The following is a 144,179-nucleotide window of genomic DNA, read 5'->3' on the forward strand; positions in this document are numbered from 1 at the left end:
TTTGTAATCGCGAACTAGTCCTGGCTGGTCAGAAAACACATTCTGATGCCCTCTCAAAATTTGTTTTAGCTCATCCTTTGGTGTTTCTGTCAAATCATATAATCCCTGTACTTTTATGTTAATTCTTATTCGGATGTTTTCTACCTCAGAAATATCTACTTCCTTCCATACTCATTATACCCCACAATATCCTCATTCTTTCTGTAGTAACGTATAGGCATATCACTTTTCTCATCGGATTCATATTGCCTTTTACCAACAAAAGGAATAGCTACTGTTCTGCCCTACACCACTACGACAGCTTCGTTACGTCCAGAATTATGTTCACATAATATGCAAAAATCTAGTGATTTCTCAAAATGGGGAACAATCAAGAATGGGGTGCCACAAGGTTCGGTCTTGGGTCCTCTGCTGTTCTTAATATATATTAATGACTTGCCATTCTATATTCACGAAGATGCAAAGCTGGTACTTTCTGCCGATGATACAAGTATAGCTATCACACCCGAAAGATAAGAATTAACTGGTGAAATTGTAAACGATGTTTTTCAGAAAATCAGGAAGTGGTTCTTTGCAAATGGGCCATCATTAAACATTGACAAAACACACAGTATATACAGTTCCACACAGTAAATGGAATGAACCCATTAATAAATATAGACTTCGATCAGAAATCGGTAGCTAATGTAGAATATTCAAAATTTCTAGGTGTATACATTGATGAGGGGTTGAACTGGAAAAAAACACACTGAGGATCTGCTGAAACGTTTGAGTTCAGCTACTTATGCTATTAGGGTCATTGCAAATTTTGGCGATATAAATCTGAGTAAATTAGCTTACCATGCCTATTTTCATTCTCTTCTTTCATATGGCATCTGGGGTAACTCATCTTTGAGTAAAAGAGTGTTCATTGCACAAAAGTGTGTAACCAGAATAATTGCTGGAGATCATCCAAGATCATCCTGCAGACACACATTTAAAGAGCTAGAAATCTTCACTACAGCCTCACTATATATATATATATATATATATATATATATATATATATATATATATATATATATATATGCACTTATGAAATTTGTTATTAACAGTCCGAACGAATTCAAAAGTAATAGCAGTGTACATGGCTACAACACTAGGAGAAAGGAAGATCTTCACTACTCGAGGTTAAATCTAACTTTGGCTCAGAAGGGGGTAAATTATGCTGCCACAAATGTCTTAGGTCACTTATCTAATAGCATCAATAGTCTGACAGATAGCTAGGTTAATGGCAACTCCTTCTACTCATTAGATGAATTTTTGGATATAGTAAGTGAGTAATTTCCCACCTCCACAAAAAATTAAAAATATTGAGTGCCATATAATATTTTGTCTAGTCTAATATCTTGTATAGACACCTTTTGTTAACCTGACACGTTCCACATCATTACAAAGTGTCTTATTCATGATCTATGGAACAAGTACTAATCTAATCTAACCTAATCCAAAATCCACTATTCCTTTGTTCTTTTGTAAGAAATCTGCTCCCACCAGAATTTCCACCCTTAAGCGACTTATTATCAGAAAATTCTGGTCCAACTGTACATCACCGATCCCGTCAGGTAGCATAACTTCATGTTTAACTACATTCTTACTTTTCCCTGTGGCTACAATAATATTTATATGATACACTGTCATTATAACCACATCCTTATCAGCATGGAGAGGATTCAAAAAATCCTGTGACACTGCACATAAATTGGAACCTCTATCCAGTAAACAAGGAACTTTCTCATTAAAAATAGTAACTTCTACTATAGGCGGTCCTGTAGTTTTCTCTCTGACTTCAGACTCAGGTTCATCTAATAAATCTTGCAATACATCACATCTATTGAATCCTACGCCTTCTGTGGAAATTATGCACATATTTACGGAGTCTTCTTCCTCTTTAAATGTGGCAGCTTTAATTAGTCTGTCGACTGCTGACAAATCAAAACACTACTCCAAACACTCTCCTTCTTTAATAATAATATCGGATTCTGCAACCCTTCCTATCGTGTTGTCAGAACTATAAAAATAACCCCCTGCTTCCTCCACTTCCGTTCCTTCTTCGCCACTATCAGGTACTACATCTAATCTATGTAAAACTTCCTCTGCCCTTCTATATGCTTCCCCAGGTACCTCCTACACCGTTTCTCCTATTATAGCGCTAATTCCACAGTTCACTGGAAGCTCCTCATCTACATTGCAGTGTCACTCACACTAACATCCTATTCCGAATCGTTATTTTCTAATAGCTGTTCCTCATTAATGTGGTTCCTGGAATCGCTGTTATGACCATTTCTTTCGCAAAAATCTACTAAACTTCACTGAAAAATGCATATTTTAACAGTGCCCCTCTCCTCTGCAACATCTGTTTCTACTACACCAACCCCAAGATGTGCAGCTGGTGGCTGCCTTATAAAAGGTTTTGCTGCAGCAGCCTGCAAACGCCAGCACAATTACAGACTGTTATTGATTTTCTCTATCTCCTACACTGTCATTGCCACTGAAGTTTCTTTCGGCTGGCTGTCTACGCCACTCCGACCAGTCAGCGGACTGCTGTTGTCTATATTCAGCGTTTCGATCTCTGTCATTATGTCTACTTCCAACAGGACCCCTTGCCCTCGGTACCTGCCTCTGTAATTACTGGATCTTTGCACTCGTATTCGACTTACACGTGCCTCCACTCTGTTTTCATTATGCTTAATGGGAGGCCTATAATCCTTCCTAGCATTCTGCTCCTCCTTTAGGAGATTTTCTACCTTCTCAAGATAATGAATAAATTTATCAATGTCATCCCTAGCTGCCGAGATTATTTCGTTACGCCAGTACAAAGGCAACTTCTTCTCTGCCTCCATAATGATCTGTTCCATCTCCACTTTAGAGCTCAAATATGACTAAGTTGTGACCCATTTTTGCACAAACCTCTGAATAATATCTTTCTTCGGATCTCTGTCATTATGTCTACTTCCAACAGGACCCCTTGCCCTCGGTACCTGCCTCTGTAATTACTGGATCTTTGCACTCGTATTCGACTTACACGTGCCTCCACTCTGTTTTCATTATGCTTAATGGGAGGCCTATAATCCTTCCTAGCATTCTGCTCCTCCTTTAGGAGATTTTCTACCTTCTCAAGATAATGAATAAATTTATCAATGTCATCCCTAGCTGCCGAGATTATTTCGTTACGCCAGTACAAAGGCAACTTCTTCTCTGCCTCCATAATGATCTGTTCCATCTCCACTTTAGAGCTCAAATATGACTAAGTTGTGACCCATTTTTGCACAAACCTCTGAATAATATCTTTCTTCGGATCATATTTTTCACATGACCAGAATTTGTTTAAAACTTCCATCTGCTTTCGTTTGCTCCAAGAGTCCTCAAAAAATGCCTATTTCCTCTATCTTGACATATTTATCTACTGCCCAATTTCCGCACACTGTAGTTTCACCCATCAAATATGATGCTATGAAGCCAAATTTTTCCTTATCCTTCCATGATTTGGGCAAAACGTTCTCAAAATCACCCATAATTCTTTAAGATGTACATTTTTACTTGGATCAAATCACAAAAACTGCTGATGTGTCACATACGCAATTTCTGAGGATTCTACACCACCATTGGATATTACATAGTCACTACTGTTATTAACACTTTGTGCTACTCTTTTTAGTCTACCATCATGGTTACGCAGTTGTTCACCTACAGTACTATTAAACTGGGTTATGTTAATTTCCAGGTTAGTAAATTTAGCACACAATTCCACACAAAATTTCTCACACACATCATTTCCTTCCTTGCTTTCTTTTCCCATTACAGTGTGACTATCCTCACATTGTTTTTGTGCATTATTTACTTGTTCCTCCATTTTATTTAAATCTGCATGTACTTGTTCCCCTAGCTGTTTGATGTCATCAGCAAGTTGCTCAATCTGAGATGTCAATTCATTTTTTACTGTTACAACAGCATTATTATATTCTTGTTTTACTTTACTAATTTCACTATTTACACTGTCGCTAAACAAAGTCATATCTTTTTTTCATGAATCTCTTAATTAAGAAATTTTGTTTTCCATTCTGGAATCCATTTCTACTGACATTTTAGTAAATCTTTGATTAACTTCAGAAGCCAATCTATCAGCTTCAGTATGCAACCCATTTATTTCAGTGTTCAACTCTTTTCTCTCAGAACTTAAAGAATTCCTTATGTCAGAACCCATTTCCTTCATTTTATTGTTAATATCACAGCTTAATGAAATTTTAATTTCAGAAGCCAAGCCAATCATTTTGATATTCATATCCCCCACATGTTTCAAAATATCTGCTAACATTACTGAAACAATATCTTTCTGCTCACAAGCAACTGGCAATGGTCCCTGTTTTAGGTATGTAATAGTAGTAGGTGTAAGCTTAACATTAACCTCAGATTCTGCTTCACTTTTTTCCTCCTGAATAGGAATAGATTTGGAGTTTTCAACGTTCGATTCACTTTTTAGTCTTTCAACACAATACAGTGTAAACTTGATATCAGTTTCCACCGTGTTCTGCTCATTGTCTGTCCCTTATTAGCATGCATCGAATCTGGCAAGCCTGTATCATTTCCTTGTGATGCATCAAAACTAAATTCACCAGTCACTGCATCATCTACATGTATTACTTTCTCAAAATATACCCCCACATTCTCGTCTACTATAGCAGGGTTATTATTTTCCGCCACGTTCACAAGTTTCTTTCCACACACACACGCCAAACGAAGTAGAATACAACGTATCTTTTCTTGATCATCGTCAGCACAACGAGATGTTACAGAGGATCCGTTCGCCAATCTCTGTCCCCGTAAATGTAGTTTCTGGGTCCACACTCCATCCACTGCTGCCAACTGCCGCAGTGCTGGCTGCTGCTGCTCGTTGTCACGCGCTGTTCAGCTGTTGCCGATGTCATCAACCGCCTTCTCCATCGGTTGTTCTAGCCACTAAATCTTCCACTTCGCTATTGCATTCCTTTCTGAATCATCTTCCCCTGATCATATGGTTTCTCTGTCTTTCTATCAAAGTTTATTTATGCACTTGTGGGTCGTTCCTTTTCGGGTTAGCTGCACTGCTGCTTTTGAAGTTTGCACTCATTTGAACTTGAAGTTTCCCAGACGCTAAATGCACCAATTGTGGCGGGGCGGGGACGGTCGTCTATGTTATTGTTAATGTTATCGTTCAGTCCACATACCTCGATAGGATTTTGCCGATGTTACTTCACTTTGTGGTAGCAGATACTTGCTAGGCAGTGTAAAGCAGTGTTGATGAAACAACTACCTAACACCTACCACACTCTAGTTGAAGGCAGTTCCTGAAAGTCCATGATTAAAAAATCGGTCGTTCGGAATATTCAGTCTACTTGCAGAAAGGTAGATTAATTGTGTTTTTTATTTATATATAGGCCTGACGGGATGAAGTGTACTACGTCTGATGGTCACCTGATATCACTTAACATCTGCCTTGTTACAAGACTCCTATAGAGACAGAGGAAGAGCTGCTGGTATGAGATCCAGCTGTGCACTAGAAACTAAGAGACACCAGGTGGGATGGAGAGTGTGTACTGGAACATGCTTCGTACATACAATGTCTGTAACAACGTTGGTGGTCGCCACATCAAGGCGCCATTGTAATGCACCAGTACTTATGTATATGTACTGTATGCTGGGTTCTTTTTTGCTTTGGATTAATGTTAATGCGTAATATTTATGTGGCTAAGTGATAAATAAATGTTTTCTTTCGATTTGTTACCTAATAATTGTAGTGGATCATTCCTAATTCAATTCCTCAACAGAAGTGGATGAGTTATACATCTGAATTGAAACTGTCATATAATGGAAATAGTATGCTTCCAAGGGTTAATTCTAGTGTCCGATTCCACTCATAAGCTTTGAGTGATGATGTCATATCTAAGGTAGAGACGGTACATAGGGGCAATCTTTGAAAGCAACTGCTCATAGTCATAAACAAACGAATGTAGCATTAGATTAAATTACAAACAAGGTTCACATGATTAATTACTTAGCCACAAATTAGACCAACAAGAATTAAAGGTAACAAAAATAAATAAGAACACAAAAAGAGAAGTATACATATATGAAATAAATTAATATCGTAATTTATGCAAGTAAGAAAAGCACAAACAATTTTTAAATCCAGTACAGTATAGCACATGATGAAGTCATATCTTTTAATACTAATTGTTAAATCTAACAGGACCAATAAACACCTAACAAACACTGACAAAAAGTAGAGTCTAACAAATACTGGAATCGATAACTGTAACTGACCTATATAGGTTAATTCTAGTTACCGATTCCAACCATTTCACTGTTTGTTATTGAGGTCGTTTTAACATCGAGTGTGTGCAATAAAGTCTTGCAGGATTTCTGCATACAGTATTGCCCTCTTCATTGCTATGAAAAAGAGAAAAAATTGAAAGCTGTATCTACAATATTTATTAGTTTTTTCAGTAGTTTTGAGATCGATGAGAAATCTAGAAATCCTACAAAAACAGATTTAATGGAAAAATGTCCAAAATTATGAACCATCAAATAGTTCATGTCAGTAATTAGTATTGACCTCCTATATTTGTCAGTTCAAATCGAATGGCTGGAATCGGTAACTAGAATAGACAAATATAGGAGGTCAATTCTAGTTATCGACTGAGGCCATTCGATGATTTTTTTCATCACTTGTGTGCAATGAAGTATTTGTTGTCATTCGTTTCATTTTCCCGTTTTTCTGACACATTTTAGTTTCTCTCCACCCAAAACCGCAACTTTACTGCGCTTCCCCTGTTGGATTCAATAATTAATAATAAAATTAACACTACGGTGCAACAGTATGACTTCACCATGTGTTTTACTGTAATGCTGTATAGAGGTTCTCTGTGCTTTTCTAGTCGAGAATAATTACGAGAATACTTCTTGCCAGACATGAAAATTTGTTTTCAATTCTTGTTCTTAATTATTTTCGGTATCTTCCTTTCGTTTCGATATAAATCATGACTAAGTAAATAACTGAGTGAATGTGATTGCAATTTTATCATATGCTACATCCATTAAATTACAGTATGATACATTGCTTTCATTAATTGTCTATATGTAGTATCTTTGCCTTAAGTATGATGTCACTGCTCAGATCTGACGAGTGGAATCAGACACACAGAATTTACCACATTTCCAGGCTTCGGTCCTATTCAAAATATTATGTACTCACTGCCCTCTGCAGGTCCTAGAAGTTTGTAGCAGCAATTTCCTAACATCCTGTAGACTATGGCCATGGCCTTGCCGCAGTGGATACACCGATTCACATCAGATCACCGAAGTTAAGCGCTTTCGAGCGTGGCTGGCACTTGGTTGGGTGACCATCCAGGTCACCATGAGCTGTTGCCATTTTTCGGGGTGCACTCAGCCTGGTGATGCCAGCTTAGCAGCTACTCGACCGATTAGTAGCGGCTCCGGTCAAAGAAAACCATCAGAACTACTGGGAGAGCGGTGTGCTGACCACATGCCAATCCTATGCGTATCCTCAGCTGAGGATTACACAGCGGTTGGATAGTCCCGATGGGCCACTTGTGGCCTGCAGACGGAGTGTTGTAGACTGTGAATCCCCATTTAGAATTCAGTGTAAATTGAATAAATAGGAATTGAAAATGCCCAGACACTCAGCAGTAAAGTATAAGAAACCTTCTTGGCCACTCCTATTACTTGTTATTGTATATCGATTTCAAAACAAACGTAAAACTTTAAAAATATTGCCTATAACTTTGCACAACTAACATATTACATAATTGAGATATTTTACATGTCTTCATGAAATCCTTCTCCAGGACAGTAACAGTAAACATCGCTTAGCTTGTGTCAGTTATTATTTACCTAGGTGCTCCTTTGGACATCAGCATCAGTGTCGAAAACTGCAAAACCTTGTAACTTCTTCCTTTTGTCAGGTGTCGGAATATCGTTATCAGTCGGCATGTAGTGAAATTACTCTCCTCATACAAGTATTTTGCGGTGCTATATGAGGAATTACAGGTCTCAAAAGACTGCTATAATAACTCCATGTCCATTTAGAAATAATTTCGCCAGTCATCAGGTCCGCTGTGTAACTCTTGAAGTAAATTAATGTATGTATACTGCCGTTCATTTAAACCATTCTTTCCTCTTCCGATACACTGTTAGCATTTTTTAAGTATAGGTGTGAAAACAGCAGAATTACCTGCATTACGAGTTGAGCCGGATTCACAAACATGCAATAAAAGTATCAGCACAGCTAGTGGCATACTGCAGTTGCAGGTGTGGACTACCAGTTTTTAATGGCGTAGCCTAAGAGATGGAATTTATGTTATACCACAAAACGTTCAACTTTGTTGTACTTTGTTGGGCCACTTTCCTTCCAATGCTCCTCCCTGGTGGCAGTATTTCGGAACACGAGCATCCTGTCATGGTACCTTGGAGTAATTGCTGTTGTACTCCATTCGATTTTAGCATGTTTTCATTTTATCACTGAAAAGAATAAAAAATGTTTGGCAGGTACACTTTCGCAACTTTTGAAAAGACAAGAACAGTAATCTATGTTTCATTTTCTGCAGCTGTATATGAGTGTGTATGTGAAATAAATAATCATAATACATGTAACCAAAAAGGTGAGTAGTATCAACTTTGTGAGACCAATCGTCGAATGAATTGTGGATTATATGCAGGATATAGCTCTTGAGTGTGATGTAGCAGCTATTAAACTAAAAATTAGTCATTCAAAATGCCTATATCAACGAATACAATACAATTTTAATGTCTTGGAAGAGTGGCGTGCTTACAGACGATATTTACTCGGCAGCTGTTGGTTAGTTTGCAATGCAGATGGCAGTTTCGGCTCCCAGTGTTATTTCTTTTATAAATGTGTTTGTGGCCCCTGATTTCTCTGGGTGCAGAATCTATTTTCGGATCCAACATTTGGTTTTCGTCTTCTTTATTCGTATCTCTTGTCTAATACCATAACCTTCACTCGCTGATATGATTTCAGGTGACGCCATATTGAAAGCTGTGTAACTACGTAGTATTTGTGGCGTCCTGTGTGAAAGGCAGCTGACGATGCCACTACAGAGAACCACAAGCTATGGCGCCACATTACTTGCATGTGTGAACCGGGCTTTAGCTCCTGGTTGTCCTTTGTTAGACGGTAGCCACTGAAAGTTTTTTCCTGCATCAACAAATGGCAGGCCAGCAGTAGATTTGAACTTTGCCGTTTGGTCGAACGAGATTCGCGACGATTTATTGCATGCACAGACTCCGGTAGAGATAGATCCTTAAGCCGGGTTCACACAGGCAACAAAAGTGTCGCCACTGCTAATGGCGAGCTGCAGTTGTTTTGTAGTTGCATGTGTGATCTCCTAGTTTTCGGTGGCGCCATTTAAGAAGCGCAACGTTTGTCACGCCACAAAAAGTTGAACTTGTTTCTACTTTGTTGCGCCATTTTGCCTTCTCCACAATCGAATAACGTCATTCGATTGCTACCTCGAGGCTGGATTCAAACCTTTCTAGTGCGTATTCGTTCGCAGATAGTGCTTTTGCTATTAATATGTCGAAAAAGTGGTCAACAGCGACAATTATGAGATTCTTGGAGGTGTATCAAGAACGAGAATGCCTTTGGAACCACAAAAGCGAATCATACAAAGACAGAAATGTCAGAGATGCTGCATTAATTGAAATAGTAAAAAAAAGCATGCGTGAATATGTATCTGGAATTGATGTAACTACAACAAAATTAAAAATTCGATGCATTTGAGATGCTTACATGAATGAACATAAAAATGTACTGAAATCACTTAAGAGTGGTGCGTCTACAGACGGTATTTATAAACCCAGCCTTGCTTGGTTTGAAGCTGCAGACCCGTTCTTAAAACATGTAGTTGAGACAAGAGAGACGAGAAACACTTTGTTGAGTAATATTTTACATTTATTATGTTTCCAAAACATCTTATTTAGTAATATGTACAGCCGTTTAATCAGCTGAGACAGGTGACGCCATTTTGCAAACTGTGCAATGACGAAGAATTTGTGGCGTCCTGTGTGAACGGTTGCTCACAGCGCCACTCCAGAATGACTTGACTTGTGACGATACTTTCGTTGCGTGTGTGAACCTGGCTTTACGTGTGGAAATGCCAATGTGAATCGACCTAAGTATTTTTATAATCGATTTGTGACTATTATCTCTGCACAGAATGACATACGTAGGGAACATAAATGTTCTGCGGATTCCAAAATCAATGCGAAATACAGCGAAATAGCAGCTTATGAAAAAAGGAACTCTGAAATGTTTTTTAAAGGAAATACATTGTAATATGTCACCTTAAATGAATTGTCACCGTACCGGAGTGTTTATGCCACTGTTAGAGCAATCTCCACAACTTCGCAGTGCGAATAAAGTATGGAAATACCGTTAAGCAATTCAATAATTGTGACACACAAGGGGAAAAAGTCTTAAACGGTATTACACAGAATGATGACCCAAATAATTAGTTCTCGTTTCGTGAGTCCTTCGGCATGATATGCATCGCATCATGTCGGAATTTGAAATGGGCGGCAACTGGAATGGCGGCTGATCACGTGAGGTGATGTTGGCGTCATGTTAGCGCCCCTGGCGGCAAACAGCCTAGATCGGTCATTGAGGAAGGCGCCATTTTCCCTATTCTGCTTCATGGTTCAACATGAGTGATTATTCAGCGGTTGCGCCGCCATCAAATTTCAGTCAAAGTTCAGCTTTTGCTGCCGCCCTTCAACGTGCGAGACAGGTACGAATTCAATATAAAAATAAGCAATAAATCAATTATAATAACTATGTTTTTCGTTCGATCTTGTCGTTTAAAATGGGTACCAAGTGTGGCTGAGCGCCATGCTTTTGTGTTGCATTGTTTGCTTGAGTGTTACCGTAATTATTGTGTTTTTCTGTGTTTTAAATCGTCTTTTACAATAAACGTCTAGGAGTGGCGTGCAGTAATAATTGTATTAATACTTATTCGTGTCGCTTCAGCTGGAATGGCCGGCCTTGGAATTTGTAATGGAGGACAGCCACCTTAAGGATGAGTGTAATTTGTCGAATGTGATGTAGAGAGTAGTGGTTCGGATTGTAAGTAGGGTTCACAGTTTGCAAGTGTATCACTTCTATATATTTCGGCCGTCACCGGCCATCTTTCAGGGCTACTCGAGCAAAATCGATATTTTTTGCGTAGTCCTTACCGCGTCGCGAATACAGCAGAGCCATGGCCCTGCAGTACACGACGCTGAATAGTGTGTTAATGTGCACTGACAAATTTCACTGTGATTAATAGCACTTTTAAGACTTGTTCGGATATTCGTATACTTCCGTTACATTGAAGATAAATGTAAGCTGTACCTTTGACTCGTGGGGGACTTGCACTAAATTCCGGCTCACAATGGAAAATGCGCTTCAGGTATATTACTTGCTTAGGTTGGTGTTGACGCGTAGTTTCTAATCGTTACAAATAACTAATGCTACAGGGAATGGCTGATAGGGGGCGTTGCAAGTCTGCATCCAATCAGCTTACTAAAATTTACCTGAAAGTAATGTGAAGTTTTCATAGACTACATAGTCATTTGTGTGTTCCTGGTGATTTGTACTAGTTGTTTTCACATTTGAGCATGTGTAACTAAGCATGGTAATCTTTGTGTATTTGAATGTGTAACAATGAGCTATGGTATTGCACTTTTTATTATAGTGCTGAATGACATTGAAATCTGCATGCTATCTCCAAATGTTACTATTGAGTTAAATGATTCCATTCCCTAAAGTAGTTTCTTTAGTTAGGAGACTGATTAGCTTAATAATTTATTAACGGATTAACCAGGGTGCATCATTTTTAGATGTAAACATGTCAGATACCCAGTTGTTTGGTTTCGATATTTATAAGTGGTTAGTTTTCAACCTACTTTTATTATGGTCCTGGAGAGCAGATGTGCTTTCACATTTGTTATATTTTGTATATTTTTGTTATAAGGTGTCTATTTTTTGTTTCTTATTGGGATGCTCATTTTAGGTGGCTGTTTAAGCAGTTGTTTCGTATATGCTCTGAAGTGTAGAAGTGTTCTGGTGTTAGTTAAGACGTGGATAACTGAATGTAGTTATTTTCCTCCCTGCAGAGTGTCGTTTTGCAGTTTATTTTTATTATTGACTAATATTTCCACAATGTAACTAGTTCGCATGGAAATGAATGGTTTGAAACTTATCAACACACAGGTTGATTCTGACTGACAGAAATCGTCAGTAAGCATTGTCTTAAAACTGTTTAACAGTAGATAATATTGAGGAAGGTAGTGTAGTTGTGAAATTTTTGACTGCTGTAGATAGTGAAATTTTCATGCTTGCCGCTCTACAGATGCTGTTTGAGTTAGTCTGCTCTTGTTTCCCTTCAGTGCTAATACTGAGTTAACTTGGGTGTCCTTGCTGATCCTTGAACTTCACCACTCAGGTACTTCAGTGCTGTAATGAGCTCAAGCTCACAGTGCCTGTACCGGATCTCATTAGTTTTGACCACTACATTGTGTTTTGGTCGGTTTATTGTTGTGATCGTGTGTTGCTTCATTAGGTTTTGATTTACATCTGTTTAATACTCAGGATTTTTCTGTTTTTTTCATTTTCTATAAAGAAAATTAGGCATTATGGTTCCACATGAAGAGATCATGGATATACGAACGAGTGTGACAGTCTGTATGTGTTGTTTGATGTTGACATGAGTGATAACTCAGCCATAGGTTTCGAAAGCTTCAATCCTAAATTGCCTGCCTCAGCAGGTGTAGCACTCCTGTCTCAAGTTTCAACAAGTGTAATTAATAATTCTTCCGAATATGAAGAATCAAAAAGTGATATAACTTTAGAATGGAACACCAAATCTGGATTAATCTATTGAAGGAAAAGCCATCTTTACATCTGTGCATTTGTAACAATTGTGAATTTGCAGCTTAATTTTGAACTCAGAAATGTTTTTTAATCATTGTTTACCTCAGTGGTGGCATATCTATCAAGAGACTTTGTGGGAAACACTCCAGTGCAAAAGATGAGGTAGGGCTCTTGGATAATAACAGCCCGGGTAGAAAATATACACAGGCTCCTATGCTGTCTGAAATAGCCTATTAGGTGATTGTCTGTTCTCAGCTGCTACTGTAGCAAGCATGTTTGCAGGAGCCAAATGGTAAAGAATTTTTCTGAATTTATAAAGTGTATTTAAGTGTGCTGCAAACCTGGAGTATATGCTGCGTTACAGGTCACTTCATTAGAACCTTTATTTGGTATTTACATTTGTTGGCTTCGCCAACTCACAGGTTACCACTTTCCAATCTGACGTAGACCTTGGGCTGCTGTTCAAATTAGTCTGCCAACACAACCAAGATTTGAGGGCTTTGCAATATTACACTCTACCAACTGATTTTAATAATTTTACATTTGTAGTGAATGACTTTCAAACTGTGGTAAGCATGACAGGGTGCAAATTATTTGAGGGGAATTGAAAGGCTTAGTTAAGTTTGTGATACTGCCATAGTGGCTTGACCACTGATGATGCTGTTGGCACTCCTTTTTTAAGCAGTTCGTGGTGGTGGTATGTTGTGTAGTCGGGTATCGTGTTACTGTGAAAGGTGGCATTTTGTTTAATGTAATGATTTGTGTACATTGCACATTGTGTAGTTGTTACCATATGTGTTGGAAACCCAGTTTCAAAATGTGACCTGATATTTTAAAATTTTAATATTTAAAGGTGTTATCATCATAGGTTCCAAGTAATTTGATTTTTAGAATATGTTTGACTGTGCCAAGTATGTCTGTATTTATGCAATGCCTTACATACAAATTACGTGGTGACAAGCTTTTTGATGGCTTTGCCTGCATACCCATGATCTTAGACTTGAAAATGTGTGGTTGACACATTGAACATCATTAGGGAGGAAGATTGTGCTTAATACTATTTAATCAGCTCACCGAGTACAGGAAAGAAATAACAAGATTGTTTTCGGATGTTTATATGTGTTATTACTTCTCATCACTCATACCCAGTGGTAATGGGGCTCCCACAGGCAAACAGAATGGTTCCTTTGAAAGTGCACAGCCAGTTTCCTTCCCCATCCTTACAACAATTAAAGTCTGTGCTCCATCTCTAGTGACCAAGCTGTCGATGGGACATTAAACCCAGTCTCCATTCTTTTTCCCATCTGAACAAGGCTCTGTAGTCTTACCAGTGCTGACTGACTGCAGTGTCAATCAGCTGATACATCTGTCACTGGATGTGGGTATGCAGGGGCATGTGGTTAGTCTACCACACTCCTGTTTTCATTTTTTGTGACTGGAGCCACCACTTCTCACTGAAGTAGCTCCTCAGTTGGCCTCATAAGGACGAAGTGCACCCTGCTTGCTGCTCACCACATCCCGGCTGTCTCCCATCCAAGTGCCAGCCAAGCCTGACAGCACTTTCCTGATCTGAAGGGAGCTGGTGTTGACCACTGTGGCCAGGCAGTTGGCAGTAAAATGTTTAGTGACCCTGAAAGTATAATTTGGCATTGATATCTTTAATTATCAAATATTTTTTCATATCATGTCGTCCCGCCCTCGCCTGCGGGATGGTTGGGATATATTACCCCCAAAATATATTTATAGAAATAATTATTCAAATATTGAATCAAGTATATACAAAATATGATTGCTTAACTCAAGAACTGGGGCAATTTCACTTCCACACGTACAGTGATGGTAGGTGATTCTTTCTCCCAAAGAAGCCATTATAATTAGGTGCATGGTATAGGAATCCGTAGAAGATTAACAAACATTTATTTTTGTGTGTTGGGTGTATGTAATAAGCATCAAAATACTTGGCGGAGATTTGTTCATTACGTAATACAGTTCTGAATTTACGTTGTGCTTTATTTATAATTGTCAAAGTTGGGGCGAAGAAAAAATATTACATTTTTTAACCTATATGCTATACATTGATAGAAGTGCCGTTACAGTGAAGAGCATTGTTGCTTTCTTTAAACTGCAAAGCGCATAATGCTGTTGGTGGTACCAGAGGTATGTGACTGAAAATAAGTCATCTGTAAAGCTACAGCAAGAATGAAATTGCTTTACATGATTGGAGATGCAAGAAGGAGCTATGCCAAATTAATTTTTAATTGTTATGGCACCTTTTCATGTACAGATTGTAGGGGCAATGCTGTGCCCAGGTCATTAAAATGTTACACTTGACATATGTGTTTAAAGTTGGTAGCGTAACAGGTTAATACGTGAAGTACAAGAAGCATGTGTGAAGTACAAGAAGCATGTGTGAAGTACAAGAAGCATGTGTGAAGTACAAGAAGCATGTGTGAAGTACAAGAAGCATGTGTGAAGTACAAGAAGCATGTGTGAAGTACAAGAAGCATGTGTGAAGTACAAGAAGCATGTGTGAAGTACAAGAAGCATGTGTGAAGTACAAGAAGCATGTGTGAAGTACAAGAAGCATGTGTGAAGTACAAGAAGCATGTGTGAAGTACAAGAAGCATGTGTGAAGTACAAGAAGCATGTGTGAAGTACAAGAAGCATGTGTGAAGTACAAGAAGCATGTGTGAAGTACAAGAAGCATGTGTGAAGCACAAGAAGCATGTGGTGTTCAATTGGGGGGGGGGGGGGGGGCATGAACCAATCACAGTGTGGTTATCTCTGGCAGTCGTGATGTCAAAGCTCGCATGTATGCCTGCCTCCTTTGCTGTGAATATAAATGATGTGCATTGTGTATGGTTTCTACCGTGTTCTTGCGTTTTACTGTGCTATGTTTCACCGTGATTTAGAAAATGACACTGAAAAAACTTAGTTGGCCTAGTGACAATCCTGTGTGTCAATGTGTGCTGCTAGACAGCGCAGCACCGAAGTTGCTACAGAGAACTTGTGAGCTTTAAGAGCAGGAGAAAGAATATGCAAGTATTCATGGCCAGCTATCAGTTCCTGCTGACAAAATTGTGGAACAAACATCAAAAGATCTTGGAAGTAGTGTAAAAGCAGTAGTAAGCAAGGGAATGTTATTGTAAAAGTAAAAAAAGATGTAGATGTGAGCCGTAATGATTCAGAGCCGTCCTGATCAGGTGATATATTTTAGCGAGCCCTGGAAAGTAGGAAATACAGTCTCGCCCTGTCACAGGCACAGATTCTTGGAAGACTGATGCAGCTTGCAGGCATATGTATCTTTACAACAGGAAAGAGTATCCTACAGTAGCAAAGTTAATTAGTATCATTAAAAGAAAGTGAACTTTCGGAAGTTACTAAAAGTTCTGTAAAGAACTGGCTTCTGTAACAAAGCACTAGACAAATGCAAAGTCCTGTTAGAAATGGCGCACATTGTTACACCTTAAACCATATTTTTGCACAAAATTGTGGACAAAAACATTAAGTAAATTTTTGTTTTTAATGACCATGAATACGGTCTGAGTGCTGATTCCGACTACAATGACGATGAGGAGCTGGATAGAATTGCACTATTGTCACCATAAAATAGTGAATAAAAATCTATGAATATCGGTTATTTATTCCATCCTTGCCATTATAAAATGTAGTGAGATATTAGCATCTAGATGGTTATTTATTTTGTAAACTATGTACTGCAGATTTTTCAAGGTATCAGTCATCATTAAATGTATATTTTCTGTTTCTTTATGCAGTTATCGAAACCGTATGCTGTATTATGAATATTTCTGCATTGTTATGCAGTTGTTAATTTGCTGTCATTGTGGTACTCATAAATTAAGGATAATTGCAGAATGTGGCACTAAAAAAAACTGGCGCCAATAGCATAGGCACATAGGGAACACACACGACATAGATCTAAAAGTCCATGGTATTGGTGACAAGTTGAGAAAACCGTCACAGAACAAAACGTGCTACAAAATGCCACTGTTTCCTCCACATGTACTCAGACATAAATATGTGATATGATCACCATGCACATGTATGCAGGCCGCACAATGGGTTGGCATACTCTGGATCAGTTGGTTGAGCAGCTGCTCGGTTATAGTCTGCCATTCTTGCTCCAGTGCCTGTTGGAGCTCCTGAAGTGTCCTGGGGATTTGAAGATGTGCAGCGATACATCGACCGAGAGCATCCCAGACATGCTCAATGTGGTTTAGGTCTGGAGAACAGGCAGGCCACTCCATTTGCCTGATATCTTCTGTTTCAAGGTACTCCTCCATGATGGCAGCTCAGTGGGGCTGTGTGTTATCATCCATCAGGAGGAAGGTGGGATCCACTGCACCCCTCAAAAGGTGGACATACTGGTGCAAAATGACGTCCTGATACACCTGACCTGTTACAGTTCCTGTCAGACATGCAGGGCTGTACGTGTGCCAATAATAATCCCACCCCACACTATCAAACGATGACCTCCATACATGTCCCTTTCAAGGACATTAAGGGGTGGGTATTTGGTTCCTGATTCACGTTAGATGAAAACCCAGCAAGAATCACTGTTCAGACTATACCTGGACTCGTCCGTGAACATAACTGGGACCACTGTTTCAATGACCATGTACAGTGTTCCTGACACTCTCCTGTGACCAGGGCTCAGTGGAATGCATATTGCAGGTCTCCGGGTGAATAAACCATGTCTGTTCAGTCTGGAGACAACTGTTCCAGTGTCTGCATTAAGGTCCAAGGCTACCTGTTGTACTCCATGGCTGTCTGCGGTCATTGATGGTGAGATATTGGTCTTCTTGTGGTGTTGTACACTGGACATCGACTTAGTTACTTCATCGTACTCTGACATGCACTAGCACACCTCGTAGTACGTGAACTGCTGCCAGCAGACGACGACCGCAGGTCAAATGCACTACATGGTCATGCCGCGAGGTGATTTGAACCTGCAGACTGCCTACCAGAGGGTTGTTTCACTATGTGTCAGCATTATCCTTAGTTTATGAGCATGAGTATAAGTGGGACAGAAAACTGTATTGTCTATGTGTATAGAGGCTTCAGTTGCAACATCACTATTCCAGTATAGCCATTGTAACTTGATGTAGTGTGAACTGTTAAGTGGAATGTTTCTCCAGTGAAGGTTTAAATACCAGTCTTCTGCTACAACCAAGTTTTCAAGTGACACTGCTATGTGAATTGTATACATGTGGACTGATGTTTTCCAGTATCAATATTTTGGAAACAGTGTACATGTTGTTAGCCTGCCATGTGATTGCCATTTCTAGTTCCAATATTCAGCAAATTGACTTTTCATTGAGTTGTGGCAAATGCTTTCCAGTATGTATGAAATGTTCAGTTGCCAGTTTTCATCTCTTACTCCATTCGTAGGAGACTAGGTCATCATTGCATTTAGCCTAATAACAAAAGTCCTTTTTCTCATTTTGTAGCTGTCATTAAAAGTATTGATTCTTGCTATCGCGTAGTTTTTATGTGGATGTTGGAAGAATTTACTTTTGAGTAAGTATCACTAAGCTATGTTTGTTCAGTTTGACCGTATGAAATTGTTAAACTAAATGGTGTTATATGTGGTAATGGAAAGTTCATTTGAAGGAAAGGTATTATGTAAACATAAATTTGTCATTGTGCAAGGATTTATTTTATACTGGTGTTTTTCCACAATGGTAACATTAGCAAGTTAGGTGTCATATTTGTTGTTACTAATGTCACACACAAGTTTTTTAGGCATTCATTGCCTTGTATCTGAATTTAATGTAGCTGTAATTCTGTGGCCTTCCTCGCATTTCAGCAATTTGCTATTCACAAATCATTCACTTCCTGTAAGTTTCCAATAGTCATACATATTGACTGCACTGTCCTGTCGCAATAATGTGATGACCATCTTTGTTAGAAATCAGTGTGCAATAACCACTAACAAGGCTGCAGGTGTCAGCACTAGCTGTGAAGGGTATACGAATGAGGGGATGTGGGGACAAAATGCAATTGTTGTAATGTGGAAATGGAGTGATCTGTTTTGACAGTCTAAAGGGCATGAACATTGGCTTTCACACCAGAGGTGGAAGCATATCTGAAATGGCAAAGTTTGTAAACTGTTCACATGCCATTTTGGGCAAAGTATACTGTGCCTGACAAAATGGAGCTATCCAAAACTTGTGCTGAGGCAGGTGTGGTGCACTGTGGGCCTTACATGACAACTGAAAACATAGCAATCTATATTTGCAAGTGGTTGTTAAATTCTTGAGCAACTGAGTGCCCAGGTGAAGTGAGGGGCTACCAACAGTCTCCTCAGTGACCATCCAGCGAATGTTGCATGTGTGGGTCTCCAAAGCAGCTGCTAGTTTCATGCACCCCTGCTGACTGCTGTTCATTGGTGACAAAGGCTGGAACTGGCACAGCAATTCTGCAGTTGGCCTTCTTAGGTGAATCAAGTTTTTTGATCCATTGACAGATGGCTGTTGGCATGTACAGCTTTAAATGCCTCGCAACAATTGTCGGATGGGGCCAGGCTTGGGGTGTAAATTTTATGGTCTGGTGAATGTTTTAGTGGCATTCTGTGCATGATCTCACCATGCAGTGGATCAACATAAGTGTGCTTTTATCCTTGGGACCCATGTCCACCCAAACAGGCAGTTTTTTTCCCCTTGACATGATGGCATCTTCCAGCAGGACAGAGCACCATAGCTCACTGTTCGAATGGTACGTGTGTTGTTCAAATAGCACCAGAATGAGTTTACTGTGCTCCCTGGATTGAAACCAAGTCAAGAATCTGTGGAACCAACTCAATCATGCACCATGGATCCACATCCTTGTCAGTACATTCCAGAACATCGTTGACATTCTTCCTGTGTGTGTCATGACTGTCAGCACTTGACCTTATGTAATTATTAATATTGACAACCTGTGTGTAGTCTGTGTATTTAAGGGTTAGTGGTGTTTAATGTAGGGTTCTTTGATAGCTGTCATAGTTCAAAATTTTCATTGCCAATGCTTTCCCCTTCCTGTATGTCCTTTACTCAAATGGTTTTTGATACCACAGAGAGAGAGTGAGTGAGTGAATAGTGCATATTGCTAAATTTGAGTATATTGCTGAAATCTTTGTTCAAAAGCACTTTATTACCTCATAAACACCCCCCTCCCCCATACATGCATGCACATTGCTGCCAAAGTACATTTCATACACAGCACTAATCACACTATTGTATCCTTCTGGTCAAGAATTGAGTCAGCTACATTTATGCAGTTAACATAATCAGTGATCGGCTTCGCGTGACATTGCCTGAAGCAACTTTAAGGCTGTCAATTGTGACTGGGACACCAGTCATAAATACGAAGCCTTTTTCTTTATAATGGTGTAATGTAGTGCTTAAAATATAAACGTTAAGAGTAGAAGGTCAAAGGTTCAAATCATTTTCGTCATAGTACTGGTTTTTTACTTGCTCTTTTTCATTTTTCGGTCTTTCTTGTTTGGAATCTACTTGTTGCCTATAAACAACAATCAAGTGACCACATGAACTGCTTATTGGTTGGTGATGTGGAATTCCATGTAGCCTATGTGAGAATAGTTTTGTGTAACTAGTGACAGTGGGAAATTAGTTAGTATTTATTGCTAAAACTGAAATTCTGCTGCAGAAGATGGCTATGCAAACATATTATGTACATAGTCACATATTATGAAGTTTTTGTCTTGAAATTGTTCGTAGGGTTAGCTTTAAATTCCGGGAACAAAGTGAGCATGATTTTAGTTCTGCTGCAGATTGTTGATCGCCATTTTCTTGAACAAATTGCACATCGTGAGGCTGTGGTTAGGTTAGAACAAGAGTTTAAATTAAGATCTACAAAATCTGTCTGCCGTAGTTCAGTCATTGATCACCAAAAATTGGCTATCGGCAAAGCATCTTCCATTTTTGTCATCCCTCGTGCTGTCTGCTTCCACCAGTGCTCCGTGTTACACATTAACTGCATTTGTGATGTTACCTGCTGTGTGTGTGTGTGTGGGGGGGGGGGGGGTAGATGTGTGTGCCTCCTGTAATCAAGCAGGCTTGGGAGGATATTTAGATGTTGTTTTATCTTGTAAGCTCTCAAACTATAGCATATAGGGTGTTGTTGTAAATAGCAATGGTATGTAAATTTATCTGGAAAATAAATATCTGTTTACAGATTGCAGCCAAGATCAATCCTGGTGGCTCAAGTGAGAGCACTGGTCAAAAACGGCCTTTGGAAGAGGGGACAGGTAAGACTTTCCAAGAGTGTAATATCAAACTTGTCAACTATAAATTAAGACTGAAACATAAAGTTTCATTCATGTGGAATGTATGCGTATTGTTCCACTATACCAAGTTTTGTTGAATGGAAACTCTTTCCTATTAATTTATCTAATCACCTCTGCATAGTACATATACTTTCTTACTTTTTCACCGGCAGAAGTGTGTTAGCAGAACTAAATTTGCAGTGTTTGGTGCTTGGGCGAATAAATGGTACAGCAGGAAAGGAAAGCTGTACACTGTGTGTGTGTGTGTGTGTGTGTGTGTGTGTGTGTGTGTGTGTGTGTGTGTGTGTGTGTGTGTGTGTGAGTGTGTGAGAGAGAGAGAGAGAGAGAGAGAGAGAGAGAGAGAGAGAGAGAGACTTAATTCTGTTGTGACCCTCTGGAACAAGTTGAATGGGGAAAACAATTGCAGGGGAGCCCGAGGCCAAGAAAGCGGCCACAACTAGTGATCCGCAGATAGCGGCACTTCGGGCACAGCAGACTACTTCACAACCAGTGAACAACGCAGCGGCAGCTGTTCAGGCGGCTGCCGTGGCAGCCAGGGTGGCGGCGGCTGCAGCAGCTGGTCTCCCAGGCCTGGGGGGCGTTGGTGTCCCAGGCCTAGGAGCTGTTCAAAATGAAGACATCAGAGTGCCTGACAAAATGGTTGGCCTGAGTAAGTACAGTATTAAGCAGTTGCTACTTATTTATTTTGTAAAATCTGTAGGACACTTGATAGTTTCTTGACAGAACAGAACTTTCTTGGTAGTTAAATTACATGAAATGGATTTGGATATTACATTTTTAAAGATACATACGTGATAAATGGCAAACGTAATTGCTGAGTTGTTTATGAATCTAAAGTTACTGTAATTTGAGAATATGAAATGGTTATTTCCAGTTTTTCCGTAATGTGATATACTGTAGAATCAATTTCACTTTGAATGACATAATTTTTATTACAGTGTTAATTGTTCACTTAATAAAGGTAATGAATGCTGAGCTAAAAAAGTGAACAGTAAGGATTGCTTCCTAATCTCCCTTAAATCACAATGTTAGACAAGACACACACTATTTACTGTAGAAGGAGAGATGGTTTTGGGTAATAGCAGAAAAAGGCCGTGTGCAGGGTGGAGCAATTGAAAAGCAGCTCAATGGGCAGTTGGTCTGCATTGGCAATGGGTTCCTGACCAGCTGGCAACACTGCTCTGCACACGTGGCAGCAGAGTATTGCTTGTTGCACCTAGGCATGTTCCTTTTACACTCGTCGTGTAGAGGATAGAATCAGGCTCGGAGGATGATGATGTTCCTTGTTGCAAACTGCTAAGGAAATGATCAACATTCTGGATTCATTGGTTCGTCCAAAGAAATGTAAACTCCAGGCTATATGTAGCAGCCAAAGAGATGTAACAGATTAAGAATTTCTAGCTCTTTATGGAACAACTAAACAGTGCTACTGTGATTTGGTGCAGTTGATTTCTTGTGCCGTGACACAATGGTGGTTTTATAGCCCAAATATTGAGAGATTTATATACATGGAAATGTGGTGTGGTGGTTTGTGCTTGTCAATGTGAACACCATTGTATTTACATTCGTTGGTGATTTGTCTTTGCACTGTTAGTTTCTGCTTGACAGTGTAATTTTGCAGAATGATAAAGGGTATTTAGTCACATAAGAGAACACTATCGGTATGATTTATAATTCTTTTGCACATTTGCTTCCAGTGACGTATGGGTAATTTTACTTTAAATAGTGAATGTTTGGTACCTGCATATTTAATATTATAAATTCCTTTTTCCATTTCACACCCTACTTTGTCAGATGACTCCTACAGTAGCATAGGAGTTTGTAATTGCATAAAATGGGATTATTTTAGACTTCTGTAAACACCTAATGTTCACAGCCTGCTTGTTAATCTTGAAATGCTGCAAGTTTGAGGTGCCATGTCACGAATTGTGCTGCGCCACGTGCCGGACGTTTGAGTGCGCCCGCACGTGTGTGTGTGTGTGTGTGTGTGTGTGTGTGTGTGTGTGTGTGTGTGTGTGAGGGGGGGTCGGTTGGTCAGTCCTTGGTATAAGTTGCAGTTACTTGCCTTAGAAGTTCACACATATTTGGACATCTTCAAATTAAACTGGCACACAGCTTTATTAGAGACATGACACAACTCAAATCTCGTGGTAACAAGGGCTCCGAATCGCTGGGAACTGATTCGCAACAGGTTGGAAGTGTTTGGCTGGAGTCACTCCAGTCACGCTGTCTGTAAAGGTGCATTAAATTATGCGGGTAAAGATTCACTGCCAGCTTATGTGGACAGTGTTGCTTTTGAATGACTCCTTGTTTGGAGGGCCTAAGTATCTTTTCTCTAATTGATGGGAGACAGTCATTCAGGATGAGGTAAAGGAACTAGTTTTTCAGCTGTGTGGTCTGAAAGTCAGTGTGTTTAAGTAGGGGTTTTAACTAACAATATCAATACTGTGGTGATCATCTTCATCCAATTTTAGTATGCTGTTATATAATACATTGTAGTGTAATCTTCTGTTAACATTTTGCTGCAAAAATTTTATCGTTTTGTTTTTTGATTAAAAAGTTCGATGATACAACAGTACTCCATCATGAAACATACATTTAATTGAAGTTTTGCATTATTAACGTCACATTTTGATTCTGTAGCATTCTTTAGTTTGTGGATTATCATTGTTTGTGAATATTTGTATCACAAACCATTAACAAGAGCTGTTCAGAAACTTTAATGCATTTAGAAGCTCTTGTAGGAGATTATAAATGATTGAACTTCTTTGTTAAAGATTCCTCACTTCCATGGCAATCTTTAGTGCCTCTCTTTTTCTTTCGGTTTTTTATGTTTTGAATATTGCTAGAAAGTATTGAAGGAGAAAGAAAAGAAATTTGATCAGAAGTTACTGTTAAGAAAGAATTCTGAAGGTTGTTGTTGATACTGAAAATAGGTAGTAATTGTTCTCAACACATTTTTCCATTCAGATATTTCTTTAAATCAGCAGAATAGTTCTTATGTCTAATCTATCCAGTCTTATCTACAAGAAACGCCAGTTCTCTAATGTCATTGGTTGCGATGATTGTGGGATTTAAAGTAGACTTGAATTCAAGAATAAATTTTCGTAGTTTGCTTTCAGTTCTATAACTATAATAACTTGGTAATCTAATATAACTTGTACTATTAATTTACAGTTATTGGAAGAGGTGGTGAGCAGATCAGCAGATTACAGAATGAATCGGGTTGTAAGATACAAATGGCTCCTGACAGTGCTGGTATGCCAGACAGAACATGCACTCTCACAGGAACACGGGAGGCCATTAAGTAAGTACTTCAGAACTATTTTGGTGCCCTTTGCTTGACTGGAAGCATAGTATGTGCTTATCAGTTTTCTATTGGGCAAATAATAAGAGATGAAATTTCTCAGGTGTGAACCAATTGTTCATTACACCTGTAGCCCGATTCATCACACACTAGTCTTTTTAAGGAATTGTTGGTTCAGGTACATTGTTCAGGGCCTATTTTCTTCAGTTTTGAGGCCTGTCCCACTTTTTGTCCAACAAATTTTTATTGAAGTGCTACAATGAGACGTATTTTTAAAGTATTTGTAAGTGTATTATTGTGGTTGATTGGCCAGATATAATTACGTTATAAAGTTCTTGTTGATTAAACACAACTTTATTTGAGCAGTGAGTGGTGGTTCTCCCCCCCCCCCCCCCCCCAACTAAACTACATCACTTTGGTCATAGCACAAACCAAATTATTGTGCCACTGCAAGTAGTTGCAAGATGCTGGAAGTTCTTCTCAAACTTGCAATAGTTTTGTGTATTCAGTACTGTTACAAAAATGTGTGTCGAAAAGAATGTGGCAAAAGCAGTGCTGAGATAAATGCATTGGTGCAACCCTTTAACATTTCTAGTTTGCCAAGCAGCTACCGAAGCTGAAATGAATTTACCATTTGTTTTACCAGAAGGGAAACTAAAATGGCAGTACAGACATCTCTAAGTTTGAGCTGAATTTTTAAGGTTGACAGAAATATCAATTTATTACAGTCTTAATGAAAGTAATAAATACTGTTTGCGAAAATAGAATGTTTTGTAATGTATTGGTTATATAGCCTGCCTCGAGTTTGGCTCCAGTTTTCGAATATTTGATGGTATAATAGAAGAGATGTGCAAAACTGGACATGACATTCTCAGAAAATTTATAATCGGTGTGAAGTTATTGAAGCTGAAATAGGTATGCCTCTGTATGCATTTTCACCTAAACATTTCATTTTTTTTTCCTAATTATGTTCTTCATAATAATTTTTCTTTGCTAATGATGACTTCAGCAGATACACTTCTGCAGGTATGTGCAGTGTGTTTCTGAAATTAATTTGGCAAAAGGACTCGCAGAAGTGAGCTTTAGCAAGTTTTTGTTCTTTAACATTTCAGAATGTGGTTGCAAAAGTTACTTCCTACTGTGCACTATACTTTTCTTATAGTACTCATCATTAATGATAAAAAGGAAGTCTCTCTCTCTCTCTCTCTCTCTCTCTCTCTCTCTCTCTCTCTCTCTGTGTGTGTGTGTGTGTGTGTGTGTGTGTGTGTGTGTGTGTGTGTGTGTGTGTGTGTGTGTGTGTGTGTGTGTGTGTGTGTCAAAAGAACTACTTGTGCAATTGTCTACCTCCCCGTTGCTGGTTTCATGTGACAGCATCTGAAGCCCGAAGTATGATGTGTAGGGCTGACGTAAGAATCATGCAGTGCAAATCCAGTGAAGTAAGCATTTGTATTAGTGGCAGTACATATTTCTAAATTGCTAGGGAAACTGTGCCATTTTAACAATGAAATGGGTGATATAGATCAGTTTGCAAAAAATATTATAGTGTGTAAAGGAGGCTGCATTCACAGTTCAATCACTAGGCATGGCCTTTATTGTTAAGTGAAGTTACATTCAGTGCATCAGTTTCAAAGTTATTAGCATAACTTTTATGGACATGTCAGTGTTTTCAATCATTTACAATCGAATTACTGCTCTACATACCAGATTTAAATGACAACTTACTTCAACAGTGAAACAGTCCTAATTGCTGCCTGTGAATGGTATTTTTTGTGGCTAGCATGTTGTCTGTGAACACAGTGTTGTTCAGCAAGTGTGCAGTAAAGAAAGAAAAAGTCGTAACTAGAGACATTGATTTATTGCTGAACTCGCAACTGGGCCAAGAAATTGACGATGAATTAACAATTGCTGTTGATTTAGTAATTTGACCTAATATTTTTGTTAATGAACAGCCCAACACTCTAGCACTTCAGAACTGGATTTTGTTTTGCTACTTATTCGTCTAAGTTGGCTCCCATTATTTAAAAATATCGTGAAGGCAGTTGGAGGGCATTTTACTTGGTGTCAGAAATATTTCTTAAATTCATTGCAGCTTAAATGGCACTTAAATTGTTCGCTATTGCAGGATGTGCTGTAATGTCATTTGCAAAATGTTTGTCAGTCGTGCTTAACTATGCTGTATTCTTCCAGTCGTAATTAGAATTAACATTAAAAATATCCATTTTAAGTTCCCCACTTGTTGTGTCCTAGTAATTTCCTTTTTTCTTTCACATAGTCGTGCAAAGGAGCTGATCATGAATATTGTCCAACAACGCAGTAGAACTGAAGGAACTGGTTCTGGTATGGGTGATATGAACATGGGCTCATCAAACCATGCACATGTAAGTGATAAATTAAATTTAAAACAAAACACCACTTGTAACCAGGAAACATAGATTTATAATTTCATACTTTCTGCACTTTGCTGAAACAAGAGGAACATTTTTGAGGTCTCTTTAATTTTATGCCAAACTTACTTTCACCATTCATATAAAGTAAACTTAATCTATTAATTGTGAGCAAAATTTAAATTTTCATTGAAGAAACAAGCTTGTAGAAATATTTTGAGAGAGTGAGAGAGGGTAGGGTAGTAGAAACTGGGGAAGACTATCATGTTGTACAGGTGGAGATCATGGTACCTGGTCCAAAAGTAGGACTGATTATTGGGAAAGGCGGTGAAACAATCAAGCAGCTACAAGAAAAATCTGGTGCTAAGATGGTGGTCATCCAAGATGGCCCTGCTCAGGAGCAGGAAAAACCACTGCGAATCAGTGGAGATCCTCAGAAGGTGGAGGTGAGCATTGCAAGAGTTGACTTGTTTAAAAATAGTTGGTGTGATGTTCACTGCTGTGAGATGTGTATTATTATCTTCAAATTGTTGCTTTTATTTTTATGTATAAGAACTATCAGAATGATGTTCCATACTGCAGAGCATGGAGTGCTTGAATTTAATCACTGCTGGATTTTATTACTTCAAATCATGATTAGAATTCTTTAAAAAATAAGATTCACAATACAGCTGAATTTTGAAGACTCGGTGTTACATGAATTGGTTTCATTTCAGTATGCGAAGCAGTTGGTGTATGACTTGATTGCTGAGAAAGAGATGCAGGTAAGCATGTCAAGTTGCAGATTCGGACAGTGTTTGATATATCAGTAGTTTTTCTACTGGAATCACTGAGAAATGTCGTAAGAAATAAATTGTTTGTGAAGCACTGAGTGACTTGCAAGTGATTGACATGTCAGCAGGCATTCAGCCGCGGGGGCGGAGGGCAGCGTGGGGGTCAGGGGGGCAACCACAACTACGATGAATATGGTGGAGCTGGTGGGGGTGGTGAAGCAGGCGGAGACACAGCTGAGGTTAGTTTTGCCTTCACTTTGTCGAACCCTTAGTGTCCTTACTTAGAAGGCCTTTTCACAACCTGTGGATATGTGCCTCTTTCCAAATTGGTGTTACCAGCATCATAGGAGACCTAAATTTGTTCCTTGTTCTGCATTTATTTGGAGACCTCATTTTAATAATGTTCACATGGTTACAAGTGGTGCTTGTTGCTGGACATGGTTTTGAATGTGAAGAGGCCTCCTAATTCTTAATTTTCCATTATTCTTTAAAATTGTATTGTAATTTTGGGTGATAAGATTCAGGAGATATTTAAAGGACAGTCATTAAGACAGTCTCTTGGAAGCATGCATCAGTTGGTTTAAGCACAATTCAATATGCTATCCCCAAGCGTCGGTATTCGTGTCTGTGCTAAATTTTGTAACATTTAAATGGTGTGCAAAACTTAAGTTATTGAAGTTCCCCAGCATGTGCAACACATTGCATCAGTACATTATTGTAACTTGAATTACATCAGACTGGGATGTTTTGTTTACTTTGACTATCCAAACCAACTGATGAAATGCTTCTTGAGGACTGAGCAGCTTGGTAGTGATTTTTGCGTTGTTTCCAGACACAAATATTCTTTAATTTCGAAGAATAAATAGTCCTGAATCATTAAATCACCTGCTGCATGTACTTGGATACTTGGGAATTTATAATGAAATCTGCATGGTTGGATTGAACTAACTCTTTTGATTAGTGAATTTAAAGCATTCAAGTAGTTCTGTATTGAAGGTTTGTTGATGTCTATTTTCAGGTTGCAGTGCCAAAGGCAGCAGTAGGTGTTGTTATTGGGAAGGGGGGAGATATGATCAAGAAGATCCAGAATGAAACGGGGGCTCGTGTGCAGTTTCAGCATCAGGGCCGTGACGAAAACCCTGGAGAGAGAAAGTGCCTATTAACAGGCAAACCTCACCAGGTGGAACAAGCTCGTAGAAGGATAGAGGATCTCATTGAGAGTGTCATGGTGAGAAGTTTCCTTCCGCTCCTGTCGTGTCTGTCAATATAGGCTGATTTGCATATTAGTACTGTGGCTTACCACTATGCTACCACTGCACCTATGCCACCCTTTAGGGACATATATTCATATTTGGCTCTGCATGTTGCTCTCTTCCCCATTTTCTTGGGATTTACTTATTGTCTTAACCTAAATTAATACATAAGATATCCATCTACAGTTTCAACATATAGGGCTCTAAATTGCTGCTACATGTGTCTAGTTCTTTAGAGAAATGATAAAGTACATTTCAGCTTTGTAACATAGGACTTTTGTTACATGAAATACAGTTAGTGCATTACAGTAATTTATGTAGAACATTGTGCTAATTCATGAAATTCTTAATGGGCTATTAATATTGGGCAGAGGAAAATTCCTACGTAACGCAGTAGTTTTTGTTGATGGAACAAATTTTTGAACTTGCGCATGTGATGAAAATGAAAAGCACAGCTTCAGACAACTGAGGTTTCTCTCTCTCTCTCTCTCTCTCTCTCTCTCTCTCTCTGTCTCTCTCTGTCTCTCTCTCTCTGTTCTTAGTTATTGCTTCCGTTCTGTCTTCTCTATTTACCTTAGTGGGGAAAGTCCATGAAAAGTAGCTAATGCGATGTCTGTCCTTGGATTAGTAGCAATGCAGCTGGATCTGATAAAAATTAGGTTTTGGTGGTTTTCCCTTCAGATTGCAGTTCTTGAATATGTATGACATAGAGGTTTAACATTAAAAATGAATTGACGGTTCATTCAGAATATAACACTTAGCTGTCTTGATGCAGGTAAAGATTTGGAGAGATTGATACAAACTAAAATTGCCCTTTTAATACCGAAAACAGCCAATATCCTTCCTCAGTCATGTCTTTACTGGTTCCTTCATGCTTTTCTAGTTGGTAGTTCCTTTGCATTGCAGTACTTGTGAGCTGTGGTTGTGGAGCTTGTTTTGGCAGCCTTATTTCAAATACAAAAGGGTGGTATAGATTTGAGGTGCTGTTGATCTAATCCTTGGCAGGGCATAGTTGGATAATATCCTTGTAGGATGCGAATAACATTCAATGCTCACAAACAGTTTATTTCTTCTGTGTGTTTTAATTTTTAATAAACGGTTCTTAGTATAATAAAGTTAGTTTATTGCTATAAATAAGTGGTAATGTAAGAAGTTTCTCATCAACGTAGGGAATAATGTGCGGTGCTAATTAGTCTGCATTAATGTAAGAACAGACGTGGAAGCTTTATATATATATATAATCTGTGTGTGGGTGTGCCTATTTTGGCAATGACAGTGTCGGTATACTCATCTTAGAGAGCAATTTCTTACTGTTAAAATAGCATGTGCTATATCGTTTTTAAAGTGCAAAATTCAATAAGATAATCCAAATGTCTGTGAAGAGTTCAGTTAAAATGTTGGCGTAATGCCTGTGGTTATGCTAATTTAGGTATGTATATCTGCCACAACAGGAGCCATAGCTTTTCTTTTGAGTTTACAAATCCACTTTTAGCATCATATTGACAAAATATGTGTGATTACAGCGTCGTGACAATGAGATGGGTCGCGGGCGGGGCCGAGGTGGTCCAGGTGGTGGGGGCGGACCACCTTATGACAGAATGGGCATGCGAGGGGGGGGTGATTTCAACAGTGGTGGTGGCTGGGATCGAAGACCTGGTGGGATGCAGCAAGGACAAATGGATAAACAAGAGGCTACATTCAGTATACCTGCTGCAAAGTGTGGTATTGTGATAGGTAGAGGTGAGTGAAGTATTTCTTTTAATACATATAATAAATTGGTTTGTCCTAAATTTTAGTTTTTTTAGGGTACTGGTGTAATTTGAAATACTAGACTGTGTTTGCAAGTCATACAAGAAATAACTGCTAACTTGTTAAGCATAAGGAATGGAAGCAACAGGATGTGGGAAATGAAACTGTAAAACAGTGTGCAGTGAACTTGACATTCAACTTTTTGGTTGTCGTCTAGTAAGTAATAGTTACATTTGCACTTATGAACAATGATACGTATTTCAGTATCAAAGGAAATGCTTATCTGGAGGCAAAATGACTTGCCAGTAATTGGTTTAAGAAGGTGGATTCAAAGTACAGCCATCTCACGTGCGCAAAATATGTGTGCACACATAGACAAAAATTGTCGGTGAGCCATATCATCTCCAGATTGAAGCTGGACCAGTGCTGCCACTGACCTGTCCCTTAGTCATTTATATTGCTGTCTCACACCCCTAAGTCTGAGTGATATGCATGTCCTTTAGCCTATCCTGTCCCTCCTCGTTACTTACGTAACTATGTGAGTTAAAACTGTTCTTTGTGGTTGCATGTATGTCTACTTAAAATTTCACCTGCTGGAGAGACTGGCAAGTCGTCTTGTTACAAAGATGATTATTTTCTCAGGTCAGTTTCTCCTTTTATTGCAAGAGGAATGATTTTCACATGCAGATTAGGTAACTTTGGGAAGAGAATCGCTGTTTTTGTTGATCCAAATATTTTTCAAACGATTTTTCTTCCTGGGACTTAAATTGTTTAGTACTGAACTACAAATTACACATTCCCTTGCATAAAGATATTCTGGTTTTACTACTATGTTGTAGTGCTGTATCTTCAAATTTTCAGACACACCTGTTGTAGACATTCCTAGTTACTCCATAAGCTTTCTCCATGCTATGTACTCTTTCTTCTATAGTGAATTTTTCTAAGCCATTTTCTTGGATAATTTTTCCCAAATATTGAAATTTGTTTACCCTCTTTATCTGGCCATTATCTGTTGCTATGGATTCTGGAGCATCTTTTATATTTGTCATAATTTTTTTTCTTCAGATATTCTTAAACCTGCTTTGTTGGCTGTTTCTTCTAAGAGATTGATTTGTATTCCAGCATTTGTTAGATTTTCAGAAAGAATGGCAAAATCATCTGCAAATGCTAAACAGTTAGTTTCAATACCTTTGTTTTTGGTTCCCAGTTTGATTGGTGATAGCTTCTTTTAGTTTTTGTATCCGTGCTCTATTATTTTCTCTAGTACGGAGTTAGAGAGGAGTGGAGACAGGCCTACATCTTGTCTTACACCTGTTATGATGTTCAATGCCTTCGATATTTCACCCTGTAACTTTACTTTTGATTTGGTGTCTGTGAGTTTCACAAATAAGGTTTCATAATTTAGATTTGATGCCAAATTCTCTGATCACTTCATCTAGTGTTTCCCTATCAACTGAGTCAAATGGCTTTTTAAAATCTATAGATGTTACAACTATATCTTTGGAGTTTGTAAGTCTTTGGCGAATTATGGACTTAAGGTTGAACATTTGTTCTGAGCAAGATTTGCCCTTTCTAAATCCTCTCTGATACTTTCCCAATTGGCTATCAAGTGGTGTTTCTACCTTGTTCAGTAGTATTGTTGAAAATATTTTATAACCCACTGGCAACAAAGTAGTTATTTACATTTTGCTTATCACATTTCTTGTGCAAGAGATGGAAGAGAGCCTCTTTCCAGTCTGCCGGTATCTTTCCAGGTTCCCATATTTCTTCAAACATGAGCTGAAGGTTAGCTATAAGTTTTGGTTGACCATTTAATAAGTTCAGCTGTAATTGAGTGTTCTCCACGGGCTTGCTTGTTTTTCAGGGTACTTACTGTTTTTTTAATTTCTTCAGCTGTAGGTGGTGGATCTGCTTCTGTATTTTCATGGGGATCTGAAAATTCTAGTTCAGAGTTTGGTTCTTCACAGTTCAATAATTTTTCAAAGTACTTTCTTAGTATTTCACAATTCTGGCTGTTGCGTAGACCTACTTTACCATTTTCATCTGTGAAGCAAATGCTTGGAGCTTGGTAGCCCTTTAGATGACTTTTAAACATCTGATAGAAATTCTCGAAATTATTTTTTATAAAATTGTTTTGTATGTCAAGAAGTTGTAATTGCTCAAAAGATCTTTTAGCATTCTTTTTATTATTCTTGCTGTTTCTTTCCTTTGTATTCTAAATGCATCAGTGTTCAGGCTTCCCAGAACATTTCCATTTATTCCACTGCTTTATTATTTTTTTCAGTGGTACATAATCAGAATAAGATGTGAAAATTAAAATTTACTTTCCCACATAGGGAATAAAATTAAAATTAACACGCGATCTAGTGTAATGTAGACCAAATGCTGGTCTATTTTGATGTGCCAACTAGCACTTTGGTACATAAAGTAGGCAAACATAGTGTGCAGATACGAACATTGCTGAAAAGCAATAGTACAGTGACATTATACATTATGACTGATGGCCGGCCGCGGTGGTCTCGCGGTTCTAGGCGCTCAGTCCGATCGAATCCTGCCTCGGGCATGGGTGTGTGTGATGTCCTTAGGTTAGTTAGGTTTAAGTAGTTCTAAGTTCTAGGGGACTGATGACCACAGATGTTAAGTCCAATAGTGCTCGGAGACATTTGAACCATTATGGCTGATGGATGAAAATTGCCACTGCATATGGTTTTAATTGGAACACCCTCCCCAAGGGAGAAAGCTTCCCACCTGCTATCACAGTAAGAGCTTGTGATAGATGGATGGCAAAGGAACTGGTCTTAGGCAGAATTTCAGCTGTTTGGAATAAGTGGCCAGGGGCTCTTCTTTGCTCAAAATCTGTGCTTATGTTGGAGAATTTCATGGGCACACTGGTGATTGAGTAAAACTGAATCTGAAAGAAGGAAACTGACTTAGCCCTTTTGCAACGTGCTTGTTGAAGTGTGCCATTGGATTTTGGCTGCTTGGTAATCAATATTGGAAGAACTTTGTGTTCAGTTTTAAAAATTTCTAATCTTGTTGGGGCTGTGGATGTCCTTATGTATGATTGACTCTGAGCAGCATTCTGGATCATTTAGTGAGGGTGAAGATTCAGGTGCTCTTGATGCTGATAAATGATTGTGCTTAATTTGGGTAAAGCTGATACTCAAGTAAACTAGATGCACTATACTCCAGTAAATTGGATGCACTATGTAATGTATCAATGTCTTCTGATTTAACGTGCTTGTAGTTCTATATTTTTGGCAAAAACAATAAAGTTTGTTACTGGTAATCTATTCAAGGTTATGTGAGCTTTGACTCCAATCTTTGTAAATTAGATTTGATTACTACAATTCTTAGTTTGTGTAGTGACAATGTGTGGAAATGCTTCATGCTTCTTGTGGGCAGTTGAAATACGTATTTGCAACTGCTAAAAATGTGAAAGTGTATGACATCTCCAGATGTAAGTGGAAATAAGACAGAAATGCCACAACTGACAATGTTTGCAATTTGATAAAATTAAGTACTTGAAGTAGAAGATTCACATCTTTAGAAATAGGAAAAGACTTCCAAATACCTTTGTTATATTTGACTTACACAGTAACTGCTACATATTTTGTAGGAAAGAGTAGAATTGTTGAACACGTATCAGATATAAACCACAAAAAATTCAAATGTATCTAACATTTGTGTGTTATGGAATTTTGTTGTGTGTCTGCTTCTGTTTACAAGCACATATTGAACACACTGTCATCTGGCACCTATGGTTGGCTGTTGGCTGCAGTGAAACAGCTGTTGGCACACACAAAGACCATTTGATTTATATCGAATCATCATCTTGCATTAGGTGCTGTCCCATGGCTTTTAAGTGACAAAGTGGTGCAAACAAGCTGACAGTTTTGCGAAACAGTCACTTCTTTATAAGGGCAGCTACTGTTTTAGGTTTTTCAACCTACAAGATACGTGTACATTTAATTTTGAAAGTGACAATTATGACCTGAGTGCAGAAAATCTTGATTGTAGGCTGCATCATGATTTTTCAAACCAAAATTCAGGAAAAAAGTGTGGTGCGTATTTGTACAAGAATGGTATGTAGAGAAGTTCATTGGCCTCTCATCAGAGTTTGATGGGTGCACTGAGTCTCATCCATTGACCTTACATCAATGTAACTAAGCTCTTTGCCATTGATTAGTGTGTCTCGAGTAGTAACAAATTACAACTTCATCCTCTGCATTAGATGTAAGATGTTGGTTAGGGAACGAGTTGCTGAGCACATATCTCCTAATGATGTACTATCAAATTGGAACATGAGTAAATGCTGATACCATTGGAGAGGGATATTCAGTGATTTGATGTTTATATTTGATTTAATATTCTGTTTTGCAGTAACTTAACAGTTCCCAAAAAGTAGCAAATAACCATGCTCCTAGATGTTGCATAGTTTTTCCTTTTTTTAATTGCTTTTCTGTTTGCTGTGTACTTTACCTGAGTTTTCTCTAAAAGGTGTACCAGTAAAAAGGACATTCCCTAAATAGCAGAATAATTCAGTTGTAGGCCACACATTAGAGAGAGAAAACTTGCTAGCTTTCAGAATAAATCCTTCATCATGCCTGGCAATGTACATACTGTCAAAGATACTTCCCACCCCACATTCTGTCGCATACCTGATCTGCACATTGTGGTCCATCTTCTGTGTCAGTCCCAACCTCTTGCCACTGGGGTCTTATACCAGGGGAAGACCAGGTACAAAACCTCACATTCACCCATCACTTCCTATTCCATTCTGTCACAGGAGTATCCTATTTCATTAGGCGGGGCCACCTATGAAATGAGCCATGTCATACCAACTCTGCCACAATCACTGTATAGCTTTCTATGTTGGTATGACAATAAACTGTCAGCCAGAGTGAATGGCCACTGCCAGACTGGTAAAGAGCAAAGTTGACCATCCATTGTCACAACATGTTGGAGTTCAATGTCTGCTTAACACTAGACCTTTTAATCCTCCCTTTCATCACCAGCTTTTCTGAATTACACAGGTGGGTCATCCTTGCAACACATCCTTCACTCATAACCCTCCTGGCCTCAGTCTACATTAATTCACTGTTCCCACAAGCTGTACCCAACAGTTTCCCCTTCCTCTGTTCTGTCAGCTCCTTCCAGTTCATGCTTCCACGTCACCCTCATTGTGTGCCACACCCCACCTGCTCGCAGACCGATGTATTCCCCCTCCCTCACTGCATTCCAAGGCAGCAACATGTACCCGGGGGCGATGAATTCAGATTACTGTCGGACCATCCTGATCGGAGGACCATGGTTTCCTAAATAACTTAAAACGGATTCTGGGAGGATTGGTTTGAAAAATGAAGGATTGGTTTGAAAAATGACTAGCTAAACTTCCTTCCACATTGTTTTGTTTCTAAGAACCTTGTCATTGACAAGATGTTAAACAATAATCTTCTTTTGGAACTGGAGAGAAGGCAAGTTAGATGCACTGAACTGTGATGTACTGTAGTTCGACATTTTTTTAATGAACAGTCATTTGACTGTATTATTGATTATTTAATTACAATCCAGGATTTGCCTTATTTGATTGAGTTTGTCATGGACATATATTGCTGGACACTGAGCTTACAATTCTTCATACTTAGTGGGTAAAAACTTTGGTGTTGCTAACATGTATTAAGTTGTTAATCCTGAGCAGTTGTGACTATTCATGTCTCGCTGGCGCGCGCAGCAGATTTGATTGGTGCAAAATGCAATGAAAGTTGCTAATTAATGTTGTAGTTTGTATGAAGCAAAAACTGGGTATAAGAAACTAGTGTGAGAATTCTGCTGCATGTACAGGTTTTTCAGAATTGTTGCTCAATCCTCCAGCATACCTTGAACTCCAATTTTTGTATTACATGCAATTGTTCATGGCTTGAATACTGCACAGTAAAATAGTTGATGTACTTTCATCTCAAACCCCCTTTCTTTTTGAGCAGGAATTGAAAACAAAAATAAAGAGGAAAGGTTTAATTAAATATAGTGTACAAAAACACACTTCTAAGTTTTGTCGTAACTTTTAATAATTTTAACTTGGTGTTCTGAACTATGTAATATGCATCGTTTAATTATTAGTGGTGTGTGGTAGCTGCAGTCGTCAAATTTAGTGTAAAACTGTCTGACAATATAGTACCATCCAGTGCTCCAGCTGGATTGAACTCTTGTTTGCATAATTGTATATTAACCAAAGTGAAAACTGTAAGTTAAATTGACTATATTTGAAACTCCTACTGACAGGATAGTTACTTTTGTAACTACAAGGGATGAACCACTGATATGATAGTTATTGTAGTCGCAGTCAGTATTGGGAAGGTAACATCTTGTCTCATTGACCTGAACATCTGTAATAGACAGGACTGAGCTCCATGGAAAATTGGAGACTTTCAACTGATTGTGTGTAGGAATGAGATTAGTAGTGTTGGTTCCAGTGAGGAATTGTATTTAGACATATACAAGCATAATTTTAGTGTGTTCTTCCATTGTTCATTTCTCGACAATACACGTCACCAAATTCTTTACAAGAGGACATCAGAAATATGTCTCAAATAGTTAAAATGATTGCAGGATCAATAGTTGTTTCCAGAATTAGTTCATTTAAATCTGAAAGCCTTTATAATATTTTGTTAGCTTCTTTGAATCTTTTAGTAATAATGAGTTGGAACTATATAACATAACTTTATTGCCAGAAATAAATGCTTGTTTTTGAATATTAGGTTATAATGCAAGTGCATTTAAATGCTGCTTTTGTCTATAAACTTGTTTGGAAGTAGGCCTATTTAGTTCCTTTATCTTCACTGGATTTAGTTATCAATTTACTGAACTCTGTATGTCAGAAGTTAAGATTTGTTCAGATAGCTGAATTTTTCAGGTGGTGAGACAATCAAACAAATCAACCAGCAGTCAGGGGCACATTGTGAGTTGGACAGGCGACCGCCCCCTAATCCTGCTGAAAAAGTGTTTGTGATACGTGGGACGCCAGACCAAATAGAACAGGCGAAGAGAATCATTAGTGAAAAGATTGGAATGGTAAGATCTACTTTCATAACATCTAGTTTTGTATAAAAATAAGATACTTAATTATTATCCAGGCACTTAGTGTTGGCTAAGGAAATTTGATCTTTTGTGTTGCTAGACACTGAAGTAAAGTAAGTTGCTTGCCCGCTTAAAGTGTGGAATAGTTATTAGTTTTGTACACATGGTACAAATTGAATTGTGTGTTTTGTTCAGATAAAGAAAAAACTAGTGTGCCTTTAAGATTTATGAACACATTAATAGAAATAGTGCTTGGTTGATGTGTGCATTATCAACTGTTACCAAATGAGACTAACTTCACTATGCATTTACTTTGACAATTACCCTTGTGAAAAAATGAGCATCAATTAATGGAAACTTTGAGAAGGTGCTGGAGTACGTATTTGAAGTGTGATGCGCTTTTGACACACAGGGATGAAGTTCTTAATGATAGCTATTTTGGAGAAAATGCAAGAATTAATTTGTTATTGTGCCACAATCTATTGTGAAAGAAATGTGGCTTTCTTTTAATGTTAAAAACATTAATCAAAACAGTGATTGGTGCTGCATCAAGTGCCTGGCAAAGAAGAAAATCATAATTTTCAGAATGAGATGTTCTGCACCAGCAGCATGGCAGAACAATGAAATTGACTATAACTTAAAAAGCTTTCTTTAGGTAATACTTATGACTGCAAGGGTGTTTCACCAATGTGGGTGGTGAGATACTTACCACACTAATTATTCTGAATCAAACAATGGAAAAGGCATAATAGAACGACAATATTGTGAACAGGATGGAATACTACTCACCATATAGTGGAGATGCTAAGTCACAGACAGGCACGACAAAAAGACTGTCAAACAAGTAAGCTATTGGCCAAAAAGGTGGTCATTGAAATTGTGCATGCAGCCCTTCCTGCCTAGTGTGCAGATTGGTAACAATGAAGCAATATTTGTTGAGTGTAGTGCACACACGGGAATTTTATGCACATAAACCACAAAAAATTTCAAATTACCTTTTTGAATAGCTTGTAGTTCTTATAGACAGCTTAACTGTTGTAGATGTAATTCTTACAAAGAAGACTGGCAGAGGAAACAAAATTGTGCCAGTGTTTGTCACTTCAGAGACTTGCACCAATTGGGACTTCAATCTGTTTAAGTGAGATTTCTTATGCGTATGTGATTTTATTAAAATTCTTGTAACACAGTTCTTATAACTGGTGAAAATTGCACATTTTGCAAACTGAAATGGATCCTTGTTCATTCTCCATCGTTATCACAAAAATGCAGTGTACGTTGAATGCAGTAAACGTATTTCTTACACCAGTCACAACTGACAAAAAATTAATGCATTGAAGCACCTCACAGTAATTACTACACTGATTGAAAAAAAAATGGGAACTGAATTACAGTAGTTGTTTGGATGGAATTACTGTAGTTATTCTGGATGGAATATGTCAACAGCCTTCTCACTGTCCACGAAAACAAGAGGCAGCATTATGGCCAGGCCAAGAGTTCAACAAAAACAATGAATTATTTTCTGTAACAGATGGGAAGACATTAAGAATGAAATGTTAAAAATCCTTTCCTATTTTTCCTGATTTTTTAAAAAGTTCTTTTCACGATTTTTGCAGTTTTTTATTTTGGTGCTAATTTAGCTTGAAGTTGCTGAAGACAAATACAAAGGTAGAGGAACAGTAATCCACACATATATGCCACTGACATTACCATGTACATCACAGCATTCATTGATTGCACAAGTGACTTTTTTTTGCCCCAAAGACAAATCACAATTTGCATGCAGTTCTGCCAGGAAAACTAACTTATCAACATTACGCACAGAAGCTGCGGAAATAACGGCAAGCTTTGTCTTCATATGAATTTCTTTGTGCATAATATTGCATATTACAGTGTATCCTTTACATGTTTACTTGAAGTATACTTGTAATTTTATTACGTATTGTTCTGTATGATTGCCTAAACCTGTTCAAGGCTAGAGCAGCCTAGAAATAAGAAATTCTCATCTCTTGGAATTTGGTGGGGCCAGTCTCCTAGATATCCATCAGTAATGATGCATTTTCTCTCATGAACAATTCCAAATCTTTCAAATTCGTTTTTTCTTTTTTTACCTTTTTCATTTTGACATGATTTCATGTTACAAATTCCTTGAATTTACGCAATTCCCATTCACATTTTTACAGAACAGAACCACACTAACACACAGCTTAATCCAAAGCATTTTCTCCCATATTTGTTCAACAAAAAGCTCAGTTTTTTGTCACTGAAAGTTACTGCAATAAATGTTTTGTTTAGGCTAGCAGGGTGTTCTCTTTCCAGGCTCAAATTGTCACAACTACCTTTGATTGAACGACAATTCATGAATCATCAGAATTATTTCCTATTTCTCCAGTCAGGTGAAATGTCATCATTCAAATGAATGTCCAAGGAATTAACTAGCAAATAATTTATACGGTTAATCAGCAGAAGTAGGTGATGTTTACTGGATACCATGTTCTTGGTATTAAGCTTTGCAAGATTGAGAATCTTATTTGGATTCCAAAAGTACAATGAAACTCCAGAAACTGCACAAGGGTAGATGTTATTAGCAGGAATATATGGGGAAAAACCCCTCAGTGAAATACTGATTTTTTTTTCAATCACTAATCTGCCACAGAAAGCAAATGGTAATGATTATCAACATTAAATGAGATATAAACTCTGGCAAATAATTTCACTAACAGATGTTTGGGCACAATGAACAAAAACTTAAATTAACGTTAGAAATTAAGATTGTCATGTTATCTGTTCATCAATGTGCTGTTGACAGAGGCTGTGTGTGTCTGCTGTGTTGCTCACGCACAGTGTGCTACAGCCATGGTAGTGTTGTACATTTCTCCATCCACCTGGTGGTCTTCGCATTTGGCATTTTTGAACTCTTTTAATGCAGTGCTTCTTAACAGTTGTAAAATTTTGACTGCTTTTCTTTTGCTGTATTTTTCCAGGGGACATTTTGACGTGTTGAGTTTGACCCTTCCCTTGTTAGATCATTTTGCAAGGAACAGATGGATAGTCTAAAAGTTGGGAGTTCTTGTTGTGGCTTCGATTCTGTTTGATAGTTTCTCCATACTTCCATAGTTTAAAGTATCCGAAGAACTAAACCTCTCGTATGAGTTAATTTGTTTAGGTACTTCGGCATCTCTTTGTGTTTAACGATTCTCTGTCCTGCCATTGGACCTCCAGCGGTCACACTGCAGTCTTTATGTGATACAATGAGGAGAATGCTCAAACATTTGAATTATGTCTTCAGTAGCAATTAGTTTTTCAGAGCTGATTCAATATTAAAGGAAAAACTCTGTAACATATATAGACTATTATAGTTATGGCCTTACTGTGCAGTATAAAAACAGAAAAACTTCATAACATGTTTTCACAAGATTGAGAATATCACTATTTGGCCACAGCAGATGGTAAACATCTTTTTTTACTGAAAAAGTGCTTCATTTTTCATTCCTGAAATTCAAGACCTGACAGTTAATTCTATGCAAGGAAAGGTAAAGCTCGAGGAGCGTACAGGAAGTTTACCCATTAACCTTGCATATGATCACCATCATTATATCGTACAAATCATCACATAACAAGAGTTGTGCAGCCTTTTTATTTTGTTTTTGTCCTTTCTGTTCAGAAAGCCTGCCCAAAACTAAAATGCAGGTAGTTATTAAAATAAATATTCTGCTTGTGTTTATATTGTAGATGTCTTTAAGTTATGCAGATATTTTGCTAGTTATTTAGTATTAGATTAACAATAGGCTTTTATTGATCATTTAGATTGTAGGTAATTTAAACAGATGTGGCAGCATTAATACATTACATATCTAACTAAAGCTTGTTCCAAATTCGATTCCTATTGTCAGCAGTTTGGAAGTTAGATTAAAACCTTCTTTGTTTGGTAAGGACTGACCATAAAGTGTCCTCATTCTATTCATTTATATTACTTACACAGTTGAGTGTATTCTAGAACCTGTGCTGTAGTGTCAGAAATTTAAAATTAATAATGTTATTTGTTTTTTATTTTGCTTGTAACTGTAAAGTCTTGCACGACAACATTAAACTATTTCGAGACAGCCGATTTATTTGTTTCAGCCACCTGGTCCTGGCGGTGCGCCCCCAACGCAGTACCCCATTGGTCAAGGCCCACCTGGAGGGTAAGTTATGAAAATATAAAGAGCATAGTTATGTACTTATAATATCTTTAATCTAATAAGGTGGTGATTTAAGCCTAAAAAGAACTATTGGTAGGATGTATTATTCCAGGCAAGGCCCTCCCCAACACTTCGCCCCGCAAGGATGGGGCGGAGGCTATCAGCCATGGCAGAATCAGCAACATCCCACTGATCCAAGTAAGTGAAACGTATGTTACAATCCACATTACTTATTTGTCATTGCAAAATGACAAATGACTGAATATTAATTTGTATATTGCTTATGGAAGTATTTGATATTTAAAAATATGTATATTATGTTTGACATAAAATTGAGCAGTGGATGGGACTGGTACTTGTATTTCCTTGGATATAGAATTTTGTAGCAAAATTTCAATATGTATTGGGCAAAGTTGGATGATATGAAAATGGTTCAGCATTTCCATAAGGTACATGATGAGTCTAAATGTTGAATAATTTAGTTAAGCTGAAATTTTCAGTCGCTAACATGGTAATATTTATTTCTGTGGTTTGAGGTCAATTAGTTGGCTAAGTTGATGATAACAGTGAAAATTCTTGTGTGCATACAATAAGAGAATACAAGTGGTTTACTTTATTGGATTCTATGCGACTTAGTTGTACTGAATACGGAATGGTATACATACACTGGTTATAAAAAATAAGATGAAATATGAACCCAGGGATGTGCTGCACCTTCGTTAGGTGCTTATCACTAGAAGGTTTAGCAGCCAGAGACACTTGTCGTTCTGTCTGCGTGTGTGTGTGTGTGTGTGTGTGTGTGTGTGTGTGTGTGTGTGTGTGTGAGAGAGAGAGATTTAGGACTTTTGGCGGAGACAGTCTTTCTGTCGCATGTTTTCGACTGCATCTCCACTATATAGTGAGTAGCAATCTATCCTTGTCATAATATGACATTCCATTCCGGATTTTCCATTGGAGGTTTGTCTTTCAATTTTTCTGTGTTGTACAGTTACATATTTTAATGTTATTTAATTCAACTAACATCTTACTGATACAGGGAAAACCTCAGATGCAATCAACTGATTTGACTTCTATTAGGTAATTTGCTTGTGTACAACCTAAAATGAGACGCAAAGTATCTTAACACCCTTCCATTTTTTAGAAAACCATCCTCAAATTTCATGATGCACAATCTCCTCAAAATTGGCGAGGTTGATAGATAATTGAAAATTGAGCATTTTCATCGCATATAGGGTGTGCATTCCTCTATTCTCCTATGACCAGCATAAAGAAACTTGTTACACAGCTGCCCCAGTTTGCACGCACAGAGTAATGAAAGCATCATTGGCATAGTGACGGATGCATTAGGCTGGGGAGCAGGAAACCTGTGTTAGATTCCACACCAAATTATGCAGTTCATTTGTAGTTTTTTCACACTTATTTTTAGGAATAGTAGGGTTCATAAGTTAAGCAAACAAATAAGAAATAAAGTAGGCAAGCAAATTTCTCAAACAGCTTTGATTATTAAAGAATTGAATGTTTAAGCCTCATGGTATGAAAACCATATCGAGTAAGACTGGTGCAAATTTAATAATGAGGCACCACAGCTGTGTGAGCTTCTTTACAGTCAGGTGTGGTGCAGAATTTTATTCTGAGGCTTCAAAATTGCAATGCCCTTAAACCCAGTCTGAATTGGCCGATCACGTGGATGCAGTCACGATTCATAACAAAATTAATGCTGGACTGTTAGCACTAATTTCTCAGGCATTGTTAATGTGACTGGCAATTGTCAAAATTACTTCTCTAAAAACAAATGTTTGAAATGTTACCAAAGTTACTTGTTGGTTCTTCAGATAAAACAGCATAATTGCTCAAAGATTGTATTTTAGATGTTCTTGATGCCTTGAGTTAATTTGCTTTGTGTGTTCATGGCCAAATACATCCATGCAGTTGTTCAAAGGAAAATGGAGTGTAAAAAGTTGTAAAGGTGACCAGGATAAAATTGTAGTTCTGTACCAGCTAGTCATTTCAGAAATTTATTTGCATACTTTCTCATTATTCATTACTGTTTTACTTGTCATATAAATCGTCCTATTCCCACAAAATTTGATATGGAAGAAATATAGTTAAGAAAACCGCAGAATTAATTTCGAAAACGAATTGTTTTTTCCATTCCTGGCCAAATACTTTCTGCTCACCAGCTTGGACTTAAGGATACATAAGGAGCAGTCATAGCATTTTCTTTTTTAATTTCTAGGAAGTTCTTGGACCCTGTATATTATGATAAATGTTCAGATTTCAATTGTTTATTGATCACGGTGATTCAGTTGTGTGTGCTGAGCTTTTAGAGGTGCTTTTCACAAAAAATGGAAGGTGTTAAGCTAAAATATCGAGTCTTAAAATGTAGGTTGTGCACAAGCAACCTGCAAGTGAGCTGAATCAGTTGGCCATGTCTGAGGGCTTCCACTTATGAGAGGTGTGGTGCACTGGTGGGACATTCACACTGGGTGGGTAGTGTCAGTTAGAACCTTTTTCCCATTATCCAGGATTTTGTTCAGTGTGTTATCTAAATTGGTTAAGGTAATGAATACCAGTGGTGTTCGTTTGAAAAGCATTACTGGTTTCCTTCTACAATGTGAGGTTGGTCTGTCAGAATCCTCCTTACAAACTGAAGTGTATTTGTAAATTGTCCATTTCCTGAGTAGTTGTTAAGTAATTCTGTTTCCTAAATAGTTGATTTCTGGTCTGTTCGAAGGAATTGCAGTGTGTTCAAAGCCACCTTGTTGTGATATGCTGATGAATTTTGTCAGTGAACAGCCATAGGTATATAATTTAGTGTTACATTTTTTCAACAAAATCTCCGTTCAAAATGTTTGATTCAATTACAATGTTTAGTTTTTTGCTGTATCCATTCCTCCGCATGCCATACTGCCATACTTGCACAATAGTGGTGATACAGTGATTAGAAGACATCTAAAAAGTGACATTGTGGGAACTGTTTCTCACTAGTAGTTGAACATGTTGAAATGTCTTGAAGCATTGTGTATACTCTTTTGTTTCAAATAAAAGAATCTACTAATGTTAAATAGGTAAATAGTTGCTTTAAGAGCTGTTAAGTCCCACAGAATTAAATATATGGTGGATTATTGGGTGCCAAAAACTGAGAATTCGGTTGTTAAAATTTCAGCCTTAAACATTTTTCAACATTTGCTTCAAGAATGGTTTGTTGATGTCTATTGATACACAAATTTTTGATGTGCTGTTGACGTATGTTAAAAAAAATCGACGATTGACTTCAGTTTAATGCACATACATTTTAAAATTTCTGTCTAGAGAATTTGATCGAGCTCACTGTGCAGCCATGACTGTCATGTTTTGTTGCATCTGTTGTTCAAAAGGTCTTTATTTGACTATATAAATGCAACAATAATGTTAGAGGCCACTTTCTGCTCCTCAAAGATAAGTATGGGGATACAGTGTTCCTCTCTAATGATTGTTTAACTTGGCTTACAGCTGTAGTGCCAGCACATAACTTTGCCCCCTGGGCTTTGCAAGTAGTCAATAGGCAGCATATTGCTCACATTATACACTTGTGCTGGTCATACTGCATCCTGGCCATTCAGATTAGTCAGTAGCACACACATGGTTGTTGGTGCTTAAAAGTTCGACTCTATATGATTTTGATACAGTTGCATTGTTACTGAATTTGTCTGGGTACAATCTCCATGTGAAATAAGACAGATACATCACACACATACATTTCTTTACTGTTCCAAACATGTACTGTCACCTACTCCCTTGTCAAACAATAGGGTTTACCTTTCCAGAATCACGTACCAAAAGATATTCTTATGAGCTCTAAGCTTGCAGGTGGAAAGTAACTGTGTAAAATGCATACAATTTGATGTTTGTTGCATTTCAGTGAAAAAATTTGCATGTGCATCATAACAAATACATGCTGTTGTAATACCTGTAAGTCAGCAGAGTGCAATTTTGTAAATCAGTCATTTTTAATTTCGTTTCCAATGCTGCAACAAAAAATTGTGTGCTAGATAATTTAAATCCTTATCTCAAAATTAACAGATCTGCACAGTTCAGTGGTAACAACAAAATAAGTTAGTAGATATTTTAATGAAAAGATGTGCAAAAAAATTTCCCGAACCAAACTGCCTAAAAGGGGCTGTGTTCCTATGGCCTAACAAGGCCAACATATAAAAATAGGGGTACCTTGTGGATAGCCGACTGCTTTGCCTGCTTTGTGATGGGGAAGATGCGGGTGTCATATGTTTGCATTCATGCCAGATTAGAAGATTTCTCATCAGATGCTGTGAGGAGATCTTTGACTTAATAATTCTTACGCGAGTGTGAATGAATGGGTAGCTTGTCGAGTTTCTTTATTCCTTATTACGATATACTTCTCTGTGAACTTCATTTCTGAAAATCATGTCCTTGGGCATGTTGGGCTAGTTCACAATGCAAGCTCAATAGGTTTTTACAATTAACTGATCTTTGACAATTCTTTGTCTCCAGTCAAGAAATGATCGTTTCTGCATCAACATTTTGGTAAAGCCACCCTGTCTCTCAGAATAAATATTAAAAATTGTATCTGTTGACTCATTCATTGACAGTTAGCTTTTGCCACTTCCGTAGTATTTTGTGGGTCTGGACATACTATGCCATATGTGCAGTGCAGATCTGTTTCTCCTAATGAAACGACACAGGCAACAGTTAAAGTGCTACACACACGAGCAATTATGTGTTATATTTAACCAAAATTATCTCATTATAGGGTAGATAAAAATGTCTTGTATTTTTCAAATTTTGTGTGCATAATTTGTTCAGCTAATTTCAGTGGCAAAAGTAGTTTACCTTGTGTGAAAATTCAGTTGAGTTGTAAGAAAATACATTTTTGTTAATTGTAATTGTCTTAATAATTTGTTGCCTCACATCGAAGTAAAACACACACATTGTGCAATTCTTCCAGTATACATTGATGCCAGTTCTATATTTGTACATTGGATAGTTTGCCTGTTTGAGTGAGTTGAATAAAATGTAAGATTATGCACATGTTCTGTGCTGGACACAGCCGATGACACATGTCGAGAACCATCTCGAGGAGGATAGGAGCTTCAGAGAATAAAACTGCGTCGTTGAGACTATACTTCAAATTTTATATTCACATGAATTTGAGAACTTTCTCAGAGAATGTTCTTTCGCTGTGAGAACCTTCTCTTCAAAGTGTTCTCTCTTTCATTCATACACGCCAGTAAGGACACAAAACATTCTCACAAAAAATTACACTATGGGGAAGACACACCCCAGAGCTGATCGGGTTCTCCACATCATCTTAATTATATATCCACCTGTTAAATTCTTCTTGACAAGTTGCATTAAAAATTTTAATTCTTCTCAGTGAAACCAGGCCCCATACAGTTTTTCACATTTCTCGTGAATTGCAGATGACGCAAATATGTTAAGTCAGTTTCTGGTTACTGTATAATCCATTTAAACATTCCAAAGACAACAGCCCACAAAACGTACACACCAGACAAACACAGACAAGTGAACAACTGAAAGATTATCAGTGCTTGATCTCATTATCTTTGGAGACAAGGGAAACATTGATAACTGCAGTTGCATAAGACCATATCAGTAATTTATGTTGTCTTACAGCATGACTAATGTAGATCACAAAATGACCTGCTGTGCTAGTAAGTAAATTTCTGTAAAATATGATGAAAGCTTTTTGACATTACCAACTTTCCTTCCAGTCAGGCTAATCCACATTCATCCTTCTGATTGCAATTTCTTGCAGAGTGGATAAATGTGCACATTTTGCACCTTTAGTGCAGCTCAAACTGGAAACAGTTCTATGAATTCCTATTGAAATAGTTTGACACATTGCCTATAGTGTCATTCCATGCCTGGTGGTCAAGAGGTTCCACATGACCATGTATTTTGATGGAATTTTTTTAGTGTACACAGTTTCCAATGAACATTTGTAAAGTTTCACGATCACCAATACTTTGGCAATATTTTCTTGGAAGAAACAAAATGAGGCCATATTTTAGAATTTTATGCATTCTCTTGAGTGGAAAAATATTTCAACACCAATTTTCGTATAGGTGATTTGAGGCAATGTATGTTAAAAATTTAAAACTTCTCTTACTGTTTTCCAGTAGTTCATAAATTGAGGGCAAAGTTTACAATTTTTGGAAAATACAAAAAACTAGTATTTTCAAACCACTTTCCCAAAAACAGTATTTCCTGCAAATTTTTAAAACTATTTCCATTAGAAAAATCATGTTCTAAACTATGTAATAAGTAATATGTTTTTACAATACACGCAAATAAGACTCGAGAACTGGCTGGCGATGCGAAGGTGCAGTGACAATACACCCATATTGATATGACATTTGTAATGTTCTACAGTTCAAACCTAGAGTGGGTGTGCCAATGAATAAAGTGCACAAACCACAAATAAAATTTCTTGGCACTGTTACACTGTTTCACAGTTACGAGCCCATACCCATTCCTTCATTTTTGGTTAAACTAACACAGTGATGGCGTGTTGTCATACATGCAAGTGAGCAACAGTAGTATAAAATAGTGAGCTAGGTGAGAAATTTAAGATACTTGCTATAAATAGTTACGAGGTAGCAACACTGTTCCATGATGAGGCTGTTGTAATGAGATAATTAGTAATTGAATAAGTGTTTGGCTGGGATCTGATGCAACTGCATTGTAGAATGCTTTGAGGAGTCATAACTGCAGGGTAACTCCTGTCCATGGCAACAGTGATATGTTTCTTAAATGATTGGCACTTTAGCTTGTTCTGTAAGTCTTATTGTCATTTAAATTGTTTTTGCTCATACATATTTACCGTGGTAACATAGACAGCCATTCTTTTCATTTGTATGAAGTGCTGCGCCGTGGGCCTGCGCGTGTTATGAAATAGGTAATACCAAAATTCCCTATGAATAAAGTGAGCTAGTTGTTACAACTCAAAATACAAAAAATGATTTTTGTAGTGACTCACCATGACATATTTCAGCCAGTTTTTGTACTTTGGTAACTACAGACCAACACTAGCTGTGAAATTCAGAAGTTAACTGTGTGTTGCTAGGGTGCTGGAAATTATGGTAGTGGAAGTGCTGAAGAACTGAAATGCATGTTTTTTGCCTGAAAGTTTTAAATCATTGTTTTGTGCTTAAATTTTGGTGAAGTTCATAGCAATCCGCCTTCCATTTTTTGGGAAAAGAATGCGCATAATGGGAATTTCAAATTTATTTTCTGATGCTATTGATGTGCTAACTTAATTCTGGTCTACAGTGAGCATATTTTGTGCGATGAAAATTGTATTAATGTGTTTGTGTAATCCATGGTACAACAACTGTTGCTGGTTTCTTTTGAAGTGAAAAACCAGCATCTCTGCAACTCTTGGAGACCGGCCTGAATCTGTGTGACAGCAGACATGGGTGGGTTTCTTCTCGACAGAATCCCTAGCCTGATAAGGGTTGGTTCCCACAGGCTCTTGAGCCTCATGATTCATTTCTTTGAGTTGCAGGCCAAAGCTAAGAGGTTTCTTTTATGATTTTAAGCTTACATTTAATCCAAGCTACATGAATTATTTATGTACTTCATTAATTTGCTGTTGAATATCACAAGGAAAACAATACTGTCAGCCAGATGCTGTTGCTCATGCAGCTGATGAGTCTGATGTTAATAGTTTTCTTCAGTCTCATTATTTTGGCCAGAAAATACAAGGCATCCTGTCTTCTGTTGACCTGGAGTTTTCATAAGTTGGAAAAAACTGTCTGATACTTCCTGTTAAAGTGTGCTCATGTTTAAACCTATCTTGTTGTGATGTTATTTTCAGTTTCTTTTTTGCTGATGGAAACAAATTTAATGCCATTCATGCTTCTGGTGCACTAGCAAACAGATCTATAGGTGGAAGAATTGACCTACTAACAGAGCCTTGCAATCTTGCTCTTCATGCTTCATGTTTCCTGCTAATTTCTTTTCTGTCCCTTCAATCCCATCATGAGATGACTTTCTGCAACTTTTAGCAAAAAATATATTTTTTCGATTCCAAACTCTCACAAATTTTTGAAAATTTTGTACTGTGTGTGCTGGAACTCCATTGAAATAATGGATGTGGAAAATGTAAGCAAGCTGTTTATCTATTTGATCAGCTTCTTGATGAAAACAGGAATAGTTGTTCTGCTGTGTTAGTCAGTGATAATGTGAGAAAAGTCATTGATCCCACCTCCTGTTTTTGGAAAAAGTGACAAATGGACAGATTGATGCTTCTGCTTTTCCTGTGTAAACCTTGCACTGCATCCAAAAGGATAAATTAGTAATTTTCAGCAAAATCCATTAGAATAATAATCTTGTCTTCCTTTGGATCAAATTTAAGGGCTTTAAGATGAAAACTTGTTTGTTGTAGGAATCTTCTGGTGGAATTAAACACTTTTTGGATGAATAGGCTCACTGAAAAAGCGGAATGTCGAGTTGTCAATAGGCACGAACAAAAGGAAGAAAACTTAACTTGCTTTTGGAGTAATTCCTTTTCAAGTTAGTCTTGCACGCGCGTGCAGAGGGGGAGGGAGAGACACACCCAGAGAGACACACCCAGAGAGACACACCCAGAGAGACACACCCAGAGAGACACACCCAGAGAGACACACCCAGAGAGACACACCCAGAGAGACACACCCAGAGAGACACACCCAGAGAGACACACCCAGAGAGACACACCCAGAGAGACACACCCAGAGAGACACACCCAGAGAGAGACACACCCAGAGAGAGACACACCCAGAGAGAGACACACCCAGAGAGAGACACACCCAGAGAGAGACACACCCAGAGAGAGACACACCCAGAGAGAGACACACCCAGAGAGAGACACACCCAGAGAGAGACACACCCAGAGAGAGACACACCCAGAGAGAGACACACCCAGAGAGAGACACACCCAGAGAGAGACACACCCAGAGAGAGACACACCCAGAGAGAGACACACCCAGAGAGAGACACACCCAGAGAGAGACACACCCAGAGAGAGACACACCCAGAGAGAGACACACCCAGAGAGAGACACACCCAGAGAGAGACACACCCAGAGAGAGACACACCCAGAGAGAGACACACCCAGAGAGAGACACACCCAGAGAGAGACACACCCAGAGAGAGACACACCCAGAGAGAGACACACCCAGAGAGAGACACACCCAGAGAGCTATTCTTATGGTTGTAACTTAGTACAACAATATTACACATTTGTGTCACTACTCACAGAATGAGTGTAGAAATCAGGCCGCTGGAAAAACTTAAATATCATGCACATGGAGCACATTCTGTGGAGGGGACGCACCGGTGAGAGTGACAGTTCTGGAACTTGTAAAAGTCGCAGTATTTATAGTCCCATATTTCCACCTTTACAACTCGAGGTCAAGCATGGTTTCCCTGATGGATGACACTTGGTGCAACAATAAACAAAATGCATAGCAGAATTAGTAACATAGTCAGCTGCCACAGACATTCTTACAGCAGCTTGATTATAGTACTCACTATATTCAGAGATGAAGGCTACACGTTAAGAGAGCTGATTGTGTCTTTACAACAGCTATTGTAATTTATTGTATGCGTACTTGTTTCTTTGTGACATTCTAGAATTATGAAACTGTTTCCTTATAGGTGCTGGGGCTGGACAAGTTCAGGTTAATCCAGCCACTGGCCAACCTGACTACAGCATTCAGTGGGCTGAGTATTACCGCTCTCTGGGTATGCATAGAGAGGCGGAAATGATAGAACAGCAAGCGAAGGCGAGCAAGGGGCTGGCTGGCCCTGGTCAGCAGCAACAGGGTGCTGGTCCGCAGCCTGGTCCTCAACAGCAGCCTGCTGGCCCTGGTCCTCAAGCTGCTACCACTCAGAATGGTCAGCCAGATTACAGTGCACAGTGGGCAGAATACTACCGGTCCATTGGCAAGATTAAGGAAGCAGAAGCAATTGAGGCGCAGATGAAAGCTGGGAAGGTGAGTATGTAGAGGGAAACTTAGTAAGAACTGTTATTGTCAGATGTTTTGCTGAAATAAAAACTGAAGTAATGCCACTTCTTAAATGCCAGTAGCTTTCTAATTTTTGACGTGGAATACAAAACAGTAGTTCAGAGTTGTCCAATAGAACATGTTAATTCTATTAAGTTTACAAATTTAACTTCCATATTGCATAGCTTATAGTAATAAGTGGTAAACACTGCAGCAGTACTTCATGAATAGAAATTGATTAGTGAAAAGTAATAAATGCAGACACATCAATAATTTAATGTAGGCAGCAGATCAAACTCAAATATGATCAGATATGTAGTAGGAAGGAAGATATGACCATAGTAGTAGCCTAAGCAATGGTTGGTAGTGTTGGCCAAGAATGATTTATTAATTTTACTATAGTGGAAAAGGATGATCTATTAGATACCAGCTTGTATTTCATTCATTTTGAAAAATTATCAAAGTTCCATGGAATTTAATTTTGCAGGTTGTGTAGTCCAATACTAACAATTTTCCCTTTCAGGAATACTCCCCATTTCCATATTTTGTAGTTTAGCATCAATATTGAATGCTTACTTATTGACTTTCAAAAAGAGTAACAGTGTTCGGGTATTGTTACTTCTATGGTAAAATGGCACAAAGAAGTTGAATATAAGTTTACCATTATGAATGGAATGAAGTGCAGCACTTCGTTAATGTTGAATATCAATGTACTGTTTTTGGCAAATCTGTGAATAAAAAGCATTTAACTGACACTTCAAAAGACCATGAAGATGTAAGAGTGCTTCGGATGTCCCACTTGTCATTGTCTTTAGTCCAGGCCGACTTGACACAGATCTCTGTCTCAAAATAACTACCCCTTCTTTTTGTTGGGCTATGCCATAAATTTCTTCCCACCCCCCTTTTTTTTCCTTTCCTCTCAATAATTTGATCAAACCATCTCTCTTAGCATTCTTCTGGAACACCACATTTAAAAAGCTGCTTCTCTTGTTTTGCCTGAGGGTTTCATCCATATTTCACTTCAATCTCTGCTTTTCATACAGATACCTCCAAGACTTAAAAAACAGATTTTTGTTAACAAATTTTTCTTTCTCAAAATTTTTTCATATTGCAAGTCTGCATTTGATATCCTATTTGGCCATCCTAACTCAACTTTGCTAGCGATTAGCAAACTCGACTACTACAAGGGAACTTGTTGCACATGTCATCTTGCAGTAAGAGTGGCACTTCATTAGAATGGAGAGAGTACATGTTCTGGGCTTCCTGTGTACATAGTTCTGTTGTGGTATGAGGTGCTGATTCATCAGTCTGAAATAGTGCTGTAGATAAGAACGTACTACAATGTCATGGTGCAGTGCGGTTCACATGAGCATTTCATCAAAAGTTGCTCAGATTCTCTATGAAATGCTGCCGGTACATGGAATAAAAACTGTATGTACACGAAAAATGTGTGGATATTTTTCCCCGGATTTAAGGGTGAAAATGGGTTTGTGAATTAATTACAGGGTACGTTCCGAAAGTAATGCAATTGAATTTCCCGCGCCGCTCCTAGTAGTCGGAGTGGGAGCGGGCCACATGGAGTAGGTGCGGGGTCACGCTAAGCTTTGCCGCGAAACTGGTTTCAGTGCTCTCCGAGCTGTGGAAGCGGCAGGACGTCTTATTGTAAACCTCTGCGCGCCGACCGTGTCACGGAAAAAATGGAATCGACGATCGAGCAACGTTATGCGATTAAGTTTTGTGCTAAACTGAACAAATCTTTTGAGGAGACTAACAAAATGATTCGTGAGGCTTACGGGGACTCTGCTCTGTCCTACTCAAAAGTTTCGAGGTGGTTAAAGGCCTTTAAGCCCAAAAAGGCAAGAATGAGCAAATCAAAAGTGAAAACAATGCTCATTGTCTTTTTTGACAGCAAAGGACTGGTCCATAAGGAGTTTGTTCCTCAAGGACAGACAGTTAACGCTGCCTACTACGTGGATGTGCTGGAAAGACTCTGCAAAAGGGTCGTCAGGACAAGAAAGGACATCTCCGCTACCTGGCAACTCCATCACGACAACGCGCCTTGCCACGACGCGCTACGAGTCCGCGAGTTCCTGGCCAAACACCGGGTGCCAACGCTGCCCCCCCCCCCCCCTATAGTCCTGACCTCGCCCCAGCTGACTTCTTTTTGTTTCCTAGGATTAAGTCAGCCCTGAAAGGAACCCGTTTTTCGTCCATAGACGAGATCCAATCCGCCATGACGAAGACCTTGCGAGAGGTCCCAGAAGATGCCTTCCAGGGCGCGTACCGGTCATGGCAGAGTCGCTGGAAAAAATGTGTAGAGGCCCAAGGACAGTACTTTGAAGAATTTTAAGTGTTTGTGCAAACCTGTTCAATAAATTACTTTAAAAAAAATAATTGCATTACTTTCGGAACGCACCCTGTATAATAACGTTGGTACTGCCCGGCCGATCTCACAGTAGATTCCCATTATACAGGAAGGGCGTACGAAAAAGAATAATCAATGAAATCTCCCCCCCCCCCCCCCCCCCAACCGTACTTTTTCATAGGTCTTAAATATGCCCTCCTTGAGATGCACGATATGTCATTGCTGTATTCAGATTGTTGACACAATACAGTGAGCATCTTCCACTATGTAAGGCTGAATCATTTGGGCCAGTGCGACCATTCCATCTTCAGTCACACCTTTTCCTGTGAAACTGCACAAAACACATTGTTTTGGACAGGCCCTCTCATGTTGTAAAACTTCATGTATTTGTCCTGTATTCCATATTCTCACATTGATGGTTCACCGTTTCATTTAAATGGAATGTTGCCTCATCACTACACACTAGGAGTGTAAAACTGTCGTCCTCCATCATTCCAGGGATGAAATTATAGAACTCTACACAATTTGTCACCTTCACGAAGAGCTTGCAGTGGCTGAATTTTGTTTAGTAACATGTGTAAATGTTGATGCAACACATGCCAGATGGACATCAGGGGCATGTTGAGCTGCATGGCGAATGGATTTTTGCGGGTTCCTTTTGAAATTATGGCGGATGCGTTCGTTCGATGTCTGTCACACTGTGAGAGGAAGAAGGAGATACAAGATGATAGACGACATAAAGGGAAGAGAAAGTTACGCAAACCTGAAGAGGATGGCAGAAGACTTGACAGCTTCAAGAACTACCACTTTTGAGCCAGAGAAGCATAAGTCTTCTTTGGCTCCTCTCGCTAGGAAGGGGTCCCTTGGGTCACTCCCTTCCCAGGTTTCTGCTAGTGGGAAAGATGACACCTGCCAGTGGCTGAACAGCCCACAAGCAGCTGGTCGTAGGGCTTCACCCACATCATCAGTCCCTGAGGAGACTAATCAGTGAAGTCCTCCTAGCCAGGGAAACCCAAGGATCCATGAGAGAAATCCAGAAAAAAGGTCCCCAAGACCAAGGGATTTGTGGTGGTACCCACACCACTGCTACCCACAAGCTCTGCGTCTGTGGATGAGGTGGAGATTCTGGTGTCCGCTGAGGACCTAGATCTAGCCGGTCGCTTAGATGCAAAGGATATAGACTGCTCAGGCAAAAAGTCACTGGCAGTAGGTGACCCTGAGGCATAAACTGCCTCATTGAATGTTCCATGCCTTCCCAGTCTCATGATGATGTCATCTTCCAATGGAATTGCTGTGGTTCTCCACCACCTGGCTGAGCTTATGGCGGCTGTTATGCTTTACACCTGCTGCATTGCCCTCCAGGAAACCTGGTTCCCGGCAATGCGGACCCCTGCCCTCTGTGGCTGTAAAGGATACTACAGGAACTGTAGTAACTATAATGGAGTGTCAGGTGGAGTGTGCGTTCATTTCCTAAAATCAGTCTGTAGTGAAACTGCCCCCTTCAAACCCCTCTTGAAGCTGTGGCTATCAGAATAAGCACCACACAGGAAATAACTGTCAACAATTTGTATGTTCCTCCAAATGGTGCAATATCCCTGAATGTGTTAACTGCACTGATTGATCAACTCCCTAAACCTTTCCTACTTTTGCGAGATTTAAACACCTGTAATCCCTTGTGGGGTGGCACCGTGCTTACTGGCCGAGGCAGAGATGTCGAAACTTCACTGTCTCAGTTCGATCTCAGCCTCTTAAAGACTGGGGCTGCCACACATTTCGGTATGGCTCATGGTAGCTACTCGACCATTGATTAATCAGTTTGCTGCCCAGGACATATCCCATCTGTCCACCGAAGAGCACATTACGACCTGTGTGTTAGTGACCACTTGATCTTCCTATCACTGCCCTGGCATCAGGCCCATGGACGACTGACCAGACAGGATTTAAACAAGTTGGACTGGGAAACTTTCACCTTTGCTGCAACTGTTGAATCTCCTCCACACAGTAACATCGATGTGATGGTTGAGCAGGTGAATACAATAATAGTTTTTGTGGCAGAAAACATGATCCCTCACTCTTTCGGGTGCCCCGGCGAAAGGCAGTCCTTTGGTGATCGCTGCAAGTTGTTGAAGCAATTAAGGAATGTTGGTGAGCTTTACAGCGGCATAAGTGGCACCCTTCCCTGGAGTGCCTCATAGCCTTTAAATAGCTCTGTGCCCACGTTTTACAACTTATCAAATGACGGGAGCAGGAGTGTTGAGAGAGAACGGGAGCAGGAGTGTTGGGAGAGGGAGTTCTCGGCCATTGGGTGGCATACATCACCTTCCCAAATCTGGGCAAAGATCAAACTTGTTTTCAGGTACCAGACCCAAACAGGTGTTCAATGTTAACATAAATGGCGTGTTGGCCCCCCTCCCCCTTTCACACTCTCAAATGGCAGCTGGAAGGAAAAGTCCTCTTGTTTACTACACGCCACAGTGCATCCTATAATGCCCCATGTACAGAGTAGGAGCTCCTCAGTGCCCTTGCACATTGCCCCAGCACAAGCTCTGGGCCAGATCAGATCTACAGTCTAAACATCTCTAATCTGACTAAAAGCAACATCTCATCTTTAACCGGATCTGGTGCGATGACATCTTTCCATTGCAGTGGTGGGAAAGAACATCATTCCAGTGCTCAAACCCAGTAAAAACTCGCTTGATGTGGATAGCTATCGACCCATCAGCTTCGCCAACGTTCTTTGTAAGCTGCTGGAATATATGGTTTGTCGGTGGTTGGGTTGGGTCCTGGAGTCACGTGGCCTACTGGCTCAGTGGCAGGGCAGCTTTTGCCAGGGTCGCTCTACCATTGATAATCTTGTCCTTAAAGTTTGCCATCCGTACAGCAAACACCTGGTTTATGTATTTTTTTATGTACGAAAAGCGTATGACACCCCCTGGCGACATCATATCCTTACCACATTATATGAATGGGGTCTCCGAGGCCTGCTCTTAATTTTTATCCAAAATTTCCTGTCTGTTTGTACTCTCTTTGTCCATGTTGGTGCCTCCCATAGTGCTCCCCCCCCTCCTTCCTAATTTCCAGGAGAATTGAGTCCTGCAGGGCTCTGTATTAAGTCTCTCTATTTTTAGTGGCCATTAATGGTGTAGCAGCAGCTGTAGGGCTGTCCGTCTCACCCTCTCTGTATGCAGACAACTTCTGCATTTCGTACTGCTTCACCAGTACTGGTGTTGCTGAACAGCACCTACAAGGAGCCATCCACAAGGTGCAGTCATGGGCTATAGCCCACGGTTTCCAGTTTTCGGCCACAAAGTAGTGTGTTATGCACTTCCGTTGGTGTCATACCGTTCATCCAGGACCAGAGCTTTACCTTAATGACGGTCCACTCACAGTGGAGACATCAATTCTTAGGACTGGTTTTTGGCCCTTGATTACTTGGCTTCCTTACCTTCATCAGCTTAAGTAGAATTGCTGGCAGCACCTCAATGTCCTCCACTGCCTGAGCAACACCAACTGGGGTGCAGACAACTACGCTTTAACAGCTCGTGTTCTTGTTCAATCCCCCCATGTTCAATCCCCCCTTGACTGTGGGTGTACGGTTTAAGGTTTAGCGGTGCTCTCAGAGTTGCGTTTACTCGACCCAGTGCACCCCTGTGGCATTCGCCTAGTGACAGGAGCTTTTGTGATGAGTCCGGTGACCAGTCATTGTGGAAGCTGGGCTCCCTCCATTGCAGGTTACGCGTGCACAACTGCTGGCCAGTTACATTGCGCACATTCGTAGTTTTCCTGCACATTCGAATCACAGTCTGCTTCTCCCACCCATGGCAGTTCATCTCCCACATCGGCGGCCCAGGTTAGGGCTTCCAGTTACACTTCATGTCCAATCCCTTCTTTTCAAACTGGAGTCCTTGCCTTTACGACCTATATTTCAGGTTGATTCACGTACATCTCCGTGGTGTACGCCTAGGCCACAGCTTCACCTGGACCTTCTACATGGCCCTAAGAACTGTTACCTCCTGCAGCTCTGCTGTTGGTTTACACCAACGGCTCGATGTCTGATACTCAAGTCAGCTTAACATATGTCCATGGAGGACATATTGAACAGTATTCATTGTCCGATGGCTGCAGTGTTTCCATGGCAGAGCTGATGGCTCTCTCTCATGCTCTTGAGCACATCTGTTCGTGCCCTGGGGAGTCGTTTCTTCTGTGTGCTGACTCCTTGAGCAGCCTGCAAGCTATCGACCAGTGCTACCCTCGTCATCCTTTGGTAGTGACCATCCAGGAGTCCATCTATGCTCTGGAATGGTCCAGTAGTTCAGTGGTGTTTGTATGGACCCTAGGTCAAGTCGGTATCCCGGGCAACAAACTTGCCGACAGGCTATGTGGCAAACACTTACAGATATCGGCTTCTCTGCAACTGACCTGCATTCGGTACTACGCTGTAAGGTTTTGCGGCTTTGGGTGATGAAATGGCATAACCTCAGCCACGCACAACAAACAGCGTGCCATTTAGGAGACTACGTGTGGCAGTCCTGCATGTGGGCCTCTCATACGGAACTCTGTGGTTCTCTGCCAGCTCCGCGGACTGGCCAATATCTTGGTGAGCTGTCCTCCTTTGGCTGCCCTGCGATGGGCTCTTCAGTTACCAGGTTTTAGCTGACACCACCTCATCGGCTAATTTAGTGTTACCTTTTTTGTGCTAGTGGGTTTTATCGTTCTATATAAGTTCTAGCGCATGTCCTTTGTCCCTTTGTGTTCTGCGCTCTAATGCTCTTAGGGTGGATGTTTTAATGTGGCACAGAGTGGCTGGCTTTTCCTTTTTATTCTTGTGGTTGGCCAGCTACGGTCATCTGCTCTTTTTTTTACCCCTTCTACCTGTTTCTTGCTTCTGTGTTTTTTTTCTGTTTTGTATGTAATGATGTTGGTTGTCCTCCTGTTGTTCTGGTTCTTCCTTTCCCCTGTTGTGCTATAAATCTCCTTTCCTTTTTTCTGTTGTGTAATTATTTTACTGGGAACAAGGGACTGATGACCTCACAGTTTGGTCCCTTCCTTCCTCTTTCAAACCAAGCAACCAACCAACCAAACAGCTACATTTGGCTCAGGGGCAACATCAGCCACAGACAACACCTATAACCTCTGTCATATGTACCTCTTGGTCTGAAGGATCCTCCTAGCGGGGCGTAACAATACTCAGAACTGCCTCAGGTGCCTGTAATCGTTTCCAAGCCATGTTCGTATAACAACTGCGAAAAAGATGCACAGTAAAATTAGTAACTTAACAGGTAAGGTCATGTCAGATACGACACGGAATACACATAGCGAGCCAAGATTACTTACACGATAACTGCAGTCAGTCCAATAAGCAGAGCACGACTGGCTAGTAGGGCCCTGGGTCGACTCACTTCCTGCACTAAGCGGCTAGAACAGTGTAGGGAACATTGAACCGCTGGGTTGGATCTGACCCGCACCGTACCATTTGAGGGTTGAGGTCACCAAAAAGTAGTTCCAAAATTACTTTCCTTATGCTCCAACTGTTTAGGAACATTTTGGTGAAAATATTAAGTGCAGTATCTTCTAATATTTCAGCGTTACAGATTATTTAAAGCAGTGTTCTCTGAAATGCCTATCAAGAGCTACCCTTTACCACCACCACCACCCGATGTCCTGAGAGCAGCTTTTAATTTTCCTGGAGTCTAATTTTGTGTTTAATGAAATTAATCACATAAAATGTTGAAACTAAAACTTCTACTTATAGTCATCAGTTTGAAAATTAAATGTCTCATACTTGCAGCCATCTTGTGTGATTGAACAGGTCCTGTGTTTAGTTTAAATGTTTTATGATTGATCATGTGGAAGAAGAAAGTATCCTATAAGATCATTAGTCTTTCTGTGGCAATCTGTACAAGAACATATATTCAGCCAAACAGTGTTATGAAAAGGGCAGATAGCTACACGGACAGGCATGATGAAAAGACTTACGTATAAACGTTTGGCCAGAGCATCCTTTTATTTTCTGAAGGAAGACTTTTTCAGAGCTTATATGTAACAGCCTTTTCAACATGCCTCTCTGCAACTCAACACGTCATCTTTTTGGTGAGTAGCAATCTGTTCCTTTCCTAATATATGATATTGGTGATATTCCAACCTAGAATTTCCAGTTTTACATTAAGCCATAGATATCTGAAAATAACAATGTATGTGCTTAGAAATGAAAAAATTATGAAACAGGTTAACTATTGAAACAAACATGCTTCAGGCATTACTGATGCTACTGGCTGTATTATTGTGGACATAAATGTACTGTTTGCTGACTTTAAAATGGCTCTGCTACATATGTGTTAGAAATACAAATTTTAATATAAACGATATGTCAGTGTTAAATTGCAAAAATTGGCGTAACACGTGAACTATGCAATGGTAGGCTCATTTCATAACTACCCTAATCAGAGAAAAGGAAAAAATCAACACACTTAATTGAAGACCAGTGTGTGGAAGGATATGTTCAGGACAGGGTCCAACAAGTCTCAATATTTTGTTGTATAAAACACCTCCATCAACAGTAAAATTAATATTGATTCAGGGTGTGAAGAAGTTATGTGCCAGTAATGTTGCAGCAGAAGAAATTAGACTTAAAAAAAGAGCACAAAACCAGTTATAAGTTTTGTGTGATAGTGAATGGTGTACAAGGGGACATCATTACATTGAGGAGTATGGTCTATAATAGGAAGTAAATCTGAAAAAGTTATGAATGCCAAAGTGGTCACTACTTATTGCAACAGTTGCAAAGATTGGAAAGATGGTAAAAATACTATGGCCTATGTGGAATTTTTCAGTTATCAGTATGGGTATAGCACGTGCTACATAACTGAAGGGAATCAAGAAAATTTTTCTGCAATCAGAGATCAAATGTGATGCACAGTATATTAATTACAATAGGTAATGATACCAAGTCCTTAAAGACTTTCAGAATTAGTCTTAATGGGCCTAGTAACCTTATTACTAAAATGGAATGTTGTCCAAAAGAGGATGATTGTGGAGTTGCAAAAAAATACAGTTAAAGTATAAGGTTAAAGATTTCCAATAGAAAATATGCATGTGGTAAGGAGGTCTCCCTCTTCTGTTGTTCATCTACATCAATTATTGAGGAGATTACACCAGCAGTCCTTTCATATTGTTTGCAGATGATGCTGTCACTTACTGTTTAATAACATCATTGGAAGATCAAAACAATTGCAAAATGACTTAGATGCAGTACTTGATTGGTACGAAAAGTGAGTCTCTGAATAAAGAAAAGTGAGGTCCTCCACATGAGTAAGGAAAAAATCCAGTAAATTTAGATTACACGAGAAATACATCAAATTTTGACTACACAATAAATCAAACAAATTTAAATGCTGTCAATTTCACCAAACATCAAGGAATTATAGTTAGGAGTAGCTTAAGTTTAAATGGCCACCTAGATAATTTTGTGAGGAAGGCAATCCAAATACTGTTTTACTGACAGTACACTTTGAAGATGAGGCAGGTGTACTAGAGACTACCTATACTACACTTATTTATCCTCTGATAGTGTTGCTGTGCTGCTTGGGATTTGTACCAGATAGGATAGACAGAGGACCAGAAAAATTCAAAGAGCAGAGGCTCATTTTGTATTGTCACGAAGTGTGGGAGAGTGTTTCATTGATGTGACATGTGAGTTGGGATGGCCACCATTAAAATAGTTTTTTGTTGGGGGTGAGATCTTTTGTGAAATATTAATCACCTACTTTCTCCTCTGAATGTGAAAATATTTTGTCTCAAGCCTACATAGGGAGAAATGATCATTGTGATAAAATAGTCCATGCAGGAGGATTTAAGTATTCATTTTCCCTGCACACTATTAAGAGTGTGGAATGGCAGGGAAATAGTCTGAAGGTGGTTTGAAGAACTGTCTGCCAGGCACTTATGTGCGAGTTGGAGTAGTCATGTAGATGTAGACTGACAGGTGCTGCAATAAATACAATTACCTCATTTTGTGGGAATGCAATGAGAGAGAATTATGATTCCCTTTTTAACATGGAAGCCTTTGTGTGCTGTATGATACTGCAGATGCTCTTCTAATTCCAACCAAATGCATTACGTTTGTCCCAAGGGCAATGAGGCATGGTGTCTGTATCGATGTACAGTGTATGAAGGAACTGTTGACAGCTTCAGGCACAAAAATACTTCACCACCTGCAGTGATGGAAGCTATTAAGCCTGTGCTAAATTTATTTGCCAGAGAGCTCATAAAAAGATGTGTTGGAGCTAATACAAAATATGTTAAGGAGTCACTGAACCACAAAATTTGGAAACAGGATTTTGTGGGGAAATTATCATTATTAAAATTAAAACTAATGATGCAGTAATTACATTTATTGAAGGCATGAAAGGTAAACAAAAGTAATTCAGTATGGAACTTTCTGTAAAATTAAATTGGACCCAGTGGATACAGTGTGAATAAAGTCGGCAGAGAAAAGAAATTGAGAAACAAGAGGCAGAAGGAGAAAGCTCAGACTAAAGATGGATAATCAGTAATCGTTTGAAGGGACGATCATCTGTGTTGGCAGCTTTTGATTTGCATTAAAACAACCAAAGAGTTCTGATAAACACGTTAGCAGTGTTTTAACTCATTTCCTGCACTTCACCTCAGTTGGTTCTTTTCTATCATAACTCAAAAAGTAAAGAACAAGAAGCTTTTAAATTATTTGGGATGTATGCAATTCCGTATATCAACCGAAGGAACAAAATCAGGTCGTTATGTTCAGTAGCTTCTTGGTGAGAAACATATTGCAGTCTTTAAAAAGTTTAAAAACCGAGTTCATAATTTTTAACATATCTGAAAATATTATTTATTGTTGTATAACTAAAATAGGTAAGTTTTGTAATGCTCGGAACAGTCCATGTGTGTACGGCTGGTCCATAGTGTCAAACAGGCACAATATTTCAGTGATCAGACATGTCGCCATCGTCAAGTGCACTGACAAACTGAGCTCCTGGGGGTGGGCGACCATCTTAAATCCTCTCCCGTTGCGAAGCATTCTTTCTGCGGTCTGCGCCCCTGCATCAGTGGTTGGTGAGATGTCTACGTCTGTGGTGGTGGTGTCTGTGTAATTGCCTCTTCCACCCTAGTCACTTGTTTGTTTCCGTTGCTGAGCGTCTTCTTAATTACTCAGTGCTGGTTCCCATGCCCTGCTGAGGTTGTAGCTGCTATCTTAGTTGAGTCTTGGTACGAATTTTGATAGCCTCTCTAACGATGCTGTCCCAGTATTTAGATGTCTGTGTCAAGACCCTGGTATGTTTGTAGTCCATTTCGTGATCTTCGGACAAACAAGTTGGCGGTCGCAGAGCACCTAACAGTGGTATGAGGGAATTACCCATTATGACAACAGATGACAGATCTTAGCTTACATCTCCTAATGTTTGCATATATATATGTAAATGGAGAGACTGGTACCAGATGCAGTTCCAAACAATAAGTCTTGACATTTTCCCATGTGAACAGAACTTCCCAGTATGCTATCATCTGTCACGTCATTGCTGACTGAATAAAAGGTGTTTATCCAAGTTTCATCAGGCCACATAGTGTTTGAAAACTGCATTTTAATTATACTTCTGAAAAGTTGGCAATGCGAAGGCTCACTCTCTCATAATTTTTCGTCCATTAATTATTTTTTTTTTTTTTTTTGTCCTGGAAACCAAGGGCTCTGACAACAATTAACAAAGGAGTCTAGCTGCCACAGAATAACTCTACCTCAAGAGGAGTAGAGCATAGTTTTTTTCAGTTAGATGTTCTTTTCCCTTGTAATATCTATATCTGTGGCAACAAACAGCATCTTGTTAAAGAGAGTGCAAGTTTGTTACTAGTGTTTTTGTATTCTTTTTACTGGATGTCCACAGTTTGGATGATCCAGACTCTTCCCCATCTGCGCAGTATTTTTCCTTACAATGGTTGATGACAGTATTTTGATATATCTTTGAAGCGTCTGCAGTTCTCTCGACCATCTTCATTAGAGGCAATAGAGTTGCACCATTGCCTGTTTCTTTCCCATAAGATTCCTGCACCAGGCACACAAACTCGTGTCTGACTGCAAAACGTGAGCAGATTGCTCAACTTTGTTTTGCATCCTTACTTCATTGCCCACTTCCACTACAAGCTTCAGACATTTTGTAGCACAAAATAAAACTCACCACACTGAGAAACAAAGCATATAATGAAACAGACAACTGTTTCAGTTACTGGCCACGAGTGTAGTCTGCAACTGGCTACAGTAAAGTAGCTCCTCTCTGCTGTAGCAGAGGGGTTGACAACAGTAAATGGAACATGTGGTGCAGCCAAGGGCATTCTCTGATTGGCTGTTGCTATGGTAGCAGCCATGCAAACGGCTAGATGTCAATCAGTTTGTTGTTCTGATCTGGGCATATGGTACCTACCTGTGCAAGCCACCTGCCTCGGAAAGGTTCATGGTGGTATGTCCCAGTACAAACGAAAACAAAAATGTGAGAAAATTATCGCTAATTGCCGAGTCAATCTGAGGGTGTTTGTGACTAGAACATTTCAGGAATGAAGCCTATGGTAGCAAAATTTGTTCCCAAATTGATTTCTGGATATAAAGCTGTATCAAATGAATTTGCTCGGAAATAGCTGACATATGTTCATTATGTCTAAAACCATTCAGATTGAACATATGTGCCTATGAAGTAAGGATGTAGGGATATTATATTGAAACTAAGGCCAAGTCATCTCAGTAAAAGCTTCCAGAAGAGCAATTGTATGAAAAAAAGAAAGTACTAAGTATGATAAAAAATGGTAAGTTCGACTCACATTGCTGTTTGGTTATTTCAGTGGTATAGTTCTGAGCAGCAGATTGTGCATTTAATCAGATCTATTATCCAAAAGTTCTAACCAGCATGGTGACTTGTCTGGAAATAAACAGGGAAATAAAATTTACATAAAAAGCAGGGAAATATCAACAATAAGATGACGTACTTCCAACACACAGAAATGCGTGAAGTCACTCCCTTACAGACTACTGTGAGGTCTTACAATGGAAACAATTCGTTCGGAGTTTGCATAAGGAAATATTAATGTGAAGGAGCATAAAATTTCAAAATTTGTGAATCTTTCAAGCTGAGTTGCTCATTTTTATTTTTTTAAATATGAGAATACTGTAGTTACACTGTTTCAACATCTGCTGAAATGTAAAGGAATTTGTTTGTATTTGTAACAACTGCTAATATTGGGAATAGTTTATCAGACGAGGGGGGAGGGGGGGGAATTAAGTGAAGTAAAAATACTGTTTTTCTTTGCTGCAACAGTTGATTCTCGTTGATAACCTGAAATTCTTCTGATCTACAGACTTTCATGTGTGATATATGTATAATAATAAAGTTTACAGATGCACCATTTTAAATAATACTCTTTATTATCACATTGTTCAGATTGATCACGAACATATTCCATCTCAGAATCTGACAGAAGACTGGCCTGCTGGCTACAAAAATCTGCCAGTGTTCGTAGTAAACACTACAGTGGGTTAATTGTTACAATTGCTTTTAATTGTAATGCAAAGTTTTACATTCAGTTGACAGTTCGGGTGGCAAAATACTTCTAATCTGCAGGTACATGTTTTTAAATACAAAGGTCACTGTAATTTTTATGTATTGGTAGTGAAATGAGTTGTTCAGTTCAATAATTCAATTACTTCTTTCTTTACTTCTGCGAAACGAGTTAATAGAGAATTTGTACCATATTTTGAGAGATGAAATTAAAAATAGAATTTTGTGATGTGGGCAGAACTTATTTGGTGTGATTATCAGAAAATTAGATTTGTTTATATTTTCTCATTCTATCATTATGAATGAACATATTAACTTGTTTCTGTAACTATAAACACATGAAAGCTTGAACATTAGTAGAAATACATTTTGGTTAATATTAAATTTAAGTATGATGGCAGTAAAGTTTGATGAATTATGTTGCATCACTCATTGTTTGCGATTGTTTTTGGGACTTACGAAAGAGCGAGATACTCTTATTCTACCAATGTCAGCAGTACAATTAAAAACATAGGACATTATTACATAGTTATTATTTTCACAGTATTTCCCAAAGATGTTAAATCAGTTAGTTCGAAGTAATACTTCGCTAACGTTCTTCTGCTTGTAATGTTTGTTGGTATTGAAGTTTGATGCCATGCTCCATTGACATTAGGTTGAAGCATGTTCACTTGAGGATTTCTTACACATCTACTGGAGCTTAACACACTGGACTCTCATTCGGGAGGACCTCTGTTCAAATGAGTGTCTGGCTATCCTGATTTACATTTTCCACGATTTCCCTAAATCGTTCCAGGCAAATGCTGGGATGGTACCTTTGAAGGGGTATGGCCAATTTCCTTCCCTAGTTCGAGCTTATGCTCCATTTCTAATGACCTCATTGTCAATGGGACTTTAAACACTAAACTCCTCCTCCTCCTCCTCCTCCTCTTACATGCCTGGTTGCCTCACAGATGACGTGTTGATGGAATTTCTATTTAAAATTTAACTATAGGAACTGTTGCAAAAACCTTAAGATTAGTAGTATTTCTATAACAATTGAAAATTAGTTGTTTTGTGTAAATCTTGATTTTGGTGCCAGTTAAACAGTAACAATAAGGGACATTAAACCAAAAAAGTTGGCCCCTAGAAAACTGGCTCTTTTCTACAGCAAAAATTGTATGAATCTCAACCTCTAAATTATTGTGAAATTTTTTGATCAAACAGTTGTCACCATGCTAATCCTTTACTGTGAAGCATTCTGAAGAAAATATTAAAAAAGAAACTAATAATGTAGAATTGTGTTGGCTTACATTTCATTCTCCGTTTGATTTTTAAAACACACACACACACACACACACACACACACACATACCTAAACATGCAATTTTGCCACCATGAGAAGAATTAAGTTCACAATTTGCATGTTTTGCGTGCATTTGCAAACAATTCCATTAAGCCTGATGGATGTGTTAATTGTTTTCTGTATTCACTTTAGGTTGGACAAGCTGGTCCTGGAGGACCACAGCCAGGTCAACCTCAGCCACAGGCTCCACAGCAACCTGGTGCAGCACCACAGCCGACCCAGCCTGCCCAACCACAGCCACCATACGGCCAGCCATATGCGTATCAGGCTGCTGGATACTACGGAGGAGCGCCAGGTAGGTGTCCTTGTCCCTCCACTCAGTATTCAGATAACGATAAGAGTCTGCCCTTATAGATGGATAACTTACAGACTTCATGATGTCAGTCAGCCTTCACAATTCATAAGATCAGGATATTTGTCCTATAGAATTACATAAAATTATTGGTCTTCACGGTGTAATAAGTACGAATTACATAGTAAAACTTACAGTAAACTATAAAATTGATTGTATGAGGAGGTCAGCAGCTTTCCATCTGGTAGAGAAGCAAAACATAAAACACAACTAATGAAATATTACTTTAAAAATCTGCTCAAACTGTGAGAGCCCCCCTTTGTTTGATTTTGCCATTTATATCTGCAGATTAGCTTGACTGGGCCTTTGGTGTATTTGTTAACACTAATGTATACTGTGAGAAAGCTTATTAAAATATGGAGGATGTCTCATTTCTTGACTGAAAAAGTGTGATCTTGCTCATAAGTCTGGGCTCCTTCCTTTTAAATCATCAGTTTCAGGTCTTTGAAAATGCTGATTTTGATTTTGCTTGTCAGGTGGTTTTGATCTGCTCAGTAGTCAAACGAAGTGGTACTTCAGCGCCTCTATAAGCAAGCTTTATTATATACTTTCTCCACACATGTAGAAAACTGCAATGACTGTCCCATGCTGCAAGTATCAGGAAGAAACAAGGCTATATTCCTGACCATTGTGTATCATTTCCAGGGGCAGATATGGATTCTGACCACAATCTATTGGTAATAAACTGTAGATTAAAACTGAAGAAACGGCAAAAAGGTGGGAATTTTAAGGAGGTGGGACCTGGATAAACTGACTAAACCAGAGGTTGTACAGTGTTTCAGGGAGAGCATAAGGGAACAATTGATAGGAATGGAGGAGAGAAATCAGTAGAAGAAGAATGGGTAGCTCTGAGGGATGTAGTAGTGAAGGCACCAGAGGATCAAGTAGGTAAAAGACGAGGGCTAGTAGAAATCCTTGGGTAACAGAAGTAATATCGAATTTAATTAATGCAAGGAGAAAATATAAAAACGCAGTAAATGAAGCAGGCAAAAAGGAATACAAACTTCTCAAAAATGAGATCGACAGGAAGTGTAAAATGGATAAGCAGGGATGGCTAGAGGACAAATGTGTGGATGTAGAGGCTTATCTCACTAGGGGTAAGATAGATACCGCCTACAAGAAAATTAAAGAGACCTTTGGAGAAAAAAGAACCACTTGCATGAATATCAAGAGCTCAGATGGAAACACAGTTCTAAGCAAAGAAGGGAAAGCAGAAAGGTAGGAGTATATAGAGGGTCTATACAAGGGCGATATTCTTGAGCACAATATTATGGAAATGGAAGAGGATGAAGATGAAATGGGAGATAAGATACTGCGTGAAGTTTGACAGAGCAGTGAAAGACTTGAGTCGAAACAAGGCCCCGGGAGTAGACAACATTCCATTAGAACTACTGACAGCCTTGGGAGAGCCAGTCCTGACAAAACTCTACCATCTGGTGAGCAAGATGTATGAACTTTATTCATTCCTCTCTGAACTTTATTCATTCCTCTCTGAACTTTATTCATTCCTCTCTGAACTTTATTCATTCCTCTCTGAACTTTATTCATTCCTCTCTGAACTTTATTCATTCCTCTCTGAACTTTATTCATTCCTCTCTGAACTTTATTCATTCCTCTCTGAACTTTATTCATTCCTCTCTGAACTTTATTCATTCCTCTCTGAACTTTATTCATTCCTCTCTGAACTTTATTCATTCCTCTCTGAACTTTATTCATTCCTCTCTGTGTTACAGATTTTGCCATTCCTTAGGTTTTGCTTTTTCATTTTATTTGTTGGTATTATTTCCATTTTTCCACTGCAGTCCACTTACCTTAAAGAAGTTTTTAGCAGTTGCTGTAGTTTTACATTGTCTTAGTCATCACATGGTGTGTGGTAAAGTGTATTCTCCATTAAACTTGCAGATTCTGTATGGGATTCATTCTTAGGGTATTGTAATTATGGAGTAACTGTCGTAACAGTTCATGTAGCTGTTACCATTCTTTTTATTGGTCCATTCAAATTTCCCATGTTCACAATGTTACATGTGGGGGAGGGGATGTGTAATTAAAAAAATGTTTATTGATCCCTGTTCTGAATTGGTAGAAGCATTAGGTCCTTGTAGATCTTGTCGCATTTAACACTGTCACCTTGACAATTGTGTACAATGTTGCCAGTTTGTGAAGGAAGTGTTATTGGGCTGTCTGAATGAATGAATGAATGAAAGGAAACTTAGCATCCATAAACAAGAGCTATGATAGCACCTTTTGCAGGTATTAATGTGAACTACGTATAAACTGTTGCTGAAAATACAGGGACTTGGTTGGGTTTATTAGGATATTATTTAATTTACAAATTGGAAGGAGACAATTGTCGAGTGGGATACGGTGTTCTTTTTCAGTATATAGTGACACAATGAGTCTTCAGTCTTACCAAAATATTACATATTTATGGTTCAAAGAGGCTTATTAATGTATAAAGCACTTTAAAGAGGTATGTAAAGTTTCCCTACAAATCACCAGTATTTAAAAAGTGAAAGATGATCCCCATTAGTGTTGTAACTGCTATACCCTCTCATATTTGTATTGGTTTTAGTGGTTCTTTAATCAGTTGCTTCTACGATACTTGAAATCATGTTTTGAGATACTGGTAAAATAGTAGAAAAAGTGCATATCCAGCATTAGTTAACAAGTTATAATTTCTAAAACATGCTGTTTGTTAATAAAGAATACATCCATAAATTCCAATCTCTTGTTCTTTCTAATGTTATTCCTATTGTAATGCAACAGCATGTGTACCACACTCGCATTCGCTAGTTCGGGTTTGTCCATCTTATGGCAATAGTGTGGCCTTGTGTAAACACTTCTGACCCAGAAATTGCATTGCTGCAAACAGTGTTGGGCAACAGTGGCTGGTAATGGTGCCGTACATGGGGCTGCAATACTGCCAAACATTGTCGTGATACACTGTCTGTAAATTATTATTATTGTTATTATTATTATTTGGGAGGGATCATAAGTCTTCTGCCTAGTTTGATGTGTGTCAGAGTAGCATTTGAAATCCACATCCTCAATTATTTGCTGCATATATTCCAACCTCTTCTTTCTCTGAAGTCATTTCCTTATGTCCTTGCATCCTGTCCTTCTACTTGTCAGTGTTTTCCACGTATTCCTTTCCTCTCCAATTCTGTGCGGGACTCATTCCTTACCTTATCAGTCCACTGTTGGTAATACAAAATTTCTGTGGCTTGTGTGAATGTACCTTCAGATTAAATATTGATTACTAGACACAAGGAAAAAGGTTGCAGCATATATCCAGGTTTTTGGCTAAGCCCTTCATCAGATGTGAAAAACTCAAATATTCACAAAAGTGAAACCTGCAACTGCCCACTTGTTTTATCTGAATGCTAAGGCCCGAGTCGGGCTGTAGTGCAAGGAAGTGGTAGTGGCCATGTATGTGAAATTTGTGCTTTTATGAATTTGTGCGTATGGGTACACACATACCTAATTACTGAATCTTACAAAGGCTTTCAAAATCGATGTGGATTAAGATAGAACCTAAGGAAATTTCACTTTTGCAATTTTACGTTAAATTTTCCCTCCATTTATCTACACTGTTGCAATTATTTTTGTTGAAGATATTCCTGTGACATTTACTTAAGATATTTTGCAGTTGCACCACAACCTGCTCAGCAACCTGGTCCAGGACAACCTCCATATACTTACCCTAACTATGGAGGTTATGGTGCACAGCCTGGTGCACCTGAGAGCCAGTAATGGATTGGGACTGTAAGTAAATGTTTGCATTTCATGTCTTTTGATGTGTGTTCCATTTTTTTGTTTGGCTTCAATCACAAGGAATTCATGTCTTAATACAGATATATTGCCATATGTAGTCATGGCAGCAGATATTTATCAGTTCTTAATTCTTGCCCAGTGGCAATATTGATAAATAATGTTCATAATTGTCTGCCAGTAAATTTTGGTGTAATCACTGAAGTTGGAAGTAATTTCTTTGGTGTCAAACATTGTCACCAAAGGATAGTGTCTTGTGGAAGAGTTGTTAAATAAGCATAATCGAATTTTCTTTCCAGGTACCTGAACTTCTTGTGTATATTGGATATATATGTTGTGTGTTTTACGTTTCCTTTCAGATTATTCTTCGATGTGGTTCATAGAAAAATAATCCGAGAAAATTGGCAAAAACTTTGGATTCGTGAATTTTTTAAGTGTTTGGTATTGTGCAAGGGTTTCTGAGTTTCCATTTCACCTTGTGTCCTGTTTCTCAGACGGCAAGATCAGTTTGATGGCTATCGAATTTTAAGTCCGGTTCCCTATATTTTAGCATAAGCATTGATGTAACTGTGAAAAATTATGCCATTTTTGTCTGATAGTTCTCAGCATTTTATGTTTGTGCATAGTGTAAGATTGAAATTATTCCCTAGCTCCTGCGACATGTTTGAGTTGATTATAATTTTTGTACTGAAAGTGTGTTGATTTTGACATTGTTACTCAGATACCCATTGATAGAGTACCTTACTTATCACACTTGCTTAATGTGTATTTGCTTTGTGTGATTCGTTGAGGAGGGATTTGTGGGAGGGGGGACTTTTCTGCTTTTATTTTGGGGTATGCCAAGATCTTCAAGAGGCACTTCAGCAGTCTCCTGCGGATGAAAGGTGACCATGGCACAGAATCTGGAGAGCCCTCCTGCACTGTATGGCTGTTCACATATGTGGCTGTCAAGAGAATCTTTAGCCACAGTATTCCATTTTAGTGACCTATCTTCAATGACAAATGGATCGAATAATATTGTCAACAGATAGTTAGAAGGTAAAATAGATAATAGTGTAGTATAAGCACACATGTGCCAGCTTCTTCATTTAACATTTCATAAATTATTTCTTACGAAGTATCACTTTCTGTTGAATTTATATGTAAGTGCACTTTGGTTTATACTGCCAGTATAAGCCTGCATATTGTCAATATTTTTATTGTTTGAGTAAATCTTGTTCCAAAGCTGATAAACTGCTAAAGATGTGCTGTTTGTAGATGGGAATTCGACAAGAAGCTGGTACGTACTAGCAATGAATTGTAACTCTTAACAGACATCTTCTGAAGTGATGTTCATCCTTAAAAAATTGTTGACATTACTCTTTCCAATTTCTGTTTAGTGTAACTTGTTAACATTTTATATAAAAGAGAAAATTAAACATTTGTCACTTGATGAGTATATGTGCATGTGATGTTTTCTTTGACTTACTTTTTCCTGTCATGATGCAAATGTTTACAAGTACAAAATGTGTAAATGAAAGTGTAGAAAATAAGAATGTTTCTGTATTCAAAAAAGGGTTGAATTGAATGTGTGTTTTAATCCTTCCATCATGTGCAGAAAGCTGTTGGTGGTATAGATCCCATCCATCTGTATTTGTCCTGATAATGATGTATTTAAAGAAATGCAGCTTTTAACAAGATGATTGTCGTTGTATTTAGAGAAAAAATACATGTAGAACTATAAAATATCCAGTCACATGAGGAGCTTCATACGTAAAAGAAAATAATAAATAAAATTTACCCATTTTCGTGGTTTGCTGCGAGTCTGTCGTTACAGAGCAGAATGTCTTCACTAAAGTGATCCAGATGTACCTCTGGTAGCTCTTTTTACCTGATTCTTGTTTGCTTGACATACATAAAATGTTGGGATTTCAGAAATTATACAATCTCCGGTGATCTCCAGGTATTTAATCAAAGAACATAGTATAAATCTGCTTCAGTCTCTGAGAAAGGATTACCCAGTGACCAGTGATCTTTACTACGAGTGGAGGTAAAGATAACACAAATCTGTAAAAGGTTGGTATTAAGGCGGCTCTTTATAAGCGATGGTTTGTACCATACAACGAAATCGTCATTAAATATAAAGAATCATATGTACAGAGATTTTGTGGAAATGAATGTCTGCAACATGTAATTTCTAACAAGAGGAGAAAATTGTGATGTGCTATAAAATTTGAGAATTGTGTAACAGTGTTTGCAGGCATGATGCACCATGAATTGTTTGGTTTTATTGCAGTGTTGTCTCAAATGTGCATGTACATTTTTAAGCATTGCACTCAAGCAGCTATCACCTAATAAGGTAGTTTTACTCTCATGTATCATTAAGATTTTAATACAAGGATTTGATCAGAGTTTTTTATGCATTAGGTATGGTAATGCAGAAGTAGAGGGCAGGAGAAAGGATTCTCAGAAAATATTTTTGTGTGTCATGTTGACTCTGTTAATTTTCGAACATGTTGCATTACTCAGGGATAGGTTTGGATAGGTTTTTACTGAAGGGTGATGAGTGATGAGTGACTCAATGAACATTCTTTTTCCTGCTGTGAGATGGTGGATTGGTGCAGTTTACTTCCAGAATCTTCTATAATGTTAATGTGTAGGTTGATATTGGAATAACATTTTGAGATCATAACTTTTTTTATTTAGCTGAGGGTTTGGTGCAGGAAGTACAGCTCCATTCTTTGATTAAAGTCTAGCTTGAAATAAGTCTATACTTTTTTATTACTATTCTGTCAGTTAGGATTTATTAAGCTGATGAATAGTTTCAAACTACAAGGTTCATTTTCGAGCTTGGCCTGGCTCGAAAATAAACTTTTTAGTTAGAAACTAGTCACAGCTGTGACAAAATTACAATAAAGAATTTGCTAGTCTTGCCCTACTTCATGTTAAAAATACAGATCTTCATACTTGTAAGTAGAATAGAGCTTTCTCATTTCCTGCCAGAAATTAGGTACTTTCACAAATTTTGCACTAAACCAATTTCAGTTGAGATGTTCATATTACTAGTTTCAAAGGATTGTTGGTGTCTCCTATGTGCATGGTACCTTTACTTGAGTCTCATTTTTCACTCCTGGTGTGAAATAAGATTTGTTCACTTTTTCTTTAGCTCTGAACTTACGAGTAATAGTCTGGATTCTTAAGGCAGTATATGTAGTTTGGATTTTGCCAGCCTGTTGTCGAAACAGTTTGTGTTGAGTGAAATGAGTTGAAAGTTGCTGGTCCGCCCAAATATAAGCAACCACAGAGCAGACAATTCATCAGTGGTAGTCAGATGCTTCATTGAGTAAAAACTGCTTTTCACAGTAAAATATTGGATATAGACGAAGAAAACCATTAATTTGTGTATGCGGTTGGCTATAACTTGGTGGAAATAGTATGAGTTGTTACGTACTTAAGAGGAACTGTTCTGAGAAACTTAAAATCTAATGAGTCTTAAAGAAACTTAATTCATGCACAAAGAAGTGCCTTAAGAAATGCACATTCCATCGGGGTGACTATTGCATGAGCCTGGGACTCTTAGCATCTTAAATTGTAGGCACAGCAGACCCAAGTAAAAAGTATCATGTATACAGACACTGGTTTTGCAAGTGTGAGGTCATTATGGAAAAGTTAAATGCTTACGTAGCATACAGTACAAGAAGTGCTGTGCATCACGAAGAGGTTTATTATTAATATTGATGGAAACACATTCCAAGAAGTTTGCAAACTTTTACTTCCACACATTTCATAAAAGGTCACAAGTAATTAGAAAAATATGGAGGCTTGTTGACAGCTGTTATTATTGCATGCCATTTGTGAATGGAGGAGGAAAGGAAAAATAAATGTTATCAAAAGTACCCTTAAGCACACTGTGTAAGATTGGGTAATGGAGTGTTGTAATTAGGCAGTTGATAGAGTAAACTGCCTTGGGGGGTACTGAAAACTATCATCTATGAAGAGCTTAGGGACATTATGCAAGAATGTGTACGAACTTTCAGTAAGAAGTATGTTTTCAGCTTCAAAACACATTACTCTGATGATCCATCTAAGTAGTTGCTTTCTCATACAAAATTAACTTAAAATGCCTTTTTTTGTCTTCATGAAACTCTTACATTGAAACAAGAAAACAGATAACCATTGTTACTCATTATTTTCAGTGAACCATTGTACTTTTGGATATTTCTATAAAAAGTAGTTCTTTCTTTTCTTCCAGTTAGCAAGAGACCTAGAAAGATTAGACATAAAAGGTTTTGACAAGTGTGTTTAAACACACTAATGTAGTCTCCAGTCAAAAATGTTGTTAAAGTGTACATCATATACTGAGTGGTTATATTTTATTGTGGATCTGAAACATATTGGGAAAGCAGGCACTTGGTTTCTATACCTGGACTAGCCAATTTTATTTGTGAAAATGTTCTGCTTGAAGGCTGTAGTGGTTAAACAAATCTTGCCAGAGCTGCAGTTCACAAAATTATTAACTCTTTCCACTTATTACAATATTGTTGACTGTGGAATTTCTTAACTATGGTAATTGAATGTAATGTTGGCATATTGATTAGGATGGTACTCAATATATGCCATTTATTATGTTGATAGCCAACAAACATATTGCAGCAATGTATACATACATAATCATTTAAAGTACTTGTGACATCTGTCGGCAAATTTTAAACTAGTAGTTGCTTGGTGCAAAGTAAAACAGTTACCATTAAAGTAACAGTGCTGAGTAATGAGTTGGCTCACAATAAGTCAATATTATGCACTGAGTGCGGTGGGTGTATGGGGGGCGAATAGATGCACAAATCTAAAAGGTTGTCATGAGTGGTGAAGACAGTCTTAGTGTCTTGAAAAGTGACGCAGAGAAGTGCATATTGCTGAACTTTTTGAATCGAATGTTTGTTTTCACACAAACTTTAACAGTTTTCTGAAATTCTGTTTTCTTCTTTCAGCTGTATGTAAACTTTCAGCAAATGATTCATCTGTTTGAGAAACACAATCATTTGCAGCCAGTGAGCTTATCGTCTGTTTGATTTAAGGTGTTTCTCCACATTTTTCTTTCATCTCTCAATTCAATGGCTTCACAATCTAAAAAATATTATTTTCAGCCTCTTTTTTTTTTCTATAAATTACTATTGTTAGAGGCAGATTTTTGGCACAGTTGAAACACGTGACTGGTTTTGTTTTGCAGTCATTATAGTGCAGAGTGGGAACACCATATACTTGCAGATGGTTCTGGGCATAAAGAAAGTGGTATCTTGATGACCAGAGGGTAGAGGAGCACTGGAGGGGGGGGGGGGGGGAGAGGCCTTGCCTTCCCCTCACAGTGTAGCAGCCTGCACCCATGTTATGTGAAAGGAAACTTGACACATTGTTGGAGGGATTGCTGATCCATTTTGGTGTTGGAAATCTGTGATTAATCTCTTTCCTTATTTTGGAACAGGAAAACGAGCAACACACAGTACAAAGCATTTAGGAACAGCTACCTCATAATTGCTTTTTGACATTCGCAGACTGTTGTTAACAACATAGCTTGGGCCCAGTGTGTAGTGGTATTTGATGCAACCACAGTTCCAAATACCTGCCATCTAAAACTGTCACGCATCTGTATCATACCAACTTCTGAATTGCATCTAACAAACAGATGTACACTTCCCTTTGCTCTAAGATGCTAGGTCCATCAGCTGAGTACTATGTTGGATTATGTGGCATATATCATATACAGACCAGCAAACCACACACAATTGGCATGACACTAGAGCATCGAGTGCAATGATGTGTTGTTGCATTTTTTAATTTGGGCATATTGTTAAGCATCTTACTTCTGAAATTGGGCTTCACCATATGTACAATACCAGTGACCAAAAATAGATACATTTCTTATATTTATATGCAGAAAATAATACTGTTTGAAACTATCTGCATACAGTTCACTGTCATTTCGTGTTTGCAAATTTGAGGCAGAGTTTGCATTTATCGCAAAATGCGAATTTTTCAGGTCCCTAGTCATTGTCGTACATAAAATTTACAACTCTTGTCTCTTTGGTTTTGTTCCACTATACTATAATGGCAAATGTTTTTGTTATCAGTTCAGAAAAGAATGTTTCGAATATCATTTCTCTTGAATATGCTTTTTGTTCATTATAAATGCCATGTTGATGACACCTTCTGTTGTTGTACTTAAATAGAATTGTCAGCAAATTGATTGTTTTCATTAGAGAATTTTCAGCATAAAGCTCGAATTTGATAATTATTCAGTTTTTTGACCACTGTAAGAATGCTTAATAGTAATTTGCACACCTTTGTCTTCACAAAACTCACATGATCTAGTAAACAAGTAATGTTTCTAAGTTTGGTGCACAGGACAGCAACTGCATTAGTGGGCACAGGGAGCTGAGTTAAAGGAGTAGTTGAAATAAGCTAAGGATAAAGGGGGGATAGTCATCTCACACTGACATTAAGATCAGAGAAATTGGCAAATTTTCTTGAACCATGTAGTGCAAAATTCACATACCATACAAAAGTATTTTAGAATACAACTTGAAACATTGGGTTTACAAAGATGGAACAAGTGTCTAATTATAAAGTATAATGTAAGGCAAACGATTAGAGAACATTCTCAGTAAGGAAAAAAGAGCAAAGTGGGTCATTGCGGAAAAGAAACTGTAGTAGGGGGTTTTGCATTTGGAGAAGTGAATGAAACTTGATCTTGAAGCAAAATAGGAGTTCAGTGGGACAGATTTAATAATCTATGAATGAGATAGAGCCAGACTGCATTTGAGAAGTTCCTTTGCCATTTATCAGTATGTAACACAAACCATGAATTAAGGCCAGATAATTAATGTAAATATTAGCAGTGTAATATGTATCTTTTTAATACGAAGAAACAGTTGTAATAATGTGACATTTTGCATTTGTCAACTGGAGAAACTGTGGTGTTAAAAATCAGTGAGTGACAAAATGACATGGTTGGGGCCTTTACTGAAGAAAATAAGGCACACTGATCAATAAGAGGTAGTATATGCCAGAACAAAGGGTGCCAAGTTGGAAATTTTATAGTAAAATGACATTTTCAAGTGCCTGTATTTTATTGCTGTTACTTAGCTTGTTAAAATTAATTAGGTTGAAGACAGCCATATGGTGAAGAGCTTCGTTCTTCAAACTTGAGGTGTGTTAACATTGATTTATTGTTTGTTGTGTGCTGAATAAATGAAAGATTCGACTTTTTCCTTAGGTTCATAAGATGGATCACATGAAAATTACGGCTTTTGTCTATCCTGTGATAGGCCAGAAGTCACTCTACTACCTGCAGACTCTGGAAGAGCTAAAGAAAATGTGAACAAGTGGTAGTAACCATTTCTTCTTGGCTATTTTATATTCAATTTGAGCACTTCTATTGTTATTGTGCATACATTTTAAGACTGGTAGTTGAGCAAAGGTAAAATAAAGTGGAATTAAAGTTCAACAGTTAATAATGGAATATGAGCAGTACATATTTTAGGTAATTTTTGGTCATGAACAGAGTTAACAAACTAAAAAACTGTCAAAACTTGTTATTCCAATAAATTAACTCTTTCTAGATCAACTAATATTAAAATTCTACAAACCAGAAATGACATGCTTGCACTGATCTTAAAATTCTTTGGCAAGTACTTCTGTCATTTTTGTAGGATTAATGTATGAGGTTGGATTTTGTTTGTACAATGTAATTTCTTAGAAACCTAACACAGTCAGTACTTGGAAGAAGAGACAGCGTTGGTTGTATTTTGTTGTTTTATTAACTGCAAAATCGATTCTCGGTCACTTAGTGACCATCCTCAGTGGTGTAATACACAATTTACATTGGTAGGCACTGCTGTCAACAAGTTTAGAGTGATCACATAAACTGTGATTGCTCTAAACTTGTTGACAGCAGTGCCTACCAATGTAAATTGTGTATTACAGCACTGAGGATGGTCACTAAGTGACGGAGAATAGATTTTGCGGTTAATAAAACAACAAAATACGACCAACGCTCTCTCTTCTTCCAAGTATATCCATTATCTGGTCGTGGTGCCCAGGACACGCCATGGAGTCATCAATCAACAGTCAGTACTGTTGGAAAAGATATTTGTCCTTTTGCATACTTCAATGTTTTCATTGGGTTTTATTTGGCATACAAGATCAGCAGTGAGACTGGGTTCGTATCTTCATCTGGTTCATTAATGGCAAAATGGGGAGCATAGCATGACGTAGTCATCAGCATAGGTGACCATTTTATTGCAGTATCTTGATATTTGCAAATTATATTTCACAAGTAATTATATCAGTTACAGAGAGATGTTTAATGAAGATATTTTTATGAAAAATGATTAAATTTAAGGTAATATTGAGATAATTTATAAATTAGTTTTTCTAAAATTAGTATTTACATATGCTTAGGAAACAGAAAGATTACTACCTAGAATTTTTTCTTCTCATATGTGTCATTACTAAATTAGAAAGATGATGTATTTAACGGTATGTTGAAGTGTAAGAAGGTGTAATATGCATGAAAGTGTGGATACTAAACAATGTTAAGGCACAGTTTTTATCCATCTATGTTGATGAATCTTGGAACTCGCCTTTGATGTCCAGGTCTCTGTAATAGGTGGAATAAGTCCCTAGATTTCTAGTGATAAGTTCTCTGAGCTTGGTATTTGGAGGCAAGTGGTGTGTTTGTTTTGACACACATCAATCATTTTGGTTCCTTCAAAATGTTCTCAATAATAGCTATTTAGATTTCAAGCAGATCCTTTTTCTCCCCATTTATATTAAGTCTTCCACCAATAAAACTCAACAATGCTTAACAATATTATTCTTCTAATAATTATTTCTATTTTCAGTGGCACCAAGCCTACTATTCAGTACTGTTCTGATTTGTATGTTGCATGTAATAATGTCAACACTTTATGCTTGAACTTTCGGTTAGTAGTTGTAGATAATAGTAAAGATGTGCAAATATCTCTTACCTTTCTAGTTAATTGCAATTTTACCCTCCCTCTTGAAAGGCATTGACTCCACCTTTTCTCTGTTCCTTGCAACTAACATCTATGTCTCCTTCTGGTTGTCCACACACATAAATGACATTTCTTTAAACAAACAGCAGACTCATTCTTTCTTCTGCTTATTTGATATCAGCCTCACGTGCCAATCTTAAAACTGTTAAACGATGAACATCAAGAATTCAAATAATTCATTCTTCGGTTGTAGATATTGTACTTATTATCTTTTATGGTTGAGGATCATTCATAAACTTGTTAATATTTTGCTTATCTGCTGCAAAATGTGAGAAATTTGTTAGTTTTTGGCTAGTCAAGTTTGTGGGAGCACTTGCAGAACTGTCGTAAGCAAGGAATATTTTAGTAGAAAAAAATCTGGGAAAACTTGACACTCTTTTGGAAGCATAGAAAACACAAGCATTGCCTGCTGAAGCATAGTGACACACAGAATTAGTATTCAGATAAAGCACCCATAGATCTAACACAGTTGGATTCACTTTGTTTTGCTCACCAGATAATTATTGCTGCAGGCACACAATCTTGCGACCACCATTTGTATTTGCTTGTGGCCCAAAGTTGCTTTTAACCCCTTACTGTGTTACCTCCAGAGCAGTGGTTGTACAAGTGAGCTGAAATGAGCGTAGTCGCGACTGAGCGGCGAACTGGGCAACTTCGCCAGGCATTCTTACTTCATGAATGAACTACTTCATTTGAACACTTCACGGTAAAGACTGAAATGAATGAAGTAGTTCACGGGAATGAACGCGTTCGAATCTGATAGTGCTTTCATCTGACGAGTGAAACCAATAATACTGAATCAAATTGCATGCAATATGTGGCTGTATTGTCTGAATATTAATCTTTTGGATAATTGATTGTATCATTCGTGATTGTGTTCAATATATTTCACATTGGCTTCTTCACATTGCTTTTAAGGAATATAAACAGCAATGAGCAGGATTAATATTCTAATATAAAGAAACAACCAGTGTCATAACCATTTGTTATTTGACTGCGTACAGTGAAATACTTAATCAGATTGTCAGTGCTTTTTTACATTTGAATGACTTGCAGAAAATAACTTTTACGCAAGTATTATTACACTGTCAGTAGTACTCATGCCACAGAATTATGTCAAATAGAGGTACTGGTAACAAACCTTAAACCTCGCGCACACGGATGGACGGTTACAATTGACAGTGGTCAGTTGTCGCCTGTAAACTCATTGTAGTAGTGCTTGCGATTGCCCACAAGTTATTCTGTGAGATGACTTGCAGGACTTAAACAGAAATCTCGAGGGGCTGGCTGTTATACAGCAGTTGCATCTATCACATGCCACTACCAGTTATTAGTTAATCACATAATAAACTGTTGCTCTTTGAATGGGCTTAGGTCTTCGTGCTCATGGTTAACCAACTATGTAACATACATTAGTTTGTGTCCCATTTCAGCAAGCCGACTTATTCCCATCTTACATCTCAGGCCCTAGATAAATGGCAGAAGGATGTGGACATTTGGTAGTGCCCGTACAAAGAATTTATAATGATGCTGAGAACTCAACTTCCTTAAATATTGTGTAAACGTTGCATTCGTGTGATTCAGTACTTGTATTGGTTATATTGTCTGACAATGTTATGCCATTTTTCATCACTTCAAAAACCAAAGTTCGGTATCAAACTCAACATCATTATCCATCATTAACGGCAATTTGATGCCAAGTGGGCAGTTTCAAGAACCAGCATTGATTATACAAAAGGTGTACCCTGGCAGGGTGGTCTCTAATGACAATAACTGCAACAGGAGTGTAGCTGATACACTAAAAGGGCAAGTGAAATGTCATCTGTTCCGTTTTTTTTTTAGTCTGTTTCATTTAGGGTAGTGAAACTAAATTGTTTCAATATGCTTGAATTTTACTTGCTGGTGCTAGATTTCACAATAACATCTACTGTAGCATTTTGAAACAAACCAAGTAAATCTGAAACACTTTCTCATTGAGCCTTGTCGTAATAGAATGAAGTACATTCTGATATCGGCCCATGGTGCAGTTAGGTACTGAGGTTCTCCCAAAGTTTGTCAAGCATGCTTGTACAACAATGAAATGCTAGACTGCTAATTGTTTTTGGGTTTTCTTTGGTTTTCGAAAGCCATCGGATGTGTATGACAAAATTTTGTAGTCAACAAATTCACATCAGACTAACTCTCTTCTTTATATGACAAGGATCTTAATGTTGTACCACTACAGGTCTTCAAACAAATAATAATGAAGCAAAAATGGGAACATCTTCCATCAGCTTACTTTCAGTGAGTATTCATTAAATGTTAACTTCTAATGAAATGCTTTAATGTAGATAATCATGTTTCATGTTGCACATATGCTTATAATTTGTTTAGTATAGCTATTTTTGGCTATTGCTAATGCAATATTGTAAACTTGTGCTGGTTTTCATTCACTGTTTTTGCTGATACGAACATGTCTCCACTATTTCAAATGCAAAGTCTGGATTGGTTGTTAATTTGCTTGTGTGTACAGCATTTCAGTATTATTAGTTGAACTGTCACTTGTATGTTATTTTCAAATATACATGGATTCATTGTATGCTGGTATGTAGTAATTTGCATTAGCTCAAATGATTGGTGTCAAGTATATTATAGTTCGTAACTATTTGAATCTGTGCTGTTAGGATATTTCTTTGAGCGATTAATATTACAGTTAGGCAACAATTTAAAGTTATTTTATTGAAGGTAATGTTTTTTTAGTATTGTGGGCTCATTTGTAGTTCCCTGAATTGTGAGTGTTGCTTCACCTATGTTTCTCTATGGATGAACAGTGATGAGCAGATGTAAAAGTTTTAAATTATAGCTAAAAGTTTCAGTAGCTCTTATTACATAAAACACAATTTTAATAATGGTGCACAACGTGAAGCATATTTTGTGGCATGAATCATGTTATATGGCTTTATTGTGTGTGATTATTAAGTCAGTGACACATTTATAAATTTTCTGTGCTACAAGTTTTTGAAAGTGGAAATGTACATATTCGTTATCCCATAACTGCGACCACAATAAAACTTTTCAAATGGAAGGTTTGCTAAAGCTGTAATCACTGTTAAAAATGGGGAAAGAGAACTAGTGTCACGGGTGGCTGGTGCCATTTAAGACCTAAAGAATTATTCTCATTGAATTTTCATTTGTTTCAAACAACATAATTCTTTGTGAGGGGTTGAGGTAAAGGGGATACTCAACCAGTGTGGCATCATTTTCTTAAAACGTTTACTGTGAGATTCTAATGTGTGTTAAACTAGCAGATAAAGTAGTGCTGGTGTCTTCTCTGGTCTACATGTGACCACTTGGAATTGTAAACTCACTTTCCATGCTTGATAAAGTGGTCCTAGGTGGAGCACAGCAGCCTTTTCAGAAAAACACACACACACACACACACACACACACACACACACACACAGTGTATTTGGCAGTGATAAAATCTGTTATTTACTGTTGTTGCAACAGTGCACATAGAGTACATAAGATTATTACATTTACAGATAAATAGCATAACTGGTTCTGGTGCTGAAACACAGATATTTATACATGGTGTAGCCTCCATTGGTGGTAATACAAGAACTGACTGGCATCCAGTCAATCATACAGATCGCAAGCGCATCACTTTTCATCCCATAATATCTCTCACATGCTCAATTGGAGACAAGTTGGAGATTGTGCTGGCCAGGGGAGTTCTTGCAGCCCTTACAGAGTGGTCAATGTACGGATCAACATTATCGTGTTACATCATCACATCACATTCTGGTTGTAAAAATGACAAAAGAACTGGTCTAACAACATTCTGCATGTACCGAACACAGGCTAGTGCTCCCTCCAGAAACACCAAAGGTAAAGATAATTTTGGCCCCAAGGCCTCTTCTGTGCTGTAGTAGTTGTCTTTGTGGACATCCAGAATCTCGGCTACATATGTGAGAATATTCACGTGAGCACTGATACCAGCATCACTGTAAAACTGATGCAATAAATCCAACTTCTGTGATATTTGTCCAAAAGGATCATCCTGCCTCACACAAGACTAAAATTTGATCCCTTTGAAACTTTTTGGCTGTAGGAAGCAAGACTCTCTCTTCATGGCATGGTTGCCTGCTTGTTTCATACTTCTGCACTACATTGAGTCTTCTGGCTGCGAGCATTCCCTATTAAAGTGGAGAGATAGATGGTGCTCTGATGGCAATTCCAGTATGCTATCTGTTGACAGATGATATTGAAATCATTATCAGTACATCTACTGTTTGCCAGGTGGCATATCCTGTCATTGGATCAAAACTGATGTCTTTTCAGGTGTACAATTTTTTCTGTGGTAGTGTGTTTAATTACAAATGATTGTTTTCCAGTATGTGAATAGAAATTGTGATAATTTTCTGCACTGGTTTCCATTGTTGCTGTTGTCATTCACTTATTGACAATATTATGGAAAGTATAGGTTGCTACTCAGTATACAGTGGAAATGTTCAGTTTCAGACAGGCAAAACAGAAAGACTGCTAAACAAGTAAGCTTTTGCAAATGTGATGCCTGTAGGGGTACTGTCTCTGGCTGCCATGGCCTTAATGGATGTTCCATTGTTCTAGTCACTGGAGATTGCTAGACCAGGCAAGTGCCTTAAGTACTCTCATAATTACAAGTGCTTTAATGGTAAATAAGTTTTCTAGTTGGTTACAAAAGCTTTGGGAAAGAGATTGGCAATCTTCTTTTAGTATTTAGTCATCAGATGTACCTCACAAAAAGTAGTTTAAGTGAAACTACAAATATCTCTTAGTTTCTTTTTAAAGCTTCCACTTTTTGCATAAAAATAAAAATCATGGTTTTTAGATTTGAATGTGTTCTGTGCTATGCAGACTTTAATTTGATTCTAAAGAGATTGTTTGGTAAAAGATTTTTCCCCTTCAAATCTTCACTGGTGTCCATAGTTAGTGTGATAATTCACACTGGGCATATTTAGTCAAGTGTTCAGTGGAGAAGGTAGTTGTTGGCCAGTTTGTGTGGTGCATTTTAGGTCATACATTGCTGTGTGCACAAAATAGCAACATGTAGATACTGTTTTTAACTATGGAAAGAGGGTGATATTTATTTCTACTGTAGAGTTTGGCAGCTACATCTCACATGTTATTTCATTGCTGCCTGCTGTGGGGAGCTACCTAATGTTTCACTTTGTCATATGCTGCTGATACAAGCTGAGTCCTTAGTTGATAATACTGACTGTATGTTTCAGTTTGTGCTCTGTGATCTCGGGAAATTGAAAGCTAAATTCCTGTTGTTTTTTATATGAGTAGCTGGACACAATGCCAAAGAAGAAATCAGGGTTTTCCTTATCAGAGGCTTCTTCCATTCGTTTCTTCAAACTCACTGTCCATCCCTATGCAGTGTTTGCCACCCTCTGCTACACCATAGAAGGTGGCAGATCTCACTTCAAACCTAGCAATGTTTCTTGTGAATCCTCCTCTAGCTTGGTGAAATTGAACAGCTTTAGAAATACTTTATTACTATTTGTAACTATTATTTACTAGTGTAAGGTGGTACTATGAAAAAATAAATTTTTCTTGGTTACACTTTAACTACATTTTATATACTTCCAGTAATTTGTCTTACTATAATGATCAGGTGTGTGTGTGTGTGTGTGTGTGTGTGTGTGTGTGTGTGTGTGTAAATAGCCTAATAGTGCCTTGTTAAGAAGAGATTATGATTGCAACTGAATTAGAAATGTCATCCAGGTACTCGGGTTAAATGTCCTATCACGAGTTGTACCATGGATCGTATCACATACTGTCATCTCATTGGGAACACAAGTGTAGCACTGATAGGCGCCATGTCAGACTGTTTTTGCAATGCATTGTATAACATATTGTGCTGGACAGTGCTTAATTACTTTTCAGTGGGAAAGTTGTTCGGCAAGGAACTATTGTAGCAAATAAGTCATTACATAATTATTTTTCTCTAACAGAAAGATAACGGCAAAAATATGTGTGAAATTATGGTATAGGTGACACCTGAGAAATGTCTAGGGCTTGCTAGGTTTTACAGTATTGAGAAGGTAAAGCTACTTCAGGTCGTTGCATTCAGAATTGTGATGCAGTAAGTCATGTATAGTGCAGAAACAGGAGAAAAAACTGTTTAGATGTGTCTGAATAAAGAATAATTTGGCAGTAGTAAGCCCATCCCCTTGAATGTACTCAGGTCGCAGGTAATAAGGAGAAAAATTCAGGAGTAGTGAGGACTGACAGGTCACCAAGTATGCTGAATATCTGAGGCAACAGTGACGGACTGGAGAGAGGAACCACTGTTACTCTTGTAACATAATGGAAATAAAAGGAAAGATCTGGAAATGTTGCATGTGTTAGCTGTATGGATTTTTCATTCATGTTTGAAGCAAGTGGATGTAGGTGGCGGACAACATAATTCTGGAGAGGACAACATAATTCTGGAGAGAAGTTTGATACAAATGGAAGACAGTGCTAAAGTGAATAGTGACAATAGTGGTAACAGATCAAGGCACAGTGATGTGAAGGCAGTGCTCTAGAGCACAAGATGTGATTTTAATTGAAAGTACACCTGGATGATAGTTTTAATGGTGGAATTGTTACCATTAGTACTTTCAATTGAATTGAGGGTAGTAAATGTAAAAAATTGTGCAGTAAATATAACACACAATCATGCTCTCATGATGGCTGTGTTCTATTGATAGTAACAGCAAAGATTGTTGAACAGTAGGTGCAATAGAATTTACCGATGTGAACAGGCAGTTTAGGTATGGAAATTGTTCTTAAGTAGAAAATACACACAAAGTATTTCAAGCATTGGCTGCAATGACAAGTTTGATTGAAATAGTATAATACAGTAAAAATTTTGGCATGGAGGAGAGGTCGGGTGCTGGTATAAATTTTTGGGATTCAGGTCATAACTGCATTAGAGCAATGAAAATAGTGCTTCTTGTATGATTTGGTTACTTATGAAATAAGTTTCAGTAATTGGGCTTCAAAGTTTAATACTTCCTACTTAGTGAATCAATTCTTGGGTGGTAAATGTGGGAGAAAATTCAGAATATTGAGGAAGAGTTTAACAAAGCACTGAATTGGAATATCAAGGCAACAAAAGGTTTCCGTTACTGACATAACTTGTTCTGTTGGGACATTTAATGGTCTGTTGACATGGTCATCAGATAATACAGCATAAATCAGCTGGACGAGAGTAAAATAGGAAGAACACATTTGGTTCATAATGTGTGAGAAAGCTACAGGAAAGCTGAGTGATGGCACAAGTTCATTTCAATGTAACTGCCGTGTGATTCCAGTGAAATTGTGGCTATACACACACATTTAATACAGCTCCATTTACTTAAACACTAGACAAGGCTTTGAAGTTTGTTTTAAATACAAAGAGGAGTGCACGTTGAATCTAGAGTTGAGGTTTGCTGGCAGACTTGCGAATTAAATGTTAGGTAGGTGACAGGTTTTCCATGCATTTCTCCAAGTCAGAGTTTGTGGAGGTGTTTCTCTCTTTGGCAGAGAGAAGTTTTGCGAAGACAGTTTGCTAGTTTTTGCTGTGAAAGAGTTCATGCTCTTCTAGTGAAAGTATTGTGAAGATTGCTTTACTATTCCCATCACCACCAACACTATATTCTTCTTCTTGGACGGTTACCAGCCTATGACTGGGTCTCAATGGAACGTAGGCCTCTCCATCGTCTTCTGTCTTGCCGCTATCTCCCCGTATTCATCTTGGTTCAGTCTTCCCCTTTCTTCTGGAGACATTTCTCTACTCCTTTCAGCCATCTGTCTCTCGGTCTTCCTTGGTTTCTTTCCTTACAGTTGCATCACGTGTATCGTGCTGCGTATCCTCTTCTCCTACATTCTCTTAGTGTGTCCATACCATATCAGCCTTGATTTCTCTCTCCCCTCCTGTAATGGTTCCACCTATATTCTCTCTGATCCTCTCGTTGCTTAAGCTGTCTGTTTGTCACTCCAATGCTGTTTCTCGAGAATTTCATCTCACTAGCTTGTACTTTGCTTTTCTCTCTTCCTTTCATAACCTAGGTTTCTGATGCATATGTCAGGGTCGGAACACAGTATGACATATAATCTTTTTACTGATTTGGGGTACTTCCTTGCTCCATTTCAGGCTTCTGACACTCTTCTGAAATCATTCTGCTTTTCTCCTCTGCTCATTTATTTCTCTTTCGTTTTTCCATCTTTAACAGGTTTCCTAGGTACTTCACTCCCCACTCTTCTCAGTCATTCCCTGCCAATTTTTATTCCCGTTGTTCCTCTCTCCTTTCTTGTTGTGATAATCATCTCACTCTTACTTCTACTAAATTTCATCCCATATTCTTGTACTGTTCATTCTCATACATCCAACTGCTCTTGTACTTCCTCCTCCTTATTCTCCCAGGTCATCAGATCTACAAACACCATAACTTTCATTGTCCTTCAACCAATTGCTTGTGCTACTGTACTCATTATATCATCCATCACTACGATGAAAAGTAATGGTGAAAGTGCACTTCCCTGCCTCAAGCTATTCCTCTGTTCAATCTAAGCTGATCTCTCTCCTCCCACTTTCACACAGCTCACACTCGGTGCATTTCCCTTATCTTCCAAATAATTTCCTCTGTTCTCCAGGGCTTTCCACACTTCTTCATGCCCTATCATATGCTTTTTCGATGTTTTGGGAAGGTCATTAGTAGATCTATTCCATAGTGCTGTTCCTGCAGTTAAAGTTTTGCATAATGACTCATCAGTGTCATCCCATGATAGTTCTTGCACTCTTTTCTGTTCCCTTCTTAAAGATCAGGGCAGTTATTCCCTTCTTCCAGTCTTTTTGGATCATCTTCTGTCTCCACACAATTTTCATTACTCGATATAGCCATTGTATCCCCACCTATCCTGCTCTCCCATCTCTACACTTAGCTCATCCAGACCTGGTGACTTCTCTCCCTTCATTATGCCCAATGCCTCTTCCATTTCTCTCCATGTAAATAGAATGGGCCTCGGAAAGGACTATGCCCATGCGTGAGATACAATTTTCAATTGTAGGTGAATTATTTTTTGTGTGTTTATAGGCAAGTAGTTTTGCTATCACACATTGACTTGAACTACTTCTTCTTTTATTATAATTATCATCATCCATCATCATCATTATTATGCATGCAAGTTTGCTGGGCACAATGAGAAAAGTTGACCCCATGTTGATGATTGTAGTTACGCATTTGCATTTCTTCACCAAACGTATGATCTTTTTGTCTGTTACATGCCTTACAGGAATTAGGTCTCCTATTTTTCTGACAATTTTAAAAATGTTCACTTCTAATTTGAGACATCAATGTTTTCTGGTTATCTTACGTAACTAAATATTTTGGGATGGTCCCATATTTATGGTGCTGGGGTTAACTACTTCATTAGTTTGCATGAATAGTTCAGGAACCGGAAGAAAAGATGCTGACATAGAAAATACGTTCTGTAGCACTTACATAAGTGTGCTTATTAGGTGTTACTAGTGTTCAGTACTTTTCTGTTAGAAACTAACAGATAAACACCAGTTTCTTTCAAGCAAGTGTCAAATGCCTAGGGTGAGGGAATAATGTGTGCTTGAAGAGCTGCTCACCTATTAGGTCTTATTTTAAAATGTTGCTGACTGCCTTGAGGAAGCCAGAGGCTTGCTGTGGCTGCGAGCAGCTACATGGCAGCAAGCATGTAAATGGTGCAAATGTATGGAGACATAGCAGACTGCTTAGGTTTTTTTTATTTTGGAACACTGTTTAGGGATGCTTAAAAATATTCTTGTAAATGTATACTCATACTTTGTTATATATTTTATGCATCCTTGAAAATGCATATTTTTCCAAGAATTGAAAACTATGGCAGAGCTAAGTTTGTAGGGCTCATCCATAGTCCTGCCAGCTACCAAGTGTTGAGTGCATTACCTGATCTATTACTGCACTTGTTGGTTAGTATAAATACAGTACAATGGATAACTCAGAAACACTGAATTGTCATGAAACAAGCATAGATGATATGAGTATAACCTCAGTTTTGACCTTGGTTCATTCCTTATATGCCATTGTATTATCATTTTAAGGAAAAGCTTAATTCAAGTAATTTTAGTGTTACTTGCACTTGATGTTATGAGACCTGTATGCTTTTGTTAATTTTTCTTCCTGTTATAGTAATTTTTCATTATCTTACTATTTTAATCAAATCATAATTGATTTCTCTGTTGCAATTGTTCGTGTAATATTTGGTAGTTTATGTTCAGGCAATAATTGAACTGAAACAAAATATATCTGCAAATGACAGATTTGGCCATGTACAGATTCTCGTTTAATCACTTAATAAATCGTTTTTGTGTGCTTTGTTATTATGTTAGTAAATTTTTCCTTCAGTCTGATTTTGCATGAATGCTTGTGATCATGAATCTGTACCACCTCTCCTTTGGGGTTGTTTTTACTGCAGAATGATGAGACTTGGAGAGAGAATTTACCTGCAAATTGTAAGTAGTACTTGCTTTTTGCCCCAAGCAACTGCACTTCAGTATGTTGTCCTGCAGATATTCTTTTTTGTGTGCAATAAACTGTTAAAATAGTCTTTATTTTGCTTTTCATAGGCAAACATTACAGTAAATGTTTGTTCCAGATGTGGGATTTGATGACATAATCATGAGTGATATTGTTATCCTTGTACAGGTTTCTCCAATAATTTTCAAAGGGGTGTGTGTGTGTGTGTGTGTGTGTGTGTGTGTGTGTGTGTGTGTGTGTGTGTGTGTGTTTTCTCTCTATTAAATAGTTTATTACTTTTTTATTAGATGACATTTTATTTCTTTGCAAACTGTGCTTCATTACACAATACTTCCACACTTCTGATAGTTTAAAACACAACAGATCTGAGAAACATTGACAAATTCTTCTACCCTCTGCAATCCAGCAAAAATTGGAGCAGCTTCACCCGTCTAATGTGTTCCCTATGGCTGTTATCAGCTCATGAGTGATTGTTTAATGGAAATTGTCTTACTGACGAAAACTTCTGCCTCCAGTAAGTGCTAGATAGTGGCTTTCAATGTTGAAACTCTGATTACTTGTATAAACATCGCAAGTCAGAAGGGAGAAATGGCTTAATTTATAGAAGACCGTCAGCAATCCTGTTAATGTAATTGCACTGCAAAAGTTGTCAGAAATGTGTTCCTATGTCAACTTCCAGGATGCTGTTAACCATAATACTGCTTCTTTTTTCCCCCTTGTTGAGGTGAACATTCAATCATTCCTCATAAATTTGCTATCAGAAATTTTCTGCAAAATTGCCATTAATGTAATTGGTTTTCAGTGCTACAGGCTTCATCACATAAGATTCTATTGGCGGTGATATGCACTTGCATATGACAACTCCCAGTTCTAATGTACTGTGGAATATAATGTGTGATGTATCCTCCTATTTATTCAGGTTGGTTTTTCACACATTGACATGTTAAAAAAGGCGTGCTGTCATTTAGTGTAGCGATTGGTGTTCAATTTTGATCTATCAGACTACATTTTGATCAAAAGTATCGGGACAATCCTATGTAATGGTGAATTGACCACTACCTGTTGAGAGGCAGACTAGACACTATAAAAGGAGGTGAAGAGTATTTCGTTGTCAGTAGAAAGTAGTAACAGCATGATGGGTTGGTGAGGAGAGCTCAGTAACTTCAGATGTGGACGACTCATTGGATTTCAACTGTGTAACAGTGATCAGGTACATTTCAATGCTTGAAAAGCTGCCAAAGCTGACTTTTGATGTGATTGTGAAGTGAAAATGCGAAGGAACCACCACAGCTAAACAAAGATCAGGTAGAGATCTGTACTGACAAGTGACAGTAGAGTATTGGGGAGGGTGGGTGTAAAAATAAAAAGCAAATCAGTGGAAAGAATTACTCTTCAGCTGTAAAGTGCTGCCATCAGTACAGCCAGCACATAGGTTGTGCGTAGGAATTTCAAAAAAATAGGCTACAATGGTCAAGGAGTTCCTCATAAACCACACGTTTCTGTTATAAATGCTAAGCAACATTTGAGGTGGTCAGTTATAATCATTGGACAGTGGCTGACTGGAAACAAGTGATTTTGAGTGGTAAATTACACTATGCACCGAGACAATCTGACCAAAGGATTTGGTGAATGTCTAGAGGTAGTTACCTGCCATCATGTATAGTGCCATTCGTGAAGGATGGAGAATGTGTCATGGCATGGAGGTGTTTCTCGTGGTTTCAGTGTGATCCCCTTAATAGAACTCAAAATGTGAAAGGTTATGTTGAAAGTATCTGCAGCAGAGTTGGAAGCTGACATAAAGGTGCCCACTAGTAGTTGTTTGGATACTTCTGATCAAATAGAGTGTTATGGCGCAATTTTCTCAGTTTTACTTACAGATAGGCAGGTTGTGAATGTTCATTAAGATCTCCTTAGTTCCCTTAACAAAGGAAGATTTGCTGGATGAGTTCCTTTCAGATAGATTAGTTTCACGTGTATTTAATTTCCAGTATTGATTGGCTACCATTATACAGCAGAATCCTGATTCTGTGTCAATGTGGATGTGAAACTGCAATCCTAAATACACATTTTTACTGGAAATTGCCATTTACTGTAATTACGAGACATGCTACATATTGAGTGACTTCCTGGCAGATTAAAACTGTGTACCGGACCGAGACTTGAACTCTGAACCTTTGCCTTTCGCGGGCATGTGCTCTACCATCTAAGCTACCCAATCATGACTCACGACCCATCCTCACAGCTTCAATTCTGCCAGTACCTTGTCTCCTACCTTCCAAGAAGAGCTTCTGTGAAGTTTGGGAGGTAGGAGACGAGACACTGGCAAAATTGAAGCTGTGAGGGCGGGTCATGATCCGTGCTTGTGTAGCTGAGATAGTAGAGCGCTTTCCTGCGAAAGCAAAGGTCCCGAGTTCGAGTCCCGGTCTGGCACATGGTTTTAATCTGCCAGGAAGTTTCATAACAGCACAAACTCCACTGCAGAATGAAAATCTCATTCTGTATGTTACATTTAAAAGGTCACTGCATTACTTATATCGACGTACTGTCAACTGGCGTCCCCACCACACACACACACACACACACACACACACACACACACACACACACACACACACTCTTTCTTCTGTATCTTTGCTTTCAGTTCATTTTTGGCGAAATGATTATGCAATTTTTTCTGTTTCTCATTGTCCTTTTTTGTCCGGTTCTCATTTTTTTGGAGAATCAAAACTTCGGCATAGCAAAATGAATTTTGTCCTGCCTACAGGATCCTCAGGATAAAATGCGAGTCATCTGAATAATAGGGTTTTCTAAACAAAACATTTGTTGTAGGTGTAACGATATGCTAGGGCTTAGTTTTTTATTTTTCAAAGATTACACAATGTTTTATACATGGAAAAGCCGCAAACTGCGTAATCCACATCCAGATAATCAATAACTTGCTGTACCTGGAAGAATTTATTATGTTCAGAAACTTCAGATGCTTACACTACACTACACAATGTAAGAAAAGATAGATCCTTACTTACTGTAGGAAGACATGTTATGTTGCAGGCAACCACAATTAAAATGCTAACATAAAACTTACAGCCACAGCCTTCATCAGCAAAAGAGAAACACACACCATTCATACACACAAGCAAGCACATCTCATGCACACAACTGCCAACACCAGCAGTTCACGCCACATGGTGAGTATATACTACCACTTCTAATCTTCGGAGGTATCCCTAAAATCTCTTTCAGTAAAACATATTTCTTTTATGATGCACATTGTTGATAGGTAATTTTGGGTTGTAAAAAATCTGAAGATGAGTCCACTAGTGTTCTAATGTACGTAGCGACATGATTTCTTGCCAAGAACTCTTTCACTGTGTTTGGTGTTCTTTAAATGTGACACACACAAAAGAGGTGAATTCTCTGATTTGGTACCCATTTTTCCAATGACGTGGGAAATTCTGAGCAACTGTTAAGATGGCTGTAAAGTTTAGTATTTAAATGCTCTTAAAATTTGTGGCTGTTAACAGCAATGAACAAAGAAAACATGTTTTTTATGCTTGACATTTTGTCTTAAGTCACTGTATTTATTGAGCATATAAGAAGTTATTTTTCCCATGGTAAACTTTCAACATTAATTGAAAAGTATTTTGGAGATAGTTATGTTGGAAACCATCAAAATATTGCTCACAAGTTTATTGCTGTATGAGAGTTACAGTAGTAGAGTGCAATATGATGTTAAGTATATATGAAGTTGCCCAATACTTAAAATTAAGGCAGCTTGGAGACAATTTAGAATAATTGGTTGGTCATCAATACAGTGATGTGTGTGGCTTTCCATTCATGTGTAAATTTCAGTTAGTCCTGAGAATTCTACAGAAGTCACCTCAGCAACATGTGATAAATTTCTCATCAAAGATCACACATTCCCATACTGCATCAGATGGCAACTGCTCCCAGTTAAGATGAGATACACAAATGCATCATCTGTAAGGTAATCAGAAGAAAAAAAAATGCTTACACAGAATGAAATACTCCTACTGGCCAATTCAGTTCTGTGTGTGTTGGTCTGTATTTGTAATCATTATTTGCAATACTGTGCAAGTAGGTAGTGTGTGGGAGTGACAATTTGAATATGTTGTAAGGTAGATGTTTGAAACATTTATTGCATTTTGGCTCTCATTACATAGTTTGTGACTCATTTGATACAAAACACAATGTTTTGCTGAGGTTGTGTGTTAACTTCAACTTCAGTTGGTAATGTGTACCTTATTGTGAGAATTTATGCGTCCATTCTGTAAAAATGAGTTTCCAATAACATGTGCATTGTGTGATTCTGCAGATTGATTTTTATCAAGCAGAGAAAGGGTTTTGTTTGCATACAGTTTTAATGCAGTGTCTGTACTAAATTCCAGTTTGGATAACAGCACTGAACACAACATTACTCACTTTGAGTGAAGCTGCTCAGAGACTGAAGTATCTAAAGAAGATTAGTAGATCTGGAGGTATGGCAGCGATAGTTAACATGGCAGGTAGGCACAAAATTTACACATGAATTTCCAGTTCGAAAGAAATAATGTATGTTGAAGATTGTGATACTGATATTTGCATTACTTAAATTTTATTTCTATTACATCTGCAATTTGTTGATAATTCGATGTCACCTGATAGAATTGTGTTGGTTGACACTAGATACGTGGGATGAACAAAAAGGGCAGTGAATAATGCTTTTAATATTAAAGAAATTGTTCTTCTCAGCTGTACAGAGAGCATTATTTAAAGAGATTGAAGTTTGTGTGTATTAGAAATGATGTTTTTAATGAAGTTCCTTTTGTTCACATATTCAGAATGCATGTTTAATTTCAATTTCTTGTTGGTTTGTAATGTTTTAAAATGGTATGAAGTTACAGTGGGGCACAAAATTCCTGGGAAGGATGCAGTGTGAGGGTGTCCAGTTTGGAGTCCGACTATATTTTCCTGCAAGTACATAATGTGGCAGCAGTTGTTTCAATTTGAATTACATTCTGGGGGGGCTTTTATTGTGACAGTTTCACATATAGATCTTAATAAATTAACGAGTAATGTGCTTCATTCGTGTAAGGAGAAGTGTGTTCATGTAGACAGCCTCTCTTCTTCAGGTGTTTAGGTTTCATGAGTACCTGTGCTGTATAAATAATGGAAACGAGTGCAAATAAAACATGAAACTTGGTACCTGTCATGCTATCCTTGTATTTGTGAGAAATAAGTGGAGATAGCCACAGAGCTACTCCACTCGTGGCAGGAAGCATCAAATAAATGGCATTGATTTTTAATTTATTACCATCAGCATCCCATGCCCACAGTGTCTGTCATGTTATAGGTCTTAAAAATAGGCCATCACAAGTTAGTAGCATCAGTGTTGGTTTATTGACGTTTGCCGCCCTCCTCTCCCCAAAATTTAAATTCTCTAAATGAATATTATTTCTGCACATGGATAATCCAGTGACTTATGGGGATGTAAGACTAAGTGGCATTGGGGAAGAGAGCATAGCATCCACACATACACCCCCCCCCCCCCCCCTCCAAAAAAAGTATATAATCTCACTCATCTGCCCACATTACAGCATGTGCTTTCTTCTAATTTACTTTTCTTTGAGCCATGATCGGTTTAGTCTCGTGCTCTCTTGAAATAATCACACGCTAGCCTTAAACAATGTTCATTTTGTGTAAATGTGTGTTGCTCATCTGCAAAATTACTATAAATGTGTGGCAGAGTTGATGGCTAATTTGTGATCAAATAGTAATTTTGCTTTTAGTGATAGATGGGTGAGGAAGGTATCCATCAATTGGTAGACTGATAGTGTGTAGATTGTTTTTAGCTCATTGTTTAATGTAAATGCAAGTTTCCTAATCTTTGATGCTATGCAGAGCATATATTGCTGTTTATGGGAAGGAATCAAGGAATTACATTTTGTCAGAGATGAACGAAAGGAAAAGTGGATCCATTTGTGTATTTAACAATCTTGAAAGGCATTAAAGTTGAACAAGGGTGTAAAAAAACTGCTTTAAAGCTTGGAATGAAAGAGAAGTAATCTTTTGCAATTTAGTCACAGGCTGATCTTTCATTGAGAAGAAACAAGCTTTAGTAAGAGGAAAGATGCAGTTAATAATTTCCATTCTTTGAGATGTAACAGATGTGACATTTCGTTTGAAATGCCTGTAATTGTTCTCACTGCTTTCTTGCTAAATAATACTGTTGTTGCAGCAGATAGTTGCCCCATAGAATGTTTGTGTAAGTGAGAATAAAAGAAAGTGTAATAGGAAGACCGAAGCTGTTCCTCATTGACACAAGGTTTTAATTTATGTAGTAAGTAGATCACTTGAATTACTTAAATGCATAGCCGCTATATGTGTGCATCGCATTTTGGCTCCAATGAGTATCCAGTAATGTGACAGATCAATGTTAACCAGTAATTTAGTTTATGGAGAAAAGTTTCAATGCAGCTTTTATTTACTATTAATTTTTGTGTAGCCACTGTGCAGAAATTTCAGTCATTGTCAGTGTTTTTCTTTTCACATCGTCTGTATTGGAATTGGTCATTACAAAGGTTGCATCATCTGCATATATCATTGACTTTTCGGGCAAAGTACTAGTGTGTTCTTCCATCTATTTTAGAAGAAGAGAAGGGATCCAGTACGAAACCTTGTGGCACTGCTGTAGTAACAGGTAGGGCATTTGATCTGCGACTTCTTATGGTGACAAATTGCCTCCTATCTAACAGATGAAGATTTATCCTTGATACCACACTTCACAAATTTTGATACTGGAATGTCATATTATGGAGAGTCAAATGCTTCTCTCAGATTATTGAGCCTAGCACAGGTAAAAGAATGGCTTTCAAAATATTGCAGAACATCTGAAATGAGAGGTCTAACAGCTTTGGTTGTCGGTAGGCCAACCTTAAAGCCCAAAGTGAAGTGGTTAACTTATTGTCCTCACAGTAGTTGCATTGTTGCTCTTTCATACAGCATTGATATCGTGGGAGTAGGTGATACTGGCCTGTAATTTTCAGGGCTTCTGATCTCTTTCGTTGTATATAGGGACACAACTTGTGGATTAGACCTTTAAGGAGTGTTCGGAACAAATTAGTCATTCTTGTTGGTGTGTTTATTACATAATTGATAGGTATGTGTCTTCATGATCTTCGATACTGTTTCTAGGAAGTAATGTGTGAGTCTTGAGTAGAAATCGAATCTATAATGGAAACCAGAGTTCAAAGAAAACATGCAACAGTATTCTTTGGGGTGGTGCCAACACTGTATGACACTTTCCCATCATTGTGCACTAAGAAACCTTACAGTTGTATCCCAAATCAGTTGCTTATCTGTCACTTTGTGTAGTTAATTCAGCAATGGATCCATATGAAGTAGAACAAGAAAGAGTGTGGAAGCTTCTGCAAGAGCCATTTGATGAATTTTCTGATGGAGAGGAAATGGACTGTCGTGAAATTCTCTCTCATCAAGGCAAGTGCTGTTTCCGTCAGTATGTACTAAGCAAGTCTGCAAAATAGGAATTTAAGAGTACATTATATACTTCGGACATGGAAATATTATTCTGGAGGGGGAAAAATGGATCACTTCGCATTGTCAAACTCGTCTAAGGAGACAGTAAATAAACTTGTGCCGAAGCTCCTAGAAAGAATTAGGAGGGATCTACTTCTCGGGTTTCTTCACATGAGAGGTCGTGAATTAAGAAGTAGAATTTTATGGTCCAGAAAGGATAGTACCATAGTTTTATATGTGCTGAAGAAAGGGGAAGAAAATTATCCACCTTTCATTGTGATATTGTCATTGAAAACTAATGCTATGGATGAGGAGAAAACAGAAATTATAACATGGCACAATAAGACCAGAAAATGAGTAGACACAACAGATGAAATGTGCTCTATGTATTCAACGTCAAGGAGAGATACTAACCACTTGCCTGTTTCTCCAAATGATTGACGTCATTAATACCTTCATTATATATGCAAGTAAAACAATGAGAGAATTTCCCAAAGAATGTTTTTATGTGAAGTGGGAAAAGCGTTAGTAAACCCAATAGGGCACAAGAGAGCAGCCACTCATACCCTGCCTAAACATGTTAGAGAGAGAAAGAGAGATGCTACAATGGTGTAAAACAGGTAGCAACAGTATAGCACCTTAACTTCACATACTAAAGCTAAAAGTTAAATCACAGTGTGTCTGATGTTTAAAGCCCATGAAGATTGTATGTGGAAAGTACCCATTACAGCCAGTGACAGTAACTGAACTCATAAAATATTTGTACAAGTTGTTAGTGATACATGTAGTTAGTTAACTCTCTAGTATAGAATGAAGAATACCAGAATATAATAATTTTACAAAAGGTTGTAATAAAATGAGAAATATTGTATGTGCCGAAAAATATAAAAAAATACTCACATCGTGAGGTAGCATTCTGAAGCAGCATTTATTCAGTAAATGTAATTATAATGATACACTTTACAGCTAAATCGTTATGTTGCTTGTGTTTGGGATGTCAGCAGAACACAACACACGCGCGCGCACACACACACACACACACACACACACACACACACACACACACACACACACACACACACACACACACAGTCTGACAGAAAAGTGAAGTGCTCAGAAGATGCGGTCGGATGTCGACGTAACTTCATAAACGTATGTGCCATCGACAGGCATGTAAATTATTACAGTTGCAGCTCTCTGACTGGTAGAACAGCTACCAGAATATGTCAATGTTGTCTGTGTTCAGTGCTGTAAGGCCTGGGTAGGTAAGGGATGTGAACAGCACCAGATGTCACTGTGAATGACACAGGAGGTGCTGTGTACTCACATGAGAAATTATCAGCACATCAGAGTTTGAAAGCGGCCTCATTCTGGGTTGCCATTTGACTGACAAGTTGAATTGTATATACCCAGGTTTGTGGGCATTCGGATATGACAGCAGTCTTTTGTTAGACAGTATGGTAACTTGAGGGCAGTCATATTTGTTGCTCAGATTGATCCAGTTTGACCACTGCAAGGAAGGATTGCCATACTGTACACCAGGCAGATGGTAACCCCGTCATATGGGTACCTGCAGCCTAAGAACAAATACTAGGTTCATGCAATATTCAGTTTCAACTCACAGTATTGGTTGGAGACTAGCAACAGCTGAACTAGCAATGTAACTTTCCATGTGTAGGCTTCTGATAACACACCAACCGAAACGGCTGTTTGGAGTGATGCTGCGAATGGGAAGTGTGGATTGAATTGCATTCAGTGAAGACTTGCAGTTCTTCAATGCCCCAGAAGACCATCATTGGTGAGTATGGTGGCAGCATAGGGAGAGATATCCAATTCTTCCAATGTTTCGGAGAGGCACAGCGGTGTTACTCATAGTTTCATGGTCTGGGAATCATCAGACATGTCTGACAGGTTGCAGCTGGTAGTCCTTGAGAGAACTTTGATGACACAAAGGTACTTCAAGCATTTTGCATCTTCATGTGTTACCTCTCTTGCTGCAGTAAGCGGTACCATTTTCCAACAGTATAATGTTCTTTCATACACAGCTTGTGTGATATGATGTACTCCTATGAGCAGCAAGTTCCCCGGTCTATCCCGTATACAACGTGTGGGACCAGCTCAGATGTCAAATACATCCCAGTGTCAGTATCCATAGTGTCAAGGACCAGTTTGAACAGTAATTTCGTACCCTCCTTCCGTTCCTGGTGCTTCAGTGTGTGTGTGTGTGTGTGTGTGTGTGTGTGTGTGTGTGTGTGTGTGGCGCGCGCGCTCATGCTGACAGTAGAGCTTGAAGTGCATGCTTTACTTCAATAGTTTTAATGAGTTTAATTTGATAGGCAATCACATACGTTTTTACTGACCAGATAATAAGGTTCTACGTTGGTGCGTTTTGTGTTGCAGCATAATAATGATACTTCTGATAAATATTGTGGCTGAAGATCGTCACTAACTTAAATAATTCAGTACACAAGCCATTATATTCGTTGCTCGTCTTGTAAAAGTAGTTACATACGTTTATTTGCTTCAAAATGAGCTCTTTTGCATTCCAGAACTGTAACTTCAGTAAAATTGAGATAAAAATGGAGATGTGCCTCAGTTTCTGCAAATGCATAGTTACAGTGCTTTATTCCAAGCACTGTAATGATAAAAATTTGAATCGTATTTTGATAAATCATTCTATTATTAAAATATGTCAAGATAACCCTAGTGGTTGTGAAGGGTTATGCATGTCAGTAAGAGCAGTGTCCTTGCAGTCTAGTAATCTCATTGCAATCTTAAATTGTTAGTATTTCTTCCTATTACATGTGAAGTTTTATAGTATATCATGTTCCTAAGTCTGAATTTAAATATTTTATTTGGAAACTGAAACTGCTGTTACTCGTTTCATAACTGTGAATGTTTCTGAAATAACATAAATCACCACTTTCTTATATTTTGCCCCAAAAATGATTTGTTCCTTCAGTATAAACCATTTGTATTGTGAAATTATAGATTCTCTCTTAAATTAATATCCACCTTGATGTTTCGTAATTCAGAAGGTTTAAAAATATTACCAGAGTTGTAGTAAATGTTCTAATTTATAATTTAATTTGGTGGAGGTCTCATTACATAATAAAAAGTCAGATAAATCTTGAAGTTTGATAAATTAAGTTCGAAGTGGAAAAATGAGCCACACAGCAAGTTTCATCAATGATGCCTTTGTAGATAATACAAAAAGTTATACTTTTTGTGCTTCCATTATTTTTATATTTTTTTGTCCTGCATGCATTGATGTATTCTTAGATGCGGAGATGTGGTTTGTAACTTTGTGATCTTCTTCCACTTTGTAAGCAGTGCATTGCTATTTAACTCTTGATGGCATAACGAACTCTAGTTGATTTTTTTTTTTTTGAAGATATATTTATTCTCATATGAGAAACTCGTGCTCCAGTCTAAACTTGCAGAGAGGAACTTCTCTTAAGTTGAGGTTTTTTACAGTAAATATATATCATCACGTGTTACTTCATCATCTTTCTCCTCCCCCTTTTTTGTGTGTGTACTTGTCATGCAATTCTGTCAGTAATTCTGAACATTACATTTTAGTTCTGCGAGTTTTAACTGAGTTAAATTCTTGCTCATAAGAATAGGATATTTTTAAATGCGTTGCTCTGCTTTTGATGTATTTAGTTTGTTTTGGATGTGTTGTGACGCATATTCAAGACTTTCCCATATTATTACACATATGTTAAATGAAGCTATGTCAAAGGTAGGTAGATGTTTGCTATTCCATATCTACATGGGTTGGTGTGCAAACTAACTTTAGTGCATTCGTATGAGCTTTCGTGGGTCAATGATACTTACCCATGCAGTCTGTTATAGTTGATTTTTTTTTTTAATCAGTAAGAGTTGAATCTACTCTCTACTTATTGTCCTTCTGTGTAATACCATACCACCAACCAAGTTTTGCCCAGTGTGTAACTCAAAAGACATTTCTAAATTCCTGCTTTCTCTAATGCACTTGTTTGTGCACAAAGTCGTTTTTGTTTTGTAGTATCAGTAATCATCATCTTCGGCTACGGATTTTGTAATAGTATTTTAGGTTCCATGTGTTGTTGCATTTTTGGCACTGCTTGATAGTAACTGTATACAGAAAGTTTGCCTGTGCATATGTTATTATCTGTTCTGCAAGGAGGTACAGCATGAAACAGTTGAAATTCACTGGCCATAAATGTGTTTAATAGCTTGTATTTGTAATTGGTTCTCTGTGTTAAATGAGTGATTTTTAAACTACTTTATTGCTCTGCAGTTGTACAGTGTTCCATTAACAAGGCCTAAGTGTTATACTACCTTCTAATTTAGCTTCTACATTGGCCGTATTATGCTACACGATATTAACTATTCTATACTATGTCTGTGTTTGACTTTTGAAGGGCAAGTGTGAAGCCCCTGTAGGTGTAGACATTGCATGAAAGAGGTGTCTTGTTGGCAATCTCAACAAAATTGAGTTTTTAATTCTTTTTTGCCTACTTTGTAGAGCTTTATCATGCGCTTATAGTTGATAATCTAACCTTAATTTAATTTAGACCACATTGTAAGAGCATTTACGAAACCTTAGGGGTTTATTCTCAACGCCAAAACTTGCGAATAGTTAACTTGAGGGTGGTTCAAAACTCCTTCACTAGAGAGTTACAGAAGAGACTTATCTTTAGTGACTCCTGGTTGAATAAGCTACGTCAAATGTGCATTTTTACTCACTTTCTTGTTTATAGTTAGTCATAGTATGACTCTACCCTAACATGGGTAGACAAATGTCTCACTCAATTAGTCCTTGCACACATTGAAGGTGATGAAAATGCTGAAGACTTTTGGTTTTCGTGCATAATGTTAGAGACCGTCGAGTGATTAATGTCTTCCCTTTTCACAATACTCCCTGTATTATCCAAAGTATGAAAAACCCATTCCTCAAGCTCAGGTGTTCATACATCACATGGATTCCAACCACCTACAATTCTCTTCTCAAATGAGGTTGTCTCTTGCAAGTGTTGGTCGAGTTGTACCAACATTCTTGCATAAGGTAACTTTCAGTGTAGAGTTGATGTGATGCATCTGTTTTCACATCGGATAGTCCACACATGTACTGCATATCCGTCATACCAGATGTTTAGTACACTTTTGAAATGTGGTATGATGAAAGTTACTCTAAAACAGAACAAACTACAATCAGACAATAAAAAATGGCATGGTCAACTATAAAGAAGAAAGTGAGTGAAAATGCATGTCTAAAAGTAAATTACACAACCAAGGGCCATTACAGGGAATTCTTTCATAACTCCATATTGAATTATTTTCTAATCCAAATTCATATTAGTATTTTGTAGTGATTGTTATTGAGAATGAATTCCTAAAGCTTCTGACACTTTTTACACACACTGTATTTACGTTCAGTGTCCAGTTATCCCAGAAAACATAGTCTGTCCGTAAGTATTTTTCTGGGCAGTTGTGTCCATTGTAAAATTATTAGTCCTGCAGTATGGACAAGAAAAGCTTTCTGATGCAATGTTTCCTTAAGTTTTGATCGCATTGAGCTGCCAGCTATGTGGAATTTAATTGTATCATTTAAGAGGGCTGGTCATTTAATTATGCACACAAGGTGTAGTGGTGTTTCTTAACACAGTATGGAGAAATATTCACTTCTTTGAAGAAGGTAGGCTTTATAATTTTGCTGTGGAATGCTTACCATTTTTGTCTTGGTGGAGTAATTGTTTTACTGGGAAAGAGTGCATAACTCCCAAAGTGGAAGTGTACTTCCAGCTAAAACTGATTGTTCTTGAAGTAATGTTTTGAGTTCACTTGAATGTAACAGTTTCACTTCATTTTATTACGATATACTTTGATGTTTATTAAACACCTAAATCTAAAAGTTAATATAATATAAATCCCTACAAGATTTTGGTTGTAGCTGGAAGTCTCTCTCTCTCTCTCTCTCTCTCTCTCTCTCTCTCTCTCTGTCTGTCTGTCTCTCTCTGTGTGTGTGTGTGTGTGTGTGTGTGTGTGTGTGTGTGTGTGTGTGTGTGTGTAAAATTCTCAGGGAAATAATCCTGCTGCCCTCCCTCACCACCTTTTCTCTCCATGTGCACACAATTTCTAGGTTTAATCCTGAGTACTACACTGTCATTGTGAGTACTGCTTTCTGACAACACTGTCAGTGGTTGTCAGTCTGACCCCCAATGCGCACTAATGGGCATTCTTGCTTTCATATTGGGCGATGGGCGTTTCAAAAACATTTTCATTGGGTTCTCGAAAGTTTGACAGTATTTGGTTAGTAATTATTATATGGTTTATCTTGTTGTAACTCTCCTTTATAAAATTTGTAAAGTAAATTTACTTCTCTTATTTTATAAATCACCATTGCTGTTTAACAAATTGGCTGTTGGAAAATTTACTGCTAACAGAGATAACAAAAGTGGGCCCTAGGTAAAAAAAAAGTTGGCTCTCAACCTGCTTTAGGTTGATATACAATGATACCAATATTGATAACTAATTATTAATTAAAAGAAGACGCTTTGGAGCAACAGATACTTTCAGGGTTGCCATCAGTTGCCAGAAATAACTGACCCTTGTCAGGGAGGCTACATTCACTACACCATAGTGTCTTGTGTAACATAGCTTTTTGTTGCAGAAGAATAATTGTCTTGCTATCTGCTATTGTTGACAATCTGTACATTGGGGTAATTCAAATAGTCTATGGAAGGCCATGATTTTCTGATGCTTCTATTTAACAGTTTCTAAAGAAAATAAAGTGCATGCATAAACAATTGTCAATTTTCTTGTTATGCCAATGTCTTGTATTGTTTAGGTACTAAGAAATCTCTGCAACATTTGTGACTTACTAATTTAGTCATTTTACTTAGCTGGGTTGGAAAAAACATAAGTTAATAGTTACTTTATTCTGTGTGATCTTTAACTAGTTACCAGCTTTTTAATGGGTTTATTTTTGTTTATTAGTGCTGTTCTTGACTACTTTATGAAAAATCTTTTTAATCTGTTATATCCAGTTAAGATGTAGAAACTTTGTGCACAAATTGTTTCCAGTATTTGTGTCAAATGCTTCTGTTGTTTTGGCATTTAGTTATTACTTTCTAGCTTCCTTTCCAATATTATGGTTATAGTGAACAGCTAACAGAATTTGTAGAGCATTTGTCTATTAATGAATTTCAATTTATGTCTATGCTCACTGATGTCTAACAAATTCTTCATCTCTTGATGCTGACAGCCTTCTCACTTTCTTGCTGTATGTTTGTGTATGTATTATGTTCGAGCTGTAGGAACTGATAAAGTATGGTTACAGTGACGACACACTTACGGCATAAGACTTTCCCTTCCCTATCACTAAGTAATGGAAATGAAAGAAACTATGCATCTACTACCAGTCGTATTAATCAACAAATGACTATTTGCATACATGCTGTCATGTCCTTTCTTATTCTTGTGTTTTTTAACCTAGAAATGACAGGTAACAGTTAAATGCCAGAAAAAGATGTCACGTTTGCATTAGGATCTCCAGGGGACAAAAAAGATAGACTCAGTGATGGAAGTCAGTGAAAATATATGATTGAAATGGCCTGTTAATAGTAAGTAGTTGCAACTAGCATAGTTCGTTGTAAATGTATGAAATAGGTGAATGTACTAATAGAATGCAGTTCTGTGTACAGAAACTGTGTGTGTGTGTGTGTGTGTGTGTGTGTGTGTGTGTGTGTGTGTGTGTGTGTGTGCGTGTGCGTGCGTGCGTGCGCGTGTGCGTGCGTGGGGAGGGGAGGTTCCATGTGTGAATGTTACCATAAATTATGACTGTGATATACATATTTGTGACCAGATAATCTCCAAAAAAAAAAAAAAAAAAAAAAAAAATACATGGATCTCTCAGAATTAAGTTCTAATGCTGACAGTGCCAGCAGTAAAGCAGGCTATTCGATACAGTTCACAGATGTTGCATGAAACTTCCGTATAGTTGTCATTAATGATCTTGGGACATTGGAGTGTGAAGTGTTATACTGCTTGGTATAATATTCTTTAAAGTTCATAATTTTGTTGCCCACAAACATTTTAAAGATTTGGGGGTAATTGTCACATTATTCTTTTTGATGCACCAGTAATATGATACAGATTGCTCTTTGTTCAGTCTGAAAGCAATTGTCATTGCTAATGTTAATTATCTGTAGAAAAACAATGGTTTCGTTGGGCTTTAAAAATTTTTATTTAAAATTTTTTATGTTAGTGTTTCGTGAATGACAGTTGCAGTGTCAACTATGACAGTTCTCTTTCTGTTAAACATTGTTTTCAGTTTTTAGTAATTGACTATTGTTGTCGTCATTTTACTGTTTTCATTTTCTGTTGGTGAGTTATTGCTTTTTCACATCCTTTTATATTTTTGATTGTAAAAGGTTTCCAGAGGAATTTTTGCTGCCACCAGTTCCTGTAAGCCTGTGCATGGCTGGTTTTTATTGGAGTAATACACATGGGCTGTTGGGCACTTCAGTGTCTTAGCCAAGATAATCAATTGCGTATGGGCAGGACTTAATAATTACAGTTACTCAGTATTGTTTTGTGAAAGTGTGTGAAATTCAGTGAATGTGATAGGAACAGTACCATTATCTGTATCCAATAATATCGGTTTTCCATAATATGAAGAACTGAATGGAGCATTGTGCACCCAAATGAACAGTTTCTTCTGACACAACCCATCAGATGTTCATCAGCAACCATTTCGGTGACCACGTAAGTCATATTTTTAAATAATCCCACAGTTCTGGTATTAATTTGTAACTAAGGGGTACCTTCTTAGTTATAATATGTCGTAGATAAAAAGTGCTACATTTTCCTTGGGGGTTAGGATCACAGTGGGGGGGGGGGGGGGGGGGGGAGGAATGTTAACCATTTCTGTTCTGTTTGTCATACTCACAGATTGTGGGGAGTGAGAGTTCTGAATTTATTTATAATGTTTGCGGTCTTTTGATGTATTGAATTTTTGGCTGTTGAAAATGTATAGCATTGCTGTTCGAAATAAAACTTTTCGATCTTGTAGCTGTTGCATGATTTATTTGGACTTAACTGATCCTGTTGTTAATTATGTCACTATGCTTTTCATCTGTACTCATTGTTATTCATATTCATACATTGATATGCCTATTTTGGCAATTATCCTTCAGGTATATATTGCACATATGATACAGTTTTTCATGTATTCGTGTTCACTCAGTAGTATTATTTCCATTGGTTTAGAGAGAAATGGTTTCTGGCTTTCATATGTTAGAAAATAAATCAGTTTTTTCCTTCTGACGTAGAGTATTCTTAAACATTTGCATTTGTTAGCTGATCATATGCAGATTGTTAGAATCCATTCATAAATAAGATTTTTTCAAATTATGTGCGTCCAATAGACACTAACGCAAGCAATTAAGTATCTTCGACTCTTGTTGAGGCAATCTTTAGTGGCCTTGTCATAAAGAGGTGTAAAGTTCTTGGTTTCTGGCTTGTTACAAGGAAACAATTTTTACAAGTTTCATTTACAAGTTTCAATTGTTTCAATTACAAAGTGTTAGACTACCTTAAATTGAGCCATTAGGTAGATGATGACCAGTCAGTGTGAGAGAGTCCATGTGTGTTGAAATACTGGTTTTGACAACTGACATAGTCAGCGGTAAGTACTAGAAGAAAACTTTGATATGTCAGAAAGACGAAGATGATACTAGCTCTTTCTCACTGTCCATATGAAAAGTTGACAATATGAAACGTCTCTGGTGATACCTGTAAACAGAAATTAGATGCAGTACACTCACAAGCTGTCTGAAATTAAGTGTGGTAAAGTGATCGACTTTAATGTAGACCAAAGATAAGAGAGCATGCCATGCCATGCCCTCTGAAGAAAGCGAGCAAATGAATATTGTTGCTAGTGACTAAGTGAAGTTATGCTGAGTTTTATTCTCGGGCATGTAGCTTGTTAGTGTCAAGTCTGACAGTCATTGCATATCCCTTTCAGCCCTCATTTTTTTCTGTTTCAGTTTTATTAACTTCTAGTGTTCATTTTAGTTATAGTCAACAGTTAGGTCAGAAAAACACTGTTTTTCAGTACCTTCATAAAGACGTACATGATGGTGCTTATTAGGGTTTATTTCTAAATTATGTGCTGTACGCTTCTCGAGTACATAAGATTGTGGTTGACATAAGAACTGTGTATTTGTATGTTGTCCATTTATAATTACATACTTTTATTTACGTGTCTCCTAGGATATAAACGTTAATACGTAATTCAAAGGTTAACAATCGTTGAAAAATCATTAGTGAAATGTAGCACACTTACGTATTACTTGTTTGTGTGAAACTGCAGAAAATACTTTCATTAATTCATGTGTAAACTAGAATATCTAAGTTTAAATAGATAATTGAAGTAATTGGAAAACAATGGTTGAAAAATCATGACTTAAGAGCATGTTACCTCTTATCTGTGAAACTGCTTGAAACAATGTGTGTCAAGGCACACAGTAATTTGCAGCATCCAACCATCTCTCTGTCCTCAGTACAACTTACCATGTTTAGAGAGACGACTCTCATCATAAGTTTGTGAAACTTAACTCATGGGTTAAAAATAAACAAAGGTGCATTCAGATTAAGTAACTAAGTCGGCAGTTGCAAGTCATGTATATGAAACAGGCCACCTCCTTAAGAGAATATTGGGAAATATTTCACATGGAAAAGAGGGAGGAGGAAATTCGACCTCTTGGAAGAATTTGAGGTGGCTATTCATGAAAAGAAAATGCTTGTGAGAAACAGGAAAGATTTAAGGGCTTCGTAGAATTATTTTAAGGTAGATACATAATCATAATTTTGTAATTGTGTTTCATGAGGTAGGTAGAGGCTGGTGATAGCAAACTTAGGAAATTAGGAAAAATAAGCAATCAATATGAACAGCATTGTGCTTGAGCCAGTAGCAGCACTCACAGTGATACCATGGACATGTCAGGACACAACTGCCCCTGGACCACCAGATAAGGATAAGCTTGACATACTTGAAACTTTCAATAGATCAGTAAGATGTGACTCAGTGTTGTGCGTGTGTGTGTGTGTGGGGGGGGGGGGGGGTTGTTATACTCCATCAAACAGGCCTTGAAGGCCCAACAATACTGACCGACCACTATTTCATCCTCAACATCACTGGATGCGGATATGGAGGGGTATATGGTCAATACAACTCTCCCAGCTGTTAAGTTTTTGTATCAGAAATGGTATTTCACAATCAAGTACCTCTTGGCCTCACAAGAGCTGAGTACATCTGCTTGACAACAGCACTCGGCAGACGGGTCGGTCACCCATCCAGGTCTGTATATATTTTAGCCGCACTACACCAGTTATTCTGGGTGAATTCCAGAATATGTAGATGCAATTACAACCGGATTGCTTTCTTTCCATTGTATTAAAACTATAGTGTCATCATTGCCATTATCAACAAGCTGTACTGATTCTCGGATCTTGCTAATTACTAAATTGGAACCAAAGACATGTTTAATCTCACATGAAATGTAAGCAGTGATTTAAGACTTTCTGCTACTGAATACATATTTGTGAATTCTTATGCTGAGGTAAAGAAGTCTTACGAGAAATACTGAGACCACTACTGCAAAGTGCTTTTCAGTATTACCAGAATTTGAAAGAAAAATTTATTTCCTGCGTAACGTTCACTAAAATACATACAGTAATTCATATAATAAAATAACATGTACTTTACCTCTGTATTGGAAGCACAAGGAAGTAGAAAACGCTCCTCTACAAAATCCTTCTACCCATAACCACCTACTCCACTGTAATCCTCAATTTTAGAAGACTGCAAAGCCATATTGTGGGTCTGCAGTGGTGTTATTGATGTCATGAACATGCAGCAAGACAACTTTATTCACCACTGCTTTCTTCATGTGGTTTCTTTTACATCACTCTTAGGCAATTGTAGTGAACAATCAACATTGGCTTTGTCATTGTGTAGACAAATTACTGACGTCTAACATTTTGTTCAAAATACAAAGAATTTACTTTTGGACGAAATGTATTCACAAGTTTGCATCGTGAAAGCAAAACTAGTACTATCCCATTACATTAAATACTTTTTAATATGAAATGAATTCTAATTAATTAATATATATTAGCTCAGAATTAATACCTGTTCGATTGTGTGGATGAATGAAAAAATCAAAACAAAATACTGGCCCACATGATAGTGACTGTGGTTATTGGTGGTTATTGTGGTCTACAATAACCACCATGGTTTGAAAAGAAATAAAATACAAGTAATGGTGTACAGTTGTAGTTGTTACACCTCTTTTGATAAGAAAACATTAATATAATTGTTTATTGAAACAATATAATTAAAAATATTGAAATATCTTGCCTTGCAGTTGTAACAACTCTTGCCTACCTGGATTTTCTTTGTAGAGCAGTATGCCGCCAATATTGGGACCCAAACTGCAACTGCATCAGCTGGGATACTGACACAATTCAGGAGAGTGGGTATTAGCTAGAGAATTAAAAATAAACTAAGAAAATAATTTTACGAACTGACCCATATGAATGTCTGAAAGCAAGACAGCATCTCTCCCTCCAGGTTCAAATAATTGTCAGTGGTGTTGACAACCCAATATTGTGGTTAATTGCTGATAGAGCAAAAGAGTAGGAAACACTTCTGTTCCCCACATGCTGGTGCCATTGACAATTGATTCACTTTATCTACACATACATCATTACTCTACAATTAACAATTAAATGCCTGGCAGTGTGTTCATGAAACCATTTTCAAGATAGTTATCTACTGTTCCACTCTCGAACAGCGAGCACTTAAATCGGCTCTAATTTCTTGTGTTTTGTCATGATGGTCATTTTTCACTATGTAGGTGGGTGCCAACAGAATATTTTCGCAGTTGGAGGAGAACATTGACAGAATGAAGTGGCCTTCTTTAAACTTTCTTGAGTCACATCTGAAGCAGATCTTTCACCGTGCAGGTTCTATAGGAAAGGGTAGAAAAGTATGGTGTAAGCAGTCTCTTTAGTTGCCCTGTTACACTTTGTGTTCTGCCAGTAAATTGCAGTCTTCGGTTTGTTTTCCTCGCAACATCTGTGCAAAGATCCCAGTTTAAGGTAATAGTAATTGTAATCCCTAAATATTTATTTGAATATACATCCTTCACACTTCTGTGATTTGTCTTGTAACCGAAATTTAGCGGATTCCTTTGAGTACTCATGTGGAGGACTTCACACTCTTCATTATTTACAAGATCATTTGCCACTTTTTGCATGTGCAGGTATCTTGTTTAAATCATTGTAATTTTTTATCATCTGATGACTTTACAAGGAAGTAAACTACAGTAACATCTGAAAACAAGCTAAGGGGGCTGCTCATGTTGTCTCCTGTGCCATTTATGATAATCATGAACAGCAGAGGGCCTAAATGCTTACTTGGGGAACACCACATATTACTTCTAACAGTGTAAAATTCAGGATGGAATAATGACAATATTATGAAAAGGATAGATTGCAGACCACTGTCTCTGGCTGCTCCGGTCAGACTGCGAGCAACTAAGCATGATACGAGAAGTAATCGTGGTGGTGGTGGTGAGGAGGCAGCCTGGAGCAAGGAGAGGGTGGGGGAGGCAGAGCAAGGTATGGGTGAAGGATGGTCAAGTGCTGTTTGCAGGAGGGGGAGGGCAGCAAGGTGCAGTTGGGACGTTCAACACAGGGTGCCTAGGGGAGGGGAGAACAGAAAAGGGCAGAAGTATGTTTTACTTTCGACCTTACTGAGAGGAACCCAGGAATCGAGCTGCACAATAAAGATGATGCTCCATAGGCACACAATTTGATTAGAAGTAGAGGCATGGTGTCAAAAGTGAAAATCAAAAAATATGGAATCAATGTAGTGTTTCCTGTTGCTAGTACTTCTTATTTCATAAGAGCAAAGAGGTAGTTGCATTTCACCAGAGTGACATTTTCTGAATCTGCGCTGACTGCCAACAAATTTGCTTTCTTTGAGGTAATTCATTATGTTTGAATACAGTATATGTTCCGAAACCCTACAGCAAATAGACATTACAAATATAGGTTTGCAATTCAGTGAACTACTCTTATTTCCTTTCTTGGGTATTGGTGTGACTTGGAAAACTTTCCAGTCTTGAGGAATCGCTCTTTCGATGAGCGATGGTTGTTACATGGTCGGCTTCAAAAGTGGCCACTGTGAGAGCAGTAGAACCAAATGATGTATGTTTTGTTAGAATGATGTATTATAACTAGGATGTGGGAGCTTTATAACTAGGATGTGGGAGCTGTTGTGGTCCCCAGACTTTCATCAATGTCTGACGATTTGTATGATTTAGTAGGGGAAGACACATTGTATATAGGAAACTGCTCCTGTTACAGTAAAAGTGCTGTTTTCACCAAGAACTTGTCAGCAATTCATGTGAAACTTTCATTAGTAGTATTGAAAATTCGTTTTGACTCATGCCTCATTAGACGAAATTCATAATCCATTTGCCTGTTAATTGAGCTACTGACGTCCAAAAGAGTGTCTTCTGGAGCTATCAATGTGTTCAGTTTTCTCTGTATCTAATATTTGCGAGGAGCTGTTAAATTTATCTCCTAAAATATTGTAATAAAGAAATAAATTTTATTTGGTTACATGTGTATTAACTACTCTGAACAAAAACCAGTGTGTTGCATAAAATGGCAGCAAGACGTTTCTATTTTTTCATTGTCTTTAACATGGGAATGAATATCGTCATACATACAAAGATCTGTGAGAGGATGCTTGATTGTTGAAGGTGCAAATTTCTTCAGTTAGTGGCTAGAGGGTGAATGCTGATTGCTGATGGAAAGTGGAATTGCTGACCTGCCACTACAACAGTAACTACTTAGAGTCCAGTACTGTGGTGGAATAGTTTATGCTAACATTGTTACTGTTGAAGTGTATCGCAAGATTTATGTAATTAGAGATAGTGATTATCATTGATCCTGATAAATTGGGCCATACAAAGAAGCTGGCATGCTAGGTCCAGCAGAAGCTGATCAACCAGAATCCAGACACTGAAAGTGTAGCCAACTACTTGTTGCAGGGATGTAATTAGCTAATGTGATGAATTTGTTTCCTTGGATTTAAATGAACTAGAAAGTTGACTAAACTAGGATCTTGCTTGCAAAGTAGTAGTAGTTGTTGTGGTCTCCAGTCCTGAGACTGGTTTGATGCAGCTCTCCATGCTACTCTATCCTGTGCAAGCTTCTTTATCTCCCAGTACCTACTGCAAAATACATCCTTCTGAATCTGTTTAGTGTATTCATCTCTTGGTCTACCTCTACAATTTTTACCCTCCACGTTGCCCACCAATACTAAATTGGTGATCCCTCGATGTCTCAGAACATGTCCTACCAACCGATCCCTTCTTCTAGTCAAGTTGTGACACAAGCTCCTCTTCTCCCCAATTCTACTCAATACCTCCTCATTAGTTATGTGATCAACCCATCTAATCTTCAGCATTCTTCTGTAGCACCACATTTTGAAAGCTTCTATTCTCTTCTTGTCCAAACTAGTTATCGTCCATGTTTCACTTCCATATATGGTTACACTTCATACAAATAAGTTGAGAAACGACTTCCTGACATTTAAATCGATACTCGATGTTAACAAATTTCTCTTCTTAAGAAACGCTTTCCTTGACATTGCCAGTCTACATTTTATATCCTTTTTACTTCGACCATCATCAGTTATTTTGCCCCCCAAATAGCAAAACTCCTTTACTACTTTAAGTGTGTCATTTCCTAATCTAATTCCCTCAACATCACCCGACTTAATTCGACTACATTCCATTATCCTCGTTTTGCTTTTGTTGATGTTCATCTTATATCCTCCTTTCAAGACACTGTCCATTCCGTTCAACTGCTGTTCCAAGTCCTTCGCTGTCTCTGACAGAATTACAATGCCATCGGTGAACCTCAAAGTTTTTATTTCTTCTCCCTGGATTTTTCTTTTGTTTCCTTTACTGCTTGCTCAATATACAGATTGAATAACATCGTGGAGAGGCTACAACCCTGTCTTACTCCCTTCCCAACCACTGCTTCCGTTTCATGCCCCTCGACTCTTATGACTGCCATCTGGTTTCTGTACAAATTGTAAATAGCCTTTCGCTCTCTGTATTTTACCCCTGCCATCTTCAGAATTTGAAAGAGAGTATTCCAGTCAACATTGTCAAAAGCTTTCTCCAAGTCTACAAATGCTAGAAACTTAGGTTTGCCTTTCCTTAATCTAGCTTAGTAATCCAAAACAGTGCCATCCACAGAGAATGACAGTGTAAATCGTTTCCGAAGACATGGGGTGACTGGTGTGTGTCTCACTCTAGAAGTGATACACAATTCTTTGCAGTGTCCTAAAGAAATTTATAGTGCTTCCTCTTAGCATGCTGCGTGAGACACACTGGTGGTACAAAAGTACACTCAAGTTCACAAACTCTGTGTGTGTGTGTGTGTGTGTGTGTGTGTGTGTGTGTGTGTGTGTGTGTGTGTGTGTGTAAAATAACTGGACCATAGAGTGCTCTCCATCAAACACATGACTTGGATGTACCTCTATCAAACTTACATGTGATTGCCAGTTGGATAGGGTAGAGATTTGAACAATATTCCATACATTGATGGTTTGTTGAATGGAAAATGCAGACATGCTTGACTGTTCCATAAGAGGTCCCTGAATAAATAAAAATTAGTCTTTACAATACTTTGTAAGGGATCATTTTTACACATCAATTAGTTTGACCAACTTGTTTATGGATGTGTCTAAATATATAAAGTGGTTGTACTGGATATATATATATATATATATATATATATATATATATATATATATATATATATGTGTGTGTGTGTGTGTGTGTGTGTGTGTGTGTGTGTTCAATGTCATTTGGAGATATCAAGTTGGACAGAAGTTGTGTTGAAGTTACATAAATGCCCGTGTATTGACTGCTGAACACGCAGTTGGTGCTAACTCACAACTGTAGTGGGGGGAATACTGAAGTTTGTGGATATTCTTGCAAAAGAGTTACCAATTTCATACTGTTGTAGGGCCACATACCTTGCAAGTCTTGTGAATTATGTGTCCTTTTGTATGTATCTCTGTAGACATTGTATGTGTTAGCATGTTGCTTCTCCATTTTAACAAAATTATTTTCGTATCTTCGTTACTCTTTGTTCTCTTGCACAGTGGATGAAGCAATTGTCTGTGATTGTAATTATCAGTGACATCATCATGTGCATGACTGGGACAAAGTATCCAAAGTTGTTTGTATTATGGCTTCCAGTTTTTTTGGGGTTGTAATGGATTTAAACGATTAAATGAGAAAGGTGTGATATTAGGTACTTTTACAGTGCAGAAATTTTATTTCATGCCAGTTTATCCAAGTGTGCTGCTTCTTTCACACTTATTGGCAAGGACATTGCATTCTTATGGTTGTTGGATGATACCTGCATGAATTACACTCAGATGCTAATGTATAAAGCCTCCTGTACACCAAAGCAAATGCAAGCAATATGTAGGCATTTGCTTGAGCACACCATCATTGACATGTACCTATAAATAAGAATTTACACTGAAATGAGCAGAAGAGGTGTTGTACAATACGGGCATTCCCCCCCCCCCCCCCCCCCTTCTTCTCGACTTATATTCCATACAATTTGATAGGGAACAGAAACATACAACATGGTTTATTTAATATGACAAGCCTGCTGTTGGTCATTAGGAAATAAATGTGGTGCAAAAACTATCAATAAAAATAAGCAATGTAATGTAAAAATATGGCAGACCAGCTGTATAGACTGTTTCATATCTTGTACTTCACTCTTTATTGAATAAGACACATTATTATTATAGGGGAAACTATTTTCACTTGTTCCGTTTCTGTAATTAAATTTCTAAAATAATAGCAAAACTGACAGTAACTCGGATACCTTGAATGTATGCCACGGGCCTTTCATATATTATTATTTTACATTAATGTAAATTATCTGTTTTGAAAATATTTATTTTTCTGATAGTGATCACATGCAACAAGTCAAATGTACGAAAATTCCTGGCAGACTGTGTGCTGGACGGAGACTAGATTTCAAAAATCTTTACCTTTGCGAACAAGTGATCTATTGTGTGAGCAACCCAAGCATGACTCGCAACCCATCCTCGCAGCTTTAATTCAGCCAGTTCCTCATCTCCTACCTTCGAAACTTCGCAGAAGCTCTTGCAGACGCCTCCTGGAGAAAAGGTACTGGCGAAATTAAAGCTGTGAGGACAGGTCGTGAACAGTGCTTGGGTAGCTCAGACAGTAGAGCACTTGCCCGCGAAAGCCAGAGGTCCCGATTTCTAGTCTCAGTCCAGTACAGTTTCAATCTGCCAGGAAGTTTAGTATCAGTACACACTCCATTGAAGAGTGAAAATGTGATTCTGGAAATCAGAAGGAAAAGGGGAGTGAGGAAGTAATGAAACCATATTGATTGTGAACCACACCTGTCAGTTGTGTAGTTGATGCAGATGTGTTGATGAGAAAGGTGTGTATTGTCACTAGACAGGACATCCTGAGAAGAGCAGTTGAAACTGCTCGTATATGCCTGGAAGATTGTTTCCTACAGAAATAAAAATAAATTAGCACAATATTTTAAATTGGATAATGGGCAGGACGTCAAATGGCAGAGAAAATATTGTTAAGCTGAGTATTTACTCAGTGCAGCTCTCTTCAAACTAAATAATTGCAAATAGCTGTAACCATATGCTTCTGACTTTACTAAGCTCTGAACATCTGTGTTTCCTCACTTCGTATTTATCAAGGGGTAGTGACAGCAATTTGAAATCAAACCACTTGAAATTTTGCCATCACACTGCACCCATTCCCAAGGTTGTACGTTCTTTGCACTGTTCTTGTCTAAAAGAAGATGGTTATGTCTTCTATTGGCATTTTTTGCACTTTGCCAGTTTCCTGCGAAGCAAATTATTTATTTATATTTTTTAGGCTGTAGATAACCAGGGTGCCACAAGCACCTGTGGGATCAAAGTGGTTCAAATGGCTCTAAGCACTATGGGACTTAACATCAGAGGTCATCAGTCCCTTAGACTTAGAACCACTTCAACCTAACTAACACAAGGACATCACACACATCCATGCCCGAGGCAGGATTCGAACGTGCGACCTTAGCAGCAGTGCAGTTCTAGACTCGAGTGTCCAGAACCACTCGGCCACAGTGGCTGGCCTTTGGGGATCTCTACTCTATCAACATAAGTATGCTATCATCCATCCACTCCATCACCATAAAAATCGCTTTCAGTAAACTCTGTGTGTGAAACTGCATACCGAGGCAAAGTGAGTGCTCTTCTTCACATGGGAGTTAGTGCTGAAGTGAAGAGGATGCAGACTACTAATGATAATTCTCTCAAACCCTGACAACTAGTGAATAGTAAATAAGTGTCTGCAAATGAGAGATGTGCATGACTGAGTTTCATGTACATAGTGTGTACACCAGAGAGAATTCTCATTTGCTGTGCATTTGGTTGTGTTCACTTTGATAGAAAGGGTGGCGTAAAAAACTAATCTGTATTTAATGGTTTCCGAACTTCAACGTATGACAAGCCACGATATATTGACAGAACTATGTTTACTAGTTCATTTCAAGACAACAGTTGAGGCAACAGAATATGAAAGTAGGGGATCATGGTGCACTAATTATTCAGATGATCAGCAGCTTTTTTGCAAGGTGTGTATTAGGTTAATAACCTCATTTAAAAGCAGGTAATCCAATAAATGTTACTTGTAAAGATTTGCAGTTTAAGTATTTTTGACTATGGTTTGGGTTAGTTGCTGAATATCAGTTATTATGAAAGATGTGGTGGCATCATGATAGATTTTTCTTACTGATTTGAATATTGAATCTTGGAGTAAATAGCCATATCTCTTATTTACTGGCATCATTCATTTGAGGATGACCAAATATGCATTATTCTTAATAAGTAAGTCTACATAAAGCCATAGAAAATATAGATCGTTGAGTCTGTCGAACTGTTGACACTGTTCATGTTCATGTGCTAATATGGAAGGAAAAAGCATTTATATAACATAATACAAGAATGTACTGTGGAGCTTTTAAGAATCCAGCAGACTTGAAAATACATTCAAAATAGCCAGCATTGTGAATTGCAGTGATTCTTAGAAAAATGTAAATTTACTATTTGTATACAATCTGAAGTCAGTTAAGATGCATGGTTTACAGGTCCTTAATACAAATTTGAAAGTAAAATTAATAAGTATTAATATTTAGTTCACTTCTCTTTGCAATGCTCGCAAATCAAGCAATATTAATGACACCATGAAAATAAACTAAAGTTAACATAAATTCAGTGTTTATATGGTTGGAGAGTCAATAGTTTCGCTGTACCATTTCTGCAGAAGTCTGTATTCAGGTCTTCACAGTATTTATCAAGTTAGTGGGTTCCTAGAATTCAGAAGTTTAATCAAAAGTAGGTACCATAAATACCTTCCTTAAACAGAAAGGCCTCTCAAGATCTTGATCATTTGTTGAATATTAAAATTGTAGTTTTTATCTTGTGAAGCTATAAATGTAACTATCTTCTGGACCTCCGTGAATGGCTTGGACATCACCTAAGCCTGCACATACTTTGGGTTGACCTTGTGGTTTAGTTGCACCGATACTCAAGTGAGTTATTAAATAAAAATCACATTAAAACATAAGAAGTTCTCACACGTTTGTGTGATTAATTTTAGATAAATTCGTCCTTAGGCCAGGTTACTGATGCTCCTAGACACTAGCACTGCTGTTGTAACACATCCCTCTGTATGCTGATTTGGACACACTTGCCTTTCGTTTAATTACAAGACATTCCTAATTAGAATATGAATATTTCAATACTTTGTGTTTTGGTAACAGCATTAGCAGTGCCGGTTTGTAGTTTTAATAAAATACCTATAGTACTTGCCTATATATTTCGGAGACAGTAATCTGAAACAGCTTTAGTGAGGATGCAAGTTAAAAAATTTGAAACAATGACTTCTAAATTCAGTCCGTTCAGACTGTTTCTTCTCCTGTGCACATGAATCAAAACATTGTCTACCCCTAGACTGAATGCAGCCTGGTAGAGTTGTGGAATGTTACATGATAAAGCAAATATGTCATCTGAATGGGGATGAGTGGGGGATCTTCCTAGTGGCAATGCAGGTGATAATGGGGAATCTACCATCATCAGCAACTTTGATAGAGGGCGTATTGTCATGACTCCTAGCGTCTTAGAAATTGAAGCTGGTGAACTGTTAGCATGCCCTTGTCGTGACATATGTGGAAAGTAGTTAAAGGACGGTGAAACGAGTCCTAGCCATATGTTGGATGTACTCACCTAATAAGTGAATGTTGTGGTCAAAGGCTTGCCTGCTTTGCAAAGCAGGATAGGTGGCGATCTTGTGCAGTTGGTAATGATTGAGTGCACTGCTGGTGCAGGGTTGAGTTTCTGAGCAACTGTTCAGTGCACATTGTTGAACATAGTGCTCTGCAGTGGAATACCCCTGCGTAACTTTGTTGGTACTGTGTCATGTGTCGTTTACAATTGCATTTGCCCCGGCATCCTTGAGGTTGGGACACAGATACGTAGAAATATCATCTGGTCGGGTAAATCATTTTTTTTTTTATGTTCAAGATGAGGTACGCTGTCATCCAGGTTAGTGGCTGTTTGAAACACAGTGTGTCTCATAGCAATGACTTGATGCCTGTATGCCCTACAGAATTGCTGCTGTGTTCCGAAAATCAACCCAAAATGCTGTTACACAGGTGTTGATAATGTTCCGTCTCTTCCGTGTGCATAATGCTTCATACTTTGCTATTTTTAGAAGTTGTTTTCATCTGTCATTCATGTAATAAGTTAAAATGTAAAACACTACGGACTCTCATGCCCCACTTCCCTTTTGCACAAGAGACTAAGATTGAGTACATATTGTTTTTCACATCTACAATGATTTCATTCATAATCTCCTTCATTAGGTGAATGAAAGTATAGGTGTGTAATAGAGCTGTTAATGTTATATAGTAGTCATTTACGTTGATAATGTTTGGCTAATGATCATTCAACTGATAACCTCCCCCTCCTGCCCAGTGTCGATGGTGCAGCTCTCAAAGGCTTGAGAAATTGTTTCTAGTAATGAGATATGTGTTATCAATGACACCACATGGGGAATTAACATTCAGTTAGCTGCACAATTTTTTCCTCTTCCACAGTGTTCTGCATTTTAGACTTTTTTAGTTACATTTATTGTTACGGAGTTTGAATTCTTATGCTGATAGTACTCATCATTGGCAGACTCCTTAGAATTATCTAGACCCAGGGCTAATGCATTGTGTGTCAATACCTTGAGAAAACTGTGGATTGATTTGGTGTGTAAATGTGATGCTGTGGAGCTGACTAAACCAGTCTGTGTCACTGTTTTAGCTTGTCACAGGTGATTTGCTCTTGAATAATATCAGTTGATGCTGAGTGGTAGACAGAATATAATAAACAACTATTTCCTGTAGAGTCACTTACTGTTTCTTTGATCTTACTGTTTTATTGAAAAGGGCACTGTGAGTTATTTCATAGTATAAGAAGTTAAAGGTGAAGGAAAACTAACGTAAATTGTTAGGTGGCACATTTTGATAGCAGCTGTATACTTCTGTCTCGTGAAAATAGGAACTTGTTATGAGTGTATGAAGAAGGCACATACCCGTCCCCCTTTTGTAATAGTCTGTTCTATTCAAACTCTTCAGTGCAGTTTTTTGAACTTTAGTATACAGTGACAGTATTTCTTGCATTAAATTGTAACTCATTACTACTGTTTGTGTTCGCATCTGCGGCAATACTCAGCATATGTCATTGTTATATTGTAGCTGTACTTCTGGTACAGTTACATTTCCTCCACTAACCCATTCGCATTGGTTGTTGGTAAACCTTTGTAAGAGCTGTAATTTTTTAAATAATTTTCCCTCTTTTTTATGATTTTCCCATTATAATTTTGTGAGATGTATGGGAAGAAATAATCTGTTGCACAACTTACCCCAGAATTGTAAGAATTGCCATCTTGCGGGATATGTTGCCATTGTGTGGTGAGTATCAGCAAGGCTCATGTACCAACTAAACGATCATTTATTAAAACAAACTGCTCTCTACTTTTCTCATCAACTGAAACATCTAACAACTCCACAGTAATATACACACAGTTCGCCCTTCAATAAAATTCACCGTAGGAACGAAAATGACAATGTTAAATATCTTCGACCTCACAAGACAGAGGCAACTACCAATACCAATTCTTCATAAGCAGGAAAGTCACCAGCACAGCAGACACCAATATGCATAATCATCCTATTGCACACATACTAGCCAGTTTTTAGTATATGCTGCACAGACTGAACAAAATTCCAGTACAGACAACTACCAAAATGAATTACAGCAAATGGACAGGACACATAGAGAAACAGAATCGCAAAAAAAGGGGATGCTCAGCAGAAACAAACAAACAACTTGTCACCAACTTACAAACACAAGAAATGCCCATTAAAAAAATGGTTCAAATGGCTCTGAGCACTATGGGATTTAACATCTATGGTTATCAGTCCCCTAGAACTTAGAACTACCTAAACCTAACTAACCTAAGGACAGCACACAACACCCAGCCATCATGGGGCAGAGAAAATCCCTGACCCCGCCGGGAATCGAACCCGGGCGTGGGAAGCGAGAACGCTACCGCACGACCACGAGATGCAGGCTGAAATGACCATAACAAGAAGCAGATGGTGCATGCCCACTTGCAAAAAAGCAGGCCATAGAATAATAGGCAACATATTAAAAAACAAGGACTAGAAATAACCTATAGGACAGATAAGTAAATACAGAGAAATGTCAGAGCAACCTACACCAGCACAGACACGAGCAACATACCCGGTATTTAGCAATTGACATGCCAAGACTGCAAATCAATTTATGTAGGGCAGAAAAGCAGACACTTTTAATACCAGATACACAGAAGAGCATTAAAAAGTACAGCTGTCATTCTGCATTGCTCAACACCTTATTGACATGAAAAACAGCCCAATAAACATCAATACTGACCTGAAAATACTCAAATGTAGCAACAACCCTCCACAAAACCTAATTGGAGAGAAAAACAAATAAGTGCATACAGTTACCTGTCATGGTTTGCTGTTGTCTAGTGTCAGACGACACCAGACTGTGAACAGCCCAAACCCTGTTACACACACACAAGCAGACATTGTCCCACTTGGTAAGTCTTGGAGTCTTTTTTTTCTGATGTATAAGTGTCTTAAAAAACCTTAAATTTGTATATTTACCAGTAGCGAAAAGCATTTTTCTGTGTTTTAGAATGTATCATAAAACCACTGATGATGCTGAAACTTAAACGAAACATGTCGGGGTAATAATAAACGTAAATAAAAAATTGTATTTTGCTCAAGGTGGGCCTTATACAAAAACAAATCTGTAAGCAAGCAAGCAGGGACAGAAGAGCTACAACCTCAAATAGTATGTTGTTTTCCATACTTGATAAAGAGGGGTCGGCACATTTATATTTTAAGATGCTTTATGAAATTATCAATCATTTTTCCAGTTTCCTTAGAAACCTAAGAGCAAGTCAAATTCCCAGTCCTTTTTCCTCCAATACAACAATAAGTGTGCTTGTGTGTTTAAAACATTATTGCTAGCTATCACTTACTCGCTTCAATGTTTTTTGTTGACTAAATCCCTAGATGAAAAAAAGCTTAGAGAATGTTTGCATTTGTTCATTTAAACTCGCATTGATTTAGGACTCTAAAGAGGGTAACGTACTAGCACAGGCAAACAAACTTTTATTTGCTTAAGATTGTTAGTCGCGTTGACAACAGTTCTATAGTTACCAGTGACTTACTTCATTCTCTTAACCATAGTAAGCGATACTGCTGCACTTTTCGGTCGGCGTAACACTACGCTGTGTGTATTGAGGGCATGTTTGTGAAGAGGTAAGTGTAGTTGCAACAGGAAGAAATATCTATTAAAATTTTATGATTCGTACTGCATCACAAAGCATTGCTACATCCCTAGTGTACATTGCAGTCAGGTGTGTGAATGAACAGATTGAGAGTAATCAAATTTGTTTAATAAGCAAGTGCATGAAATAACAAATTTAAGACTCCGGGAATTCATCTTTGTAGACATTAATGTACCACAGTCAAACTGCTTGTTCCTATCTGAAGGTTTTCTACATAGAAATCCTGTGAATGTAGAAAATGGCCATACGTGATAAGTGACGGCAGTATTCCTCTCTCAATGTTCAGTAAGGAAATCCATCTACAGGCAACCGTCTTGTAACCACCTAATTCCTGAAAACTGTAAACAACTAATTTTATTTCAAATTTATAAACTAGCCACAGAAACGTTGATATAATGCACTACTGACTCTAATGATAGCTTCATGTTAAGTAGACTCAAAATAGATTGTTAAAAAAGGCGTGTATGTTGGGTGCAATGCAGCAACATTAAACCCCGAACCCAGCTTGTGTTCTTTAATAGAAAGTACTTGTACAACCGATATACCATGGACATTCGTGTGCAGCTTCAGAAGTGCACGGCTGCGGCCACAGTAGAGCCTCGTTCTAAATGCGGGTCCAAACACGTCGTCTTGTCACCAGTCATGCAAGGGTGACAAATTGCGCAGCTTTGCTGTGGAAACCTTCGCTCAGTCATTCGTAAATGCACTAAGAGAGAGAACTGTCGGTTAACACGTTCGCTGCAGCTGACGCTTATAAGCGTTTCCGAGATCAAAACACCAGTGCGGGTAAAGCCGTCGGCACACGGACCGTGCTGTCGAACGTCAACGTTGAGCGTGCCCAGTTCAACGTGCTGCTGAACGCTCACGAACGATGCGACTTGAGGCTACGCTACGTGGGCCCCAACCTGGTGTACGCGATCGCAACTAACTCCAGCGGCAGCTGAGGGATGTTTCTAGTTCGTAAATCACACTGCTTATTCAACCGGCGCGCGTAAAATTCCCACGTTAGCTCTATTAAAAATGCACATTTCCTTCATCGCCCACGAAAAGGAAAGTACCATGTCCAGTCAATAAGGACACAGGCTTATAAAAGTTCCATTACAAACAGTGCGGTACAAATTTAAAATACTCCTCATAAGATGAACATTATTTCATCATTCCCACATTTTAGTAAAACCCCAAAGGTTAGTTTTACTTCATCACGGTTCCTACCCAGTAGCAGAATCTTTGCAACATGTGAATTACGAAGCGTAAAAGAAAAAAGAAAAATATTTTTATACAAGTAGCGGAAGCTGTCCTGCAGATTAAGCCAATCCAACAGTCACCCCTAAAAAGAAAGAGCTTATATTTACATAACATCAAATATTATAACATATACTTATATTAAACTAATAAAGTATCAGAATCTAATAAAAACGCGAAAGGAGGAAAAAAAAATTGGATGTGTTAAGACGCGAACCACCGCCCCTAACAAAAACTCGTAAATGGACAGAGACGCTACTCATTACGCCAAACCAACAACACTTCCCATGTTTTTAGCCACATTGTACTACCCCATGCGAAAAACGTTAATCGTAGATAATTGTTGCTAATTAGTATTTAATTATAACAAATTGTACCAAGAACAATGCGTTTTGGCCGATCTTCAGTGTGTCGCTGCCTTTAGATAACATACTCTCATACGTAGGTTACAATAATTCTTTGCCACGAATGTGATCTTTCTCATTATTTCATTGGAACGAATCACACAGTTAATAACGGGTTTTCCATTGATTCTCAATTTGCTGGTGCTCAGAAAAGGCATATATACATACAGGCTTGGAATGAATGGCAATATGGCGCACCACAACTCTACAATGAAGGGAGACAGCGTGCTTTGTGCCATCTCATTGGTCGACGCTCAGAATATGACATGCCAGATGTTGCTCTGCACGTTCGGAAAGACTCCCACACGTGCTGTTCCACGCTATGACTTCAGAAACTCAGCACACTCAACGTTCGGATGCACAGTCCGTGTACCGTCGGCGTAACTGTTATAAGCGGCGCGTTCGTTAGCTGAGTACTCAGTTTAGTTCGTTCGGCTGTGCACTCATGTTGGTATAAGCAACCAACGAAATATCGCGTAACGTTTCCCTGTCCGCAGTTGTGTGTGTTCGTCTCGTCGCCTGTGTTGTGCTTTGTTTGCAGTGGTGTAGAATCCATTGACACCAGGGCCTTCTAACCCGAAAAGAGTAGGAAGAGTGAATAATATACTGACCATGAGTTACAGAGTGTATTAGATGATGAGTTCAGAAGGGACGCACCAGAGGGTAGTGGCTGGAATTCACACACTGTAGAAACTTCGCGACAGTTCGGAATCTGACGGCGATGATGATGGTGATGAAATCGCCGACGATAAAGAACCCGCGATCGCAGAAGTAAACAAACCACGTGTGACTTGGCATGAAGAACCCACATGGAAAGCAGTATCATCTGTTTACGATAGCATGTTGTTCGCAGATAAATCCTGTGGGCAATACGCCAATGGGTTTCTTTTGGCTACTGGTTAGATGACATATTGCATCTCGTAGTTGATAAAACGAAAGGTAACGCATGCATTTTATTTGCAAGCGAAAATGCATAAGGCGGCTCTAGGATTAGCAATAGGAGAAATACTGGTCTTCCTGGATATTTCATTAAATATGGATGTCAAATATGCCTGATTACAAGACTACTGGTAGAAAGAATCGCTGTTCGAAAATAGAGGATTAGCGATGAGTATAGGGAGACAGAAATTATGCTTATCATATGCTCAGTGCATTTTGCGAAAAATCTGGCGAGGAGACCCGAAACCAGATGATCGACTGTATAAGGTACGCCCTATATTGCATTATTTTAACAGAATGTATCAGCTGTATTACCCAGGTAGGGATCTATCTTTAGATGAACCATTGATCCTTTGGAGGGAACTATTGTAATTTAGACAGTCTGTAAAGAACAAAAGAAATCAATATGGCATCAAATTGTAAGTGCTAAATAATCCAAACGGTTTCGTAAATAAATGCGTTGTGCACCTGTGGTGGGGGGCGGCATGCTGAAAAGATAGTATTAGATTTGTTGGAAGAGAAGCTGTACGTTGACCATCGCGTTTATATGGATAATTTTTACAAAAGCTTTGCTTTAGCTAATAGGCTGTTGAATGCAAAACACATTACACCGGGAAGCTGAGGGTAAATACGAGAAATACCCATGAAGACGTGGTATGCGAAGAACGGGGGAAAGGAGACACTATTGCTGATATTGGACAGTCTAATGATAGGCAAGTTGAAGGATAGAAGGGTTGTCTCCTGTATTTCCACAGAATATTCTAAGGCAATGGGACAAGTGCCGAATGCACACCAGCAAATAGTCTCCAAACAACTGCGAATTATTAACTATAACAATTGTAAGTCTGGAACCGATAGGCAGCACCAGATGATGTATTATCTATGTGAACGAAAGACTTTATCGCTGGCCAAAGAAACCATTCTTCCATGTAGTTGACATGCTAATGTTCAATAGTTGACATGCTAATGTTCAATAGTTGACATGCTAATGTTCAATTCACATTACCTATATAACGAATATTCAGGGCATAAAATTAAATCGTGTGATCACAGAACACTAACAATAAAGGGAGTACTTCCATCAATGGACGTTACAAAGTGTGTGCGTAATAAATATCGTAAAGAGAGTCACGTTGTGCAAAAGCGGGACGCAACTGAAGGGACGAATCAAGTTATGAGGAGGTGATGTGCAGAAATGGGCAAGCGTACGGATACACCACACATGTGACCAGTCGACGTCCAAGCAGGGAAATCGGGATGCTCTCAGTGTAAAGACGCTTCAGCTGTCAAGTTATTAGCAGTAAATTTTCAGTGTGTTTGGAATAAAGTTCTTGAATTTACTGCGTTCCAGGAAGCGTGTGGCGCGCAAATTATTCTCGGGACTGAGACCTGGCTGAACCCTGAGATAGGGAGTTATGAAATATTTAGTGAGGGTTGGAACGTATATCGGAAAGACAGATTAGACACAATAGGAGGTAGTGTCTTCATTGCAGTTGACAAAAGTATTGTCTACTGAGATCGAAGTAGAGTTTAATTGTTAAGTGTTATTACGAGCCACCAGGTTCCACCATGACAGTTCTAGAATCATTCAAAGGGAGTCTACACTCTTTATCCCAGAAGTTTTCCGATCGTGCTATATTAGTCGGAGGCGACTTAAACCTACCTAGTATAGACAGGGATGTCTGTGGATTCATTACAGGTAGTACAGACAAGCCGTCGTGTGAATTACTTTTGAATACATTATCTGAAAACTGTCTTGAGCAGCTAAATCGACAGCCAACGCGTAATGGAAATATTTCATATCTGGTAGCACGAACAGACCAGACCTCATCGATGGTGTCAGTGTTGAGACAGGGATTAGTGATCATGATGTTGTCATTACGACTACGGTTACGAAAGTTAAAGTCGGCCAAGGAGGCTAGGAGAGTATTCTTACTAAAAAGAGCAGATGAGCAGTTGTCGGCATCCCACTTAGTAAATGAATCGAATTCATATACTTTCGGTACGATGGACGTGGAAGCAATATGGGCAAATTTTAAACACATTGTAAATAACGCATTGGACAAGTACACTCCTGGAAATTGAAATAAGAACACCGTGAATTCATTGTCCCAGGAAGGGGAAACTTTGACACATTCCTGGGGTCAGATACATCACATGATCACACTGACAGAACCACAGGCACATAGACACAGGAAACAAAGCATGCACAATGTCGGCACTAGTACAGTGTATATCCACCTTTCGCAGCAATGTAGGCTGCTATTGTCCCATGGAGACGATCGTAGAGATGCTGGATGTAGTCCTGTGGAACGGCTTGCCATGCCATTTCCACCTGGCGCCTCAGCTGGACCAGCGTTCGTGCTTGACGTGCAGACCGCGTGAGACGACGCTTCTTCCAGTCCCAAACATGCTCAATGGGGGACAGATCCGGAGATCTTGCTGGCCAGGGTAGTTGACTTACACCTTCTAGAGCACGTTGGGTGGCACGGGATACATGCGGACGTGCATTGTCCTGTTGGAACAGCAAGTTCCCTTGCCGGTCTAGGAATGGTAGAACGATGCGTTCGATGACGGTTTGGATGTACCGTGCACTATTCAGTGTCCCCTTGACGATCACCAGAGGTGTACGGCCAGTGTAGGAAATCGCTCCCCACACCATGATGCCGGGTGTTGGCCCTGTGTGCCTCGGTCGTATGCAGTCCTGATTGTGGCGCTCACCTGCACGGTGCCAAACACGCATACGACCATCATTGGCACCAAGGCAGAAGCGACTCTCATCGCTGAAGACGACACGTCTCCATTCGTCCCTCCATTCACGCCTGTAGCGACACCACTGGAGGCGGCCTGCACGATGTTGGGGCGTGAGCGGAAGACGGCCTAACGGTGTGCGGGATCGTAGCCCAGCTTCATGGAGACGGTTGCGAATGGTCCTCGCCAATACCTCAGAAGCAACAGTGTCCCTAATTTGCTGGGAAGTGGCGGTGCGGTCCCCTACGGCACTGCGTAGGATCCTACGGTCTTGGCGTGCGTCCGTGCGTCGCTGCGGTCCGGTCCCAGGTCAACGGGCACGTGCACCTTCCGCCGACCACTGGCGACAACATCGATGTACTGTGGAGACCTCACGCCCCACGTGTTGAGCAATTCGGCGGTACGTCCACCCGGCCTCCCGCATGCCCACTATACGCCCTCGCTCAAAGTCCGTCAACTGCACATACGGTTCACGTCCACGCTGTCGCGGCATGCTACCAGTGTTAAAGACTGCGATGGAGCTCCGTATGCCACGGCAAACTGGCTGACACTGACGGCGGCGGTGCATAAATGCTGCGCAGCTAGCGCCATTCGACGGCCAACACCGCGGTTCCTGGTGTGTCCGCTGTGCCGTGCGTGTGATCATTGCTTGTACAGCCCTCTCGCAGTGTCCGGAGCAAGTATGGTGGGTCTGACACACCGGTGTCAATGTGTTCTTTTTTCCATTTCCAGGAGTGTATGTGCCAAAAACGTGGGTTACGGATGGAAAAGACCCACCATGGTTTAACAGCGCAATTCGGAGAATGCTCAGGAACCAAAGACAGTTGTACTCACGGTACAAGAAAGATCGGGAGAATGAGGACAGGCAAAAGTTAGAGATTCCTGCTGCTGTAAAAAGACCACTACTATCATCATACCTTCGTAAAAGATCTTTCTGAAAACCCAAAGAAATTCTTATCTTACGTAAAATCGGTAAGCGGGTCGAAGGCTTCCAACCAGTCACTCACTGATAAGTCTGGCCTGGAAAACGAAACCTGAAGTTTTAAATTTAGCATTTGAGACATCTTTCACGCAGGAGGATCGTGCAAACATACCGCCTTTAGAGTCTCTTAACAGATTCTCGTATGGAGGATATAGTGATAACCATCCCTGGGGTTGTGAAGCAGCTGAATGGGTTGAAAATAAATAAATCGCCAGGTCCTGATGGGATTCCAATTCGGTTTTACAGAGAGTACTGTATTAGGCGAGGGTATCATCTGGAGTGCCCCAGGGAAGTGTGGTAGGTCCACTGTTGTTTTCTGTCTACATAAATTATATTTTGGATAGGGGGATAGCAATGTGGGGCTGTTTGCTGATGATGCTGTGGTGTACAGGAAGGTGTCGTCGTTGAGGGACTGTAGGAGGATAAAAGATGACTTGGACAAGATTTGTCATTGGTGTAAAGAATGGCAGCTAACTCTAAATATAGATAAATGTAAATTAATGCAGATGAATAGGAAAAAGAATCCCGTAATGTTTGAATACTACATTAGTAGTGTAGCGCTTCACACATTCATGTCGAATAAATAGTTTGGCATAACATTGCAGAGCGATATGAAGTGGGACAAGCATGTAATGGCAGTTGTGGGGAAAGCGGATAGTCGTCTTCGATTCATTGGTAGAATTTTGGGAAGATGGGGTTCATCTGTAAAGGAGGCCGCTTATAAAACACTAATTCGACCTATTCTTGAGTACTGCTCGAGCGTTTGGGATCCCTATCAGGTCGGATTGAGGGAGGACATAGAAGCAATTCAGAGACGGGCTGCTAGATTCGTTACTGGTAGGTTTGATCATCAAGCGAGTGTTACAGAAATGCTTCAGGAACTTGGGTGGGAGTCTCTAGAGGAAAGGGCGTTCTTTTCGTGAATCGCTACTGGGGAAATTTAGAGAACAAGCATTTGAGACTGACTGCAGTACAGTTCCACTGCCGCCAGCTTATATTTCGTGAAAGACCACGAAGATAAGAGAGATTAGGGCTCGTACAGAGGCATGTAGGCAGTAATTTCTCCTCGTTCTGTTTGGGAGTGGGACAGGGGGAGAAGATGCTAGTTGTGGTACGAGGTACCCTCCGCCACGCACCGTATGGTGGATTGCAGAGTATGTATGTAGATGTGCATAACGTGTTCAAACAAACCTGGATTCTGTTTGTACTGCTGCAGAATTACACATCCATAATGTAATGGGATGTCGTTTCTTCAGAGGAAGATTTGTTCGTGTTTGATATGTAAGGTGTTTCTATTTGTTTTGGTTGATATCCAAGTAAAATGTTACATTGATTGCTGAGAACATGAGGTTTCTGTACAGTATGTGGACTTCCTGGCAGATTAAAACTGTCTCCGACCGAGACTCGAACTCGCGACCTTTGCCTTTCGCCTTTATCACATGTTCAACATGCAGCTAAAGGGTACTTTTATTTCTATATCTAGCACCACCTCTTGCGCCGACATTTTCGCTGTCAATATTACGTATGTGCATAACATGAACGTACAGGTTCGCAGGGGTACGATTTCAGCTCTTAGCTCAAGTACGCATACAAGCGATCGCACTGGTGACCGCAGCCAACATGTTAAATGGTTTCACAATGTCGACTATAATGCGCATAGGATTGTTCATTGAAGAGAGGGACATTATCCCATATGAATTTTCCACGAGAACTACAGCTGGGACCAGCAAATTTGCGCAATTACACTGAGGTGACAGAAGTCATGGGCTATAACCTAATATCCTCTTGGTCCTATTGCCCAGCTTATTGTAGCATCCCGCAGTGGTATGGACCCTCGTAAGTCGTTGGAAGTCCCATGCTGCCCCTCCAGCAATCTGTAATTGCGAAAGTGTTGCCGGTGCAAGATTTTGTGCACGAACTGACACCTCGAATATGTCGAGCGATTTGGATAACCAAATCGATCACTCGAATTATCCAGAATGTTCTTTCAAACCAATCGCGAATAGTTGCAGCTGGGTGACACAGCGTATTGTCATCCACGAAAATTCCAGTTCTTTAGGAACATGAAGTCCATGAACATGTGCAAATGGTCTCAAAGTGACTGAACATGACTACGGTGTGTTGAGTTGGACCAGAGGACCCAGTCCATTCCATGTAAACACAGCCCATACTGTCAGGGATGCACTACCAGTTTGCACAGTGCCTTGTTGACAACTTGGGTCCATGGCTTTCGTGGGGTCTGTGCCACACTCAAACCCTAACACCAGCTCTTACCAACTGAAATCGGGATTGATCTGAAAAGGCCGTAGTTGTCTAGGGTTCAAGTGATATGTTCACGAGTCCAGGAGAGACGCTGCAGGTGATGCACTGCTAGCAAAGGGACGTCGATCATCTGCTGCCATTTCCCGTTAATGTCAAATTTCTTTGCACTGTCCTGACAAATGTGTTTGTCGTATGTTCGACACCGATTTCTGCCGTTGTCTCACGGTGTTTCTCTCTTAGCACTGACAACTCTACACAAATGTTGCTCCTCTCGGTCCTTAAGCGAAGATCTTCGTCCACTGCTTTGCACATGGTGAGTATAATGCCTGAAATTTTACGTTCTTGGCCGGCCGCGGTGGTCTCGCGGTTCTAGGCGCTCAGTCCGGAATCGCGTGACTGCTACGGTCGCAGGCTCGAATCCTGCCTCGGGCATGGATGTGTGTGATGTCCTTCGGTTAGTTAGGTTTAATTAGTTCTAAGTTCTAGGTGCCTGATGGCCACAGATGTTAAGTCGCATAGTGCTCAGAGCCATTTGAACCATTTTGATGTCCTTGGAACACACTAAACACATTAGATATCCAAATATTGGATTCCCTAATGATTTCCAAAGTGGAATGTCCCATGTGTCTAGCTCCGACTATCGTTCTGTGTTAATAACTTAATTCTTATTATGTTGTCATAATTACTTTGGACACTATTTCACATGAATCAGCTGAGTACAAAAGACAGTCTTGGCAATGGACTGCCCTTTTATACCATGACTTCATCACCCCAGTCTAGGTTCCCAGCTGAGTGAGTGTACTGAAAACGTCTTAAGTAACAGAACGCCTTATGTTGTCCTCGATGGCGAATGTTCATCATGGACAAAGATGTCTTCAGGAGTGGCCAAGGAAAGAGTGATTACGACTGCTGTAATTTTCGATTTTAACAAATAATTTGGTGGGTAGGGTAAGCAGAAATCAGTGGTGTAAGCAGAAATCAGTGGTGGTTTGCTGCTGATGCTGTGGTTTATGGGAAGATAATGTTGTTGAGTGTATGTAGGGAGGATACAAGATGACATAGGTAAAATTGCTAGTTGATTTGATGAATGGCAGGTGGTTCTAAATGTAAAGAAATGTGAAGTAGTAGTAATGTGCTGTTGACACAGCCACACATTCAGTATCTAGGTGTAAAGTCCCAAAGCAATATGAACTGGGACAAGCAAGTGAGGACTGTAGTAGAGAAGGCAAATGGAATTTTGGGAAGTGTGGTTCGTCTGTTGAGATTGCATATAGGAGGGTAGTGTGAACCATTGTTGAGTAGTGCTGGTGTGTCTGCGATCCAAAGACAGTGTTTTCTTGGAGAATTACGTGAAACAAGTACCTTAAAAGCCATTCCATGACAGAAATCCATTAGATTTAATGGCAACAAGTAGATCTGACCTCTGAGAATTTCTATGAACCTGTGATCATGAGGGAGTTGTAGCAACAATAACTGTAGGACAATGCCAGAAAAAAGGAACACCCGCATGGATAACTTATTTTATTGATAAGTGAAGTTTCAGGTCTTATCATTGTACTGGTATAGTATGATAAATTCAGACCAAATGAAACAAACATTAAAAAAACATTTCTTTAGAGTGTCAACTTCGCTTCGCAATTTCTCAGGATATAATTGACGTATTGTGTGCAACCAAAGCCATTATTTTTGTGATTGGCTATGATGATATACGAAATAATAGGTGTCTGTTTAAAAATGACAAGTTTGTGTTGAAAATAGTATGTCTTTACGTTTAAAAAATTTCGCATAGTATTTCGTTTCCTAAGCCCCTGCTGTTCATTCAGGCTGGTGAAAACTGTTTTCGAATATCTATTGTTCAAGAGATATTTGAGATGGCAGAGTTAGGTGTGGCACCCTGTATATAAGAAGGCTCAGTCAAGAAAATGAACAATGTAGTATAATCATTAAAATCAAAACCATTAAAACAAAATAAATTAGGATAAGAACTTACATAAACTGCAGTAATTATTAATAAACAAATCCAAAGAACTCAGCAAAATTAAACTATTTGAAAAATAGTTAATATCAAAAAATATCTAATTATATTGAAATCAGTATATAAATATACACAAATTATAAAAGCATTGACACAGACATTATAGACTGAACCAACCATCAACAATTATTTAACAGAGGGATCAAAAAAGTTATAAATAAAATGTTTAACAGAAAAACAAATCAAAAGCATTAAATAAATCATTACTATGAGATCGAATTATTGAAACCAAAATATACATAAAGCCCCTTTACAAGCAGGTGAAACTAAAAAAATATCAATTTCAATAATAAACATAAAAGGAACGACCTCAAAAGAGCAATTAATAAATACTTCCATTTAGAAGAAAAACAAACACCAGCAAAATATACCAGTTACGAAGCAATAACAGAATATAAACATTAGTTTTAAGTTTTTTTTAAAAAAAACGACACCAGTCTTGTAAACCAGAAATAGGTCTCGCCCCCACTTTTAATTCTTTAGAGGTTCAAAAATCATCCATCATTGGTCCCCAAAACTGATATTTTAAAAATAAACTAAATACTGAAATGAGCGAAATAATAATTGTATCACTATCAAATGTAATAATATTAATTTTATTACAATAAGACACCCAGTATCATTAATACCCTTCATTTTTTTCAAACTGTCCTTGTTGGATTAACAGGACCAATAATGGAAGGTTATAGAATGTCCTATTACATTCTTAAAATTTCTTGGTGGTATATTAGTCCTATTTATTTAGATCACAAGAATTGCATCAAATGAAAAAAATTCAGTGTAAGTAAAGTACTATAATCATCACTTTAACAATATGGGCCTTTATCATATGAACATTATGTTAGGCATGATAATATTAATAAACTTCAAGAATATCGAAACTATTAATCTTTATAACTGAATAAATTACCAAGAAATAGCAATATCTTTAGAAAAATTGTATAATAGACCAACATTTATCATTACATTAAAGAAGAAAATTCATTTTAGCACTATTGGCAGCAGCTAAACCTACTAATATTAACCAGGGACCTATTTGTAAAATAAGATAATTTCACTTATGAACAAACCCTTACAATTATGACAATCTTGAATTAAAATTATGAACAATTCCTTAGTTGATTTACCTGCACCAACAAATATTTCATTTTGATGAAATTTTGGGTCAGTATTAGGGGTGTGTTTAGTAATTTAAATCGTAACTAGACTGCTTTTAGCTAATCACTATTCATCCAATATTGAAATAGCATTCAGTAGTGTAGTGCACATCTGCTGGGATGTAAATAAGTTTAATCATTCGAACTTCATACACAAATATTCTTCATCTGAATCTATGTACATGTAGGATGAGGAATCTATTATGGATCTTGCATGTATATAAACGCCTGAATAATTGGAACAGTAATTCTATTCCTAGTTATAGCAACTGCATTTATAGGTTATGTTTTACCTTGAGGTCAAATATTCTGGGGTGAATGAATAATTACTAATTTATTATCAACAATTCCATACTTAGGACAGACTTAGTTCAATAAGGATGAGGGGGGGGGGTTGCTGTTGACAGGCAACATGTCATTAAATTGTTATTTTCATTTCATTTTGTATTACTATTTATTATTGCAGCTATAAGGGCAATCAACTTACCTATCTTCATCAAAAATGGTCTAGTAACCCTTTAGGACTAAATGTAGATATTGAAAAAATTCCATTCCACCCATACTTTACTATCAAGGATTCTATCACATTCGTATTAATAACATAATTATTAATGATATGCCTAATTAATACTTATCTACTAGGAGACCCAGGTAATTTTGCACCTGCCACACCATTAGTATTACCAGACGACATTCAACCCAAATGATATTTCCTATTTGCTTACTCAGTTCTACTGTCGATTCCTAATAAATTAGGAGGTGCTGCTGCATTATTTCTATGAATTAGAATCCTAAGAATTTTACAACAAAACACCATTCCGAGGTATTCAATTCTACCATAGTAATCAAATTATATTGTAAATTAAATTAGTAACTGTATGCTTATTAAAACGAATTGGTAATTGACCAGTTGAAGAACCATATATTATAACAGGACATATCTTAACAATTGTGTACTTTACATACTTCTTAGTTAATGTTCATGTTGCAAATGTGTGAGATGATATTTTGAAGAAGTCAAACTAGAAGTTCAACATTTCTAAAAATATTTCACTAAGTAAATGAAATAAATAAAAGTTTTAAACCAACAAAGAAAATTATAAACTTCAAAAACAAAGGTAAAAAGCTCTTTCAAGCATAATATGTTAAACTATCATAATAAACTGTGATAAACTATCTTGAATTCAAATGAACCCAAAACATGTAATAGAAAGCTTAATAAAAAATATAAATAAATAAAATTGAAGGCAACAACATTCTCATAAAAACATTTCTAGTATATTCAGCCAAAAAAATTGAAGTAAAATCACCTACATTATATTAAATATTAAACCCTGAAACCAGTTCCGACTAAGCTTTGGCAACATCAAAAGGAGTTCGATTAGTTTCAGCCAAACAAGTAGCAAAACAAGCCAAAGCAAAAGAAATAATGATAAATCAACTATAAAGCTGGTAGTTGTAAAAAATCAAATGTGTTAGAATTACCAATTAAAATAACAAAGATAAAAAATTAAAGCTAATTTAACTTCAAACGAAATTGTCTGAGCAACAGAATGCAGGGAACCTAATAAAGAATATTTTGAATTAGATCAACCAGAAATCATAACAACAGTATAAACACCTAATCTAGTACAACATAAAAAACAAATGAGAAAGAACACATGTAAGTTAACTAAGGAAAAATTACTCAAATGGCCAATGAAATTATTAAACAAAAATGGCAGAAAATAATAAAGTAAATAATTATATATAATTGGGATGGGCTGCTCCATACAAATCAACTTAATAGCATCACTAAAAGGCTGTAGAATCCCTACAAATCCTATGTAATTTGGACCATAACGAGTCTGAACATAACTTAAAACCTTTTGCCCGACAAAGTTAAAAAAGCGAATCTGATTAAAACACAAATAAACAACAAAAGAAAATTTAAAACAAACATAAATAAATCGTTAAGTATTAATACTATTTGTAGAAAAATCTACATAAATGAATTCCAAATTCAACACATTAATCTCAAAATAGTAAATTAATTAATATTTAAGCAGTATAATAAAAATATTGTAACCATATGGTCATTTAATGCTAATATGTGTTAATAGTCTTAGGATAGACACCGACCTGGGTCCCGCTGGTCTGAACTCAGTTCATGTAAGAATTTGAAGGTCAAACAGACCTAATCATAGGGCTCCTGCACTCGAAATTTTTCTTAATCCAACATTGAGGTCGCAATCTGCTTTGTCAATATCAGGCCTCGAAAACAATTACACTGTTATCCCTAAGGTAACTTAATCTTATGATCATAATTTATAGATTGAAAGAAACATAAATCATTGATATAGTAATGAAGTGTTTATGTATTTTTCATTTCACCCCAACAGAACATTATCATTAAATATACAAAGACCAACAAAAAACTATATAGAAGTAAATTGTTAAGCTCTATAGGGTCTTCTCACCCTAAAGATAAATTTAACGATTTTGACTCAAAAATTAAATTGAAAAATTTGTTAAAGGAGTTGATTTCTCATCAAGCCATTCACTCGAGCCACTAATTAAGAGACTAATGATTATGCTACCTTTGCATGGTCAAAATACTGGGTCTCTTTAAAAATTCGCTCATTGTGCAGGCGAGACCTCAAAATAATTTCAAGAGGACATGTTTTTGATAAAGAGGCAGAAAACAATTTTGGCTAGTTCCTTATAATAAGTTCACCACATAAAATCTTCATAAAAATACATGAACTAATTATATCATTACAAAGAATAATAAATAAAATCAAGAATCTTAATATAAAACCTAAAATAATTATAAAGTCAAAATATAAAATAATGAACTAAAATGTTATCTTAAAGATAGCTGATTTAGAGCCTACTATCATTTTAAAAAAAGTAAATTATAGGGTAATAACTTTAACCTTATCCCTCAAAGAATAAGTATATGTTTATACTTAAAAAATTAAATTTCTTAACAAACTAGATATATTAAGAAACTATTAACATCTCATTTCTATAATTAACAGTAATTATGAAACATCAACTATAAATGATTTATAAATCAACCCAAATCAAGATAAATTATATTGATTTTAAAATTTTGATAAGCCCTGATACAAGAGCTATTACAAACAAAATCTACTTTGAAAAATTTAAAATAATATTTCATAGAACACTTACATTGCCAATATACTAAAATTTAAAGAATCATTTATAATATATACTAAGACACGAAAACAGCAAAATTATTTGTATTAAATAATTAAATAAACAAAAACAAATTTAATACAATAAATAATCATGGTAGCCTGATTTGAACACAAAAATTTCCAGTGCAAATGAAATGTTACTAATAAGTTATTTCTTGAACCTCTTCCTAGATACATTTCCCAATACATATGTCACGACTTATCTAAATTGAAGCTACCTTAAAATAATTAAAATAGTATAATCAATAATGGGATCAATGGGTCAATATCAGTTAAATTAAATAAATCAAATACTATCAAATCTACCTTCATCAACAGTATATCACTATCAAATCTGTTATAAACAGAAATCTATTGTAACCTACCTCCATATTAACTATAACCTGCATCTTGACCTGAAATATTTTATAACTCCAAAAAGTTTCCTTTATAACTGAGATAATAAGTAAATTAAGCAGAGCAAGTCAAGTAGGATCAATCACAGTGTAGGTTGCTCTGAATGGAATAAGATACTGCCAAATTCTTTGCATTCAAAGACCTTCACTAATACTAGCGTACTAAGTATTATTAACATTTAAAATAATAGGGTATCTAGTCCTAGTTAATTATTTAAATAAAAAAAGCTACAAAGTTAACATTTTACATTACAGATGTTATGTTCTAACCCTAATTCATTTTATCTCAATTTTCATTGCAATATTACTTAATGATTTCATAAGACTACTCCCTTACATTTTTAGCAGAACAAGCCACTTAGCATTAACATTTTAATTGCTTTATGTATATGATTAGGATTTATACTACTTAGATGAATCAGTTACACTCCTTACATATTTACACACCTTGTACCCCAAGGCACACCATCATCATTAATATCATTTACAGGATTAATTGAAACAATTAGAAATTTTATCTGACCAGGTACACTACCAGTATGATTAGCAGCAGATGTAATTGCTGGAGACCTATTATTAACCTTGCTAGGAAATAAAGGACCATCTATAGCAATAAATTTAATTTCATTGCTAATTATTGGACAAATACTCCTACTAATTCTAGAATCAGCAGTAGCTATAATTCAGGCTAATGTTTCTCAGTTTTAAGAACTTTATATTCTAGAGAAGTTAACATCTCACTCAAACCACCCATTCCATGTGGTAGACTATAGACCTTCACTGTTAACAGGAGCAGTTGGAGCAGTAGTCCTAGTATCAGGAATACAGGAATCGCAAAATTATTTCACTCATTTAATATTAATCTATTCAAATAATATTAACCTATTTAAATAATATTAACCATATTAAAAGAATTACCTAAAACAAAAACTGTAATTCTCAAAAACTTCAAATGATACGGTAGAGCAATCACATGAGGAATAGGGAAAATCAGTCAAGATAAAAGACTACCACCAAAAACAGCATCAAACAATAATCCAATTATACCAAATGAAATTTAATAACCCTTATCATCAAAAGAAAATCTTGAGCAAAAATTATTATCTCCAGATATTTAATAATAAAATAAATGAAAAGAATAAGAAGCAGTTAAACCAGTAGAAAAAATTAAACAATTATTTCATATGAAACCATTGCAAGAATTAAATCCTTTGAATAGAAACTGGCCAAAAGGGGTATATCACACCAAGACAAACTAGAAACATTAAAACAAGGGATAAAATTAACAATTGAACCCATAAAACGAATATCCCAGGAATCCTTTAAACTATTAATTATTGAACCTAACAAATAAATAAAACATGAGCCAGTAAATGAAAAAAAGCAAGATTTCAATACCGTATAGCCAAAATTATTATTATTAAAGCAAGTTGTCCCAAAGTAGAAAGACAATTTTCTTTAAATAAAATTCAAAATTAACTCCCAACCCAGCCATAACCATTGTTATACAACCAATTGAAAGTAAAAACAAACCACAATTGTAAGTCTCTAATATTGGTCTAAAATTTATTAATGAATAAACCTCCACACTAATGAGAGTAGAAGAGTGAACTAAATTAGAAACAGGAGTGGCAGCAGGAAGTCAAGGAGAAAAAGGAATCTGAGCTCCCTTGTTTATGGCTGCTAAAACAATTACTATATTAATAAGCTTCATTTCAAAAGAACTAGAAATAAAGTCATAAATATATATGTAATTTGAACCACCAAAATTTACCATTCAAGCAATAGAAATTAAAGTAGCAACATCACCAATCCAATTAGAAAGAGCAGTTAATATACAACCACTATAAAATTTTACATTTTGATGAGTAACTAAAAAATAAGTAACCAAACCTAAACAATCGCATCCTAAGAAAATTCTACTCAAATTAGGACTAATAATTAAAAACCCTATTTATAGATTAAATGTTAAATGTTAAAACAATAATAATAAAAGATTTATAATTTTCATTTTTATAGTAAATGACCAAAGAAGGAATATATATTCAAAAGACACAGAAATAAGAGACATTCGATCCAAAATTAAAGTCTTAACAACCATTGATGCATTCAAATTAAAAAAGTTTTCATCCAACAAAAACTCTATAATCACTTATTAAATAATAGGTACCTAAGATAAAGGCTATAGTTCTCAAAAAAAGAGTAAAAGCTCAAAGAACAAATAGAAAATAAATACACAGCCTCAAATGAAAAACTTTGTATCATTGATCCCGCAAAATAATATTTTCAATTAAAATACTTAAGCAGTTTAAACAAAGAAATATTCACCCTTCAAACAAAGAATATTTGAAGGCAATCAATGCAAAAGTAAAAGATAAAATTCACGAAAATAACTGTGAGAACAATTATGAAACCCAGAATAATAAATTCCATGCTGAGAATAGGAATATATATAAAAAGTTTAAACAGCTCTAAAAAAAGAATTAAAAAATTAGAGCCATGAATCTGAAAGAAAACCAAGACTTAATTCTATTTGATAATCTAAGTTTATCCACCAAATTAAATGATGGAGGAGCAGCTATATTTGATGATCTTAAAAGAAATCACCACAAAGCCATTCTAGCCATCAAATTAATTATACCTTTATTAATTAACACTTTCACTGTGCATTTAAACTCATCGGCTTTCCCCCGGTGCGCGTTATTTTCACCTGGTCCGTATTTATACGACTGTAACAGTCTACCTTTGTTGTTGTTGTTGTTGTTGTTGTTGTCTTCAGTCCTGGGACTGGTTTGATGCAGCTCTCCATGCTACTCTATCCTGTGCAAGCTTCTTCATCTCCCGGTGCCTACTGCAACCTACATCCTTCTGAATCTGCTTAGTGTATTCATCTCTTGGTCTCCCTCTACGATTTTTACCCTCCACGCTGCCCTCCAATGCTAAATTTGTGATCCCTTGATGCCTCAGGACATTTACTACCAACCGATCACTTCTTCTAGTCAAGTTGTGCCACAAACTTCTCTTCTCCCCAATCCTATTCAATACCTCCTCATTAGTTACGTGATCTATCCACCTTATCTTCAGCATTCTTCTGTAGCACCACATTTCGAAAGCTTCTATTCTCTTCTTGTCCAAACTAGATATCGTCCTTGTTTCACTTCCATACATGGCTACACTCCATACAAATACTTTCAGAAAGAACTTCCTGACACTTAAATCTATACCCAATGTTAACAACTTTCTCTTCTGCAGAAACGCTTTCCTTGCCATTGCCAGTCTACATTTTATATCCTCTCCACTTCGACCATCATCAGTTATTTTACTTCCTAAATAGCAAAACTCCTTTACTACTTTAAGTGTCTCATTTTCTAATCTTATTCCCTCAGCATCAGCTGACTTAATTTGACTACATTCCATTATCCTCGTTTTGCTTTTGTTGATGTTCATTTTATACCCTCCTTTCAAGACACTGTCAATTCTGTTCAACTGCTCTTCCAAGTCCTTTGCTGTCTCTGACAGTATTACAATATCATCGGCGAACCTCAAAGTTTTTACTTCTTCTCCATGAATTTTAATACCTACTCCAAATTTTTCTTTTGTTTCCTTTACTGCTTGCTCAATATACTGATTGAATAACATCGGGGAGAGGCCACAACCCTGTCTCACCCCTTTCCCAACCACTGCTTCCGTTTCATGCCCCTCGACTCTTATGACTGCCATCTGGTTTCTGTACAAATTGTAAATAGCCTTTCGCTCCCTGTATTTTACCCCTGCCACCTTCAGAATTTGAAAGAGAGTATTCCAGTCAACATTGTCAAAAGCTTTCTCCAAGTCTACAAATGCTAGAAATGTAGGTTTGTCTTATCTCAATCTTTCTTCTAAGATAAGTCATAAGGTCAGTACTGCCTCACTTGTTCCAACATTTCTACGGAATCCAAACTGATCATCCTGAGGTCCGCATCTGCCAGTTTTTCCATTCGTCTGTAAAATAATTCGCATTAGTATTTTGCAGCTGTGACTTATTAAACTGATAGTTTATTTCGTCTTCATCTACATCCTCTTCCATTTGCATAATATTGTCCTCAAGTACATCGCCCTTGTATAAACCCTCTATATACTCCTTCCACCTTTCTGCCTTCCCTTCTTTGCTTAGAACTGGGTTGCCATCTGAGCTCTTGATATTCATGCAAGTGGTTCTCTTCTCTCTAAAGGTCTCTTTAATTTTCCTGTAGGCGGTATCTATCTTACCCCTAGTGAGATAAGCCTCTACATCCATACATTTGTCCTCTAGCCATCCCTGCTTATCCATTTTACACTTCCTGTCGATCTCATTTTTGAGAAGTTTGTATTCCTTTTTGCCTGCTTCATTTACTGCGTTTTTATATTTTCTCCTTGCATTAATTAAATTCGATATTACTTCTGTTACCCAAGGATTTCTACTAGCCCTCGTCTTTTACCTACTTGATCCTCTGGTGCCTTCACTACTTCATCCCTCAGAGCCACCCATTCTTCTTCTACTGTGTTTATTTCCCCCCATTCCTGTCAATTTTTCCCTTATGCTCTCCTTGAAACTCTGTGCAACCTCTGGTTCTTTCAGCGTATCCAGATCCCATGTCCTTAAATTACCACCTTTTTTTGCAGTTTCTTCAGTTTTAATGTACAGCTCATAACCAATAAATTGTGGTCAGAGTCCACATCTGCCCTGGAAATGTCCTACAATTTAAACCCTGATTCCTAAATCTCTGTCTTACCATTATATAATCTATCTGATACCTTTATTATGGAGATAAAAATGAGACGCAAAATCCAGTACTGTAGGTGTAAATAGTTTCCTTTTTTTAAATCTTTGTTCAGAAAGTCTTATTTTGTTCAAAAAATGTACTTTATTAGGAGAAAAAAATACAAAACATATTACATTAGTAATGTTTCAAAGTGTGATATCTCTTGAAACAAAAATTCAAACATAAAGGCACATTACATTTTACACAAATGCATCTTGGGTCACTTCGTTTATCACCGAGCGAGGTGGCGCAGTGGTTAGACACTAGCCTCGCGTTCGGGAGGACGACGGTTCAATCCCGCGTCCGGCCACCCTGATTTCGGTTTTGCGTGATTTCCCTAAATCGCTCCAGGCAAA

At 38.0% G+C, this 144,179-nt stretch overlaps 1 protein-coding gene across 11 annotated transcripts; it reads left to right on the forward strand.

Moving 5' to 3' along the window:
* The first annotated feature begins 10,664 nt into the window (after positions 1 to 10,664).
* LOC126278054 (far upstream element-binding protein 1) lies at positions 10,665 to 73,000 on the forward strand. Of its 11 annotated transcripts, none has more exons than XM_049977863.1 (17): positions 10,697 to 10,841; positions 21,164 to 21,236; positions 21,682 to 21,924; positions 24,453 to 24,582; positions 26,855 to 26,960; positions 27,242 to 27,412; positions 27,683 to 27,730; positions 27,865 to 27,978; positions 28,758 to 28,967; positions 30,516 to 30,732; positions 37,655 to 37,812; positions 41,938 to 41,999; positions 42,094 to 42,194; positions 51,678 to 52,015; positions 67,443 to 67,605; positions 71,312 to 71,427; positions 71,793 to 73,000. In XM_049977863.1, the coding sequence occupies exons 1-16, from the start codon at positions 10,758 to 10,760 to the stop codon at positions 71,413 to 71,415; spliced, it is 2,322 nt and encodes a 773-aa protein (XP_049833820.1). In that variant the 5' UTR covers positions 10,697 to 10,757; the 3' UTR covers positions 71,416 to 71,427; positions 71,793 to 73,000. The 11 variants fall into 11 exon arrangements, with proteins under 11 accessions (XP_049833824.1, XP_049833820.1, XP_049833818.1 ...); XM_049977861.1 differs by having other exon boundaries at positions 10,698 to 10,841; positions 41,920 to 41,999; XM_049977862.1 differs by having other exon boundaries at positions 10,698 to 10,841; positions 41,920 to 41,999; positions 42,109 to 42,194.
* The last annotated feature ends 71,179 nt before the right edge of the window (positions 73,001 to 144,179 follow it).

This window comes from Schistocerca gregaria, chromosome 6, assembly GCF_023897955.1.
Source record: "Schistocerca gregaria isolate iqSchGreg1 chromosome 6, iqSchGreg1.2, whole genome shotgun sequence".
Taxonomy (NCBI): domain Eukaryota; kingdom Metazoa; phylum Arthropoda; class Insecta; order Orthoptera; family Acrididae; genus Schistocerca; species Schistocerca gregaria.

Bases quoted from the DNA above. Each gene is read 5' to 3' on its own strand.
- LOC126278054 (XM_049977861.1), top strand. From the start codon at position 10,758: ATGAGTGATTATTCAGCGGTTGCGCCGCCATCAAATTTCAGTCAAAGT. The intron at 42,195-51,677 runs GTAAGTGAAACG...GTTTCCTTATAG, and splicing joins GCAACATCCCACTGATCCAA to GTGCTGGGGCTGGACAAGTT. The intron at 52,016-67,442 runs GTGAGTATGTAG...TATTCACTTTAG, and splicing joins CGCAGATGAAAGCTGGGAAG to GTTGGACAAGCTGGTCCTGG.